The sequence below is a fragment of the Salmo salar genome, chromosome 17 (assembly GCF_965601325.2).
Source record: "Salmo salar chromosome 17, fSalSal1, whole genome shotgun sequence".
Lineage (NCBI taxonomy): Eukaryota > Metazoa > Chordata > Actinopteri > Salmoniformes > Salmonidae > Salmo > Salmo salar.
The window spans coordinates 54,394,553-54,518,901 of record NC_138307.1 but is presented as its reverse complement, the minus strand read 5'-3'; the positions used below and the strand labels follow the sequence as shown (position 1 = coordinate 54,518,901).

Below are 124,349 nucleotides of genomic sequence, written 5' to 3'. Positions count from 1 at the left end.
CACATTGGCAGAGTTGAACTGCCAAGACTGACTCTTTTCTCTGTAAGTGTGCCTTAAAGGTCCACTGTGTAGTTTTTGTATGACCTGACCCATTTCAGATAGGTGGGGGAAGAAGGTTCTTCTCATCATTCCTATCAATGCCAAATGGGGGGAGGGCTTGGAATTGAGTGTGACGATCGTCGTAAGGAGGAGACCAAGGTGCAGGGTGGTAAGTGCTCATGATTCAATTTTATTTATACTAAGAACACTAAACAAAATAACAACCAAAGGAAAACGACCATCACGTTCTGCAGGCTTTCACTGAGCTGTACAAAAACAAGATCCCACAACTGAAGGAGGGGAAAAGGGCTGCCTAAGTATGATTCCCAATCAGAGACAACAATAGACAGCTGCCTCTGATTAGGAACCATACTCGGCCAAACACAAAGAAATACAAAAACTAGATTGCCCACCCCACATCACACCCTGACCTAACCAAACTAGAGGAAATAAAACGTCTCTCTAAGGTCAGGGCGTGACATTGAGATTGGTTAAGGTTTAGGAGTTGGGTCTTGTAATACTGTGTTCGTAACCAAGTGGGAGGTTGGCATTTACCAGTTGTGAAGTCGTAAATACCAGTTGGATTTATTCAAGTGCTTTGAACTAGTTTAAAACGCAGATTGGCTAAAGGCCAACAAGCAGCGTAAACCATTAACTAAAAGTACAGCAATCATGCTTGTAAACAAATTATAGTGTTCAAAAACCATATTAATAGATTGCTTTTTATAAATGTTTTGTTGTTACATTTAGCCGTTTACACTCATATACGGGTTGAAAACGGCTGATTTGGGCACTGATAAATGCCTAAATTGGAACATTGTGGCTGAACAGTAACATGCTATACATGATGTCAGACCTCATTCATTGAGCACCTCATGCGACAAGAATTTGCCCCCGTCCCTCCTGCTAATTGGGCAACTTTTGCAAATCTTTTGTTGTGAGGGAGGGAAACGAGGGAAATGCTGTAAATTAAGGACTCATTGTACAGTCGTGGATAAAAGTTTTGAGAATGACACAAATATTCATTTTCACAAAGTCTGCTGCCTCAGTTTGTATGATGGCAATTTGCATATACTCCAGAATGATATGAAGAGTGATCAGATGAATTGCAATTAATTGCAAAGTCCCTCTTTGCCATGCAAATCAACTGAATCCCCCCAAAACATTTCCACTGCAATTCTGCCCTGCCACAAAAGGACCAGCTGACATCATGCCAATGATTCTCTCGTTAACACAGGTGTAAGTGTTGACGAGGACAAGGCTGGAGATCACTCTGTCATGTTGATTGAGTTCGAATAACAGACTGGGAGCTTCAAAAGGAGGGTGGTTCTTGGAATCATTGTTCTTCCTCTGTCAATCATGGTTACCTGGAAGGAAACATGTGCTGTCATCATTGCTTTGCACAAAAAGGGCTTCACAGGCAAGGATATTGCTGCCAGTAAGATTGCACCTAAATCAACCATTTATCGGATCATCAAGAACTTCAAGGAGAGCGGTTCAATTGTTGTGAAGAATGCTTCAGGCCGCCCAAGAAAGTCCAGCAAGCGCGATGACCATCTCCTAAAGTTGATTCAGCTGTAGGATCAGGGCACCACCAGTACAGAGCTTGCTCAGGAATGGCAGCAGGCAGGTGTGAGTGCATCTGCACGCACAGTGAGGCAAAGACTTTTGGAGGATGGCAAGGTGTCAAGAAGGGCAGCAAAGAAGCCACTTCTCTCCAGGAAAAACATCAGGGACAGATTGATATTCTGCAAAAGGTACAGGGATTGGACTGCTGAGGACTGGGGTAAAGTCATTTTCTCTGATGAATCCCCTTTCCAATTGTGAGCGCTACCATCAGTCCTGTGTCATGCCAACAGTAAAGCATCCTGAGATAATTCATGTGTGGGATTGCTTATCAGCCAAGGGAGTGGGCTCACTCACAATTTTGCCTAAGAACATAGCCATGAATAAAGAATGGTACCAACACATCCTCCGAGAGCAACTTCTCCCAACCATCCAGGGACAGTTTGGTGACGAACAATGCCTTTTCCAGCATGATGGAGCACCTTGCCATAAGGCAAAAGTGATAACTAAGTGGCTCGAGGAACAAAACATCAATATTTTGGGTCCATGGCCAGGAAACTCCCCAGACCTTAATCCAATTGAGAACTTGTGGTCAATCCTCAAGAGGCGGGTGGACAAACAAAAACCCACAAATTCTGACAAACTCCAAGCATTGATTACGCAAGAATGGCCTGCCATCAGTCAGGACGTGGCCCAGAAGTTAATTGATGGCATGCCAGGGCGGATTGCAGAGGTCTTGAAAAAGAAGGGTCAACACTGCAAATATTGACTCTTTGCATCAACTTCATGTAATTGTCAATAAAAGCCTTTGACACTTATGAAATGCTTGTAATTATACTTCAGTATTCCATAGTAACATCTAACAAAAATCTCTAAAGACACTGAAGCAGCAAACTTTGTGGAAATTCATATTTGTGTCATTCTCAAAACTTTTGGCCACGACTGTATTTTGAAAGATGAGACGTTGAGGATTATAATAAATGCTGCTTTAATTGTCATACAAGCAAGCCAAACAAGTCAAAATGTGCACTTCACAATTCCTCGGCCGGGCGGAGCTCGGCGGTCGTCGTCGCCGGCCTACTAGCTGCCATCGATCCTTTTTTGTTTCACTTTCTGTTGGTTAGGTCTAGGTAGGCACGCACCTGTTTTGGGTTAGTCATTAGTAGGGGGGGGGTTATTTAGTTTAGCGTAGGATGTCTGTGTTTGTGCGTGATTGTGTTTCTTGTCCGGTTTATTTGCTTGAGGAACGTGTGCTGGTTTTCCTCTGCCTGTGGTTGGTTTCGTTGTGTACACCACCGCAGAAGTATTTAAGGGCTGCGTCCCTATATTTTTGGCGACCACATCCATTTTCTTGAATAAAGAAGTGTGGTCAACAATTCTCTGTCTCCTGCGCCTGACTCTACCTCTCCTGCTTTGTTGAGCCAGCCCGTGACAATATCATAAAACACGTCAACTAGGCCAACGTTTATGATCTCTATTTATTTATTTTTATTTCACCTTTATTTAACCAGGTAGGCTAGTTGAGAACAAGTTCTCATTTGCAACTGCGACCTGGCCAAGATAAAGCATAGCATTTCGACACATACAACAACACAGTTACACATGGAATAAACAAAACATACAGTCAATAATACAGTAGAAAAAAGAAAGCAAAAAGTCTGTATACAGTGAGTGCAAATGAGGTAAGATAAGGGAGTTAAGGCAATAAATAGGCCATGGAGGCGAAGTAATTACAATATAGCAATTAAACACTAGAATGTAGATGTGCAGAAGATGAATGTGAAAGTAGAGATACTGGGGTGCAAAGGAGCAAGATAAATAAATAAATACAGTATGGGGATGAGGTAGATAGATGGGCTGTTTACAGATGGGCTATGTACAGGTGTAGTGATCTGTGAGCTGCTCTGACAGCTGGTGCTTAAAGCTAGTGAGGGAGATATGAGTCTCCAGCTTCAGTGATTTTTGCAGTTCGTTCCAGTCATTGGCAGCAGAGAACTGGAAGGAAAGGCGACCAAAGTAGGAATTGGCTTTGGGGGTGACCAGTGAGATATACCTGCTGGAGCGCGTGCTACGAGTGGGTGCTGCTATGGTGACCAGTGAGCTGAGATAACCTAGTTGTTCACATATTCTAAGTCAGAGCCGTCCAGAGTAGTGATGCTGTACGGGCGGGCAGGTGCGGGCAGTGATCGATTGAATAGCATGCATTTAGTTTTACTTGCATTTAAGAGCAGTTGGAGGCCACGGAAGGAGAGTTGTATGGCATTGAAGCTCGTCTGGAGGTTAGTTAACACAGTGTCCAAAGAGGGGCCAGAAGTATACAGAATGGTGTCATCTGCGTAGAGGTGGATCAGAGAATCACCAGCAGCAAGAGCAACATCATTGATGTATACAGAGAAGAGAGTCGGCCCGAGAATTGAACCCTGTGGCACCCCCATAGAGACTGCCAGAGGTCCGCACAACAGGCCCTCCGATTTGACACACTGAACTCTTTCAGAGAAGTAGTTGGTAAACAAGGCGAGGCAATCATTTGAGAAACCAAGGCTGTCGAGTCTGCCAATAAGAATGTGGTGATTGACAGAGTCAAAAGCCTTGGCCAGGTTGATGAATACGGCTGCACAGTAACGTCTCTTATCGATGGTGGTTATGATGTCATTTAGGACCTTGAACGTGGCTGAGGTGCACCCATGACCAGCTCTGAAACCGGATTGCATAGCGGAGAAGGTACGGTGGGATTCGAAATGGTTGGTAATCTGTTTGTTAACTTGGCTTTCGAAGACCTTAGAAAGACAGGGTAAGATAGATATAGGTCTGTAGCAGTTTGGGTCTAGAGTGTCACCCCCTTTGAAGAAGGGGATGACCACAGAAGCTTTCCAATCTTTGGGAATCTCAGACGATACGAAAGAGAGGTTGAACAGGCTAGTAATAGGGATTGCAACAATAATTTTAGAAAGAGAGGGTCCAGATTGTCTAGCCCGGATGATTTGTATGGGTCCAGATTTTGCAGCTCTTTCAGAACATCAGCTATCTGGATTTGGGTGAAGGAGAAATGGTGGGGGCTATGGCGGGTTGCTGTGGAGGGTGCCGGGCAGTTGACCGGGGTAGGGATAGCCAGGTGGAAAGCATGGCCAGCCGTAGCGAAAAGCTTATTGAAATTCTCAATTATAGTGGATTTATCGGTGGTAACAGTGTTTCCTAGCCTCAGAGCAGTGGGCAGCTGGGAGGAGGTGCTCTTATTCTCCATGGACTTTACAGTGTCCCAGAAGTTTGTACTACAGGATGCAAATTTCTGTTTGAAAAAGCTAGCCTTAGATTTCTTAACTGCCTGTGTATATTTGTTCCTAACTTCCCTGAAAAGTTGCATATCACGGGGGCTATTCGATGCTAATGCAGAACGCCACGGATGTTTTTGTGCTGGTCAAGGGCAGTCAGGTCTGGAGTGAACCAAGGACTATATCTATTCCTAGTTCTACATTTTTTGAATGGGGCATGCTTATTTAAGATGTGAGGAAGGCACTTTTAAAGAATAACCAGGCATCATCTACTGACAGGATGAGGTCAATGTCAATATCTCTATGTTTGATGTACATTTACAAGATGACATTGCGTCATACCCTGTGTTATTCTGAACACAATGAGCCTGTGTTTGTCTACTGTGAAGAAAATTTGCCTCGGCACACGACTCTTAATGCACTCATGACTCCTATCCATGCGCACCACAATTATTGTTTCTCTGAATTGCATTAGGAAAGCCTAACACTGTAATATTGTATTTTATACCTTAGCTAGTCATGTTGGCAATAGAACAGGTTTTCAAAGGATGCCCACCTGACCCAGATTGTGATTTATAATGGACCATTTTTGGATTGTGTAAACATCAACAGTAATTGTGTGCTGGTGGGGATGCAGGGTTGTGTTCCAAACAAAACAACTACAAGTGTTCTTTCTCTAGTTCCTCGATGACACAGCTATGAGCTCAAAAAAGCACCTCAGAGTTTAAGACTGTTTGAGTCATGAAAGCGCTTTGAAATTACTTCAATGTGCACACTTTGGAGAGGTGTGTGGTTACTTCGATACACCAGTTAGTCTTCTCACTCAAACCCTTGTCATGTTTTTGTCTTATGTTGCATCTACACCACATTTTCCAGGAATATTCTTATCATGTCACTGAATATATACAGAGTATAACATTTTGTCATCAAGAAATGCGGCGTAAAGTACAGTAAATGTAAAATGCACATAAAATCAACAGTTTGGACAAAGATAAGTGTTCCCAATGACATCAGTGTGCATTGTGTGATTTTAACCAATTATGAGTAGATATTGCCTACTAATTGGTTCTCTTCCTCTATCTTTTTTACTACAAAACATAGAAACGTGCAATTTTCATGTTGATGTTGGGGTGATGCTAGAGATAACGCAGTTGATTTAAAAAAAATGTCTCTTTTAAACATTGTACAGGAAATATGCATTTTTTGCATTTGTACGATTATTTTTGATGTGATGTGAAAGTAGAAGGCTTTATGATTTTAGACCCTTATCGCAATTGAGATGGTTGGGGGTGGTGCTGGAGATGATAGATATGAAGTAGACGTAGTTTCATTTATTTCCCTTTAACACAGTTGCAGCCAACAGTACTTCTCAGTTTCAACAATTTTCTGCCATCCATCCGTTTCACACAGTTATTTGAAGACGCTACGTGGCTAATTAGAACAGGTGGTCGCCTCTCTCTTCCGTAAACAAGCCGTAACATGGAAATAGAGCCGTGTGGGGGTAAGAAGGAAGTGGTGGTCTGGAAGGGAGATGCAAAAAGGGAAACATTAGGAACACATTAACATAAAGGTTCTTGATAAAGATGATAAAGTAGTACCAGGTGACTAAAGGAAATGGACATATAGCGCTGATAAACTTAGAAGGCTGCCAGGACTAAACATAACTAGAACAGATCAGTAGCATAAACTGAGGGGCGTAGATATATCACATGATTAACACTTACACTACAAGACTATATAATAATATAAAGGCACTTACATCATCATATCATGCACGTAGGATTGATATGCTGCTTATATGGGGAAACAGGAGCGACAAATGCAGAGGAGAGGTGATTAGGGAGTGGGAACAGGTATGGACGGAAAGGGAGTGAACATTTTGACAGTTGGAGTCCTGTAGGGGTGCACCCCGCATTTAACCCAACCCCTCAACAACTACTCACATTTACATTTTAGTCATTTAACAGACGCTCTTATCCATAGTGATTAGGGTTAAATGCCTTGCTCAAGGGCACAGACAGATTTTCCACCTAGTCGTCTGAGGGATTCAAACCAGTGACATTTCAGTTACTGGCCCAACGCTCTTAACCGCTAGGCTACGGCTAGAAACATTAAATTAGAAAAATATTGTGATGTGACATTTTGACTATATCACCCTACACACAACTCATCTCTCTAATAATAATAATACTAATAATGCTTGGGTTTTATATAGCATTCATCATGGACCCAAATATGATCTTATTAGACTCTATATTGTAAGCTTTGTACATCTTGTCCCCAGTGCAAGCTCAAAACATGACGTCCCTAAAGCCAGTATTAGACATGGTTATGGCAGACAGGCATTCATTTTGTGGGACTAGATGTGGCCTGTCATTACTTCATAAGCCTCGATCACATGAAGCCAATTCTAGTGAAGCCAGCTGTTGGATTATCTTGAAATTCCTATTTGATTTGAGTGTGGTCAGTGCCACTGGGCTCTGTTCTGAGACTTGGTTTCCAGAAAGACATAAATACTGAGAGACATGATTGTTAATTGTAATTTGTTTGATGCATGGATTCTGTGGGACTTGCTGATTCTATGGGATTTAATGTGGTGTGTCATTGCCTCTGGAGCTTATATGAGCAATGATGAGTAACCAGGCTGTCTAGTATCTGATCTCTACTTCTCAGAAACCGTGTTTGTTTCCCTGTAAGAGAGGGTTCATGGAAGCCAACCACATCATTTGGGGTGTGAGGTTGGCATAGCTGTGACATCTCTTGTCCTTGGCCACTGTAGGGCAAGTCTCTGTCACAGACAGTAGGAGATGCTAAAAGCTGACACGTTGCACATTGAGAAGACAAGATTTGGAAAGAGATATACAGTTTGGTAACATAGCACTATACTGGTTTAGTTTGGGTTGTGAATATTTCCCTCATTGGTGTCATATTCCATTTGAACTAACGCCTAACCATTTATCTTTTCCTCTTGATTACAACTACCCATTACCCTTTCCTCTTGATTCTCTCTACCTCTAAATGCCTTGCTCAAGGGCAGAGATACATTTTTATATATATATATATGGGTATGTATGTGTATGTATGTATGTATATTTACCCCAAAAATATATGGGGGATTAGAAATGATGCAGACAATTACATTGATGGAAGCAACAATCTATCCCCAATATTAAAGCTGTTCCACCCCTTAATAAATAAAAAAGAAATTAAAAAATACCACTTTTTTTTTTTTTTTTTAAACATGTTGGATTCATTTTATAAAAAATGTTTATAGACATCTTGCTGTTGTGCCAGATTGCATATCTCGGTTCTCCAGTCACATGGAGTACACTTCCCCAAACTTGCTCACTAAATGATGCAACCCTTTTTCTCTTCTCATACTACGACTTTATACATCAAAACATCCCGAAGGCTTAAAACCTACCCAGAGGAGGCTGGTGGGAGGAGCTATAGGAGGATGGGCTCATTGTAATGGCTGGAATGGAATAAATGGAATGGTATCTAACAAATGGAAACCACATGTTTGACTCCGTTCCATGTATTCCATTCCAGCCATTACAATGTGCCCATCCTCCTATAGCTCCTCCCACCAGTCTCCACTCAACCTAACTCCACTTACACTTAATCACAGTAAAACAATTATTTACACTCTATCAGTATATATGGCTAATTAAGCATCCCATATATAGTGCAGCACTTGTAGACTAGCACAGGAAAGCAGCGCCACAGATGAAAGGGAAAACTAGTGATCATCAAACCCGAGTTAGTAAGTAGACCATCTTTGGTATAGCATGTGCAGCTCGCCTTGCTCCCTCTGACAGTCAAACAAACGGTGAGATTGAGATTTCTTTCATGACTGAAACTTTTACAAGTGAGTGTTACAGGCGGCTCCACTTTCTGCAGCAGTTGAGGAGAGGCGTGTGTGTGTGTGCTTTGCAGAAGACCAAAACTAACAATAATTACCAGTCATTTACAACCTGGCCAGTGTCTCCTCCATGCACATCCAATTGGGTGATAAGTTGGATAAAAAAGCGAGTAAAACTCCCATTGAGTTATTATGTATTGAGTTCCATGTGTTGTTTGCCTCTGGTCACTAAAATATGGACACTCATTTTTATCATTTTTTTCTAAGAGGACAGGCCACATGATGTTGCTGCATGGGGCTAAAATGGTTAGTCCTGAATCTCCTCTGATCCGCTAGCTGAGGTTTGAGTTTGTGTGTGTGTCTGTTGTCTCTCTGTCTGTGTACGCACTGCAGAGGAGGAGCCGTGACAGTGTGCATGTGACTAGGAGTGTGTGTTAGAGTGTGTGGGTGCGTGTGTGAATGTGACCGAGCAACTGTGTGTATGTGACAGTGTCTGCTGATAGCTTATTAACCACTATAGCCCGGTGGATGTATATGTTTCACCATCTGTATTTCTACACCCGTTCATTTGTAACATGAGTGGCAATGGTGAAACAGCTTCCCCCTCTGTTACTAATTGAATAGAAGGAAGGTCATTGTCTGGTTCAAGACTTTAGTCATTAGAACATCTTGTCCAAGAGATTCTCTGGTTAATGACCAGTCATTAGAACATCTTGTCCAAGAGAGCCTCTGGTTAATGACCAGTCATTAGAACATCTTGTCCAAGAGATTCTCTGGTTAATGACCAGTCATTAGAACATCTTGTCCAAGAGATTCTCTGGTTAATGACCAGTCATTAGAACATCTTGTCCAAGAGAGCCTCTGGTTAATGACCAGTCATTAGAACATCTTGTCCAAGAGATTCTCTGGTTAATGACCAGTCATTAGAACATCTTGTCCAAGAGATTCTCTGGTTAATGACCCGTCATTAGAACATCTTGTCCAAGAGATTCTCTGGTTAATGACCCGTCATTAGAACATCTTGTCCAAGAGATTCTCTGGTTAATGACCAGTCATTAGAACATCTTGTCCAAGAGATTCTCTGGTTAATGACCCGTCATTAGAACATCTTGTCCAAGAGATTCTCTGGTTAATGACCAGTCATTAGAACATCTTGTCCAAGAGAGCCTCTGGTTAATGACCAGTCATTAGAACATCTTGTCCAAGAGATTCTCTGGTTAATGACCAGTCATTAGAACATCTTGTCCAAGAGAGCCTCTGGTTAATGACCAGTCATTAGAACATCTTGTCCAAGAGATTCTCTGGTTAATGACCAGTCATTAGAACATCTTGTCCAAGAGAGCCTCTGGTTAATGACCAGTCATTAGAACATCTTGTCCAAGAGATTCTCTGGTTAATGACCAGTCATTAGAACATCTTGTCCAAGAGATTCTCTGGTTAATGACCCGTCATTAGAACATCTTGTCCAAGAGATTCTCTGGTTAATGACCAGTCATTAGAACATCTTTATCTGATGTACATAACACAATTATTTTCATTCTGTCATTGAGATATATTATGATTAGTATTGCATGGATTCTACAGGTTGAAGAAACTTCCCTCTCTCTAATGTATATCAACTGGTGTTTGAGACAAATGTGTGTTGAAGTTTGTATGCTAAGTGTATAACCTTTCCCGGCTAAAATCTTGAGTTGATGTTTTTAATGTTTTGTTCTCGGTATTCATCAAGTGTAGAAGAAGGGGGCCATGCAACAAGTAGACTGGTAAGAGTGCTGCACCTGGGGCCCAAACTCACCCATGATGTACCAGACAGCACTTCTTCCTCGGCTGAGAGAGAAAAAAAGTATTGTATTTATTAGGGATCCCCATTAGTTCCTGCCAAGGCAGCAACTACTCTTCCTGGGGTCCAAACACATTAAGGCACTTACATCACACATAAAACAAAAGATAAAACAGTACATCATATAACATTATTACACCACAATATATCTACAATACAAAATGTATAATACCACCATACAACAATATTACAGTGTGCGTGTACTAGTGTGTGTGTGCGTCAGTGGAGGCTACTGAGGGGAGGATGGCTCATTATATTGGCTGGAATGGAGCTAATGGAATGGCATCAAACACATGGAAACCATGTGTTTGATGTACAGTGCATTCGGAAAGTATTCAGACCCCTTGGCTTTTTCCACATTTTGTTACATTACAGCCTTATTCTAAAATTGATTTAATAATTTGTTTTCCTCATCAATCTACACACAATACCCCATAATGACAAAGCGAAAACAGGTTTTTAGACATTTTTGCAAATGTATTAAATATAAAAAACAGAAATACCTTATTTACATCAGTATTCCGACCCTGTGCTATGAGACTCGAAATTGAGCTTAGGTGCATCCTGTTTCCATTAAACATCCTTGAGATATTTCTACAACTTGATTGGAGTCCACCTGTGGACATGATTTGTGAAGGCACACACCTGTCTATAGAAGGTCCCACAGTTGACAGTGCATGTCAGAGCAAAAACCAAGCCATGAGGTCGAAGGAATTGTCCGTAGAGCTCCGAGACAGGATTGTGTCGAGCCACAGATCTGGGGAAGGCTACCAAAACATTTCTGCAGCATTGAAGGTCCCCAAAAACACAGTGGCCTCCATCATTATGGGGTATTGTGTATAGATTGATGAGGGGGGGAAAAAACGATTTAATTCATTTCAGAATAAAGCTGTAACAAAACAAAATGTGGAAAAAGTCAAGGGGTCTGAATACATTCCAAATTCACTGTATTTGATATCATTCCACTGATTCCGCTCCAGCCATTACCACGAGCCCCTCCTCCCAAATTAAGGTGTCACCAACCTCCTGTGGTGTGCGTACGTGTGTGTGTATCGCTTCACAGTCCCCGCTGTTCCATAAGATGTATTTTTATCTGTTTTCTAAACCTAATTCTACAGCGAGCATCAGTTACCTGATGTGGAATAGAGTTGCATGTAGTCATGGCTCTATGTAGTACTGTGCACCTCCCATAGTCTGTTCTGGACTTGGGGATTGTCAAGAGACCTCTGTTGGCATGTATTGTGAGGTATGCAATGGTGTCCAAGCTGTGTGCCTGTAGTTTAAACAGACTGCTCTGTGCATTCAGCTTGACAACACTTCTTACAAAAACAAGTGGTGATGAAATCAATTTCTCCTCCACTTTGAGGCATGAGAGATTGACATGCATATCATCAATGTTAGCTCTCCGTGTACATTTAAGGGTGAGCCGTGCTGCCCTGTTCTGAGCTAATTGTAATTTTCCTTAGTCCCTCTTTGTGGCACCTGACCACACCACTGAACAGTAGTCTAGGTGAAACAAAACTAGGGCCTGTAGGACCTGCCTTGTTGATAGTGCTGTTAAGAAGGCAGAGCAGTGCTTTATTATGGACAGACTTCTCCCCATCTTAGCTACTGTTGTATCAATATGTTTTGACCATGACAGTTTACAATCCAGGGTTACTCCAAGCAGTTTAGTCACTTCAACTTGCTCAATATCAACATTATTAATTACAATATTTAGTTATGGTTTAGGGTTTAAGGAATGATTTGTCCTTTCCACCCATTCGGAAACTAACTGCAGCTCTTAGTTAAGTGTTGCAGTCATTTCAGTCGCTGAAGTGTATATTGTTGAGTCATCCTTTTACTAATGCATGTCGTTAGTAAAGATTGAAAAAAGTAAGGGGCTTAGACAGCTGCCCTAGGGAATTCCTGATTCTACCTGAATTATGCTGGAGAGAACACCCTCTGTGTTTTGTTGGACATGTAGCTCTTTATCCATAATATCGTAGGGGGTGTAAAGCCATAAAACATACGTTTTTCCAGCAGCAGACTATTATCGATAATGTTCAAAGCCGCTCTGAAGTGTAACAAAACAGCCCCCACAATCTTTTTATCAACATTTTCTCTCAGCCAATCATCAGTCATTTGTGTAAGTGCTGTGCTTGTTGAATGTCCTTCACTATAAGCGTGCTGAAAGTCTGTTGTCAATTTGTTTACTGTAAAAGAGCATTGTATCTGGTCAAACCCCATTTTTTCCAGAAGTTTACTAAGGTTTGGTAACAGGCTGATTGGTCGGCTATTTGAGCCAGTAAAGGAGGCTTTACTATTCTTAGGTAGTGGAATGACTTTAGCTTCCCTCCAGGCCTGAGGGCACACACTTTCTAGTAGGCTTAAATTCAAGATATGGCAAATAAGAGTGGCAGTATTGTCCGCTATTATCCTCAGTAACTTTCCATCCAAGTTGTCAGACCCCGCTGGCTTGTCATTGTTTATAAGACAACAATAATATGTATGTGTGAGCGAGTGAGTGAGAGAGAGAGAGCATGTACTCGTACACCCTGGGCAAGCTGGTAGGTCTGGTTGTACTTCCACATTCGTTCACCAGCTCCACAACGTCTGTGTCAGGGGCCTCTCTATGGAAGTCAACACTCATGAGGAAAGCCATCCTGGGTAGGAGGCTGGGGCGGCAGGTAGCCTAGTGGTTAGAGCATTGGACTTGTAACCAAAAGGTTGGCTAATCAAATCCCTGAGCTGACAAGGTAAAAATCTGTTGTTCCGTCCCTGAACAAGACAGTTAACCCACTGTTCCTATGCTTTCATTGAAAATAAGAATTTGTTCTTAACTGACTTGCCTAGTTAAATAAATAGGAATCTGCTTTATGTCCATGCATAGTCAACCAGGAAGATACTGGAATTAGAGGATATGAAATACAGGATAGGGAGATGGAAGAGAAAGTGATTAGAAGGCAGGACAGATGTAGAGGGAGGTGAAATGCTGGGATGTGTAAGAACATTTTTAAGTATAAAAAAGTGTACCCACTTTATACAATACTTTCCATAGTTTTACACCTAGGCCTACTTATAAAAACATTCTGTGTTCTTGAAATGCTCAACTGCGTATCTCTATGAAGAAGTGAGGTGGTAGGTGATGTGTGTTGGTGACTTGCATGAGATGGTAAACAGGTGGTTATTTATTATGGCTACAGTGCCCTCACCTGGTGGGGTCTGAGGCTTACATGCCAGGCTCCCTGGTCACAATCACTCTTTTGTACCTCTCTACTGTACACCAGGATTAGCATTCTCTCTTGATCTCCTTCTTTATAGTCCTGTTGTACCTGCAATGATGCCGAACACGTCCCCTGCATCGTGCACCTAAAGCAAGGGCAGATCTAGGTAGGCTAGCCAGATAATAAGAACAACATGACCAAAAAACCCAATTGAACACAGCTGCATGCAGAGAGCGATAACTTTAAAATTGTGTTAAACCAACTGTACAATATGCAAACCATTCAGAAAGGCATTCGATCTGATACTGAGCTGTAGCTAATATTATCTGGCCATAGCCATAAGGCTACCAACCTCACTGATACATTTGTAGTACAAGCTCTTCCAATACTGTGGTGGGATTATTGAGGACTGGAGTGCAAAGAGGGAATGGTACTGAAATGTTCATCCTAGCCATTCTTAACATTTGCGTTTGATTCACTGAGGGACATAGCTGCGGGAAGTAGGGGTGCTACAGCACCACCCTGAAAAATAGGAGTAAAACATATCTTCTTCTACTACTTCTATAAACTGGCAAACAAACTGAAAGGGTGCACACTGCCACCTAGAGTGTGTTGTTTGAACAGGTTGGCGATTTACTGCCACCTGCAATTATGGAACGTTTCCTTAAATATAATTAATCGGCTGATCCCTCCTAGTGACCTGGATGGAATTATGTGATCATTCCTTAACCCATAGGAAATCCCACCCAGTTGACTACTTCAAATGGTGAAAGTCCTCAATGGCGCTGGCCATGCTGAAACAGGCTTTTGGGCACTAGAGTCCTCTATCTATCTCTATGGAATGAACAGAGGCTGAATACCAAATCATCCCCTTCACCTCACCCCTCGCCATTTGCACAAGTTTCCCAAAGCTGAGGGAGTGAATTATAGAGGGTGTACTGTAGGTAGGGGCTAATGAGCCCCTCCGGTGATTCATGGGTAACTGCATACATGGAGTGTGCCGGAAAGTGAGCTTGTCAACGGAAGTGGGATGATCAACAGAAGTGAGTGTATTGAAAGGGAATCAGATAATTGAGACGATTGTTGACAACTGTAGCATTTTAGCTAACCCTTTTCCTAACCTTAATCTCATTCTCCTAACCTGCCACGTTAATTATCCTAACCTGCTGTGTTAATGCTCCTAACCTGCCATGTTAATGCTCCTAACCTGCTATGTTTATTATCCTAACCTGCCACGTTAATTATCCTAACCTGCTGTGTTAATTCTCCTAACCTGCTATGTTAATTCTCCTAACCTGCCACGTTAATTATCCTAACCTGCTGTGTTAATGCTCCTAACCTGCTATGTTAATTCTCCTAACCTGCCACGTTAATTATCCTAACCTGCTGTGTTAATGCTCCTAACCTGCTGTGTTAATGCTCCTAACCTGCTGTGTTAATGCTCCTAACCTGCTATGTTAATGCTCCTAACCTGCCACGTTAATTATCCTAACCTGCTGTGTTAATGCTCCTAACCTGCTATGTTAATGCTCCTAACCTGCTGTGTTAATGCTCCTAACCTGCTGTGTTAATGCTCCTAACCTGCTATGTTAATGCTCCTAACCTGCTATGTTAATGCTCCTAACCTGCTATGTTAATTCTCCTAACCTGCTATGTTAATTCTCCTAACCTGCAACGTTAATTCTCCTAACCTGCAACGTTAATTCTCCTAACCTGCTATGTTAATTCTCCTAACCTGCTACGTTAGTTCTCTTAACCTGCTATGTAAACATTAAGGTGACCTGCAGTGCACCTGACTATGGCCAGTCTAACCAATAATGGAGCGCTGATGTTACAGCCATCACTGTTGAATGATCCACCCACTGATGTTACTGCCATTGCTGTTGAATGATCCACCCACTGATGTTACTGCCATTGCTGTTGAATGATCTACCCACTGATGTTACTGCCATTGCTGTTGAATGATCTACCCACTGATGTTACTGCCATTGCTGTTGAATGATCTACCCACTGATGTTACTGCCATTGCTGTTGATCCACCTATTTCCTTTCGAACTCCCACTTTCAGACACACTCCATATATGCAGTTACCCATGACTCACCGGAGGAGCTCATTAGCCCCTACATCCTCAATACCTTTCCCTCACATTTGTGTCATGGGTAACTGCATACATGGAGTGGGTCTGGAAGTGTGTGTGTCAACTGAAGTGAGAGGATCAACAGAAGTGGCTGTAGGGAAAGGGAATCATCCAGGGTAGGTGGGGAAGAGCTAAAAACAAAAAAAATATGTACAGTGCCAGTCAAAGGTTTGGACACACCTACTCGTTCAAGGGTTTTTTCATTATTTTTTACTATTTTCTACATTGTAGAATAATAGTTAATACATCAAAACTATGAAATAACACATATAGAATCATGTAGTAACCAAAAAAGTGTTAAACATATCAAAATATATTTGAGATTCTTCAAAGTAGCCACCCTTTGCCTTGATGACAGCTTTGCACTCTCTTGGTATTCTCTCAACCAGCTTCATGAGGTTGTCACCTGAAATTCATTTCAATTAACAGGTGTGCCATAATAACATTTATGGAATGTATTTCCTTCTTAATGCGTTTGAGCCAATCAGTTGTGTTGTGACAAGGTAGGGGTGGTATACAGAAGATAGCCCTATTTAGTAAAACGCCATGTCCCTATTATGGCAAGAACAGCTCAAATAAGCAAAGAGAAAAGACAGTCCATCATTTCTTTAAGACATGAAGGTAATTTAATCTGCAAAATTTCAAGAACTTTGAAAGTTTCTTCAAGTTCAGTCCCAAAAACCATCAAGCGCTATGATGAAACTGGCTCTCATGAGGACCGCCACAGGAAAGGAAAACCCAGAGTTACCGCTGCAGCTGGGAATAAGTTCATTAGAGTTAACAGCAACTCAGATTGCAGCCCAAATACATTTTTCACAGAGTTCAAGTTACAGATAAATTTCAACATCAACTGTTCAGAGGAGACTGTGTGAACCAGGCCTTCATGGTCACATTGCTGCAAATAAACTACTACTAAGGAACACCAATAAGAGACTTGCTTGGGCCAAGAAACATGAGCAGCATTAGACCGGTGGAAATCTGTCCTCTGATTTTTGGTTCCAACCGCCGTGTCTTTGTGAGACGCAAAGTAGGTGAACGGATGATCTCCGCATGTGTGGTTCCCACCATGAAGCATGGAAGAGGAGGTGTGATGTGATGTGTGTGGGGGTGCTTTGCTGGTGACACTGTCAGTGATTTATTTAAAATTCAAGGCACACTTAACCAGCATGGCTACCACAGCATTCTGCAGGGATACGCCATCCCATCTGGTTTGTGCTTAGTGGGACTATCATTTGTTTTTCAACACGACAATGACCCAAAACACACCTCCAGGCTGTGTAAGGGCTATTTGACCAAGAAGAAGAGTGATGGAGTGCTGCATCAGATGACCCTGCAGAGTGAAGGAAAAGCAGCCATCAAGTGTTCAGCATATGTGGGAAATCCTTCAAGACTGTTGGAAAAGCATTCCTCATGAAGAGAATGCCCAGAGTGTGCAAAGCTGTCATCAAGGCAAACGGTGGCTACTTTGAAGAATATATTTTGATTTGTTTAACACTTTTTTGGTTACTACATTATTCCATGTGTTATTTCGTAGTTTTGATGTCTTCACTATTAATCTACAATGTGGAAAATATTAAAAATAAAGAAAAACCCTTGAATGAGTAGGTGTTTCCAAACATTTGACTGGCACTGTGTGTATGTACTGTGTATATATATGTCTCTGTTTCTCTGCTCTTCATTTTTCTGTTGTATCTTGTTTATATTCATTATTGTTTAATTGTTTTTTTCTGTAATGATTTTGTTTTACATTATTTGAAAAACGGATATGAGATACATATTAATGCCCCAAAAATAATATAGGCTGTTTTGCATATTATTTTGGCATTATATGTATCTCATATCCGTTTTCAAATAATGTAAAAAAAATCATTACAGAAATAAATAATTCAACAATAATTAATATAAACAAGATACAACAGAAAAATGAAGAGCAGAGAAACAGAGACATCACAGCATGCAGACAGTACACACAAACAAAACCAACATGAAGCGAACATGAGGGCTGGAGGGTGGTGGCGAAGGCAAGACATAATACAGGGTCAATACATGGGGTTAAGACACATGGGACAGTAATATAGTCCAGTAGGGCAGGAGTGACAGTTAGTCCATTTATAGCCAGGAGGAAGGTGGAATATTAAAATGTGTTTTTTGGTGATGGCTTTATGGGATAGCTAGCAACTTGTAAACAACTACCCATTCCTTTGAGTGAGCACTATTTTAAAAGTTATGTTAAATAATACATATTGGCTGTTAAGCCAAATATATTACATGACTGTTGCCTCCCGTTTATTGGGATGGTAATTACGTTTGTTTTCGGATTTTATATATACACACATGCATGCAAACATACATACACACACACACAGTTGAAGTCGTAAGTTTACATACACTTAGGTTGGAGTCATTAAAACTCGTTTTTTCAACAATTCCGCAAATTTCTTCTTAACAAACTATAGTTTTGGCAAGTCGGTTAGAACATCTACTTTGTGCATGACACAAGTAATTTTTTCAGCAATTGTTTACAGACAGATTATTTCATTTATAATTCACTGTATCACAATTCCAGTGGGTCAGAAGTTTACATACACTAAGTTGACTGTGCCTTTAAACAGCTTGGAAAATTCCAGAAAATGATGTCATGGCTTTAGAAGCTTCTGATAGGCTAATTGACATAATTTGAGTGAATTGGAGGTGTACCTGTGGATGTATTTCAAGGCCTACCTTCAAACTCAGTGCCTCTTTGCTTGACATCATGGGAAAATCAAAAGAAATCATCCAAGACCTCAGAATAAAAATTATAGACCTCCACAAGTCTGTTCATCCTTGGGAGCAATTTCCAAATGCCTGAAGGTACCACGTTCATCTGCACAAACAATAGTATGCAAGTATAAACACCATGCAGCCGTCATACTGCTCAGAAAGGAGACATGTTCTGTCTCCTAGAGCTGAACACACATTGGTGCGAAAAGTGCAAATAAATCCCAGAACAACAGCAAAGGACCTTGTGAGATGCTGGAGGAAACAGGTACAAAAGTATCTATATCCACAGTAAAGCAAGTCCTATATTAACATAACCTGAAAGGCCGCTCAGCAAAGAAGAAGCCACTGCCCCAAAACCGCCATAAAAAAGCCAAACTACGGTTTGCATCTTCACATGGGGACAAAGATCATACATTTTGGAGAAATGTCTCCTGGTCTGATGAAACAAAAATAGAACTGTTTGGCCATAATGACCATCGTTATGCTTGGAGGAAAAAGGGGGAGGCTTGCAAGCCGAAGAACATCATCCCAACCATGAAGCACGGGGGTGGCAGCATCATGTTGTGGGGGTGCTTTGCTGCAGGAGGGCAGCACTTCACAAAATAGATGGCATCATGAGGGAGGAAAATTATGTGGATATATTGAAGCAACATCTCAAGACATCAGTCAGGAAGTTAAAGCTTGGTTGCAAATGAATCTTCCAAATGGACAATGACCCCAAGCATACTTCCAAAGTTGTTGCAAAATGGCTTAAGGACAACAAAGTCAAGGTATTGGAGTGGCCATCACAAAGCCCCGACCTCAATCCTATAGAACATTTGTGGGCAGAACTGAAAAAGTGTTTGCGAGCAAGGAGGCCTACAAACCTGACACAGTTACACCAGCTCTGTCAGGAGGAATGGACCAAAATTCACCCTACTTATTGTGGGAAGCTTGTGGAGGGCTACCCGAAACGTTTGACCCAAGTTAAACAATTTAAAGGCAATGCTACCAAAAACTAATTGAGTGTATGTAAACTTCTGACCCACTGGGAATGTAATGAAAGAAAAAAAAGCTGAAATAAATCATTCTCTCTACTATTATTCTGACATTTCACATTCTTAAAATAAAGTGGTGATCCTAACTGACCTAAAACTGGAAATTTCTACTAGGATTAAATGTCAGGAATTGTGAAAAACGGAGTTTCAATGTATTTGGCTAAGGTGTATGTAAACTTACGACTTCAACTGTATGTGTGTGTATGTGTATATATATATATATAATTGTAAAAAATTGTTAAAAATTCTGATTATAATAATTAGGTGGAGGTCACTAGCTACATCATTGTTATCTTCCACCTAGCTTAGCTTTTAGCTAGCTAGCAAGCTACTCTGCAGTGCAAGCTAGGTTGACTTGCTGTAAAGTTACAGAAACAAGTTGAGGATAAAGTAACAAACATGTTTTATTATCACCTGAAACAATATATTTATCCTGTCTTGAATGAAAAGGTAATATTTTGCAATCTTCAAAAATAAATGTGATCTCTTCATCTTGCGTTACAAACACTACAGTCATGGCCAATTGTTTTGAGAATGACACAAATATACATTTTCACAAAGTCTGCTGCCTCAGTTTGTATGATGGCAATTTGCATATACTCCAGAATGTTATGAAGAGTGATCAGATGAATTGCAATTAATTGCAAAGTCCCTCTTTGCCATGCAAATGAACTGAATCCCCCCAAAAACATTTCCACTGCATTTCAGCCCTGCCACAAAAGGACCAGCTGACATCATGTCAGTGATTCTCTCGTTAACACAGGTGTGAGTGTTGACGAGGACAAGGCTGGAGATCACTCTGTCATGCTGATTGAGTTTGAATAACAGACCGGAAGATTCAAAAGGAGGGTGGTGCTTGGAATCATTGTTCTTCCTCTGGTTACCTGGAAGGAAACACGTGCTGTCATCATTGCTTTGCACAAAAAGGGCTTCACAGGTAAGGATATAGTTGCCAGTAAGATTGCACCTAAATCAACCATTTATTGGATCATCAAGAACTTCAAGGAGAGCGGTTCAATTGTTGTGAAGAAGGCTTCAGGGCGCCCAAGAAAGTCCAGCAAGAGCCAGGACCGTCTCCTAAAGTTGATTCAGCTGCGGGATCGGAGCACCACCTGTACAGAGCTTGCTCAGGAATGGCAGCAGGCAGGTGTGAGTGCATCTGCACGCACAGTGAGGCGAAGACTTTTGGAGGATGGCCTGGTGTCAAGAAGGGCAGCAAAGAAGCCACTTCTCTCCAGGAAAAACATCAGGGACGGACTGATATTCTGCAAAAGGTACAGGGATTGGACTGCTGAAGACTGGGGTAAAGTCATTTTCTCTGATTAATCCCCTTTCCAATTGTTTGGGGGATCCGAAAAAAAGCATGTCCGGAGAAGACAAGGTGAGCGCTACCATCAGTCCTGTGTCATGCCAACAGTAAAGCATCCTGAGAGCATTCATGTGTGGGGTTGCTTATCAGCCAAGGGAGTGGGCTCACTCACAATTTTGCCTAAGAACACAGCCATGAATAAAGAATGGTACCAACACATACTCCGAGAGCAACTTCTCCCAACCATCCAGGAACAGTTTGGTGACGAACAATGCCTTTTCCAGCATGATGGAGCACCTTGCCATAAGGCAAAAGTGATAACTAAGTATTTTGGGTCCATGGCCAGGAAACTCCCCAGACCTTAATCCCATTGAGAACTTGTGGTCAATCCTCAAGAGGTGGGTGGACAAAAGAAAAACCACAAATTCTGACAAACTCCAAGCATTGATTATGCAAGAATGGGCTGCCATCAGTCAGGATGTAACCCAGAAGTTAATTGACAGCATGCCAGGGCGGATTACAGAGACTTTGAAAAAGAAGGGTCAACACTGCAAATATTGACTCTTTGCATCAACTTCATGTAATTGTCAATAAAAGCCTTTGACACTTATGAAATGCTTGTAATTATACTTCAGTATTCCATAGTAACATCGGACAAAAATATCTAAAGACACTGAAGCAGCAAACTTTGTGAAAATTTATATTTGTGTCATTCTCAAAACTTTTGGCCATGACTGTACACTTGCCTGTGTAATGAAAAACGTCACGATGTAAACGAGGCATAACATAAACCATGTAGCCTATACACCCCTTTCTGTGTTTGCACATTGAAGCAGCAACAAAAAAGCCTATATTTGCATGTTGCTTATGAGTGTATTTCACACTTCTTTTGGATTATAATTTGACTAAGGCTCTTATGAATGTCCTGCATAATATAATGTTTGTGTCATCATCGTAAATCAACTGCATTATACTTAAAAAAAACACTTCAACTTCAACCAGTAAAATGTCTCTTTGGCTAGCTTTTGCTACAGCCCATATCAATGAGCATTAGTATTCTAGCTAACAACTGCTACATCCAAAATAGTTATTTTGCTAAGATCACAACCAAATATAATCTTAGCGACTGTTAAAGCAAGAATCAAAACATCATTGTAAGCGTATGAGACCGCAAAAAAAAGTTATTTTGTAATACAAATGTAAATATAGGTTATGTTGAATGGGCAGATGGTGGTGGCTTTCTTACTGCCGCCAAGAGTAGCACGCATTTCTGCGTGACGTCAGTGTGTCGTGTACTGGAAAAGGGTCTATAGTCTATGGTGGATGCGTATTATGGCCTTTTCTGTAGCCTACAGGCTGGAGATTAAATGTATGACAATTTCATAAGCCAGCCACTTTTTACATCATGCACATTTCTCCGATCAAATAGCCTAACCTAAATGGGGCCCAATCAAATAAAAAATGGTCTTAAATGTGGCATGTTAACAAACATAATATCATAAATACAGGACAGATCAAAGTAAAATGGACAATATGGAATGGTAAATTAGGCTACTCACAACTGCTGTCCAGGAGTTTTACCCCTTGGGCTTAAATTGTCATGATAATCAATGGTTTCAAGTTTGTATCCGTTGTGGTGGATGAATCAGAATTAGTTGGGTAACATAGCTAATTAAGATGTTTTATTAGTATAATATGCTTATGTGAGATACTTGTCATTAGAAAGTGTCCTTTGGACTCTGGTATGTTTCAGTTGCACGTTTCCCTTAGCTGGGGCTCAGTCACTTGGGGCCCAGAGAGGGTAGAGGTCAAACTTGTTTTTTATATGTGAATGTGTCTTTACCTATTCTTAAACCATGTGAAGGGATGGCGTGATTAATGGGGAACCAATGACTTGTCTCCACAATGTCTGTGCGCTGGTCACTCCCCTCAGTGAGCTTGTCCAGGAGTGGGAACAAGAGGTGCTTTACTGAGGATGGGCCACTATGAGATAGCACTGACAAAGGAGATTTATGGTGTATTTTGATAAGAACGCCTAAAAAGCATTCCAGAGGACATGAGCTAATGGTTTTGTTCAATAGGGAGACCAGGCACCAGTCTATAGAATGAACCCTGTTGACATAGCAGTTACTGTCTGCTGTGTTTTATGGATATCTGTCATACAAAACTTAACCTTTGTGAACTGTTACTAAGATTTGTGGTTCGTCAATGTACGTTGAAGGGGGTGTATCGTTGCTATAAAATATCTCTGTAGCCATTGTGTAATCACCTTCCTGGTTCATTCAAGAGAGTGCATCATTGAAGGTCAAGTGCTTTTGCAAAAGTATCTTAATAATTAAAGATGTAGTTAACTCGGACTGGTGTGTTTGTAACTCTCCTCATTTGGTAATGCAGAAATTAGCCACCACACCGTACATTTTTTGATTATGATCATAATGAAAAATTAAATACTTCTCCATTTCCAGCTGTGTAAACACATTGATTCTCATTGCAAATAGGCTCAGGATAGCTGATATTCAGAGCTTAAATAGCCAAAATGATTAGTCACAGGAATCAGGACTAACAAAGCCAATGCAACCGCCTGTTTTACAAATGGTGGGCCTACCACATGGATGGGCATTCATAACATTCCATTGTAGCCGACATGGTAGGCTACACCCCAGTAAGCACGGGCCGAAGCAGATGTCTTGTTTAGGTCCTTTTATGTGAGGTCCGGACCGCCTTGATTTCAACATCTACAAACCAGACCAAATCTGAACCAATCATAGATGTCTATGTTTTGGTTCAGATTTGGTCCGGTCCGGACAAGCCAAAACATTTGACTGGACTAAATCTGAACAAATCATAGACATCTATGTTTCACAAGTTTGAACAGCACAGCAGTGTACAGTACATTAGAGTACAGTAAATGGTAGTTGAGTACAGTAGAGTACAACAGTACAAGTATAATGTACTGTATTGTACCCTACTTTACTCTAATGTACTCTACTCAATACATCTTTTCAACTTTAATTCAGAACCGAAAATTAACCTAACTTCAACATCTGGGAAAATACATATTTTGGATGTGTACAAAACAGGAACACCTTCCTAATACTGCGGCAGGTAGGTAGTCTAGTGGTTAGAGAGTTGGACTAGTAACCAAAAGGTTGCAAGATCAAATCCTGAGCTGATCAAGGTAAAAATCTGTTGTTCTGCCCCTGAACAAGGCAGTTAACACACTGTTCCTAGGCTGTCATTAAAAATAAGAATTTGCTCTTAACTGACTTGCCTAGTAAAATAAAACTGCACTCTTTTGCCCTCAGAACAGCCTCAATTCGTCGGGCATGGACTATACAAGGAGTCGAAAGCGTTCCACAGGGATGCTGACACATGTTGACTCCAATGCTTCCCACAGTTGTGTCAATTTGGCTCAATGTCCTTTGGTTGGTGGACTATTCTTTAAACACGGGAAACTGTTGAGATTGAAAAACCCAGCAGTGTTGCAGTGCTTAACACAGAAAGCGGTGCGCCTGGAACCTACTACCATACCCTGTCCAAAGGCACTTAAATATTTTGTCTTGCCCATTCATCCTCTGAATGGCAGACATACACAATCCATGTCTCAATTATTTCAATTATCTCTCCTCCCCTTCATCTACACTGATTGAAGTGGATTTAAGTGACATCAATAAGGGATCATAGCTTTCACCTGGATTCACCTGGTCAGTCTGTCATGGAAAGGGTATGTTTTGTGCACTCAGTGTACAGTATGTACCCAACATTGAAAACACTTACGGGAGAGTGGGGTAAGTTGAGCCATTTTTTACATTCAGCATCACTCTGTCAAGGGACATGTAGTATTTTTTTCTAACAAAGATAACTACATATATTTCAGGATGTTGTGTATCCCTGGAAATAATCAGAATTCTTGTAAACATTAAAGTTTTTAAAATATAACTTGTCCAAAAAGTGGTTTGCACAACTTACCCTGGGTATGGGGTTAAGCCAGCTACACATTTCTGTACTGAATTAAAGTATTACCACTACCTTTTTAAAACCATGTCTATCTTTATTTCCCAAACACAATTCAGTGCAATCACAATATATATTTTTGTATCATTTTAAGCATCTTTTAACACAGGCTTAACGCCTAACAAACACTTTGTACTTTACTTTTTTTTTTAACATAAATAGGACCTGGCCTAAGCCTGGGAAGAAAACACTTACATTTGCTCAACTTGCAATTGGCTCCAACCATTGTCTCAACTTACCCCGTGGTCATTGGCTCAATTTACCCCAAGGCAAACATCTTCACTATATTAGCCCACACAGCTACAAGGATGCACTTTCATGCTAGGTTTAGGATCTCATACAGAAATTTATAGAGACCCCAACTGATGTATAGAACAATCTTAAAATGATCCACGTAAGTTGGTTTAGATACAAGCATCATGAAACCTCGAACACAAATTCATTTGAGTTGGTGAATTATTTTTATTACCTAACTTGCTTACCACTTTATCCATGTGGTTTCTTCCTTCAAACTCCATGAAAAGTTGGACTCTTCCAAAATATTTGGTCAAATTATTAATTTTATGTTACTGCTTTGGCTCAACTTATCCCACTCTCCCCTACTTATCATGCCATTTCCATAATGATTTGAACAGTTACAGTATATTTAAACACAGAAGTTCACATCATAACAACCATCGTTGTGTTTTATGTTATTAAGATAAGGTCCTTCATGTGAAATAACAACAGTAAAGTATATTTAAGAAATATACCACTAACCACTAGGCTACCTGCCATCTTAGGCACAAGTAGGTAGAGGTTTTCACAGTGTTACACACGTTAAAAATATAAGTACAGTATGTAGCCTACTATAAATGGGGCAGTGTGGTAGTCAGGAAAACACACAGCTCATAGTCAAGGAAGTCAACCTCAACTCAGGTCAACAACGCGTCAGGAATGAATGCTACATTTGACTGAACACAGGTAGGTAGGTACTGTAGGTATGTAGGTACTGTAAGTAGGTAGTGATAACACGTTATCTGGTAAAACTAGACAAAGTGATTTATAAAATGTGCATTCCCAAAAAATAATTCACTGGCAGAGGTCTTTGGCGGTGAGCTGGTAAATTGTTTTCCAATGTGTACAATAGAATAAAATATGATTGGTGGAGTGATCAAAAGACATGATTGAGTCATTAGTGTGTCTAACAGTTCTGGATCCCAAAGTTATTTGATCACATGACCATCTTTTGCCTATCCTAAACCACCTTTCAGTTCCTATACACTATAGACAGGCCCCGTGGGAGGGAACGTTAGCTGGTACGTGTGGTTTCCATATGTTTGATATGTTCCATTTATTCCATTTCAGACATCACAAAAATGCCCGTCCTCCTATAGCTCCTCCCACCAGTCTCCTCTGTCGCTCCAATAGGCTAATAACCGATTGATAGTGCTAGCTTGTGGTTTGCTGCAACCTACAGTATCAGACCACTACTTATGACAACTTTGATTACAATAAAGCTACAGTACGTCAAGGGGCAAGGCTCTAGACTGAAACCATTTAATGGCGTTTTGCAACACTTTGACTTGGCTGTGCGAGTTAAATTTGTAATTGGTGGCGTGCGAGCTGAACATTCATGACATGGTCACCTCACTCAAAAGTATATATATTTTTTTAAGTCAAATTTTTTGGGTAGCTAAAACCATGATTTGGTCAAACAGTAAAGTGCATTATCCTCATGATTCCTGTAATGAAAGTGCCTTGACCTGTTCCGGTGGAGCCTGCTGCTGTGATGAGCAAGCCACGGTGTGCACTCCAGGAGAGAAAAAAGGCTTCTTGATTGTATACCATTTCAATATAACATTTCAAAATCCAATTGCAGGAAATACATAGCTTTAGAAGGAACTAATGTGCTCAGCTTTCTGTAGGTATACTTTATATTTGTCATCTCAATAATATTCAGCTCAATTGGGCTCCTGAGTGGCGCAGCGGTCTAAGGCACTGCATCTCAGTGCTTGAGGCATCACTACAGACACCCTGGTTTGAATCCAGGCTGTATCACAACCAGCAGTGATTGGGAGTCCCATAGGGTGGCGCACAATTGGCCAAGCGTCGTCTGGGTTTGGCTGGTGTAGGCCGTCCATTGTAAATAAGAATTTCTTCTTAACTGACTTGCCTAGTTAAATACAAAAATAGCAACTATTGTACAATCAAAATATTAGATATGGCTTTAAGATATGAAGCCTGCGAAATGCGCTATTGCAAGTGCAAAGGGTAGCAGGGCTACAACTGCAAAAAAAAAATGGACATTACATTTACTTTCAGATGAATACATGGCTACTAGCAGCGGGTATTCTATTAAGTGTTAGTGATCTAGCTAATGCTTTTTGAGTTTTCACTTTATCATGTGGTGTAGAAGCCCCAAAATAAATTAGCCTATGATATTAGTGCACTTAACGATTTAGTCAAATTCATCTCCATTGAACAAAAAATATCTGAAAATTCTAGAGCCCTATTTTAACAGTAAAATATAACAACAATACCCTATTGTCAACTCACAATTCATGACAATCGCTGGATTAGGTTGCACATGAAAATACTGTATCTGGAATCATGCTTTCCTGCTTGGACTTGTTAGATAGAACAACTTATTTCTTGAATAGCCTACCATCTCAGTAGTTATGGTCCATCTTGGGTTAGTTATAAAAAATCTTTGATTTGACTTTACTCCCATAAAAACTCTGGATGGAACTGTGGTTTGTGGCTCATGAGGCAATACAAATGTGATGCGACTAAAATATGACTCAAATTAAAGTGCATTCAGTTGACTAAATCATTATTCAAATCACAAAAATGTGACTAAGATTTAATGATATTTTAGTCAAAATGCCAGACTAGAATGAATCTAAAAAAGAGTGCCAAAATGAACACTGAAGCAGATCTGTCGTGGGGAGGGGCTGGGCGTGTGGGAGCTGGTGAGGCGGTGGGAAGAGGGGGCGGTGGGGATGTTCCAGTATTGGCTTTGGAAGTTGAGAGCAGAGAGAGCGAACCCGGAGAGGTGACAGTCTCTCTCCCTGTGTCCGTCACTGTCCAGGGGTAGGGGCAGGCTCATGCAATTCCTCAGGGAACCATCACTGCAAAAAGAAAAACACACAAGACCATTAGACTTTATTCATACTGTATGACAGGCATCCAAATCTACAAGTAGACTCCATCCATCCATAATATAACCCAGTAGTAGTAATTCCATGTCTCTCACCTGGTTATGTCTGCTGGTGCTCCTCTCCAGGTCTGTCTGTACACGCTCCCAGCCACATCCCCAGCCACCCCAGCTAGCCAACGCATATCTGCAGGCACCTCTGGGATCCACTCCACAAACCTGGATTACAGGAGAGGGACAAGAAGAGTCAATGTACTGTGGTGTACCACCAAGTGGGGGGGGCAGTCCTCAACAATTCCTGTGGTGGATTGACTAGCCTATTTTGTTACAATGTCCACTAGGTGGCGGCCCTGTGCAGGACGTTCAAATTGATTGGGTTTAGTAAGAAACCTCAACCTATTAAATTGTATTTGTCACATGCTTCCAACAATGCAGAGATAAAAAAAGACAAATAATAAAAAAAATAATAACACAAGGAATAAATACACAATGAGTAACGATAACTTGGTTATATACACAGGGTACCAATACCGAGTTGATGTGCAGGGGGTGCAAGGTAATTGAGGTAGATATGTACATATAGGTAGGGATAAAATGACTAGACAACGGGATAGATTAAACGGTAACAGCAACGTATGTGATTAGTCAAAAGAGATTAGTACAAAAAGGGTCAATGCAGATATTCCAGGTAGCTGTTGGTTAATTATTTAACTATTTAGCAGTCTTTAGCTTAGGGGTAGAAGCTCTACAGGGCCCTGTTGCTTCCAGACTTAGTGCATCGGTACCGCTTGCCATGCGGGAGCAAAGAGAACGGTCAACGTCTTTGGTGGCTGTCTTGGGTGGCCTGGATTAGAGGTCCTGGATGGCAGGGAGCTTGGCCCCAGTGATGTACTGGGTCGTACGCATTACCCTCTGTAATACCTTGCGGTCGGATGTCAAGCAGCTGCCATACCAAGCGGTGATGCAACCAGTCAAGATGCTCTCAAAGGTGCAGCTTTAGAATTTTTTGAGGAATCTTTTCAGCCTCCTGAGGGGGAAGATGCATCATGTCCTCTTCACGACTGTGTTGGTGTGATGTGGACCATGATCATTCCTTAGTGATGTGGACACCGAGGAACTTGAAGCTCTCGACAAGCTCCATTACAGCCCCGTTGATGTGGATGGGGGCATGCTCAGCCCTCCCCTTCCTGTAGTCCACAATCAGCTGTTTTGTCTTGCTGACGTTGAGGGAGAGGTTGTTGTCCTGGCACCACACTGCCAGGTCTCTGACCTCCTCCCTATAGGCTATCTCATTGTCATCGGTGATCAGGTCTGCTACCACCGTCGTATCGTCTGCAAACTTAATGATGGTGTTGGAGTCATGCGCTGCCAGTCGTGTGTGAACAGGGAGTACACTAGGGGACTAAGCACGCACCCCTCAGGGGCCCCCGTGTTGAGGGCCAGCGTGGCCGATGTGTTGTTGCCTAACCTCACCACCTGGAATGGCCCAGCAGGAAGTCCAGGATCCAGTTGCAGAGGGAGGTGTTCAATCCCAGGGTCCTTAGTTTAGTGATGAGCTTGGAGGGCACTACGGTGTTGAACGCTGAGCTGTAGTCAATGAACAGCATTCTCACGTAGGTGTTCCTTTTGTCCTGGTGGGAAAGGGCAGTGTGGATTGTAATAGAGATTGCGTAATCTGTGGATCTTTTGGGGCGCTATGTGAATTGGAGTGGGTCTAGGGTGTCTGGGATGATGGTGTTTATGTAAGCCATGACTTTCAAAGCATTTTATGGCGACAGATGTAAGTGCTGCGATAGTCATTTAGACAGGTTACCTTGGTGTTCTTTGGCACAGGGACTATGGTGGTCTGCTTGAAACATATAGGCATTACAGATTGGATCAGGGAAAGGTTTAAAATGTCAGTGAAGACGCTTGCCAGCTGGTCAGCGCATGCTCCGAGTACGCATCCTGGTAATCCGTCTGGCCTTGTGAATGTTAAACCTGTTTATAGGTCTTACTCACATCGGCAACGGAGAGCGTGATCTCACATTCAACCGGAACAGAAGGTACTCTCATGCATGGTTCAGTGTTGCTAGCCTCAAAGTGAGCATAGAAGGTATTTAGCTCGTCTGGTAGGCTCGCGTCACTGGATAGCTTGCGGATGGGTTTTCCTTTGTAATCCATGATTGTTTGCAAGCCCTGCCACATGCGACGAGCGTCAGAGCCAGAGTAGTAAGATTTGATTTTGGTCCTGTATTGACGCTTTTCCTGCTTGATGGTTCATCGGAGGGAGTATCGGGATTTCTTATAAGCATCCACATTAGTGTCCTGCTCCTTGAAAGTGGCAGTTCTAGCCTTTAGGCCAGTGCGGGTGTTGCCTATAATCCATGGCAACAATAAATATGTATGTACGGTCAATGTGGGGACGACGTCATCGATGCACTTATTATTGAAGCTGGTGACTGATGTGGTAAACTCCTCAATGCCATCGGATGAATCCTGGAACATATTCCAGTCTGTGCTAGCGAAACAGTGCTGTCTGCTTCATCAGACCACTTCCATATTTTTTCCCGTCACTGGTACTGTCACGTCCTGGCCAGTATATAAGGTTAATTGTTTTGTAGTTTGGTCAGGGCGTGGCAGGGGGTATTTGTTTTCTGTGGTTCGGGGTGGTGTGTTTTGTGTAAAGGGTGTTTGATTTAGTAATTCCGGGTTTTGGTTTATGTTTAGTAATTCTATGGTTAGTCTAGGTTGTGTGTTTCTATGTTTGGTTGATTGGGGTTGGGACTCTCAGTTGAAGGCAGGTGTTGTCTATCTGCCTTTGATTGAGAGTTCCATATATTAGGGTGTGTTTGTATGTGTGAATTGTGGGTGATTGTTCTGTGTTTCGCCTTGTGCCTTACCAGACTGTTTTTGTTGATCGTTCGTGTTTTGTATGTTCGTTTTGAAGATAATTAAAAATCAAGATGAGCATTCACGTACCTGCTGCGTTTTGGTCCTCATTCACCGACAACAGCCGTGACAGGTACTTCCTGTTTGAGTTTTTGCTTGTAAGCAGGAATCAGGAGGATAGAGTTATGGTCAGAATTGCCAAATGGAGGTTGAGGGAGAACTTTGTATGCGTCTCTGTGTGTAGTAAAGTTGATCTAGAGTTTTTTGGCCTCTAGTTGCATAGGTGACATGCTGGTAGAAATGAGATAAAACGGATTTCAGTTTTCCTGCATTAAAGTCACCGGCCACTAGGAGTATTTTCTTGTTTGCTTATAGCCCTATACAGCTCGTTGAGTGTGGTCTTAGTGTCGCATCGGTAAATAGTATGGTCTACAGCTTATCATGAGGTATTCCAACTCCGGAAAGCAGAACCTAGAGACTTTCTTAATATTAGAGATCGCACACCAGCTGTTGTTAACAAAGAGACACACACACCCCCTCCCCTGAGCTTCTCAGACGCCACCGTTCTGTCCAGATACATTTATATTTACCATGTCCTTGTTTGGCCACAACTGATAAATATAGGATATTACAGTTCTTCAGATCACGTTGATAGGATAGTCTCGAACAGAGCTCATTCAGTTTATTTTCCAGTGATTGCACGTTCGCCAACAGAACGGAGGGTAGATATTTGGTTGCTGTGGTAGGCTAATGAGGCTGCTGTATGCTAAAGGATAGTTATGCTAAAGAATATATATTTTTTTTAAACTGATTTGTTAGCATTACTGTTGTCATTGGTTGCTGTTTGAGCTACTGTGACTGCATTGAGTTCATTGAGGGCTTGTTAGTTTGTGGTAGGTAGCACTAGTAGTGGTATAGGATGTAGACTTACCTCTTGCCCACTGAGTAGGCTGATACCACAGGTAGTGTGCAGGGCAGGAGCATGTAGGAGGCCACTCTGACCGGCAGCATCTCGGACACCTGAGCATACAGACCCGGCTTCTGCTGGCACGCCTCACAGAACACTACAGTCATAGAGACACAATATGTCACACTTCGCTGACACGGGCACAGCCTCCGATGACTTTCAGATACACACAACAACCACACGTCACTGTCAATAGCATGATAACACAATGTTATAACTAAATAACAACAGCTTATAACAGCTTTGAGCAGAAAAGATCGGAAAGTCTACAGTAGGTCAGGGATGGGCAACTTTGATGGGAGTGGCGCCGTGGGGGCCACAAAAAAATCTGAACTCATCATGATGAGTGGCTCGCAGGTCTGCATAAACACATCCATACCCACATATGCAGTCAGAGCCGGCCCTAGCCTCTGGCGGCCGTAAGTGAAAATTTGTTGGGGGAGCAGCCCCCCTCTTGACAGCAGATGGAAAAATTGCAGTTTAAGAGTTAAGTTCCTGCAATTCTACACATTCTGCCATGGGGCGTAGAGAAAATGTTGTAGTTTTAAACCAAGTTTACTACAGTTCTACACATTTTGCCATGGGGCGGAGAGAAGATTTAGCAATTTTAACATGATTTCTGAGTGACTAACAAAATAAATGGGGGCTCCCCGATCTGTAATTCAACCATTTTTAATTTATTTATTTCACCTTTATTTAACCAGGTAGGCAAGTTGAGAACAAGTTCTCATTTACAATTGCGACCTGGCAATCATCAACCATGATCATGATTACTGTAAGTTTAGATAGCTGGCTAAACTAGAATTTATCAATCCCCCCCAAAAAAATGCTGACATGGGCTAATTGAGTGACTGTCAGTAGCTAAGTTTCCAGCAAATTTGCAAATTTGATGGAATTCTAAAATCTGCATAAAACAATATGCGAATTTTCCCACTAGAGATGTGTTTCCATCAAACTGACTTTTTGCGGATAAAAGGCTGGTCGTGATGAGTTAGTGCATACCATGTCTGCATTTATAAAATTGTACTGGCATTTCATGTTTCCATCAGCCTGGTGGTGACTTTTTTTAATGCGTCAGGTAATTCATCCGCATCAAATGGTTGATGGAAACCTGGTTAGTGACTGACATATCAAGAGAAAAACTGCTGACGCACAAGCAACTTACAAAATTGCACCTAGTGTATTCTACTATACGAACTCTCAAGAGTAAGTCGAGACCCCGACTGAGTAAAAAAATATCATAATAAATACATATACATTTAAAAAAGTGGAAATTGATACGTAGGCCTACAAAAGGTGCCAGTTGCCCATCCCTGGTCTAGGTTGACCTCCTATCTACCTTTTTTGATTTGGGTTGGCAGGTTGTCAACAATCTGCTCATCCAACCACCAGTGTTGCTTCCTCAGGAGGCGGAGCCGCCAGAACATCCAGTTCTTAGTTGTTTCCATGGCGATGGGCTTGCAGCAGGCGGCTTCTGATAGGTTGGGGCCGGCAGTCGGACATTCCAGCTTCAGCAGATCTGACATCATAAACAATACATTCATCATCTTTGTAATACAGCATAGACGACTTGTTTGTTTAGCAACAAAACCGACACGTGGCAACTATGGGGCAAAACAGACTGGGTTGGCTAAGATTTTTGACAACATGTAAACTATATTTTGTCTCGATGTTTATTGAAACCATAGATACAATTGCACAATGAGCATTTGTTGTCTCTCAAATACATTGTTAAAGTTGTTGGTTAGCTAGCTAGCCATATTAGCATTGACATGAAATCAGTCAAAACACCTCAAAAGAAGACATGGTAATCAAGATAAAACTAGCCACCTACAAGTCCCCACACGGCAGCTTCTTGCCATTGTTGCTAGCTATCTGACTGTTCAGAATCATAACAAAGCACGGCTTCCGCCACCATCGATGCGCGCACATTTTCATGACCTTGTCAGCCAACCCGTCTATACAAATATTACACCATAAATAATCGTTGGTTTACTCCATACTTCATGTTGAACCCTGTACAATTGACATCATTGATGCTCACTGCATGTATGTCACATTAGCTTATGCTCTTAGCACAGCCCACTATTACTGTCAAAGGCAACATAGTAATACTCACGATTCTCCTCAAGAAAGCGAAGGGCGTCCTTGTAGCCACTCTGACATATCTCTGCCATGACCTGTCAGAGAAAACACATAGATCATACCTATTGAGGTAGGGGATCATATGCAAGAGGTAAATTGAATAAATATACTGCTCATATATAAGAGAGAGAAGATACCCATAAGGCAGAGATTTTGTTAATCATATAACAACCGATACAGTTGAAGTCGGAAGTTTACATCCACTTAGGTTGGAGTCATTAAAACTTGTTTTTCAACCACTCCACAAATGTCTTGTTAACAAACTATAGTTTTGGCAAGTCGGTTAGGACATCAACTTTGTGCATGACACAAGGAATTCAACAATTGTTTACAGACAGATTATTTCACTTATATTTCACTGTATCACACTTCCAGTGGGTCAGAAGTTTACATACACTAAGTTGACTGTGCCTTTAAACAGCTTGGAAAATTCCAGAAAATGATTTCATGACTTTAGAAGCTTCTGATAGGTTAATTGACATCATTTGAGTCAATTGGAGGTGTATCTGTGGATTTATTTCAAGGCTTACCTTCAAAATCAGTGCCTCTGCTTGACATCATGGGAAAATCAAAAGAAATCAGCCAAGACCTCAGAAAAACAGTTGTAGACCTCCACAAGTCTGGTTCATCCTTGGGAGCAATTTCCAAACGCATGAAGGTACTATGTTCATCTGTACAAACAATAGTACACAACTATAAACACCATGGGACCACGTAGCCGTCATACCGCTCAGTCTCCTAGAGCTGAACATTCTTTGGTGCAAAAAGTGCAAATCAATCCCAGAATAACAGCAAAGGACCTTGTGAGATGCTGGAGGAAACAGGTACAAAAGTATCTATATCCACAGTAAAATGAGTCCTATATCGACATAACCTAAAAGGCCGCTCAGCAAGGAAGAAGCCACTGCTCCAAAACCGCCATAAAAAAGCCAGACTATGGTTTGCAACTGCACATGGGGACAAAGATCATACTTTTTGGAGAAATGTCCTCTGGTCTGATGAAACAAAAATAGAACTGTTTGGCCATAATGACCATCGTTATGTTTGGAGGAAAAAAGGGGATGCTTGCAAGCCGAAGAACATCATCCCGACCGTGAAGCACGGGGGTGGCAGCATCATGTTGTGGGGGTTCTTTGCTGCAGGAGGGACTGGTGCACTTCACAAAATAGATGGCATCATGAGGCAGGAAAATTATGTGGATATATTGAAACAACATCTCAAGACACCAGTCAGGAAGTTAAAGCTTGGTTGCAAATGGGTCTTCCAAATGGACAATGACCCCAAGCATACTTCCAAAGTTGTGGCAAAATGGCTTAAGGACAACAAAGTCAAGGTATTGGAGTGCCCATCACAAAGCCCTGACCTCAATCCTATAGAAAATGTGTGGGCAGAACTGAAAAAGTGTTTGCGAGCAAGGAGGCCTACAAACCTGACTCAGTTACACCAGGAGGAATGGGCAAAATTCACCCAACTTATTGTGGGAAGCTTGTGGAAGGCTACCCGAAACATTTGACCCAAGTTAAACAATTTGAAGGCAATGCTACCAAATACTAACTGAGTGTATGTAAACTTCTGAATCACTGGGAATGTGATGAAAGAAATAAAAGCTGAAATAAATCATTCTATCTACTATTATTCTGACATTTCACATTCTTAAAATAAAGTGGTGATCCTAATTGACCTAAGACAGGGAAATTTTACTAGGATTAAATGTCAGGAATTGTGAAAAACTGAGTTTAAATGTATTTGGCTAAGGTGCATGTAAACTTCTGACTTCAACTGTATATAACCACACAAAATACAGGGCATGATCACATTCGTCATGTCATTTGTTAACTATTTCTATTAGCAATCATGTTATTGATATTTGGTTCCATTTCAACATAATTATTTGTGAAACCAAAGTTTGGTAATATATATAAATTATATCAAATAGCCTAGTACACACACCAAAACTTTTCAAATGCACAGAAAAACGTGGACAGTCGGGTGCATCGCAAAATTCAGAACCGCTGGACAGCACAGCAACATAATATATAATACACTAAAGCACTAATCATTGGGAACGAGATCAGAATGACTGCTAAGGCTTGAAATTAGTATAACATCCAGGATTTTAACAAAGCAACTTTGAGAAAAAGGCTACCTAGATTCTATCAGCATATTGATTGCAGCACCCACGCGAGCAATACACTGGACCATTGCTACTCTAACTTCTGCGATGCATACAAGGCCCTCCCCCGAACACTAGACTCTCCTATAGAAATGTAAATATAATTTTTAGAACCATGGAATACTTCTATTTCAAGGGTACCTAAATAAGGTTCTCTTTCAGTCGACTCGGTTCAACATCTCACTATGGGACATACCCTTATTTGGTTGAATCCTTATTCAATCAAGCCTACAGGCCAATCAGAGCTATGTGAGTGTACACCCCCGCGTGTTTATATAACACCCTGCACTGCTCTGGTTTCCTTATTCTTCGCTTATTCACAAGTCTATTTGGTTGCTATCTGGTTTCTAGCCCATTAAGCAGATTTCTTCAGAAGTTTTAGCTAGCAGCCTCTGGGCTAAACCCCAATTCAGGTTTGTTTGGCTAACACGAGCAGCGCTGTTTCTTCAGTGTGTTACCCCACAATTGAAGAACCATTCCTTTTACATTCCCCTGTGAAAGATAACCCAACCCAACCGTGCGTTTTACTTCGAGTTACTTGATTTACACACCGAGTCAGTACCTGGTATCTCACACGACGGCTCGGCTAGCTGTCTATCATCACTCAGGTGAAGATAGACAGCTAATTAGATAGCGTCACTTTTGGCTCTACTTTCACTACACAGAAAGTATAAAGACTGCATTCATTTCCCACCACCCTGGTAAATAAAGCTTTTTGTTTCTGCTTACCTGGCTCAAGCTCACGTTATGCTGTGTGTCTTCTGACTTCACGCCGTAAAATCAGCGTGTGGAGTGGCTAGCTAGCTCCCCGGTAATTCCATTTGCTTTTGTCGGTCCGGTCGAAACAAGATGGCCGGTAAGCATGTCGACAAATCGTCAGGGAAGGGGGAGAAAAAGCAGTGCAAGCCTAGCAAAGCTTGCCCTGACAACTGCGGACATTACATGCCCAGGATGGAGTCTCATTCGCCCTGTACTACTTGCCTCGATGTTGAACACACTATCGAAGCTCTTGTCGACCCCCGCTAGTTATGTGCATTGAGCTCAGCTGGGTTCCGGTGTCCTTGGACGTACAGCAAAGTACATGGAAAGTATTGTCAGGCCTCGTCCTTGCTTGAGGATGACTCAATTGACATTGAAGTCCCAAAGGAAGTAGAAGCTACTCAGGCATTCCCTCTGTCTGCTCTTCAGGCTGATTTAGAGAACCCCCACCTTTCCCAGGGGGTGGACCTTAATTCCGACAAATCCGGAAGTGAGGATGACGCATCAGACAGCACCCTCTCTGACCAGGAGATGGATTATGCCCCTGAAGAATTTTTCCCCTCTGCTCAGTTTGTGCTACTCAGCCACCTGAAGAGCTAGGGAAGGAGTCAATAACTGCCCTCCCCTTCTTCGAAGCAATCAGACATGCTGCCACTAAACTTGATAATGTATCCCACGCCTCCCCCACCTTCCAAGAAGACTAGGATGGATGGAATCTCCTCTCAAAGTAATTCTACAATCCGTCCGACAGCATGTACCAGCCTTCCCAGACTGTCTGGCATTGTCAGAGTCTTCCTGAGCAGAGCCACAAGTCACCTTCTCCTGTGACTGGCTACCCTCACTTGGATATGCACGGCATGGAGTCATCTTCAGTGGAGCCTTCCCTGGCTGAGCACCTCGACCCGAAGGCTTGAGGTCCTCTTCCTCTGCCCCCAAGCTCATTCAATGACCACATCACAGCATCCGTGTATGAGAGGATCTACAGATCTGCAGTTCATGAGGGACGCTCTGTGAACGCAGCTGCCCTCATCTCCGTCTACATGGCAGTGCAGGTTAAGGAGCTATACAACTCCCTGGCGAACGGTGGTACCGTTGACTGGGAGAAGCTAATGGAGCTAAGTCACCATGCCGACCATACCACCAGCACACTCAAGTGTACCACGCACGCGACCGCCGGCCAGAGAGCCCTCTGACAGAATAACGCAAGGGTGTCAGAGGGAGAAGGGAAAGATTCTCAATGGACAGATTGATCCCACCAGACTGTTTGGACCAGCCTTATAGGAGATACAGGCCAGGTTCGAGTCTAAGAAAAATTAGACTGAGGCACTGGGCTCCCTGTTACCACAGAAACAAGCCCTGAAACCCCAGAAGCCCATGTTTGCCCAGGTCGTCAACATGAGTCTTCCCTCCCAGAACTGGAGGATCCCTAAGAAGCCTCAGCAGGCTTCTCCTGCATTTACAGACACAGTCTGCTCACCAGCAACGAGCTCACCAGCAACGCAGTGCCTCAGGGCACAGGCGTCACTCCAAGCGACGAGCAGCGGAGACACCCTCAGCTTCATCCGGAGGGAAGGGGAAGAAGCGGCACACCTAGCACTCGAAGATCCGGAAGAGTTCCTCCGACCTTAACGACTAGAGTCTCCTCGGGAGTCCTGCGTCAGGTCACACAAGCTCGTTTACACACGGTATAGGTGTAGCACAGGAGCCCCCCTCAAGACCCATAAGCCCTCGTCGGGGCGGGTCAACACTACCCTTCCCCAAGTATAGTTCTCAAATAAAGAGCTCCCATCACATCCAGGCCCACGGTTTGAGGGTGATGGTTCAGAATGTTCCCATGCAAAACAATCAACTTGCGGAGAGAGAACCCTGACAGGCGGGTTCCCTTACTTCTGACAGAGAGCAGTGGCATGCATGTGCAGTCTCCCCTTGGGTCCCACGCACCGTAGACCAGGGGTACAGACTAGAATTCGCAGGAGTCCCCCCGCATTTCATGTCCACTGCACAGGGGGAAGCTGCCCGAATCCTTAGAGATGAGATAGTCTCTGTTGGCCAAGGGAGCCATATGCGTGGTGCTGAGGGAGGAAGCTCACCTGGGCTTATTCAGATGTTATTTCTTGGTCCCCCCCGCCCCCCCCCCCCAAAAAAAGGGGATCCTGGATTTACAGGACCTCAACAAGCATCTGAAATTCTATAGATTTCGAATGACTGGTTGATCTGACTGATTGATCTGCGCGGACACTCGGGCAGAGGCAGTGGAGCACACAGCCCTGCTGTTGTCGCACCTGCTCACTCTAGGCTTCAGGATAAATCGTGCCAAAAGCTTACTCTTACCGACCCAGCAGAAAATATTTTAGGGATTGTCTCTGGACTCTGTATCCTGTTGAGCAGCCCTCACCGCGGAGACAGCGAAGGCTTTTCGCCACTGCCTCTCTGTTTTGCCCAGCAACATCACGTCCACAAAGGGCATACGGTGAACGGCGTATGGTCAGACTCTGAGTACAGCCCATATCAACGTTTTCGAGCTCTACAGTGTGTTACTAGCCCTCAGGCACTTCCGTCCATTCTTACAGGGCCAACATGTCCTGGTCAGGTCGGACAATACGTCTAATGGCATATATCAACCGCCAAGGAGGAACATTCTCCCATCAACTTCACTCTCAGGCGAGAGAGCTCTTGCTATGGAGCAGCGACCATGTGTTGTCTCTCGGAGCAACACCTGCCAGGTAGACTAAACTGAAGTGCAGATTTACTGTTGCGGGGGAACCCCCCACCAGGGGAGTGGTGACATCATCCCGAAGTCGTCAAGGAGGTGTCGGGGCGTTACAGAAGGGCTGTCGTTAATCTGTACGCATCGCAGGACAATGTGCACTGTCGCTTGTTTTTCGCGATCAGAGATCACAACGCTCTTCTAGGCGTGGACGCGCTGGCCCACAAGTGGCCAGACGTGCTTCTGTATGCCTTCCCTCCAAATGGGCCTGACCCCACCTACTCTGGACAGAGTGTGAGCAAACGGTCTGTCCCTCATCCTGATAGATCTGCATTGCCTGGGAAGCCATGGCTGGCAGAGATTGTACCTCTCCTGTACGCGCAACCATGGCGCCTCCCACAGCACAGGGATCTGCTATCCCAAGAACAGGGCGAAATATTCCACCCTCATCCCGAGCTGATGGATCTCTGGGCCTGGCCCGTGAGAGGTCCAACTTAGACTCGACGGGCTTGCCGCCGAACGTGGTTGCCATAATTCAGAGCGCCACAGCCTCTTCTACAAAGAGGTTATTACGACCTGAAGTGGAGGGTATTCGAGAGGTTGTGTTAGAGACGAGAGTTGGTGTTCTTTCAGTGTTCCATCCCTGCCATTCGCTCCTTCCTACAGGAATTTCTCGACAAGGGCAAGGCGGTAGCGACCTACATGCGCTCTCGGTTCATCTTTTATGCACTCAGTTTGCCCCTGACTACTCTAAGGTTATGATACGTCCTAACGCTGCGTTCATTCCTAAGGTCATTGCCATGACTTATAGTAGTCAAGTCACTGACCTCTTTCCCTTCCACCCTCCGCTGTTCTCTTCTCCAGAGCAGCGTTAACACGTTGTGTCCGGCGCGCGCACTGCGCCTTTACATAGACAGTACTAGGCCATTCCGGAGTTGTGACCTTCATAACTCATAACGCATTGGTAAGCAGTCATAGCGGGCGTCCTCTGTGGAAAGGGTTCTACATGGAACCCAAAAGGGTTCTACTTGGAACTAAAAAGGGTTCTTCAAAGAGTCCTATGTGGACAGCCGAAGAACCCTTCTAGGTTCTAGATAGAAAAAAAGGTGCTAAGTGTGTACCTTGGGTTCTGGGGGGAACAGGGCCTTGCTGAGGCGGTACATGTTGCTCAGGTTCAACCGGATGGAGGTGTTGGTGAGACGAAGCTCGTGGAAGTTGAAGGAGGTGTCCCGTGGACAGATGTCGCTTTCGCCCGAGAACGGAGAGATGCTGATGGTGTTCTTCAGCTCTGACTGTGGAAGGTTGTCACTGATTCCCCCATCCACGTAACGCTACAGAGAGAAGAAGACACAGGGAGGTAGGAGAGCGAAAGTGAGACTACTGGGTGTTTTTGGACCCATGCACAACTATAACCAAGCCTGTTTGACTATTTACTTACATCAGGACCACAGCCTCTCCACAGAACAAGACCCCAGGCATACTGTAGTCAAGATGTGTCAGGGCTGACAGATATGACTGTTCTACATCTCTTCTACTGTATAAAGGCTATCAACTTAGAATGAATGCCAGACAAATCTTCTCTAGGGGGCAAGACAGAACAATATAGCTGTTACAGCATCCCCATGCCAAGGGCGCTATTTCACTGTGATAAGGGAATTTATATGTTTAAAGGTAATGACTAAACAATTCCACCCTGAAACGTAATTATGACATTATGTAACATATATATAAAATGAATAATTAGACAAACGTAACTATTAGTAATTATTAGATTCTGTAACATGTATAATGAATTAGAAGGATAAACTTCAGTCTAATAAGGTTTGGTCGAGACAAGTAGAAATGTGTGTGTGACTAAGAAAATACCGAGAACAATTAAACTGTATGACCTGACCTGGCTAGAACTCTGAGAAACTTACGGCAGGAAAGGGAGTCCCATCAAGGTCCCTGTAATCTCGGGGGAATGGAACTGCCAGCTTGGTAGTGATAAACAGTGGTGAGAACTATGGGGAAGGATACATCCCACCTACTGTTCGTGTGTATGTATGTGCGTAGGCTATCTACTGTTTGTGTGTAGGTATGTGCGTAAGTAGGAGGGAGTGAGTTATAAATTGACATGTTCTTTGTATTTTGACTTTCGAATGTTCTCGTGAATAAACTTTACGGAACTTTGGCAGAAGCTGAGTCTTTGCCTAATTATTATTAAACCCAGGGTCTTACAAACCTCGGGGATTAGTCAAAGCTTAAATAATTGATAGTTATTATCAATGGGATTGAAAATTCTCATGACACACTGTTTTGTGTAAGCATTTGTTCATTTGCTTTCTGGAGCCACGCCGTCTGAATTTCACCCATCCTCACCCTTTCTTCCCCTCACCTGAGATATCAATATCTCCTCCAGCTCATGGCTTCAGCCAATTGGACAATAGCCATGTGTCTCAACCCTGTGCACGCTCTAGCCATGCAGTCTCTCCAGAAATATTGCCAGTAACTAAGCTGTGTTATTCCAGTCTGCAAGTGCGGGTGAACATATGTGCATACGATTTGTGACTACAAAGTAAGTTGATGTCGCTGTTGTCATTGTAGTATGTGCTAGAGTAGCAGTAGTCCATGTAGTTCTCATTCCTGTTATTATTATGTTACTACTGATATTGTATGCAATGATGAGTCCTTGCTCTTATGTGTTGCTGTGCAATAGAATACTATTTGTATAATATACACTCCTTGTCATCATTCTTACTGTGCTATTGTCACGCTAGTCATTAATCTGGTGTTACTATGTAATACATGGTTATTAGGTCATTATTAGATACAGTCCTTGTTGTTCTATACCATATCTCCTTCTATCATACTCTGAAAATATCTATTCAGGACAGTGTCTTTATCTCCTGTATAGCATATTTACTACCTCTCTATTTCGGTCCATTACAGAACCATACACATGTACATCTTCTCATGTGTATGATTAAAGTTCCTGTGCGCGTTAACTCTGGACTGTTTTATTCCCCTCTAACCGGGCGCGGTGTCAGTGAGTCACAAACCAGTAAAATATGTTGAGCCGGGTCGCTCTCTTTCAACAGCCCTGTGCCCGAGACCGAAATAAATATAGCACATAGGCCACTTAAGCACTGACAGAGACCCATAGGTATTTTGAGAAGAGAGGAAGTAAATAATAGTATTTGGAAAATGTAGTATAAATATCTTCTGCTAAAAAAAATGTGCCACTTAACCCAACTTGGTTATCACTGAAATCAAATGTATACAATACGACATATTCAAGGAAACATTTTCCTTGTGGGCATATTAGGCATGGCGTGTCAGTCCAAGATTTCCCCTAAGCCAGCTTCTCCACCCTGCCAAATCATGACCAAACAGACCGACAGTACTATTTGGAGAATTAATCAATTTTGCCAGTCTTATGTAATTGCACGATGCAGCTCCATTTCAAGTACAGATTTGTGCATTAATTAACATTTTTCTTGTGTAAAACGCGTAGGACATCTAAGGGAAAAAAGGATATCAGTGCCAGTTCCAAAGCCAGATTAAGACTCAATTTGGCAGTAAGAGTGGCAAAAACATTGGGTTGTTAGTTGACCTGAAATGCACATAGGTCCTTTTTTCTGGATCTTTGTAGAATTTTGACCCATTTTGAGTCACACATAATCGTGTCCTCTCTACTCCCACCATTAAAAAGGGAAAACCTAGTTAGTTTCTAGTAATCTCTCCCCCTTCAGTCTTCTTCTGTGGACTTTACATGGCGGTTGGCAGCCAACCTGACTACGCAGACGCTCATTGACGCGTCACAAGCAGTTTAGATGAAATGATTGAATAACATGCATGTGAACATTTATTATGCAACGCGGGCGGTGTGGTCAGCATATTAGACAGGTCTATGTGTTAATGTGTTCAGTCACAATGTAGACTTGGCTATGAGCCAGTTCTTCCCCTGAGTTAGAATGGTACGAGAGAGAGAAAGAGAATACTTAAATAGGTCATTGTTATATGGTAATTGATGTTTTGGAGGACTGTGCTCCTATGTCATAGTGACTCAAGTTTAGAATGGAGCCACCCTGGACTTCCTGGTCCGAATCTGCTGAACCAGAAGCCAGTCTGGAAGTATACTACATATACCAAAGTATGTGGACACCCATTAACATTTGTGGATTTCGCTATTTCAGCTACACCTGTTGCTGACAAGTGAGGACACAACCATGCAATCTCCATAGACAAACATTGAAATTAGAATGGCCTTACTGAAGAGCTCAGTGCCTTCCAATATGGCACCACCATAGGATACCACTTTTCCAACAAGTCAGTTCGTCAAATTTCTACCCTGCTAGAGCTGACCGGTCAACTGTATGAATGAATGAATGAAATGTTATTTTTATGTCAAATGGCCAATTGGCAACCATCCCTTATGGGATTAATTGACACATAAAAAAACATTACAATAATTCACTATGGTAATGAAATGATCATTCTTCTTCCGGTGTTCTCTGCACTGGGCATCGCATAAAGAGTGGGGGAAAAAAGGTATGGGAAAAATCAATACATATTAGTGAATAAGGTTATCCAAACAATAATTACCTCCCTAGAGCAGTAAAATAATATACATACATACATACATACATACATACATACATACATACATACATACATACATACATACATACAGTTGAGGTCGGAAGTTTACATACACCTTAGCCAAATACAGTGAAACTCCGTTTTTCACAATTCCTGACATTTAATCCAAGTAAATATTACCTGTTTTAGGTCAGTTAGGATCACCACTTTATTTTAAGAATGTGAAATGTCAGAATAATAGTAGAGAGAATGATTTCTTTCAGCTTTTATTTCTTTCATCACATTCCCAGTGGGTCAAAAGTTTACATACACTCAATTAGTATTTGGTAGCATTGCCTTCAAATTGTTTAACTTGGGTCAAAGGTTTTGGGTAGCCTTTCACAAGCTTCCCACAATAAGTTGGGTGAATTTTGGCCAATTCCTCCTGACAGAGCTGGTGTAACTGAGTCAGATTTGTAGGCCTCCTTGCTCGCACACGCTTTTTCAGTTCTGCCCACAAATTTTCTATAGGATTGAGGTCAGGGCTTTGTGATGGCCACTCCAATACCTTGACTTTGTTGTCCTTAAGCCATTTTGCCACAACTTTGGAACTATGCTTGGGGTCATTGTCCATTTGGAAGACCCATTTGCGACCAAGCTTTAATTTCCTGACTGAGGTCTTGAGATGTTGCTTCAATATATCCACATAATTTTTCTTCCTCATGATGCCATCTATTTTGTGAAGTGCTGAGGGCTGGTTTCTTTTGATTTTCCAACGATGTCAAGCAAAGAGGCACTAAGTTTGAAGGTAGGCCTTGAAATACATCCACAGGTACACCTCCAACTGACTCAAATTATGTCAATTAGCCTATCAGAATCTTCTAAAGCCATGACATCATTTTCTGGAATTTTCCAAGCTGTTTAAAGGCACAGTCAACTTAGTAACACAATAAACTTCTGACCCACTGGAATTGTGATACAGTGAATTATAAGTGAAATAATCTATCTGTAAACAATTGTTGGAAAATGTACTTGTGTTGTCACGTCCTGACCATAGAAAGCTTTTATTTTTCTATGGTAGAGTAGGTCAGGGCGTGACAGAGGGTTTTGTCTAGTTTGTTTATGTCTATGTTGGTTCTAGTTTCTTTTTTTATGTTGGGTTTTTTGTCTAGTTTATGTATGTGGGGTTCTAGTTGTTGTATTTCTATGTTGTTTTTTTGGGATGATCTCCAATTAGAGGCAGCTGGTCATCATTGTCTCTAATTGGGGATCATATTTAAGTGGTTGTTTTTCCCACCTGGGTTTGTGGGAGATTATTTTGAGTAAGTGTATGTTGCATCTCTTCGTCACGGTTTGTTGTTTTGTTCATTCGTTTATTTGTATGTCTTGCATAGTTTCACAGTTATAATAAAATGTGGAACGATACACACGCTGCGCTTTGGTCCCATTCTTCAGACAGCCGTGATATGTGTCATGCACAAAGTAGATGTTCTAACCGACTTGCCAAAACTATAGTTTGTTAACAAGAAATTTATGGAGTGGTTGAAAAACTAGTTTTAAATGACTCCAACCTAAGTGTATGTTAACTTCTGACTTCAACTGTATGTGAGAATGCTATTCATTGACTACAGCTCAGCGTTCAACACCATAGTACCCTCAAAGCTCATCAATAAGCTAAGGACCCTGGGACTAAACACCTCCCTCTGCAACTGGATCCTGGACTTCCTGACGGGCCGCCCTCAGGTGGTAAGGGTAGGTAACAACACATCCATCACGCTGATCCTCAACACAGGGGCCCTACAGGGGTGCGTGCTCAGTCCCCTCCTGTACTCTCTGTTCACTCATGACTGCACGGCCAGGCACGACTCCAACACCATCATTACATTTGCCGATGACACAACAGTGGTAGGCCTGATCACCGACAACAATGAGAAGGCCTAATGGGAGGTCAGAGATCTGGCCGTGTGGTGCAAGGACATCAACCTCTCTCTCAACGTGATTTAAGACAAAGGAGATGATTGTGGACTACAGGAAAAAGAGGACCAAGCCATGACAAAACCTATTCCCCATCAGGAGACTGAAAAGATTTGGCATGGGTCCTCAGATCCTCAAAAGGTTTTACAGCTGCACCATCAAGAGCATCCTGACTGGTTGCATCACTGCCTGGTATGGCAACTGCTCGGACTCCGACCGCAAGGCACCACAGAGGGTAGTGCGAACGGCCCAGTACATCACTGGGGCCAAGCTTCCTGCCATCCAGGACCTCTTTACAAGGTAGTGTCAGAGGAAGGCCCTAAAAATTGTCAAAGACTCCACGGCAAGCGCTGCCGGAGCACCAAGTCTAGGTCCAAGAGGCTTCTAAACAGCTTCTACCCCCAAGCCATAAGACTCCAGAACATCTAGTCAAATGGCTACCCAGACTATTTGCAGTGCCCTCCGCCCTTCATTATACCACTGCTACTCTCTGTTGTCATCTATGCATAGTCACTTTAATAACTCTACCTACATGTACATACTACCTCAACTAACCGGTGCCCCCGCACATTGACTCTGTACCGGTACCCCCCTGTATATAGTCTCGTCATTGTTATTTTACTACTGCTCTTTAATTACTTGTTACTTCTATCTCTTATTTGTATCTGTATTTTTTTGAAATTGTTGGTTAGGATCTCGTAAGTAAGCATTTCACTGTAAGGTCTACACCTGTTGTATTCAGCGCATGTGACTAATATTGATTTTTATTTGAACTCACTAATGCTCGTGGCTGAATGGAAGCAAGTCCCCTCAGCAATGTTCCAACATCTAGCTGAAAGCCTTCCCAGAAGAGTGGAGGCTATTATAGCAGCAAAGGGGTGGGCAACTCCAAATGAAAGCCAATGACGAGCAGGTGTCCACATACTTTGGTTATGACCTACCAAGGAAAATGGTTCATGGGCTGAGTAGCTACTAGGGTAAGGTAGACTGACAAATGAACAAGTACCAGAGTGTATGCACGCACGCACAGACAGACAGACAGACAGACAGACAGACAGACAGACAGACAGACAGACAGACAGACAGACAGACAGACAGACAGACAGACAGACAGACAGACAGACAGACAGAAAAACATAACATTGTGCTACACTTGAACCTACAGCCTCCTTATGACTATGACCTGAGCAATAAAGGCATAAGAGACGAGTCCATAATAAACCCAGTCTAACATCTGCTGCTTTTTTTAGAAAACAAGGAAACAGTGTTCAAGGAAACGTAAGAAAGCAGTTGAGGCATTAGGGCCTTGGGTACTTACCACTCCTTGGAAGGATGGGGGGATCAGACCACAGTATATGGGGATGAAACAGCTACACAGCAGTGCCTGTAGACACATCAGAGAGAGAGATGTTACACAGTCCAACCCAGTTTACACTACACACATCTCATGTAAACAGTCAATGGCAAGACCAGGAGCTGAAAAGACAAACATGTATGGGATATGTAAGGATATAGAAAAACTGAAGTGCTCATGGGTGTTCAGGGTCCATATTCACAACATGCTTCATAGTAGGAGCGCTGATCTAGGATCAGGTCCCAACTCCAATCCATTATGATTTAAGTGGCAAAACTGATCCTAGATACAGATGCATTATTGTAAAGTGGTTGTTCCACTGGATATCATAAGGTGAATCCACCAATTTGTAAGTCGCTCTGGATAAGAGCGTCTGCTAAATTACTTAAATGTAAATGTACTCCTACTCGGATATGTTTTGTGAATAGCAGCCCAGGTGGGTTGAGTGGGGACACTCACCTGGATGAGCTCCTCCTTGGACTTGAACTCGGACACGATGACGTTTTGTCCATCAGACACGCGAGTGAGTGACACACACAGCCTCCCAGAGGCGAGTGTGTGCGCGTCGGCGGGCAGGTCACGCTCCAGGCCCGACCTGATGATCTTGACCGGGTTAAAGGAGGGGTGGAGGGGACCCAGGTTACGCTTCCGGGCCTCCTTGACCGTCTCGATCACATCCTCACAGCACTTAGCTAGAGGAGGGGAGAGACAGTCTGTTAGTTGTGTTTGGGCCTTCCATTGGGAGGAATTGGATAATGTTTTTTTATTCAAAGGAAGATTGATTCTCAAGGGAACTAAACAGTGATCTGTAGCTCACAAAACATTTCTCCACTGGTTTAACTTATTTACTGCTCTGCACCTGTACTTAGCTAGTTATGTGTGTTCATCTTATCTACACTTGGATGGAATGGATCTCAAGACTGTTATACACAGTGTTCTAGTAAAGAAAATCTATTGGTGATTAAAAATACTGAGGTAGTCTAATAGTTCATCAAATGGCTACCCAGACTATCTGCAGTGACGGACTTGTTTTGCACTGACTCTCTTGCACTGGCTCTATGCACACTCACTGGACTCACCCACCCACACACTCACACATACTACAGCGACAATCACACACACACACACTTTCACACGCTGCTGCTACTCGATTTATTATCTGTTTATTATCTATTCTGTTTGCCTAGTCACTTTTACCCCAACCTACTTGTACATTTGACCTAAATCACCTCGTACCCCTGCACATTGACTCGGTACCGGTAGTCCTTTTATATAGCCTCCTATATTTTATTGTGTTCCTATTTCCTTTTTTTGTGTGCAAATGTTCTTACTTAAGCCCTTCACAGTAAAGTCTACACCTGTTGTATTTGGTGCATGGGGCAGAGAGAATATTTTGCAGCTGTGAAGCTAATTTCCTGTAATAAAAAAAAATGTCATAGCTTATGACGTATTCATATACTATCTGGGGGGGCACAACCTCCAGAGGGATTTCAACCCCCCCATCCCAAAATGAAAAGCCCCAAAGCTGCCTTGCGGGGGCTGGGGGGTGTTTGCTATGCCAGTGACCCTATACGAACTGTTGTCATGTAACCTAAATCTCTCTTCTGCCAATTCTCACAACAATCCAGTACTTTCTTTTGACTCATCCTGCTTTAGCGCCCTCTATTGGCCCCCCTGGCATGCATTTATTAATATATGTCAAACAGTCCCTCAGCCAGCCAAATCACCAGTTGAAATCTTTATCAGCCTCTCTCCCCTCAGACACACAGTCATCACAGGAGGTTGGTGGCACCTTAATTGGGGAGAATGGGCTTGTGGTAATGGCTGGAGCGGAATCAGTGGAATGGTATCAAAAACATCAAACACATGGTTTCCAGCCATTATTATGAGCCGTCCTCCCTTCAGCAGCCTCCACTGACGGTCATAAATTAACAGGTGTTCAACGTGGATTCTTCAATGGCAAAACCATTTTGGTGCATCTTTTATTGGAAACGTTGTTGATGGTAATGTTATCTGTCTTAGTTGGCAGGCTAACGCTACCACACATTCATGGGCGTTACCAAGCACATATTGTGTAGACCTTATGCATTTATTTTTTAGCTTTTTACATAAATCAAATTGTATTGGTCACATACACATTTAGCAGATGTTATTGCGGGTGTAGCAAAATGCTTGTGTTTCTAGCTCCAACAGGGCAGTAGTATCTAACAATTCACAAGAATACACACAAATCTAAAAGTAAAAGAATGGAATTAAGAAATATATTAGGAGGAGCAATGTCAGTGTCATTGACTAAAATACAGTAGAATACAGTATATACATATGAAATGAGTAAAACAGTATGAAACATTATTATAAGTGACTAGTGTTCCATTATTAAAGTGACGATGATATCGAGGAGAACAGGCTGTGGCTCAGGTGGTTGATGTCCTTGATGATCTTTTTGGCCTTCATGTGACATCGGGTGCTGTAGGTGTCCTGGAGGGCAGGCAGTGTGCCCCAGTGATGTGTTGGGCAGACTGCACCGTCCTCTGGAGAGCCCTGTGGCTGCGGCAGCGCAGTTGCCGTATCAGACGGTGATACAGGTCGACAGGATGCTCTCAATTGTGCATCTGTAAAAGTTTGATGTTTGTAGGGGCCAAGCCAAATTTCTTCAGCTTCCTGAGGTTGAAGAGGCACTGTTGCGCCTTCTTCACCACACTGTCTGTGTGGGTGGACCATTTCAGATTGTCATTGATGTGTACGCCGAGGAACTTGAAGCTTTTCACCTTCTCCACTGCGGCTCCGTCGATGTGAATAGGGGCGTGCTCCCTCTGCCGTCTCCTGAAGTCCACGATCAGCTCCTTCGTTCTGTTGACGTTGAGGCAGAGGTTATTTTCCTGGCACCACTCCACCAGGGCCCTCACCTCTTCCATGTAGGCTGTCTCGTCATTGTTGGTAATCAGGCCTACTACTGTTGTGTCATCTGCAAACTTGATGATTGAGTTGGAGGCGTGTGTGGCCACGCAGTCATGGGTGAACAGGGAGTACAGGAGGGGGATGAGAACGCACCCTTGTGGGGCCCCTGTGTTGAGGAGCAGAGAAGGAGGTGTTTCTTATGTTCGCCACCTGGGGGCAGCCCGTCAGGAAGTCCAGGACCCAGTTGCACAGGGCGGGGTTCAGACCCAGGGCCCCAAGCTTAATGATGAGCTTGGAGGGTACTATGGTGTTGAAGGCTGAGCTATAGTCAATGAACAGCATTCTTACATAGGTAGTCCTCTTGTCCAGATGGGTTATGGCAATGTGCAGTGCGATAGCGATTCAATTGTCTGTGAATCTGTTGGGGTGGTATGCAAATTAAAGTGGGTCTAGGGTGTCAGGTAAGGTGGAGGTGATATAATCCTTAACTAGACTCTCAAAGCACTTCATGAAGACAGAAGGGAGTGCTACGGGGCTAAAGTCATTTAGTTCAGTTACCTTTGCTTTCTTGGGTACAGAACCAATGGTGGACATCTTGAAGCAAGTGGGGACAGTAGACTGGGATAGAGAGAGATTGAATATGTCCGTAAACATTCCAGCCAGCTGGTCTGCGCATGCTCTGAGGATGTGGCTAGGGATGCCGCCTGGGCCGGCAGCCATGTGAGGGTTAACCTGTTATGGCTAGGGGGCAGTATTTTCACGGCCGGATAAAAAAAACGTACCCGATTTAATCTGATTATTACTCCTGCCCAGAAACTAGAATATGCATATAATTATTAGCTTTGGATAGAAAACACTCCAAAGTTTCTGAAACTGTTTGAATGGTGTCTGTGAGTATAACAGAACTCATTTGGCAGACCAAAACCTAAGAAGATTCTGTACAGGAAGTACCCTGTCTGACCATTTCTTGGCCTTCATGATTATCTCTATCCAATACAGGGGATCTCTGCTGTTACGTGACACTTCCTACGGCTCCCATGGGCTCTCAGAAGGCGGCAAAAAGTTGAATCGTGGCTTTGCAGGCTCTGGCTGAAAAAAAGTAGCGAGTTTGGATAGTGGCCGGTCACAGTACTATGAAACTCAGGCTCGTGCACGAGGGGATCCCTTGCTTTTATTTTCTCTCTCTTTGTACGTATACACGCTTTCCCGGTCGGAATATTATCGCTTTTTTACGAGAAAAATGGCATAAAAATTGATTTTAAACAGCGGTTGACATGCTTCGAAGTACGGTAATGGAATATTTAGAATTTTTTTGTCACGAAATGCGTCGTGCGCGTGACCCTTATTTACACTTCGGATAGTGTCTTGAACGCACGAACAAAACGCCGTTATTTGGATATAACTATGGATTATTTTGAACCAAACCAACATTTGTTATTGAAGTAGCAGTCCTGGGAGTGCATTCTGACGAAGAACACCAAAGGTAATCAAACTTTTCTAATAGTAAATCGGAGTTTGGTCAGGGCTAAACTCGGTGGGTGTCAAAATAGCTAGCCGTGATGGCTGGGCTATCTACTCAGAATATTGCAAAATGTGCTTTCACCGAAAAGCTATTTTAAAATCGGACACCTCGATTGCACAAAGGAGTTCTGTATCTATAATTCTTAAAATAATTGTTATGTTTTTTGTGAACGTTTATCGTGAGTAATTTAGTAAATTCACCGGAAGTGTTCGGTGGGAATGCTAGTTCTGAACGTCACATGCTAATGTAAAAAGCTGGTTTTTTATATAAATATGAACTTGATTGAACAAAACATGCATGTATTGTATAACATAATGTCCTAGGCGTGTCATCTGATGAAGATCATCAAAGGTTAGTGCTGCATTTAGCTGTGGTTTTGTTTTTTGTGACATTATATGCTAGCTTGAAAAATGGGTGTCTGATTATTTCTGGCTGGGTACTCTGCTGACATAATCTAATGTTTTGCTTTCGCTGTAAAGCCTTTTTGAAATCGGACAGTGTGGTTAGATAAAGGAGAGTCTTGTCTTTAAAATGCTGTAAAATAGTCATATGTTTGAAAAATGGAAGTTTTTGTATTTTTGAGGAATTTGTAATTCGCGCCACGCCTATCATTGGATATTGGAGCAGGTGTTCCGCTAGCGGAACGTCTAGATGTAAGATTAACATGCTTAAATGTCTTACTCACGTTGTCCACGTAGAACGAGAGACCACTGTCAGTGGAACTGTGTTATCCTCAAAGAGAGCAAAGAAGGTGTTTAGCTAGTCCGGGAGCAAGACGTCAGTGTCCATGACGTGGCTGGTTTTCCCTTTGTAATCCGTGATTGTCTGTAGACCCTGCCACATATGTCTCATGTCTGAGCCATTTAATTGAGAATCCACTTTCTCTGTACTGACATTTTGCCTTTTTGATTGCCTTACGGAGGGAGTAACTACACTGTTTGTTTTCATCCATATTCCCAGTCACGTTGCTGTGGTTAAATGCGGTGGTTCACTGTTTCAGTTTTGCGGGAATGCTGCCATCTATCCACAGTTTTTGGTTTGGGTAGGTTTTAATAGTCACAGTGGGAATAACATCCCCTAAACACTTCCTGATGAACTCAGTCACTGTGTCCATGCATATATCAATGTAATTATCAGAGGAAACCCAGAACATATCTCAGTCCCCATGATCAAAACAATCTTGAAGCATGGATTCCAATTGGTCAGACCAGCGTTGAATAGACTTTAGCACGGGTACTTTCTGTTTGAGTTTCTGCCTATAGGAAGGGATGATCTGATTTGCCGAAGGGAGGGTGGGGGAGGGCCTTGTAGCCATCCTGGAAGGGAGAGTAACAATGGTCGAGAGTTATTGAAGCGCAAGTACTACAGGCAACGTGTTGATAGAACTTTGGTAGTGTTTTCCTCAAATTTACAAAATTCAAAGAAAAAAATATGTTTTTTTTCTACCACCGTCTTCGAAATGCAACAGAGAGGTCCCTGTTCCAGACATCACTCTGGTTCTAATTCCGTTGGTGTCCACAAGACAGCAGCAGTGCATGTGCAAAGTGTCAGACAGATAACTTGAAGCATGAGCGAACTCCATGACATTTAGTGTGAAGTCACCCAGGTACATTTGGGCAAATCGTGAAGGAGACATTTGCATTCATAGAAAAATTTTCTGCAAGAATATCGTCAAATCTGTATACTTGGACTTTGATTTAGCTTTTCCAGTATTAGTAGCCATATTATAAGTTCAACATTTGCAAAACAACCAGTTTTCATAACTTCATAACTCTGAATATTCTTATAATTTTTGTCCTAAATGAAAGGCATGCTGTCGTACTAGGTTATTGGCTACATTTAACGACAGATACAGATACTCCAGTAAAGCCTAGCTCATTGGTTATCTAGCTAGCTTTGTTTGACCCCGATTGGTGCTTATTTGACAAAATAAGCGTCGTTCAAATGAAGACCGCCCGCGTCATCTGCGTGCCATAAAGGCTTCGCTCTCTGACCAAATATGGTGTCCTATAGGATATACTACACCCCTAATGATATAATGAAGTCTCGTTATGTTCTAGGATTTCTGAGGAATACATATGAACGCGATTTGACTGGTTAAAACAATGTTTCGGGTGAGATTTTCACAGATTTCTTTCTTTGCAAATTGAACGAGTGGAAATACAAAATCAATCGTGCATGTTATAGGGACCTTTTTAGGATATGAAAAAGGATTTTATTTAACAAAACGAGACTTCATGTTATCTCTGGGACCCTTTGGATGATAAATCAGAGCAAGATTTCAGAATGTAAGTACACATTTCACCTTCAGAGGTGAATTTATCAAACATATCGCCTTGAAAAAAGTGTTTTGTTGTTAGGAGCTCTCAAACAATAGCATGGCATTTTTCACAGTTATAGCTACTGTAAATTGGACAGCGCAGTTATATTAACAAGAATTTAAGCTTTCAGCCGATATAAGACACTTAAAATCCAAGACAAAATACTATACATTTACATAATTGTATTTCACCTTACAGGAATCTCTGTGATATAACCTCTCCCCGGATTACACAAAACTAAGTACTACTACTCACAGCAGCTGAGTACGTGACCAGAGCTCCCCTTTGCGTTCACATAAAAACATATATAGGTATCTGTACATCCCCTGTACTGTGACATGAACTCAGGCTACCTGTCTTTCCCTTGCCTGTCGTTTGCGCTGTATTTGTAGTGCCTGTATAACATCGACATTGAGTAAAGCTGAAACAGTTCAAATGGGCTGTGGGCCTGTGTTGGGTACAGCTACATGTTCAATACAGCTGAACTGTCATGACCTGTGCAATTGACACCTCTCCACTAGATGGGGTGATGTACTTGTCGGTGATATAAGTTGGTGTTGATGGGGTCACAATAGTGCATTGCCTGTCAAGTCTCCTCACTGCTGATTGGTCAGCTCAGTGGAGCCACATCCTTATCTGGTCAGAGGCTGGAGAAGGGGAGGTGTAGTTGAGTGAGCTTGAGGCTTTTACGGTCTGTGCCTGTCAGCTTGTAACATGATGAGAGAGAGTGAAAAGGGGCCTGGAAGATATCTGTAAGATATTTTGTGAATAGGTCTAAAATCGTAAATGTATTTGGAGAGGTTTTTTGGCCACCGGGTCTAAACCCAAACATTCATGAACACATGAAAAACGTAATGTCTACATCAAAGAATGTAATTTTTCTCCATAAAATTGCTGCAGAAAGATTTTACACAATTTTACATTTTGGACGCTCTCTCGCTCATTTAAACATGATACAACTGGGACAGGTATGGACTGATTCCAATAAACCTTGCAGGTTTCTCCTTTGTCTCTTGACTATAAGGTTATAAGGTTCAAAATGAAGAGAGGGAAAAAGGCCTGGTATCGCACAGAAACTCAGCTAAGAACTAGACTAAGCCAGTTGCGATGCAAGGTTATATTTGCTCTTAATCGTGATAGCGTGTGTGCCCCTAGTCAGCAAGATCCATCAGTACCATTGGGAGGCCTCTGATCCAGAGGACCAATAGGTCAATAGTCCTATAACTGACTCAGATGGCATTTATCAATGGTGTGACATGATCAATGTGTGGAAGGCTACCATATTTATACACAGGCAGCCATTTTGGCTCAAATTATACATCATTTGCAGTTTATAACATGAGAAAAATGTAGCCTATTTTAAAATTCTAAATTCAACCTATCTATTACATAGTAGCAAAGTTTCCAGCATCGTTAAAGTAATTTAACCCCATGTCTCAAGACCACAAGTTATTATTCTTGAAAGTTAATTTGACTGCTAATTTGAAGTTGCCCTAAACACATGAGAGAGAGGACTACTCCTTGTGCGTAAAAGTCTCCATCCAGGCAATCAACTGATGACAGGGACCGGTGAAATCAATGGCCGGTGTAGGGTACTGTAGCCTACCTATGGATGCCTGGCTGGCGAGCATCGAGGCGGAGAGGGAACCAGCTGAAGCCCCGTAAATCTTGGTGGCACCTTTGATGAGGTAGGGCGCTTGTTCTGACAGGCAGCTGGCCACTCCGATGTGATAGATCCCCAGGAACCCGCAGCCGGCGAACGACAGATTCCATTCCTTCGTTAGGTCGAACATCCCGAGTGGACAGTCCTTGGCGAGTACCTAGACGTTTGGGTAAATGCGCTCGTTATGATCACCCCAAAATGTTAACTTTTTTGACAAGTTCCCTTCGATGTTGGTTGAATGTCAACAGCTCCGAAAGATATTGGAATAGAGGACGGCTCAAATTAGCGTACACTAGCCAGTCTACTCCTCTTGTGCAATATATGAAGAGACGGAGAGTCATCTATTGAGAATCGCCGGAGCGCTGAACTACCCGGTTCTAGAACAGGGCAGGTCTGGCCAACCTGCATGAGGAGGCAGAGTCTTATTTTAGGTGGAGCCACGCCCCACACTCTGCATTGGAAATAAATGAGAGAGAGATGCATTCGATTAATATCGTAATCTGTATATTTGTTTAACCTGCCTGCTATTACTATGACACCTCGAACCGTATTAACCGCAGTCAAGCCATCCGCGCTTCAGGTTCCTCCTGAATTTGGTTCGCGTGTTTTCAGGTAGGAACCCCGAGGAGGAAAGATCAGGTCGCACCATTCTAGTCAATGAGAGGGCAGATAAGCGTGTGAACAACAGGCACAACTCCGATATAAAGTATTTTTTCGCAAAGTTGTCGGGATGTTACGTGCCCTATTTATAACAGTAACAACCTAATCATTGCGAAACTCATATTCGATCAAACAAGTAGTGATATTACGTTTGATACAGGAGCTCCAAGGCATGCCTCGATCACACCTACAGTGCTAAGCGCAAAATGGTCACGCAGCATCATATGGATGTGTGCAACAAAAGTTCAGCATTCACCTTCTGCTACCACTTCTGTCAAGCCATTAACGCATACAATTTGATGCATGCGTTCGATAAAGCCGACGTATACACCACACAGAACGCAATACAAACACAGCTTCCGTTGGAAATGAATGTGCATATACGTAGCTGTGTGATGTTGTTCCCCTAGATTGTGCCCCAAGTGGCACATAAGGATCAGTTCAAATAGGCCAGGTCAAGAGGGAGTGTTAATTATGATAATAACAATTCAGAGTGAGTTTTTTATTTCATTACAGCTGCATAGCTAATGTTATTTTTTGGGGTGCAAACGCTTTTTCATCTCTATATTGTAAATACCCTTGGTTGCAAAAGTTTTGTATATTTTGGTTTGGTCCATGTGGGGTATCTGTGTTACCGTCCTCTCCTATTGTTCTCTCTTGCCTGACCTTCAATTAGCGAGGTATGTCGCCCTTGGCTCTGCTATTTCTCAATATAAAACGGTGGTAATGTTACACAATGTGCTGTTATGGTTGCATACGTTTTGTTAAATATTTATATTTTCCATATTGTATGTTCGAAAGTTTTAATGAGCTCGCTAGCTAGGGTACCTATTGTAACTTGTGGTTACTTGGGACAGTGTTTGAGTGAGTTTCCATGTGCTCGCGCAGGTGCCTGAGAGTTGTGACTGCGCCAAGGGCTAGCATTTTGTACGTTGTCTCTTCGTGCACAGGACAAATAAAAATCCAACAAGCACTGTATACGTGTCCTTTATACCTATACACCATTCTTGTGTGTGTGTTCAATAAAAAATATTTGAATGAAAAATCCAACAAGCAGACCTCCAGTTGTGGCAATGTCCTCATTAAATTATACAACACAGAACGATCCATGCTACATATATATATATATATATATATAGACAAAAGTATGTGGACACCCCTTTAAATAAGTGGATTTGGCTATTTCAGCCACACCTGTGGCTGACAGGTGTATAAAATCAAGCACACAGCCATGCAATCACCATAGACAAACATTGGTAGTAGAATGGCCTTACTGAAGAGCTCAGTGACTTTCAACGTGGCACCGTCATAGGATGCCACCTTTCCAACAAGTCAGTCAAATTTCTGCTCTGCTAGAGCTGCCCCGGTCAACTGTTTGTGCTGTTATAGTGAAGTGGAAACGTCTAAGCGCAACAACGGCTCAGCCGCAAAGTGGTAGGCCACACAAGCTCATAGAACGGGACCGCTGAGTGCTGAAATAAGTAGTGTGTAAAAATCGTCTGTCCTCGGTTGCAACACTCACTACCAAGTTCCAAACTGCCTCTGGAAGCAACGTCAGCACAATAACTGTTCGTCAGGAGCTTCATGAAATGGGTTTCCATGGCCGAGCAGCCGCACACAAGCCTAAGATCACCATACGCAACGCCAAGCATCAGCTGGAGTGGTGTAAAGCTCACCGCCATTGGACTCTGGAGCAGTGGAAACGCGTTCTCTGGAGTGATGATTCACGCTTCACCATCTGGCAGTCCAACAGACAAATCTGGGTTTGGCGGATGCCAGGAGAACGCTACCTGCCCCAATGCATAGTGCCAACTGTAAAGTTAGGTGGAGGAGGAAAAATAGTCTGGGGCTGTTTCATGGTTCGGGCTAGGCCCCTTAGTTCCAGTGAAAGGAAATCGTAACGCTACAGAATACAATGACATTGTGACATGTGCTCCTAACTTTGTGGCATCAGTTTGGGGAAGTGCCTTTCCTGTTTCAGCATGGCCTCGTGCACAAAGCAAGGTCCATACAGAATGGTTTGTTGAGATCAGTGTGGAAAAACTTGACTGGCCTGCACAGAGCCCTCTCCTCAACCCCATTGAACACCTTTGAGATGCATTGGAACGCCGACTGTGAGCCTGGCATAATCGTCCACATCAGTGCCCGACCTCACTAATGCTCTTGTGGCTGAATGGAAGCATGGATGATGTTCCAACATCTAGTGGAAAGCCTTCCTAGAAGAGTGGAGACTGTTATAGCAGCAAAGGGGGGACCAACTCCATATGAATGTCCATGATTTTGGAATGAGATGTTCGACTAGCAGGTGTCCACATACTTTTGGTCAGGTACTTGCAAAACACTATCGGTGTGATTTCGATAGCAGAGTGCCGATGTATGTATCACTTTGTCAGAAGTACTTCATCAATCACATCTGAAGCTTCTTCTTATCACATGCTTTTTCAAACCATGTGTTACTAAATGCAAGATCCAACTGACTTCACCTTGGTTTCGATGCTTTCTTCGATTCCAAGTTGCTTTCAAACACTGACCTCTACTATACACCGTACATACAAATATAGTTAGGATTTTGTACAGATTCTTTCACATGACAGGTAGCTTAGCAGGTGGAGTAGGGAATTATGGAATGTTCAGGGACATGAGGGTATGAGGCCGAATCTCGGTGAAGACACACTATTTAGAACTTGATGAATGTGAAACCATACTTTCTGCACTGTTGTTCAAATAATTGGTTTTATTTAGTATAGTATTAGCTTCTGTCTTAAGCATCCGAAATAATGCCATAGATTCACTTTTTGAAAAAGAGTCAACTTGAAGGCAAAAGAGGGAAGCGTGATGTAAAATGCAAACATGGTATTCCAACTGATTATCGGCTATTAAAGCCAACGATTTACTGCCTTCAGCGCCATCTTGCATTCACAATTAACCATTTGGTAAACAGCATCCGGTAGGCTACTGCAGCCTATGCAGCCTCACTCTACTCGTGATATCAAAGTGATTTTTGATAAGGCCAGAAAATTAAATAAACGATTTGGTAAACTTGTTTGGTGGAAGATTGGATACGTGTGCTTCAAACTGTTTGCTTGGTATGATTTGTAGCTATTGTCGCTATCTGTGCATCCGACTCAGCTTTTCTACCATAAAACTTGAGATACCGTAATGTGTTGTGTATTCGCGCAGTTAAATTCAGGAGGAGACTGAAGCGCGGGTGGCTTTGTAGCGTTTTACGGGTGTCGGCTCACATGGGTAGTCTACCCAGATCAAACAAGGGACCATTACATAGGCCAATGAAGAAGGCCATTGACGTAAAATGTATTATAATAATCTCTTGATTTTAAATGCCAAGAACAACTACCTGCATCGGCTTGAATGCTTCATGTAGCCTATGCTTGAAAGCATTCCTCTTCCGGCTACAAACACTTGTGAGCACGCGCGTGCTCCGCAACAGCGAACTGGTGCTGATGCTGAGGAGGAGGCACGCGCATCACATGAGCGCATCGCATTACATCACTTTGCTACGACGTGATTGGCTGAAGGTCAATGCGTACTTCGCTCACGGATTATCACGTCCTAGCCTGACCATATATCTCGACTCGAGACGATAATTATTATCGCTCTCAAAACAAATCTAATTATAACCTTTCAATTGATTACAAATATATTGTCGTTTGGTGCCCGTTTTGAGGATGGCCGAGAGCGAGGCAGATACGCCAAGCACACCGATAGAGTTTGAGAGCAAATACTTTGAGTTTGATGGAGTGCGGCTCCCACCCTTCTGCAGAGGAAAGATGGAGGAGATCGCCAACTTCTCCCTCAGAAGTAGCGACATATGGATTGTCACGTATCCCAAGTCAGGTAAACAATATTGGCAAGTGTTGATGCTATGCGATATGTTAGTGCAGTACCCTCACTAGAGAATGCAGGGTCTTAGGTGTAGGTCTATAGTTGCTTTACATTACTTTCGTCATATTGTGTCGTGTGTAATCAATGCAATTGTCTTCAGTTGAGTCCTTATACGTTTATTATTGCATCGTGTTCAGAGTTGCACTGGCCTGTGAGGGAAATGCGTCAATCGTTACCTCTCTCCAAACATAGCCTGCAGCAGGCTAAATGCTGCGATCGCCAGGCTGCGTTAGGAACATTCACAAATAGACAACAGTCTGATTTCGTGGCAGTCATGGCAGCTCATTGAAGGACTTTTCATTCTGAGTTATGTGCTGCTAAAATCAATAACTTATCATGGGAACCTTCGAGTTACGTTAAACGCCAGCGCTCTTCGCATCCATTCGCTGTTGACATATGTTACCGGAGGATACACAGACAATGTATTGAATTTTCAGGCCTCGGGTTACTGCTTATATCCGTCTCTTTCGGTCAGATACAGACTGCTTGGCGCAGTGCTGTGTTGCTGCTGACCGGGCTACGCTGTGCTTGCGCGTGACGCACTTGTGTGTTGACAACCTGTGCTGGAGCAGAACTCGTTCCACGGGTGGGTCCTCCTGGTCACGTGACTAGGTGGCCATAAATATCCATCTTCCCTCAAGTTCATTGTGGGAGTCAAATCTTTCAGAGACATATATAGCAATTATTCCTTTAAATGTCTCTTCTCTGTCCACACTGGATTTCAGTAGTGCACTATATCTGCATCTGCAGGAGTAAAGTATAATTGCAGGAGAGAGAAGAGAGAAGAAGAGAGGCGGGAGCAGTCTGGGTTGTTGTGCTGTCTAGGCCTGGTAACAGGTGCAGTCTGGCAGTCAGTGATCAGCGATGTTGTTCCCTACAATATTAGCACTGTAAGGGAGTGAATGTTATTTATAATAAGGGTTACATGGATAGAATCAGACCTCTGAAACGCAAATGGCTGGCCCTCCCTCCAGCTAAATATATGACCTAAACCCTCCCTGAACGCTTGAAAAAAAACAATTGACCCCTGTACCCAAAATAATAATTAAACCAAAGTGGACAGCAGAGAACATGTATACGTTTACCCTCACTTCTTGGACGGACCAGAGTCTTAGATATGCAGTTTTAGAAACTGTTCTTAATCTTGCAAACATTACATGGCAACACAGGAATGTTGATAGCGACAGGGCTGAAGACCAGAAGGTTTTGTGTTCGCAGACCACTGTGGACAAGAGTAGTGGTGGAAAGATCCCCTTTCTAGTAGAAGCATTGTATGAATCGATCATCACATTTTCAGGTCCAAGAAGAAATGGCCTTTTATAAACATTTCATGCAATTCTACTCCATTTTACATATACTACATGACCAAAAGTATGTTGACACCTGCTTGTCGAACATCTCATTCCAAAATTACAGTCATTAATATGGAGTTGGTCCCCCCTTTGCTACTATAACAGCCTCCACTCTTCTGGGAAGAGGCAGTTTGGAACTCGGTAGTGAGTGTTGCAACCGAGGACAGACGATTTTCACGCGCTACGTGGGTGAAAACAAAAAGCCACTGGGTGGTTTTTCAATACAGTCAATACCATTTGTAGCTACTTTAAGTAAATACCTGCAGTCAACTTGTGCAATGCATTAGGAGATAAAGCAGATCACGTTCTTCATTTCATCGGTCACATTATTTTACATTATGAAGCTTATCATAGTTCCCCAGAATAGTTGAGCCAGTCATGTTTGTTTGTAAATAGCACAACGGGTAAAAGCAGGAGTAGCTGAGTATTGACAGGGGTTGCGTTTTATATTGAAAGTCAACAGTGTTTTTTTGCTTCAACAGAGTGATCAGGGACGTGCAACTATAGATTTCCTTAACAGAACATATGTTAGTGCAACACATTCGACAGATGGCAGCCACACAAGTAAATGAGTTTACAACGAAAAAGCAAGGTATTTTTTGCAAAAACGATGCATGGTCATCATTTCTAATGTTTATCGTAGACATAATGTAGCCATACATATTTCCTAATGTTTTGCTTACAGTTAATCTTGAATTTTACCTGAGAAAAGTACAGAGAAAAGTACCTGAGAAGAGAGCTAGACATCAGTCAGAGCCGTCTGCTGATAGAATGCCCGTTCATGAATTCTCATCCTAGTGGAGAAGTGCAACTAAAACACAAAATTTGTGCATCATATTTTAATGGACAAAAAAAATAATAGCTTTTCTTTCAAAAAGGACATTTCTAAGTCACATCAAACTTTTCAATGGTAGTGTATGTATAACTTTGAGGTGGATTTGCTATTTGTTTATTTTTGTTCTTGCTTGTAAGCATATTTAGCTAGCAGCCTCCATGGAAATTCACTAATTTTGTTAGAATTTTGGTAGCAGATGCCCAATGGTTTTTACGTTTTTGGCGCCCCCTTGTGCACTAAACCGGTAATACAGTAAATCCTGGAATGAGAGAAGGATGGTATGACGATATGAAACATCTGGAAACCTCACAACCCAAGCGCACAGTCAATACTCACTGTTCGCCTGTTCGACAGCCAAGGGAGTAACTTTGTGTTGTTGGGGGGAGGGGAGAGATCAGATGATTTTGGCTATTCTTCAAATTATGTCATTGCTCATTAAGTTAAGAATCTTATTCTGTATCTTAGGGCTAGTGTAATCATGGTTGCGCCTCTTTAACCAGCTCTGAAGGACTTTGTTGTCTTCTGCCTTTTAAAAAGTTCCTAAAGATTTTCATGTTCTTCCTCATGACCTCTTAAGGCCTCAACCTGTCTTGCAAAGAACTTCACTGAACCTTCCATTTTCAGTAGACAATGTTTTGCTTCCTCTTCTTAAAGCAGTAGATAACTGTGAGTCCACAGGGTTTGATTTTTGTGAGCTCTTTTAGCATAAGCTGAAAACTTCTCAAGAGCCTTCTTCCAATTTCTAAAGCCTGGTGTTAGCTTAGCTACCTAGCTAAGGTTAGCTAGCTAAAATAGCCAAACTAGCATTGCAGCATTCAGTATACAACTATACTGCTCTCAAATATTCTTCTTTGCCAGTATAATCCATTCACCTGACAGGTGTGGCATATCAAGAAGCTGATTAAACAGCATGTGCAGGTGTGCTGGGGACAATAAAAGGCAGGGTCTGAGTTTTTGCCAAAGCGTGACCACTTATTCAGAAAAGCTTTGGTGCAGTGGAAGCATAAAACCCCCTTTAAAGAGTACTGTAATGCAGCCAGGGGAAACTTGAAACCACTTCTCTTGAAATGACAAAACTGTCAGCTCGCTTCTGGATTACAATACACTTGGGATGTGGTTGATTTGGCTTTGTGCTGGTACTGATGTCGATAACTTCTATTTGTTCGGTGGCTCTGCCCCTGTCATCTGTAGTCAACTGGTCCCTGACTTGTGGCTCAGTCCCCTTCATCAAACATGACAAACCTTGTCTTACTTTCTATTGCCAAAATAGAAGGGCCTTTCTATTGCCAAAATATGATTAAATGTAAACAATAATACATCTACAAGGCATGTCTTATAGGACTACATTTAAATATTCAAAATGTGTGTGTTCACCATTGTTTCTTCACCACTACATTTCAAATTCTCACCTGATGACCTATTCGTCCTCTCCCTGCCTTAACATGGGCAGTCCTCTCTCTCACGCTCTCTCCACTGACTGTCTCTGTCCCCTGCCATGACAACAATATGAAATTAGAATCTAGGCAACAACTGTTTTGTTATAGCACTTGGGCTTAGTCAGCAAGATGAGTTGAACTGATAGTTCCAATCTGTGTGCGATGTAAATTGCTGGTCAAAGTGCTTTACCAGACTGCTTTATAACACAAATTCAAAATTCTCACCTGATGACCTGTTCGTCCTCTCCCTGCTTCAACATGGGTGGTGCTCTCTCCCTCACTCTCTATTGCCTGTCTTTGAACCGTGCCATAATCATTTGACCTAATTCCATTATCATACGACAAAAATGGCTGACCTGAACAATGATGGGGTTAACTTATTAACATGAATTAGATTCTGATTATTAGCTAAATGATTTACTGTCTGGCAAAATATGTATAGCTAGCTAGCTGACTACATATTACCAGACCATTATAGTATGTACAGTGTAGTTAGCTAGCTATGTAGCCATTCATTCATTTACAATTCTCTGCAAAAAAAACCTTATGTCCTGCACTTTTCTCCTCTTTGGCATTGGTACTTCCATTAGGGGCACTAGCTACTTTCTCACCATGTTTAACACTGACTCACTGAGTGCTGCTGATCTGAAACTGCAGTGGAAAAGGAAAAGATCCGGATACTGTGCTAGCTTTGGTCCTAGCTTAGCTAGCTAACTAGCTAAGGTTCGCTAGCTAAAATAGCCAAACTAGCATTGCAGCATTCGGTATAAACCTGTACTGCACAGAAATATAAATGCAACATGTTTAGTGTTTGTCCCATGTTTCATGAGCTGAAATAAAAGATCACAGAAATGTTCCTTACACACAAAAAGCTAATTTCTTTCAAACCGGCCTCACAACCGCAGACAACGTATGATGTGTGGGCGAGAGGTTTGCTGATTGTGAACAGAGCGCCCCATGGTGTCGGTGGGGTTGTGCCATTCATCCACCCCCATCACCTCATGTTTCAGCATGTTTCAGCATGATAATGCACAGCCCCATGTCGCAAGGATCTGTACACAATTCCTGGAAGCTGAAAATGGCCCGGTTCGTCAATGACCTGCATGCTCACCAGACATGTTACCCATTGAGCATGTTTGGGATGCTATGGCTCGATGTGTACGACAGCGTGTTCCAGTTTCCACCAATATCCAGCAACTTTGCATTGCCATTGAAGAGGAGTGGGACAACATTCCACAATTAACAGCCTGATCAACTCTATGGGATGGAGATGTGTTGCAATGCATGAGGCAAATGGTGGTCACACCCGATACTGACTGGTTTTCTGATCCACGGCCCTACCTTTTAAGGTATCTGTGACCAACAGATGCTTATCTGTATTCCCAGAGTCGTGTCTCTGGCATCATTAAACTGAAGATTAATCACGTAATAAGATAATTTTTTATAAAGATTAAACTACTTAATCATGTAACTGTAATTAACTAGGAAGTCGGGGCACCAAGGAAAATATTCAGATTACAAAAGTTATAATTTTCCTAATATAACTTTCAGATATTTTAATATCTGATCACTTAGTCTTCTGATTAATGAATTATTCTTTACCTCACGTTAGTCTCATTCCAAACGTCGTAATTTGTTGGTTATCTGCACGAACCAAGTCTTCACTATGAGTCATCCATACATCAATTGTCTTAAAATAATTTATTTACTAAGTACTCACAGAAATGCATAAAACAAACAAAGTAGATATGGTTACAAAGAAATGATAGGGGAATGTGCCCTAGTGGGCTAAACCGGCATGGCGGCTTGGTTGACAGAGGGACTGAGAAGGGCGCAAAAGATGGACACTACAGAGTTGATAATTATAACAATTGAAATACTAATCCTTTGCACATGAACGCTCACTCATTCGGGAATAATTGCAATCAATATATATATTTACGCTCAGTGTGTCGTCGGGATCTCTGTTGAAAAGTTTGTTTCTGTTGGAGAGTTTCGGCCCTCTCTGTCGTGGTTAGAATGGATAGTTCAGAGTAACATTCATTCATGTCGTTATAGAATAGATGTTTCGGCGGTTGTCGCATTCAATGATACCGAATTCCTAGCTGCAGACTAGTAATTAATATCAAAGACTTGTTCTTATTGTCGGTATCGATAGTCTTAAGAGTTTAACCACGTGGTATGGTTTCCTTCATTGAACAGTCCAAAATCACATTACACAATTTCACAAACAGTTCCATCCTCACTCATTCATTTCATACAACAATTAGATGTAAGCCTCATAACTGAGGCTATTGTATAAACAGCGTTATGGTAAATGTGGCCGTATTGTCTCATGAGTTTCACAAAATTGTACCAAACGGACCAGTTCGTAGCTGGATTCTTCACCGATCTTTTATACATTCTCCAGAACATAAATACTGTTCGGACCTCCAGTTCCGTTTATATATTTTTTCACACACATTTGGTGTGTGAGGTTGGGAAATGTTTGCTAAACATAGCACTATAATGGTGTAGTTTGGGCTGTGAATTTTTCCCTCGTTGGTGTCATTTTACATTTAGACAAACGACTACCCATTTACCTTTTCATATTGAGTCTCTCTACCCCCACTCTCCCAGGTACCAGTCTCCTTCAGGAGGTTGTGTATCTGGTGAGTCAGGGGGCGGACCCAGATGAGATTGGTCTGATGAACATCGATGAGCAGCTTCCTGTTCTGGAGTACCCTCAGCCTGGGCTAGACATCATACAGGTAGGTCTACAGTACTAGTATTACTACTGTTCTGGAGTACCCTCAGCCTGGGCTAGACATCACAGGTAGACCTACAGTACTGAGTATTACTACTGTTCTGTAGTACCCGCAGCCTGGCCATCATACAGGTAGGCCTACAGCACAGAGTGTTACTACTATTCTGGAATACTGTTGCGTTCCCTCCAAGAGGTGTACATAACACCCTGCTACACCTCAACTTCCCGTGGAGTGAAAGAGGTATGTGATTGTAGGTGCAGGGAAGGATGACAGAAGCAGAGAATATTAACATTTACAGGGATTTATTTTCTTCCTTCACACGGTAAAGTGGGTAAAAGGGGCTGGACGGAACCAAAGCAAAAAAGTTAAAGTTAAAGTTCACCCCCTCCTACCTACCCACTGGTTACCTATTCTTAGCACCACCTGGCGCGCTAACCAATATACTAACCAGTTCTTACCTAGTGTGCATAGACAGTAAATACTACAGGTATATGTACACCAGCAGGCCTCTTGCCTAAGCACTCAAGGTGCCTTCCCCCCCGGGAACAAATACAACTTAAAGTGAACAATTTCAATAAACAAAAACACTGAGTCTGATATTTGCATACACATACCTCAGAAGTAGCAGCAACAAAATACTTTAAACAAAACTGTCACTGGGCAACAACCAACCCAGTACATCAAAGAAGCTCTCTCTTCCTGACAAAGGAACACTGGCTTTTATCCAGCTGCAGAAGGAGTTGGTAATTGAAAACAGCTGTTTCCCCTGACGAGAGGGAGGGTTCAGAGCTCCAATCATCGAAGGGGCCAACCAATCAGCTGCTTAGAATCCAGGAACCCATTTCCTGAAATACACACATACAAACCCACAACACAGAAACTGGGGAATGTAACAAGTACCCTCAACCTGGCCTAGACATCATACAGGTAGGCCTACAGTACTGAGTATTACTACTGTTCTGGAGTACCCTCAACCTGGCCTAGACATCAAACAGGTAGGCCTACAGTACTGAATATTACTACTGTTCTGGAGTACCCTCAGTCTAACCTAGACATCATACAGGTAGGCTTACAGCACTGAGTATTATTACTTCCTGATCCTGAATCACTTGCTTGTAAAACAGACAGGTACAGTTAACCAAAACACAACATCCAGCACCATATTTCAATGCAAAGCAAGAAATGGATTAGGTGTTTTTCTGCTCCTTGTTTTATACTGTCTCTGTTCCCAATGTCATGATGATGATTCCTCTATGTTTTCACAGGAGTTGACGTCTCCTCGTCTGATCAAAAGCCACCTGCCCTACCGCTTCCTGCCTACAGCCATGCACAATGGAGAGTCCAAGGTTAGAGTACACTTCAATTGGTTTGTATAATGTTTCCATGTATTCAATCCTAATAGTCTGTGTGGTTCTATGTGGTTCTCCTGTAGGTGATCTACATGGCGAGGAACCCTAAAGATCTTGTGGTGTCTTACTACCAGTTCCACCGCTCCCTCAGAACCATGAGCTACCGCGGAACCTTCCAGGAGTTCTGCAGACGCTTCATGAACGACAAGTGTGAGTGTCAGATTTCAGGGTTCACCCGCCCAGGTGTGTCACTATTCATCTTGTGTCGTCTGTCTACACTGGACTACTTTTCTTAATTGGGACTAAGAGGAATGGGTGGCATTATTTAGTTATTAAGTAACTTATCAGGCCAGGTTGTGTGAAGAGGGAAGAGAAGCCGTGTCACCTGGGGAAAGTCACTAAACTCTCTCCACCTATGTCTCTCTCTCTCCCCTTCTTTTTCTCTCTGTCTCATAGTGGGATATGGTTCCTGGTTTGAGCATGTACAGGAGTTCTGGGAGCATCGCATGGACTCAAACGTCCTCTTCCTGAAATATGAAGACATGTACAAGGTAAAAAAAAACTCTTTCCCTCCCTTCCTCTCTCTCTCTCTCCCTCTGTCACTCGTCTATATCTACTGTCTACCATATATCTAACTAAACCCAAACCTTACGTGAACCTCCACCCTCTATCGTAGAGGTACAGTGGTTAGTGAGCCGCAAAAACCCACCATTATACATAAGATCATTCTGGAAGCCTCTAGCAGGCCGTTTGGCCCTACTTTGGGTGGTCCTGCTCTATCCTATCCCCAATGTCACTCTAACTTTACCCATACCACCTAACCCCTATGATAATCGTACCACCCTCAGAGCTACGTGGCAACCAGAGTTCCGGTCTATGGAACATAACTGTAACTGTACTCTCACTGGGGAAGAATGGGGACAAATCAATAGTGTTGTTTGCTGTTCCAAAGGTCCCTGCAGGGCTGCATTGCACGGAAACACACACACACACACACACACACACACACACACACACACACACACACGCATGCGGGCTCTCATGCTCACACACAACACACACAACGTGTTCTTATTAGGGATCATTTGCAAACATGAACATTTATACAGTATATACACTAGCAAGCCTTCCAGGACGTGATCTTATTCACTATCACTCAAAGTGACTATCACTGTTACAGCGTAGTTACAGCATTGACACTGTTGGGGGAAAGTAGCCTACCCTTCTTGGAAAACAAACAGGTTACAGTTTTTCTCAATCGCGTACAAGCATTTTTTTTTCAATTTTGTCGACTTCCAAAATAGAGTTCAAAAGAGATCTCTGTGGCCTTTGGCAAAACAGTAAATGCCATCTCAAAACATAAATCCATTCATCAAAATGATATTATACCGTCAAAATTTCAGATTGATCAAAAGAACATGACTGCCTGCAAAAAAATTAACACAACCATACTTGAGTCCAAGCAGACAAAACAGAAAGTTAGTCTGTCTAATAAAAATCCAAGTAGATCAATGCATTTTCTTTGCAGTCACTAAAAAGGAAGTACAACTATCCAAAGGTGCAGATTCTGGGCTTTTACTCTCCTTTTATGCATATTACACCAAACAATTTCATACACAAATATTATTCCTGATAGAAAAAAATAAATAAGCACATTCATCGGTATCATCACAATGCAGTTCCATGTATCAATACAAAGGCTAGTTTGCTCATTGCTATATAGATTTTCCATTGGTGCGCAGAAACACTATCCGCAAGTTTCCTCCGACACGTTGGTGCGGCTGGCTTCCGGGTTAAGCGAGCAGTGCAGCTTGGCAGGGTTGTGTTTCGGAGGACGCATGGCTCTCGACCTTCACCTCTCCCGAGTCCGTAGGGGAGTTGCAGCGATGAGACAAGACTGTAAATACCAATTGAATATCACAAAATTGGGGAGAAAAAGGGGTAAAGAAATAAATACAAATAAAAAAGGTGAATACAATGGTGCGGCTATGAATGTATAGGCCTCAATCACCACCATAGCAAAGCTCTATCAAAGTTCACAATGTTGAAGATGATGACTTATGGGTAACCCAACTTCATGCTCTGCGTCTCTGCATGTCCATAATATTTTGGCAATTAGACAGTCCCCATTTCCTAGATCTTTCCATATATTGTACATGGCATGACACTGATGGGATGATTTAGAATGTTTTGCAGTAGTATTTACTGATTGCCAGAAACAGTGAACGCAATTGCACAAATTTCTCTTCTGATGAAAACAATGCGTTATATTCTATGAACAAAACTTAACAGTGACTTTTGTATTCACTGACGACAAAAGTTGGTCTAAGAAATGCAAGTCAGTTACTAAGGCAAGAAAATGATCAGAATTTCTGAAAATGTATTTGATCATTTCTGTTCTGCTGTAGATACGTTTCAACACAGATCCAAAAGTGGCTTGTACGCAATTGAGAAAAAAACGTAACATGTATGGCAAGGGTATTCGCTGAGCAAGTGTGTTATATAAGGATAAGACATCTGTTTCTATAGAAAGAAAAAAGGAACTCTGGTCAAAGTTTATAACCGTCCACATAGACAGACAGCAATTCAGCCTCTTTATTGCAAGGCAATGAAACTCCAATGTATAACCGCTAGATAACGCATAGAAGGATCTGTACACGTGTCTTAGATGACATAATCAGATGTTCGGAGTCAGAGTTCAACCCCCACTCTGTCTGAGATGTAGGGGAGAGTGGAGGAAGTTGAGATGCTTTTTACATTCAGCATCACTCCGTCAAGGGAAATATAGTATTCTTTCTAACAAAGATTTCTACATAGATTTCAGGATGTTGTGTATCCCTGAAAATAATCAGAATACATGTAAACATTACAGTTTTGAAAACATAGCTTGTCCAAAAAAAGTGGGCTCTTGGCTCAACTTACCTCATACCCGGGGTAAGATGTGCCAACAGAGACCTCTTGTTTTGGACAAGCGGGATGAGGTGAATTAAGCTGCCTACACATTTCTGTACTGAATTAAAGTATTACCACTACCTTTTTAAAACCATGTCTATCTTTATTTCCCAAACACAATTCAACGCAATCGCTTTTTGTCTTTTAATCACTTTAAGCATATTTTAACACAGGCTTAACACCTAACAAACACTTTGTACTTTTTACCACTGTTACCTCATATCCAATCAATAATGCCTTATATTTTTGTTCAGTATATTTTGTCCAATGATACATTTTGTGTATGGTTTCCTAGAAACAAGAAAACCATACCCTTTTGGCTCAACTTCCCCCACTTCCCCCTATAAATACAGCCCAACTACCTTGTCATAGTGGTGTGACTGGGTTGTGTATGGAATAGAAAGTACTGCAACCCGTCTTATGCATATTATTAAGGCATTATCAAACTCTAGTTCATAGGTCATTTGGGAGTGATAAGAAAAAGAGATCATTTGGTACAGTCATCTCATAAATTATTGGCACTCTTGATAAAGATGAGCAAAAAGAATACTGTATTAATTAAATAATACAAATACTGAGCAATATTGTATACTCCAAAACATTGTAATTGTTTTATACAAAACTGTTATTATTTTATATTGCTCAGAGAAATAGATTTTAATAATAGTAATAATGTTTTCTCAAATAAATACGTAGGTGTCAAAAATATTGGCACCCCTAAATATATTTTTTAGACTTTTTTTAATTTAGCCTCAGCTTAAAGCGCAATCAGCAGTAGAAACAATAACAAAGCCGTCTCCCCACCCCTGGTTTTGATAAAAAGCTGAGGGATGGGGCTGGAGAAATGTAACTGCTCTCAAATTCATAGGCCAGGCTACGGATGCAAGGAATCATGTTTTGAAGCTATATAGTGTTTGTTTAAATTGTATTTGTTTACAAACTGAGTAAAACAAGTTTATATATTGTTTGCTGATGGTGTACGACAGTTGAACTAAGATCATGAGGCATTTATAAGTTATATTCTTCAATAATCAACGGGTACATACAGTGAGGGAAAAAAGTATTTGATCCCCTGCTGATTTTGTACGTTTGCCCACTGACAAAGAAATGACCAGTCTATAATTTTAATGGTAGGTTTATTTGAACAGTGAGAGACAGAATAACAACAAAAAAATCCAGAAAAACGCATGTCAAAAATGTTATAAAATGATTTGCATTTTAATGAGGGGAAATAAGTATTTGACCCCTCTGCAAAACATGACTTAGTACTTGGTGGCAAAACCCTAGTTGGCAATCACAGAGGTCAGACGTTTCTTGTAGTTGGCCACCAGGTTTGCACACATCTCAGGAGGGATTTTGTCCCACTCCTCTTTGCAGATTTTCTCCAAGTCATTAAGGTTTCGAGGCTGACGTTTGGCAACTCGAACCTTCAGCTCCCTCCACAGATGTTCTATGGGATTAAGGTCTGGAGACTGGCTAGGCCACTCCAGGACCTTAATGTGCTTCTTCTTGAGCCACTCCTTTGTTGTCTTGGCTGTGTGTTTTGGGTCATTGTCATGCTGGAATACCCATCCATGACCCATTTTCAATGCCTGGCTGAGGGAAGGAGGTTCTCACCCAAGATTTGACAGTACATGGCCCTGTCCATCGTCCCTTTGATGCGGTGAAGTTGTCCTGTCCCCTTAGCAGAAAAACACCACTAAAGCATAATGTTTCCACCTCCATGTTTGACGGTGGGGATGGTGTTCTTGGGGTCATAGGCAGCATTCCTTCTCCTCCAAACATCGTGAGTTGATGCCAAAGAGCTCCATTTTGGTCTCATCTGACCACAACACTTTCACCCAGTTGTCCTCTGAATCATTCAGATGTTCATTGGTAAACTTCAGACGGGCATGTATATGTGCTTTCTTGAGCAGGGGGACCTTGCGGGCGCTGCAGGATTTCAGTCCTTCACGGCGTAATGTGTTACCAATTGTTTTCTTGGTGACTATGGTCCCAGCTGCCTTGAGATCATTGACAAGATCCTCCCGTGTAGTTCTGGGCTGATTCCTCACCGTTCTCATGATCATTGCAACTCCACGAGGTGAGATCTTGCATGGAGCCCCAGGCCGAGGGATATTGACAGTTCTTTTGTGTTTCTGTTCTGTTTCTGTTGTCACCTTCTCACCAAGCTGCTTGGCGATAGTCTTGTAGCCCATTCCAGCCTTGTGTAGGTCTACAATCTTGTCCCTGACATCCTTGGAGAGCTCTTTGGTCTTGGCCATGGTGGAGAGTTTGGAATCTAATTGATTGCTTCTGTGGACAGGTGTCTTTTATACAGGTAACAAGCTGAGATTAGGAGCACTCCCTTTAAGAGTGTGCTCCTAATCTCAGCTCGTTACCTGTATAAAAGACACCTGGGAGCCAGAAATCTTGCTGCTTGAGAGGGGGTCAAATACTTATTTCCCTCATTAAAATGCAAATAAATGTATAACATTTTTGACATGCATTTTTCTGGATTTTTTTGTTGTTATTCTGTCTCTCACTGTTCAAATAAACCTACCAATAAAATTATAGACTGATCATTTCTTTGTCAGTCGGCAAACGTACAAAATCAGCAGGGGATCAAATACTTTTTTCTCTCACTGTATAATGAATTCTGAAGTCCAAAAATGGATGTAACAACTGCGGATTGCCCCTTTAAGGAACTGTATTGTGGCCTTCCATGGCTTCCTGTTTCACTGGGGTGTAAAAATGAGGTAACATGCATGTAATTTGCCAATCATTTTGGAGGTGACTAAATATAATTACTATTTTATTTGAATTTGTCTTCTGTCTTTGACTCGTTTCCCTTTCCTTTCTCTCTCTCTCTCTCTCTTCTCCTCCTCTCTCTCTCTCTCTCTCTCCTTCTCTTCTCTCCCCCTCTTCTTCTCCTCTCCTTCTCTCTCTCTCTTCTCCTCTCTCTCTTCTCCTCCTCTCTCTCTCTCTCTCTCTCTCCTTCTCTTCTCTCCCCCTCTTATTCTCCTCTCCTTCTCTCTCTCTCTCTCTCCTTCTCTTCTCTCTCTCTCTTCTCCTCCTCCTCCTCTCTCTCTCACTCTTCTCCTCCTCTCTCTCTCTCTCTCCTTCTCTCTCTTCTTCTCCTCTCCTCTCTCTCCAGGACCTGGGGACGTTGGTGGGGCAGCTGGCGAGGTTCCTGGGTGTCTCGTGTGACAAGGCCCAGCTGGAGACCATGGTGGAGAGCTGCAACCAGCTCATAGAGCAGTGCTGCAACTCAGAGGCCCTCTCTATCTGCAGGGGTGAGGTCCTCTCCATCCGCAGGGGGGAGGGATGGGGGAGAGAGGGCGGTAGAGAAATAGAGGGGGTCGGGAGAGAAGGAAGGGAGGGAGGGAGAAAGATGGAGCAAGAGATTTGGGGGAGTGAGATAGGGCGGGAAAGGGAAGGACAGAGGTATAGAGCGAAAAAGAGAGGGATAGAGGCATAGAGGAAAGGAAGATAAGAAAACAGAAGTGAGGGGTAGACAGAAACTAAAGATAAGCCAAGGAATGATCGTTACGGAGGCAGAGATTTCCGAATATCTCCCGATGACAGAGTTGAGAAAGTAAAGAGATCTGTAGGGTTACTGAAGCATTGCGTGTTTTGTGCCGTAAAGTGAATGGAAGGGGTGAAGGCTGTGTGCCAAGAGGGACAGTAACCTAACGTGTGTACTGTATGCCAACTCCAACCTTTACACACACACACACACACACACACTGTACTCCCTCTAGCCCCATTCATAGCTTCGCTGCTTGCATCATATACATTGTTTTGGCTATTATTAGACACTCACAAGCCTAGACACAAGCATGCTTGCAGTGCATGATATGGTGCACTCGGATAGAAGAGTGGGAACAGAGGGAGAGAGAGAGAATGACAGAGAGAGACAAAAAGCATATCAGAACGCAATGTGTGAGCCTCAGCCGTACACCAAAATACAGCCAGCTGGAATGTTATCCGTTGCTGTATGCATACGGATGCACACACACTCTTCAAGGCATATAGAATATGTTCATATGGCTTTATAGCTCTGCCAACCCTGGGGGAGCGTATGTCTCGGCCGGCTGAGGATGAGTCAACCTATACCAGATTTGTATGTAGGCTATGTAGAACAGTTACATAATATGTGTTTGTGTGTAGTCTATATCTTTAAGCAATGATCCAGGGCCAGTTTAGTTGTTTGGCTCATAATGGTGAAGGTTAGCACTGGGTTGCAGAGGTCTGATCCTTGGTCTGTTAGGAGCAGAGAGTAACTAGAGCTTTATTGTAGCAAACCACATATCATGACTCAGATGTACATACCCCAGCAGTAACATAAACCTTCAAAGGAATAGGGAATATTGCATTCCATTCACTCCTATTTCTGCTCTGCAACGCCACCCTGTGGTTAAACATAGTAATTACAGCTCAGTGATTTCTGGCACAAGGAGTTGCACCTTACCGTTCAGTTTGGAAATCCGTTCACATTTGTTGTACTTTTTCTGGCATTATGATTTATGAATGTCGTTTTAATATAATTATGATTTCATTTTTCATGTTGATCATTGTAGATTTTTGTTATGTTGTTTTTTTCTTATGATTTGTTGTCAGATTTGTCTTGTTTTCTCCATGTTCTGTTTCTTTTAGTGCAGGACCCCTAGCCTCTGGCCTGGTGCTGGTCTAACACACAGCTCTGAGCTATTAGGGCCATAAACACACATTCCCATACACACTACTGGAGGACAGGTGAGTCCGTATCTGTAGACATACATACATAGGCCCAAAATGATTGGCGCTGTTGATAGATGAGCAAAAAAGACTGTAGCAAATAAATAATACAAAATACTGGGCTATATTTAAAAAAAAAATTATTATCTAACCTTTATTTAAGTAGGCAAGTCAGTTAAGAACAAATTCTTATTTACAACGACGGCCTAGGAACGGTGGGTTAACTGCCTTGTTCAGGTGCAGAACGACAGATTTTTACCTTGTCAACTCGGGGATTTGATTTAGCAACCTTTCGGTTACTGGCCCACCACTAAGCTACCTGCCGCCCCATATTGTATGCTCTAAAAATTATATAATTTTATTCTAATACAATTTCTCAGAGAAAGATATTTAGTTTAACAAGTAATATTTTTTTTATCTCACAATGTTTTCAATACCTTTTCAATACTTCACCTTGTGAGGATAACGGCACTGAGCCTTTTTCTGAAATGTTTTATGAGATTGGAGAACACATTTGGCGTGATCTCAGACCATTCCTCCATACAACATTTTTCCAGATCCTTGATATCCATCGTCTGTGCTTATGGACTGCCCTCTTCAATTCAAACCACAGGTTTTCAATGGGGTTCAAATACATATGACTGAGATGGCCATTGAAAAATGTTGATTTTTGCGGTCAGTTAACCATTTCTTTGTGGATTTTGACGTGTTCTTGGTGTTATTGTCTTGCTGGAAGATCAACTAAGTTTCAGACTGCTGGCAGAGGCAGCCAGGTTTTTGGCAAAAATGTCCTGATACTCAGTAAAGTTAATGATGTCGTTGACCTTAACAAAGGCACCAGGACCAGTGGAAGCAAAATAGCCCCATAACATCAAAGATCCACCACCATATTTTACAGTAGGTATGGGGTACTTTCCTGCTTATACACCCTTATTTTGACGCCAAACCCACCACTGGTGTGCGTGGCCAAGGCACTCTATTTTCATGTTATCCAATGAATGTCAATTCCTGGAGTTTGCTAAAACGGTCCATGGCACTTGGATTGGAACCGGTGCGATGGTCAGATGATATGAAAATAGAGTGCCTTGGTCACGCACACCAGTGGTGGGTTTGGCGTGGAAATAAGGGTGTATAAGCAGGAACGATCCCCTTACCTAGATATATGAGACGGCACTACGTTAGATAGCGGCTGTTTTACGAGCCTCTTTAACAAGTCGGAAGCTCTAGATATTCTGCTCACTCCGGACAAGGCCCTAATCACCGGGCTTCGGAAAAAGAGGCAGGCGAGGTAGCCTCCTAATGAGCGAACAAATCGACCGCCCTCTGTTCTGTTGGTGTAGGTTTTCATCAAGGATCTCTCTGTACTTTGCTCCATTCATCTTTCCCTCGATCCTGACTAGTCTCCCAGTCCCTGCTGCTGAAAAACATCCCCACAGCATGATGCTTCCTCCACCATGCTTCACTGTAGGTATGGTGCCAGGTTTCCTCCAGACGTGATGCTTGGCATTCAGGCCAAAGAGTTCAATCTTGGTTTCATCAGACCAGAGAATCTTTAGGTGCCTTTTGGCAAAGTCCAAGCGGGCTGCCATGTTTCGAGTCTCAAAGCAAAGGGTCTGAATACTTATGTAAATACTTATGTTTTTCATTTTATTTTATTAAGAAATGTGCATACATTTCTAAAAACATGTTTTTGTCATTATGGGGTATTGTGTGTAGATTGATGAGGACAATTGTTTTCGAATAAGGCTGTAACGTGTCAAAATGTGGGAAAAGTCAAAGGGGCCTGAATACTTCCCGACTGCACCGTATGTACATATCTAGCTCCATTACCTCGTACCCCTGCGCAGCGACCCGGTACTGGTACCCCGTGTATATAGCAAAGTTATTGTTACTCGTTGTGTATCTATTCCTTGTGTAATTATCTTTATCTCTTTTTGAGTTGACGACCTACTGTAAAATATGGGGGTGGATCTTTGACGTTATGGGGCTATTTTGCTCAATATAACTTGTTAAACAAAATCTCTTTCTCTGAGCAATTGTATTACTATAAAATAATATAATTTCCCCACCAAAGTTTAGCGTACAGTATAGCTCCGTATTTGTATTATTTATTTGTATTTTTTGCTCATCTCTATCGAGGGTGATTATGGACCTCACTGTACACGGTTGGGAGTCATAAGGAAGCATAGATAGCCTATGAGCTGATCAATATGCAATAACGAAGGTTGACTACTGACCATTCCTCTCTGCCATTCGTCTCATTCATAGCTAAAACAGAAGTGATGTATGATCATGTGACTCTTTCTTCTGTCAGGTCGCGTGGGACTGTGGCAGGACATCTTCACCGTGTCTATGAATGACAAGTTTGACACGGTGTATAGACAGAAGATGGGCAAGTCTGACCTGACCTTTGACTTCGGCCTGTGAGGACCGGACCGACTGACCACAACGACGCAAACACGGACTACACTCCTCCTCCTGCTGCCAAAACACTGTACACTCCTCTGCCTCTATACATCAATCAATCAATCACGTATTGGATATAATGTGTATATCAATCGCTCCACCGCCAAAGACTATAGCTGTCAATCAATCAACCAACCAATCAATCACCCAATAAATGAGTCAGCCAACACACCAACCAATCAATATAAAGATTGCATCCTTTAAAAGCTCACAAATCAATTTTGATTTATCAATCAATCGGTCAGTTTCTCAGCCAATCAGCGAGATCCTGTTTTAGCCCAATGTGGCACAGGTCCCATCCCCCACCCCCATCTATGTCCCCCCTCTCCACCCATCATCCCATTCCTCTTCAGTATGTACCGCTGTGTATGTATGTATATACCAGTGCTCTATAGCAAGTTGTGTATGTGGCAGTGGCCCCAAGCCTGAGGGAAACGCATGGAAGTTTGTGGCGCCGTCACCAAACCTATACAGAGGAAGCTTACACATCTCGTTCAACACTTAATGTTGAGACAGTGTTATGTTTTTTAAACGCTGTATGAATGCTGTGGTGGGGAATCATAAGTCCAGCTCAGAGTCAAGTATAGAGACCACCCATGACTGCCCTTTGATACAGAGCAAGTGTTCAGTTTTGGCTGTATCCTGGTCAGTTCCTACTTTACCTAGTCCTTCATTTTAGCACACGTTTTTCACTTTCAGTACATTACATAGCTTATTTGTTACAAAAAGGCTTTCAATGGGCATTAGCTTAATCAGCACTAGACTTTTTGTATCAGCCTTTCTTGCTGAAGTGAATGAGGATGCGTGTGTGTGCGAGCGTGTGTTTGTGTGTGTGTACATGCTCGTGTGTGAGCAAAATCAGAAAAACAACACATCACAACTGCCTTTCATATCAGTTCTGTTTGTTCATGCTGCTAAAGTGATGCCTTTCTCTGTCCTCAGACCCATAGCCACCTATAGAGTTAATGAACCACACTGAGACAACAGAGTATTCCTCCATGTTACCAGCATTCTCTGTGTGCTATCACCCAAGTACATGTCCCTTCAGACTGGATCCAAAGTTGGATGGATGGATGCATCCATCCCTCCCCAAAGGTTAGGCATCAAAACATAATTGCCCTCTATGTTTGTCATCAGAGCCCCCTTTCTCTTCTATTGCTTCCATCTCTTCCTCTTCCTTCTCTCTGCTGTAAATGCCCTCAGACAGACCAGTAGACCCCCTCCCAACCCCTCTGCTCTGCTGGACACTTGTGAATGTGTTTATTGATGTGGATGTAACAACCTCAACATACCCCTCCCACAGGCGCAGTTATCTGCTTTCTCTCTCTCTCTGTTTCTCTCACTCTCTGTTTCTCTCTCTCTTTCTCTCTCTGTATCTCTCTCTCTCTGTATCTCTCTCTCTCTCTCTCTCTCTGTTTCTCTCACTCTCTGTTTCTCTCACTCTCTGTTTCTCTCTCTCTTTCTCTCTCTGTATCTCTCTCTCTCTGTATCTCTCTCTCTCTCTCTCTCTCTGTTTCTCTCACTCTCTGTTTCTCTCACTCTCTGTTTCTCTCTCTCTTTCTCTCTCTGTATCTCTCTCTCTCTCTGTATCTCTCTCTGTATCTCTCTCTCTCTGTTTCTCTCACTCTCTGTTTCTCTCTCTCTTTCTCTCTCTGTTTCTCTCTCTCTTTCTCTCTCTGTATCTCTCTCTCTCTTTCTCTCTCTGTGTCTCTCTCTCTCTCTGTATCTCTCTTTCTCTCTCTTTCTCTCTCTCTCTCTCTCTCTGTATCTCTCTCTCTCTCTCTCTCTGTATCTCTCTCTCTCTGTTTCTCTCTCTCTCTCTGTATCTCTCACTCTGTTTCTCTCTCTCTGTTTCTCTCACTCTGTCTGTATCTCACTAGCGATTCAATTCAATTGGCTTTAGATGTGTTTACATTGCCAAAGCAAGTGGAATAGACAATAAACAAAAAGGGAAATAAACTCTCTTGTCAGCTTTTTCTCTCATTCTTTCTGTTTACAACTGTTGGCAATCCTGCTGCAGCCCAACTCTACAAGGGTAATGTGGTGTACTGTATGTTTGGTTTTTATATGCCTGTAGGGTTGTCCTAACCTGGGCATAATGCATTGTACTTTACATGCTTGCTTGCTGGTTTATTAATAAAGTTATGTATTCAGGACAATTGTGTTGTGTGTGTGATGTCTTCAATGCACTTGCATTATTTACTAGCAATTTTGAGTCAAAGTATTTTTGTTGTAACTTCCGTTGACAAACTCCCTCTGCTCAAGCCACGTGGTTCCCTCTCAACTGTTGCTCCATCTGTTGGAGGCTTGGAATACTCAAAACGCTCAACTCTGGTTGAAACTCGTAGTCCAGACCTACTCTAACCATATACTGGAGATGCTTTATTTGATTCTTGATCGTTTTGCGTTTTCAAGCGCTTTGAGTCTTTTTTTTTTTAAAGTAAAAATCGCTATAGAAGTTGACTACATTATTATTACTACTTCAGTAGGCATCTGCAGTATCACCATAGTCCTTATCACTAACCACTCGATGTGTTTACTGTTGCGTGAGGGTCTACTACTCCGGATGAAGAATATGTAGCTTGAAGTGGAGGCAGAGGCATGAAGGGAATTCCTGACATAACATCCAATCATAAACAATAGCGGGAGGAGTCAGGAACTATAGAACCGCGTCAACACATCTCTATGGCAACCATAACGCGTTCTCTGCGTTCCCCCTGAGCTTTTACTCATCTCCAAAGAAACCCGAGGGAAAACGTAGGTCAGTCAGAGAGAGACAATTTCAATCTATCCAGAGCTACATGACACAGAAAGAGGGTAACTATAACATTCAATCAGCAACCACATGAGTTGTCCTAATGCTACATGATAGAATGAAAAGGACAAATAACATTGCAACAATTCGCAATAATCTAAACTTGAGCACTAACTTCAGAGGAATAGTTTTAATTTAATTGTAGTGGGCTACATTTCTTCCTGCCCCTTTTAATGGATTTTTTTTTTTAAGTTGCAGCTTTAAATTAATCAAGCGAAGTCAAAGAAAATATTTATAACAAACATGCATTTTAATTGGAGAGATCACAGGAACTAATTTTGATATTTCTGAATTACAAACGGTACTTTCCATTCAAGTACTAATTCATAAATTCATTTGTGACATAATTTGCATAAAACAACACAAACATTTTAACAAACAATTGCCCTTTTAATAATCTAAGTAGGAGGCAAATATGTAAATGTTGTGATTAACCTTGGGGCGACTTCAAAGTTTATGCTAATTATGAAAAGGTTAATTTGAAGTAAAATAATAATTGCCTTTTATGTTTAAATTCTGCTCTCGTCCCCGATGTAAAATGTTTCCTGTTGCTTTGATTGACTGAGACAAGTTGGCAACCATCTCCTCTACAGGATGTGTGTCTGATATCTAAACACACGATTCAAATTGAACAGTAGCCTTGAGTTGATTTATGATGTGTTTGTGTTGGGAAGAGTAAGACACTGTAAACAATCCTCATGTGACACAGGAACAGAACACCCTGCATTAATTATTTCACCTGGGTTTCACCTGTCTCTCTCTCTCTCTCTCTCTCTCACACACACACACACACACACACACACACACACACACACAAATCAAAAAGTCTCCAGTGAGTACTGTATGCATCACCCTTCTCTCTCCCCTGTCCCCACAGCTTCACCGGAGCCAGAAGGTATGAGACGGACCCCCCCTGTGGTGCCCCTCAACTTGGGCCGTGGGGACCTGACCCTCATGTCCCGAGGACTGGTCATCGCCCCGCGCCCCTGGACCGCCCCGCGCATCAGCATCACACACACACCTGGCCCTACACACTCATATACACACACGCCTCCATACACACCTGTGGAAGGACAGGGAGCAGGGGAACCCAGAAAGACAGCACTGCAGTCAGACCCAGGTGAGTTCATTCATATATAATTCTCAACTCATAGCTTACTCATAACTTAACATGATAATGTACCGTAAGGGCAAAACCCTGGAATAAATCTAAACCAAACACACTAAACAGTGTCCCCCACACAGTCTCCTAATCACTTCCATGTCCTTCTCCAGTCTCATTGGTACAGTTAGCCCCAGATGAGCATCTGTCCCTGGTGGAGATCAAGGCCCTGCTCCCCCGGAGGCTGGGGGAGAGGCTGGAGGATGTGAGGGCAGCGTTCAAGGCCCTGGACCCCGAGGGGAGCGGCTCAGTGACCCGGGGGGAGTTCAGACAGGTGGTGGAGGCCTTCCTCTTCCCCCTCACGCAGACCCAGCTCAACGCCATGCTGGCCAAGGTGAGAGAAGTCAGGTGTGGGTCTCTTATAGACTGGTTTGGGATCTGTTTGTGCTGTCTTGCCAACTCCAATGATAATAGCAGTTCGCAAGACAGCACAAACAGATCTGCGACCTGTGGGGTATACTACAAAGTAGGTTCAATGAGTTAGCCAGCTAACTTGCCTAAATATTCTGAAATAACTTGTAATTTTTTTTAAAGATATGCTTGAAATTGACATGGTCTACTTGACTCAACAACCAAAAACAAGTTTAGCTTTTTTAAAGAACCAGAAAATCCATAATTATTTCTGGTTGTTTATCAAGGTTAGCAGGCTAACTCATTGAACCTGCTTTGTAGTATACCCAACAGGTGTCCTACGTTCTGCTCTTGCATAGTCTGACAAAGTAATGCTGATTCTCAAGCTCCGGGCTCTACATTGCCACCACTGCATGGTCATTGACTATATTGGTCAGTAGGTGGCAGTACAAGACTTGAGGTTAGTCTTGGTAATGACAGGTGACATGCTCCTCTATCACATACTGTTAAAAAAAGGCTTTTATGGCTCATGGAGAGGGGACACGTTTCCGTATCTGAAATGATTTCAACTTTTCCCACTAAGCCTTACTACATAGTCTTGGAGTTCTCTGTTTCTTTACAACTTTTAGGACAAGTGCTGTGCACAGATGTTTGGTTTGGGTGTCACTGCCCTTTTCTGAACAAAAATATAAACGCAACATGTAAAGTGTTTCCCATGTTTCATGAGTTGAAATAAAAGATCCCATACATTTTCCATACAGACAAAAACCTTATTTCTCTCAAATGTTGTGCACAAATTTGTTTAAATCCCTGTTAGTGAACATTTCTCCTTTGCCAAAATAATCCATCCTCCTGACACGTGTGGCATATCAGGAAGCTGCTTAAACAGCATGATCATTACACAGGTGAACCTTGTGCTGGGGACAATAAAAGGCCACTCTAAAATGTGCAGTTTTGTCACACAACACAATGCCACAGATGTCTCAAGTTGAGGGAGTGTGCAATTGGCATGCTGACTGCAGAAATGTCCACCAGAGCTGTTGCCAGATAATTAAAAGTTCATTTCTCTACCATAAGCCGCCTCCAACATCCTTTTAGAGAATTTGGCAGTACGTCCAACCGGCTTCACAACCACAGATTTATGGCATTGTGTGGGCGAGCGGTTTGCTAATGTCAACGTTGTGAACAAAGTGCCTCATGGTGGCGGTGGGACTATGTTATGAGCAGGCATATGCTATGGTCAACAAACACAATTGCATTTTATCGATGCCAATTTGAATACACAAAAATACCCTGACAAATTGTGAGGCCCATTTTTTTTACGGTATCTGTGACCAACAGATGCATATCTGTATTCCCAGTCATGTGAAATCCATCATTCATTTATTTCAATTGACTGATTTCCTCATATGAACTGTAACTCAGTAAATACAATGAAATTGTTGCATGTTGCGTTTATATTTTTGATCAGTACATGAGGACCACTTAGGGAAATGTGACTCTCTTGATGCATCGCTGATAGTAGTAATTGCATTGGTCACATTACTCATTGATCAAATTGATCATTCCCTTGCACTGTTTATGAAAGCAGTGGGGACATTGATCTATATTTAGTTATGTAGTGTAGCTGTTTATGCATTTACATGTTGTGTTCATATACCTCCCACTGTTTGTTCTTCATCCACACCTGTTTATTAGTGATATACACCTAGAGCACAGTTGTTTATCATGTATACGGTGTATCCCTTCTCCCTCCATCCGTGGTGTGTTGCTGTGCGATGCCTCTCGTCACTCCACAGCGCCAATGTAATTGTCTCCACTGTTCCTCTTTGTTCCATCTCAGCGCTTACGCCTGACAGTTTGACTGCCTGTCTTTCCCACAGATTTCCACCCATAATATCAGTACTTTGTGTTTCTCCCTCTCTCCCTCCCTCTTCCTCCTCCTCCCCCTCTCTCAGTCTTTCTGTTCCTTATTCATTAAAAAGATGGTGTTTTTCGAGGGGAGTTGTCGAAAGTTTACTTTAAAGGACCATATCGCAGGAGCAGCAGCTGTTGTGCTGGTGACATTTTGATGTGGAAGTCGCTTTGTGCTTGAGGGAGCGAGATGCCACAAGCAGCTTTTTTTCTCTGTCTCCCTCCGCTTTCTCTTTCCTTTTCTTTTTGTCTCATCTGTTTCTCAAACACCTTCAGAGAAGCGATTGAGAGCTTGGTGCGTTTATATATATTTTTTTATCGTGATCAATTATTTAGCAGGCGGTGGTTGCCTTACATGTTAAAGAACACTTACTCCAATAATTACAGGGAAGTCCTAGAGCAGAGTTAGAGAGGGAGAAAGGGAGAGAAAGAGAAACAAGACAGACTGACAGAAAGACAAACAAGAGATGGACAGGGAGGGAGTGGAGGGGAAGATAGAGGCAGATGATGGACAGAGACTAAGACAGACAGAAAGAGAGAGAGAGAAAGAAACAGAGTGAGTCTGTCATGTCTGAAGGGTGAAGGTGCCACCCACTACTCTATACTGCCTACCTCTACTCCACTGCACATTCACTATAACACAATGACCTGGGTCTGACCTTCACACTAGAACATTATACCTACAGTCGTGGCCAAAAGTTTTGAGAATGACACAAATATTAATTCCACAAAGTTTGCTGCTTCAGTGTCTTTAGATATTTTTGTCAGATGTTACTATGAAATACTGAAGTATAATTACAAGCATTTCATAAGTGTCAAAGGCTTTTATTGACAATTACATGAAGTTGATGCAGAGTCAATATTTGTAGTGTTGAGCCTTCTTTTTCAAGACCTCTGCAATCCGCCCTGGCATGCTGTCAATTAACTTCTGGGCCACATCCTGACTGATGGCAGCCCATTCTTGCATAATCAATGCTTGGAGTTTGTCAGAATTTGTGGGTTTTTGTTTGTCCACCCGCCTCTTGAGGATTGACCACAAGTTCTCAATGGGATTAAGGTCTGGGGAGTTTCCTGGCCATGGACCCAAAATATCAATGTTTTGTTCCCCGAGCCACTTAGTTATCACTTTTGCCTTATGGCAAGGTGCTCCATCATGCTGGAAAAGGCATTGTTCGTCACCAAACTGTTCCTGGATGGTTGAGAGAAGTTGCTCTCGGAGGATGTGTTGGTACCATTCTTTATTCATGCCTGTGTTCTTAGGCAAAATTGTGAGTGAGCCCACTCCCTTGGCTGAGAAGCAACCCCACACATGAATGGTCTCAGGATGCTTTACTGTTGGCATGACACAGGACTGATTGTAGTGCTCACCTTGTCTTCTCCGGACAAGCTTTTTTTCCAGATGCCCCAAACAATCGGAAAGGGGATTCATCAGAGAAAATTACTTTACCCCAGTCCTCAGCAGTCCAATCCCTGTACCTTTTGCAGAATATCAGTCTGTCCCTGATGTTTTTCCTGGAGAGAAGTGGCTTCTTTGCTGCCCTTCTTGACACCAGGCCATCCTCCAAAAGTCTTCGCCTCACTGTGCGTGCAGATGCAGCTGAATCAACTTTAGGAGACGGTCCTGGCGCTTGCTGGACTTTCCTGGCCGCCCTGAAGCCTTCTTCACATTAATTGAACCGCTCTCCTTGAAGTTCTTGATGATCCGATAAATGGTTGATTTAGGTGCAATCTTACTGGCAGCAATATCCTTGCCTGTGAAGCCCTTTTTGTGTAAAGCAATGATGACGGCACGTGTTTCCTTGCAGTTAACCATGATTGACAGAGGAAGAACAATGATTCTAAGCACCACCCTCCTTTTGAAGCTTCCAGTCTGTTATTCAAACTCAATCGGCATGACAGAGTGATCTCCAGCCTTGTCCTCGTCAACACTCACACCTGTGTTAACGAGAGAATCACAGACATGATGTCAGCTGGTCCTTTTGTGGCAGGGCTGAAATGCAGTGGAAATGTTTTTTGGGGGATTCAGTTCATTTGCATGGCAAAGAGTGACTTTGCAATTAATTGTAATTCATCTGATCACTCTTCGTAACATTCAGGAGTATATGCAAATTGCCATCATACAAACTGAGGCAGCAGACTTTGTGAAAATTTATATTTGTGTCATTCTCAAAACTTTTGGCCACGAATGTACACAGCAGTCATTTCAGCCCCATTCCCAGGTATATAGAGCATGCAGAGCGGTGCAGTACTCCTGTGGTTCTAGCTAGGTGTTCCGCTCGGTGCCTGCTGATAGCAGTGATAATTAGACAGTGTGACATCTATAATAAGACCCAATGCCATAGAGCTCTGTAGGGAGCAGAAGCACTGGATTACACCGTGGCAGGATGTGGGGCAGGGCGTCAGAGACTAGACTTTGATTATGAGCCACCAGAATAGGTGTGTGTGTGTATATCTACCTATCCATGTGTGTGAGTGTGTGTGCTTGCGTGCGTATCTCCCTTATCCATCTGTGTGCATGTATGTGTGTATATGTGTGTGTGTGTGTGTGTGTGTGTGTGTGTGTGTGTGTGTGTGTGTGTGTGTGTGTGTGTGTGTGTGTGTGTGTGTGTGTGTGTGTGTGTGTGTGTGTGTGTGTGTGTGTGTGTGTTGCTGTGTGGTTTACTTAAGAGAGATACTGTTCCACTGCTGGGGCCAGGATAGGTGAACACCACCTATTCCCCGGCCACCCAGCCCCAGAATTACAGCTCAACCCACCTGATGCTACACAGGTAGAACCCTGCTCTTACCGTCTGACGCCATGGACATTTGATTACTCTTCACTTTGGTTGTTGTGGGCAAAAGTCTGCAATTGCTCAGAAGTTTTAGGGGAAAAAAATCGATTTAAATTTCAGCATTATTATCATGCTTATGATGAACATGATCATTATCATCCTCCTTATCCTCCTCCTCCATTACCATCCTTGTCCATTCTCTACCAGTGATCCAGATACGCTGAGTAAACAGTCTGCATTTGTTGGTCTCCTGTAGGTGTCTAAGAGAGACAGTGTAACGGTGGACTACATGGACTTCCTGAGGAGGTACAGCAGGGTGACTACAGCACAGAGACCCTACAGCTCTACAGCCTCCTCTACAGCACAGAGACCCTACAGCTCTACAGCCCCCTCTACAGCACAGAGACCCTACAGCTCTACACCCTCCTCTACAGCACAGAGACCCTACAGCTCTACAGCCCCCTCTACAGCACAGAGACCAGACACCTCTACAGCCTCCTCTACAGCACAGAGACCAGACACCTCTACAGCCTCCTCTACAGCACAGAGACCAGACACCTCTACAGCCTCCTCTACAGCACAGAGACCCTACAGCTCTACAGCCTCCTCTACAGCACAGAGACCAGACACCTCTACAGCCTCCTCTACAGCACAGAGACCAGACACCTCTACAGCCTCCTCTACAGCACAGAGACCCTTCAGCAACACCAGGTGGGCACATCACCATTACACTGTAACGCGCATAGGTGAAAAGACTATCTGTGTTACATGACCCTATGGTTGGTTTGGTTCAGCAGGTTGACCCCTCTCTCTCTCTCTCTCTCTCTCTCTGTTTGTCTGTCTGTCTTTCAGGTGTGTCTCTGGATCAGACCAGAGGGGTATGACCCTGACTGAGATACAGCAACGCCTCAAACACAAGGTTTGGATGACACACACACACACACACACACACACACACACACACACACACACACACACACACACACACACACACACACACACACACACACACACACACACACACACACACACACACACACACACACACACACACACACACACACACACACACACACACACACACACACACACACACACACACACAAAAAGCCACTAATGCACACCTTGTTGTTTCAACACAAGCCTGGAGAAGATAGATACCGTTCTATATAAAAGGGAGGTGACAAACATGACCAAATGACATGTCTATGTGGGCGGTGAAGTGAATCACCTGTGAAATTGAGATCGAGATGTTTTTGTCATGTCAACATAATAATGTCCCTATGTATCCAGAAGAATGTACAGCCCACGTAGGAGGCATACTACACTTAACACAAATATAAACGGAGCATGTAAAGTGTTGGTCCCATGTTTCATAAGATGAAATAAAAGAACCCCCTGAAATGTTCCTGATTAAACAGGATGATCATTACATAGGTGCACCTTGTGCTAGGGACAATAAAAGGCCACACTAAATATGCAGTCTTGTCACACAACACAATGCAACAAGTGTTGAGTGAGCGTGCAATTGGCATACTGACTGTAGGAATGTCCACCAGAGCTGTTACCAGAAAATGGGATGTTCATTTCTCTACCATAAGCCGTTTTAGCGATTTTGACAGCACGTCTAACCGGCCTCACAACTGCAGACCACGTGTATGGCATCGTGTGGGCGAGCTGTTTGCTGATGTCAATGTTGTGAACAGAGTGCCCCATGGTGGCGGTGGGGTTATGGTATGGGCAGGCATAAGCTATGGACAACAAACATAATTGCATTTGATAGATGGCAATTTAAATGCACAGAGATACCATGATGAGATCCTGAGGCCCATTGTCATGCCACTCATCAGCCGCATCACCTCATGTTTCAGCATGATAATGCACGGCTCCATGTCGCAAGGATCTGTACACAATTCCTGGAAGCTGAAAATGTCCCAGTTTTTCCATGGCCTGCATGCTCACCAGACATGTCACCCATTGAGCATGTTTGGGATGCTCTGGATCGACGTGTACGACAGTGTGTTCCAGTTCCCGGGAATATCCAGCACCTTCACATAGCCATTGAAGAGGAGGGGGACAACATTCCACAGGCCACAATCAACAGCCTGATCAACTCTATGTAAAGGAGATCCGCTGAGGCAAATGGTGGTCACACCAGATATTGACTGGTTTTCTGACCCACGCCTCTACCTTTTTTTGAAAGGTATATGAACAGATGCATATCTGTATTCCCAGGCATGTGAAATCCATAGATTAGGGCCAAGTTAATTTATTTCAATTGACTGATTTCCTTATATGATCAGTAACTCAGTAAAATCTTAGAAATTGTTGCATGTTGCGTTTATATTTTGGCTCAGCGTATAATGCAACCATCTGTATTTGCATTTTGCAGTGCATATGTTCCAGATATTAACTAGGTTGTTTATTGTGATGTGAAATAGAGGATTGTACTAAATAGAATCAGTGGTTAAATGAAGCCCTCAGAGATTGGGGTTGTCACAGTTCTGTTCTGTTGGGCTTTACGACAGGCTGCTGTTCTGTTGGGCTTTACGACAGGCTGCTGTTCTGTTGGGCTTTACGACAGGCTGCTGTTCTGTTGGGCTTTATGACAGGCTGTTGTTCTGTTGGGCTTTATGACAGGCTGCTGTTCTGTTGGGCTTTACGACAGGCTCCTGTTCTGTTGGGCTTTATGACAGGCTGTTGTTCTGTTGGGCTTTATGACAGGCTGCTGTTCTGTTGGGCTTTACGACAGGCTGCTGTTCTGTTGGGCTTTATGACAGGCTGCTGTTCTGTTGGGCTTTATGACAGGCTGCTGTTCTGTTGGGCTTTATGACAGGCTGTTGTGCAGTGGGTAATGTAGTGACGTACAGTGCCTTCGGAAAGTATTCAGACCACTTGACTTTTTCCATATTTTGTTACGTTACAGCCTTATTCTAAAATGGATTAAATAAAAGATCTCAGCAATCTACACACAATACCCCATAACGAAGCGAAAACAGTTTTTTTGAAATCTTTGCAAATGTATTAAAATAAAATAAAAAAAATACCTTATTTACATAAGTATTCAGACCCTTGAGCACAGCTGCATCCTGTTTCCTTTGATTATCCTTGAGATGTTTCTACAACTTGATTGGAGTTGACCTGTGGTAAATTCAATTGATTGGACATGATTTGGAAAGGCACACACCTGTCTATATAAGGTCCCACAGTTGACAGTGCATGTCAGAGAAAAACCAAGCCATGAGGTCGAAGGAATTGTCCGTAGAGTTCCGAGACAGGATTGTGTCTAGGCACAGATCTGGGGAAGGGTACCAAAAAATGTCTGCAGCATTGAAGATCCCCAAGAACACAGTGGCCTCCATCATTCTGAAATGACAGAAGTTTGGAACCACCAAGACTCTTCCTAGAGCTGGCCACCCGGCCAAACTGAGCAATCCGGGGAGATGGGCCTTGGTCAGGGAGGTGACCAAGAACCCAATGGTCACTCTGATAGTTCCTCTGTGGAGATGCGAGAACCTTCCAGAAGGAAAACCATCTCTGCAGCACTCTACCAATCAGGCCTTTATGGTAGAGTGGCCAGACGGAAGCCACTCCTCAGTAAAAGGCACATGACAGCCTGCTTGGAGTTTGCCAGAAGGCACCTAAAGACTCTCAGACCATGAGAAACAAGATTCTCTAGTCTGATGAAACCTAGATTGAACTCTTTGGTCTGAATGGCAAGGGTCACTTCTGGAGGAAACCTGGCACCATCCCTACAGTGAAGCATGGTGGTGGGAGCATCATGCTGCGGGGACCAGGAGATTAGTCAGGATGGAGGTAAAGATGAATGGAGCAAAGTACAGAGAGATCTTTGATGAAAACCTTCTCCAGAGTGCTCAGGACCTCAGACTGGGGCTAAAGTTGACCTTCCAACAGGACAACGACCCTAAGCACACAGTCAAGACAACGCAGGAGTGGCTTCGGGACAAGTCTCTGAATGTCCTTGAGTGGCCCAGCCAGAGGCCAGACTTTATCGAACATCTCTGGAGAGACCTGAATCAAAAGGGTTCTACCTGGAACCAACAAGGGTTCGTCAAGGGACAGCCGAAGAACCCTTTTAGGTTTCTAAGAGTGTACACCACAGCTCAGGTCAGTCACACGTGTGTGTGTGTGTGTGTGTGTGTGTGTATATGAGTGAGTGTGTGTGTGTGCATGCGTGTGCGTGCATATATGAGTGTGTGTATATGACTGTGGGTGGGTGTGTGTGTGTGTGTGTGTGTCTCTGGTCACTCTCTGATGAGTCGTCTCTGCAGAGCATGGTGAGTCTCAGAGGAACAGCTGTGGCTGGTAATGAGTGATACACACACACATATGATGAAGTACCAGTCACAGCTGTTTACCCTGCACATGCGCCTCACTTATCAATATTCCATGTAGACCACAGTCCCCCTCTTACCTCCCTCCTTTGATACCTCCCACCTCCACCTCCTTGGAGACGTGCAGAGTGAGAACATTAGCTCACCTCTGGAGTAACCATCCAAGGAACTTTGAATGAGGAACACTCTCTCTCTTTCTGGGGTCATTGGGTTCTCTCGCTGTGTTTATCTCGCTGTTGATCTGAGTGGGCTCTCTATGTCTTTCGTTGTTCCAGAACTTGTCATTCATTCCCTTCCTCTCATTCAATCAGTAATAATGTTGTAAGTCCAACTTTCCTCATGCTTAACTTCAAATGCGTCCAAAGAGGTTTAGCTATGTCACCTTGAGTAGAGGTGTATGCTTTGAGTTTCAGTTTCTCTACTTTCCCTAATCCCCCTCTATCCCCCTCCGTAGCCCGCCATCCCCCTCCATACCCCCACCTCTACTGACATGCTCTGACCAGAGAACAATTACCCCCCCCCCCAAACTGACAGACACACGTAAAGGCAGCAGCATTATTCTCTCTGATCTACTCTCTCTCTCTCTCTCTCTCTCTCTCTCTCTCTCTCTCTCTCTCTCTCTCTCTTTCTCTCTCTCTTTTCTTCTCTTTATTTTCCTCCCTCTCTCCCTCTCCCCTCTCTCCCTCTCCCCTCTCCCTCTCTCTCCCTCTCCCCCCTCTCTGTGTCACTGTGATTTCTCTTCTTAACTTCTATTTGTGATCCACCTCCCTTCATTTCTTTCTGACTCTCTCCCTCCGTCTCCTCTTTCATCGCTCTCTTCAGAGAGCCACCCGCGTCCCTCTGCTTGTCTCCTACCCATAATTCATGGTGACAGGAAAGGTTCGATTGGGCGTGGAGGAGTTCTGGTTGACAGAAAGAGGAACGGGAACACTATTTAGGCCTGTCATTACACACTGTTTACAAGACTTCTTCAGAGTCCGACCGAGACTCACACTCACACATCTCCACACAATTGACCCTATGACACTGTAAATAATGAGAAGTTACTGTGGCTTCACTGACTTTGTCAGTTTGAGATAGAGAAATATACATTTACATTAGTCATTTAGCAGACGCTCTTATCCAGAGCGACTTACAGAAGTGAGTGAATACATATTCATACTTTTTATGTATAAAATATACTATAACCAGAGGAGAAACAAAGTAAGAAGCAGTGGAATTGAGAAAAAGAGTGAGAAAAGGGAGAAAGAGCGAGAAACAGAGACAAGGAGAGAGAGAGAGAGATCAAGAGTGAGAGATCGAGAGACAGACAGAGAGAGAGAGATGATATGTGTCCAGTCACAGTCTGTAACCCATCCCCAAATGCCCCTTTGAGTGACTAGATCTGTGGCTGTGTTATCCATCTCATTCTAACCAGCTCATAAGGACACACACACGCACACACACACAAAGATGGATTAACATATAACAGGCTGGTAAACAAAAACAACAGAGCTTTCGTTAATTAACGAGCGCAGGGCCGGCCGGGCAGGCGGGTGGCGAGGGGCGCTCACTGTGGCACCATGCCAGGCCCCAAGCCATGCCAACCTGAACACAGCTGCCTAATGGTGAACAACTGGCACTGGATGGGACAAGGATGGGTGACAAGGGAGGAGGAAGGGATGGGAGAGAGCGAGGGAGGGATAGGATGGGATGGAAGTGGGGGAAGGGGATGGAGGGAAAGTTAGACAGATGATATGGAGATAGAGGGATGGTAGAGAGAGGGCAAGAAAATGATGGAAGCAAGGGAGGTGAGAAAGACAGAGAGTGGAAGGGACACAGAGAGACGGAGCAAGAGGAAGAGAGAGAAAAAGAGAAAGCAAAAAGTTAGCGAGAACGAGCAAGCGAGAGAGGGAATAGAAAAGGAAGAAACAAAGACAGATAAACGGAGAGATGAGGGGGGGAGTAGCCGTAGTGTGCAGAGAGAGGAGATAGAGAGATAGCGCTGGAGATTGGATGATGATATCCCCATGTCTCTGCTCATTAATAGTGTAAGCTCTCCTCTCTCTTTCTCCTTTGTGATTTTAACACACTTCTAATTAGCACAGAATCCTTTTCGTTTGGGAGAGGGGATGGAGAGATGGGGGGATCATATTTATATCTGTCTTTAATAAATTCCCTTTCATTTGATCTTTTTTTAAACACGACACGGCGGTATAGCTAGCGTTTCCTTTCCCCTGACTCCAGCAGAAGAGAATGAAAACTGGTCCTAATGCAAGGGGTAATTGGTATGCTTGTCTGAAAGCTTTCATAGTTGTTGAAGTTGTTCAATTCTACAAACAGTGGGAGATGTTTCGGAAGTTAACAACAGAGAGCAGAGAATCAAAAGGCGGACTCAAACGACGTTGGAATCGAGTCTTGAATCAGTATTGTTCATTATGATGCCCAAAATGATGAGACACTAAAGGGTACTATATGATGCTAGCATTTTAGGTCAGTTAAGGTGACTTGGGTGGTGTTCGTTAGGGAATCCAATGGAAAACGTTTTAAAAACATTTCGCAACAAAAACCGAATAAGTGTTTTTTATTGGATAAGTTCAGGTAGTCCCTCCTTATTTCAGTCCATTTTCTTCCACTTGGTGCCTAATGAATACGACCCTGAGGGTGTTCTATCGGCTTGTTTTCTGTCAGTCTAACCTTCTCCATTTGGAGGGACAGTATTATGTGCGACACACTGCCGTATAGACAATGTCAGTGTGTTAGCCCAGTGGGGAGAGGGAGGCTCCCCTGCTTGTCTTTCAGGGAGACGTTTGGCAGCGCTGCTAATCAGAGTGCAATTAGACAGAGAACTCTTTGGGCGACAGAAAACTCTGATTACCCAAGAGTCAACGTGGTATATTTAGTATCTATCTGTTCCTGTTCTTCCATGGTTGCCGTGGCGCCCCCGAGCTATGAGCTGAAGTGTGGAGGAGAACGAGGAAAGATGGAGGAAGGAGTGATCACACAGTGGCTCTAAAGGACACTCCCTATAGCTAACCCAACACCATTTAGTTTATGGCTAGTCAACCTATAGATGTACAGCATACTGTACTGATCACCTGCATAACTACCCACAAATGATACCACTTACCACCTGTAACCTACAACTACCTACAAACAGAATGTAACCCCTCTAGAAGGACCCCAAACTCAAACCCAGCTATCTGCCCTAACCCCTCATGAAACAATTTACCCCAAAATAGCACTCCAACTACCCACCCCCCCCCCCATTAACAATCACAAAATAAGTCTGACATAAGTCTGACTTAAATCAGTCTGTATCTAGCCTCCAAACCCAAACCTACAGTAATCTCTCTGACTCAGCCCTCATCCCTCTAACATCCCTCCCCTTCCCCTCTGCTCCATCTCTGTCTCTCAGAAGTCTGCAGTACTTGTGTTTACACCCTCCCCTCTCACCCCAACACAGTGCTTTGGGGAATAGAACACACTCTGCTCTGCATCAACAGATCAAGGCTTCAGAATCAGAGGCGTCGATACCGCTGCTTGTGCAGATGAAAGTCAGAGAGCTGCAGACAGAGTTTAGGAGTTCACACGGACACTTCTGAGTTGTTTTCTTGGTTTTAAAACTCTGCAGATTGGGAGCAACCTGAAGAATGTAATCCGGGCCTTTCGTCTGTTCGACTACAACCGAGACGGACAAATCCAGCAACACGAGCTGCGCAGGATACTGGAGAGCTACTGCTTCCCCTTATCACAGAGAGACTACCAGAGGTGGGAGAGAGGGTCCAATACAGACAAGCATGCACACACACACACCCATCATGGATGATGGGTCCAACTATTTCCAGTACTCCCTACGGTCAGAAGTAATCTTTTGGAATGGACATGATTACTAATGCTAACTTTGTGGTCAGTCCTTTGTCTTTTCATTGAGAGAGAGAGCTAATTGACTTTTAAAACTTTGGGCCCTGCAGTCAAATCCACTCCAGAAACGTTGCCCAACTTTTAGTGATGTGGCTCTAGAGGATTCTGTGTGACAGGTTCATTTAACATGGCTTTAATTGGTTTCAGTACTCGGGAAGCTCTCTCTCACTTTGTCTCACCTTCTCTCCTTTTTTCTTATCTTCCTCTCGCTTTCTCTTTGTCCCACTCTCTCTCTCTCACACACACACTATCTCTCTCTCCATCTTTTCCTCACCCTCTCTCTCTCGCTCTGTTTATTTTCAGCACATATCTCACAGTGTTGCCCCTCTAGCTCTCATTTCCTATTCTGATCTTCGGTTTGCTTACCCAATAAAACAAACTATGATTTGATCTCCTCTCCACTGCAGACTGTGGACCCACCACAGCCCTAACAACATGGCAACTATGTCCTACAAAGTGTTCCTGGAGAAGCTGGGCCTGGAATCTAACAAGTACAGGAAGTTTGTCCCGGAGCCTCCAAAGCTAGGTAACGTAGGAGTCTTATTGTATGATAGGAGGGCGTAATAACTCAAGTGACTACAATCAGTTCATAAGGCACTCAAATAGATGTTTAGAGACACACAGACCTGCAGACAAATATATAAGCTGCAGCCGAACACTTTAATCTGTCTTGGATATGACTGATGACATCATGTGTTTTACAGCATTGGGCTGGCAAGAAATTAGTCCTCCAGACAAGATAAAACTGAGGAACAGAGCCGTGTCCCAGAATGCAACAGGAGATACACAGGAGAGCCAAGGCCTGACTCAAGACGAGCTGCAGACGCTCTTCCTGAAAAAGGTAGAATAGTCAACTTTGACGGCGCCATGATAATGTATTGTGGCCAACTCAGTGGAGAAAAGAGCAAAACAGAGATTATCCACTAGCGAAACATTTGGCCAACGCAAAATGACCTTATCAAGGTCACTGTTGAAAAGTGAAAGCATTACATGATATGGTTGGGAGGATACCGTCTATCCAGATTGGTTTAAGCTACGACAGTGTGTGCGTGTGCGTGCGTGCATGCATGTGTTTGTATGCTCCTGCTTGTGTATGTGTGCATAGTTGTGTGTGTTTTATTCTTGTTTGTATGTCACCATCTGGCCCTGTTCCGTGCGTTATCCTCTTAGATGAGACAGAGAGGGGAAATTGGCTCTAAGTGGCGTGCTAGTATGCGTCGCGACAGAGGGAACACTTCTCATTAAAATGTTTGCCCAGAAAAATCTGCTCCTGAGTTAGTGTGTTAATCATGACTAATTTGTGGGAAGGCAGCAGCAGTGTAGTACTGCACATTATATGGGGGTGATCCCCACGGCAACCACAGCGTTGACTCACTTCCTGTAATGTAATGTGTGTGGGTGTGTGTGTCTCTGTTAGTTGTGTGTGAGCTGTACCCTAGTGTGGAGAGCATTGCAAGCGTTTGATGTCACCCACTCTGGACTGGTGCCACAGGAAGACCTGAGGGCCGTCCTCAGCAGCTTCCTGTTTCCCATGAGCCTCAGCACCTTCCAGAGCCTGACCTGCCGGTATGAAAGTGAACACAGTGACGCGGTTAACTTGACTGCTATGCTCTCTTTCTGTTACCAATTCCCTGCTGGTGACTCTTATCAGCAGCTCACAACCCTTGCACGTTTTATCTCGGTTAACCCAGAAAAATATTTGTTCAGATGCTCGATAGTGTTTACGTAGTTTGTCCACGAGAGATTATTTCAAATTCCCACTCCACTCCCCATCCCTCAGGAGCCTGAATCTAGCAGGGGTGCACTTCCACTTCCTTTGTTTCCAATCCTTCACTGCTTTCTGACATTTCTGTATCCAGAGTCTCAATGTTACACAAGATGAATGTGTGTTTTGCATTTGTTGTGCGTTTGTTTGTTTGTGTGGTGTGTGCGCATGCTGTAGTTTTGGGGTGAGAGCAACAGGGCCTGTGAAATGGAAACAGTTCCTGGGTCAGTTTCAGGGTCCAGTCACAGAGGAGGACAGCACCACTCCTCAAACAGACAGGTCAGTTATCTCTAACTACCACTCCCTGATCTAAATTCTATACAAGGAACATATTCCATACTACTTTACGATATGCTATTATATATCTCTACTTCATGACCTCTGGTTCTGGACTTCCAATACACCTTTCACTCACTATCGACGGTCCTCTCTCGCCATCTTTCCCAATCTCTCTCTCCTCCTCCTCCTCTCTCATAGGGTTCCTGAGCTACCTGACGCAGAGGAGGGCCATCGGCGTCTGACAGAGTTCTACCCTATACTGAAGAGAGCCTTTAAACAGTTGGACAGGGTAAGAGACAAGTCCTCACGAAGGAGTGGAACAAGGGACAGGAGAACTGGAAGAACTAGAACAGTATAAAAGATTTAGAGAAACACAGAACTTCAGCAGATTACAGATAGGCAGACCGTTAGATGCCGCTGTTGATGTCCAGAAACGGAGTTACATATGGACACTAGTTACACACTCAGTCACCATATGTTCACTTGACAACCATGTCCGACATCAACATCATCATGCCTCAAGTTCTATGTCCAGATGCTCAAATCAGTCCACATCAGCCGTATGAAACGTGATAGTGACACTAAACTTTAGTGGAGAATATATCTTAGATTCATTCACAGTGATGTTTTGTGTTGATGGGCTACAGCTATACACGAAACAATCATTGGTGTCCATGTTTGAGCGTGTGTGAATCTGATCCCAGATATGAAATCAAAACACATCTGCCAGAAACTCCTCCTTTTATAACTAAAGAAAGAAAAACATCCCCCCGTCAACTGTTTTAAAAATCAATTCTGTGGGTACTAGATCAAACATGGCGTCCACACACACCTCCCGCCAGTAATTTGCTTTTCCAGACAGGCAGGTTGGAAGCCAGCCTGCATGTGTTTTAGACAGACTCTGGGGAGAGGTTGTGTTAGTCTGGGATGACGTACAGTACGCTAATGCACAATGTGTATGTGTGATTCACCAACCAATATAAAGCTACAACTGTTAAAAATGACACAAGGGCAACAGACAGATGGCTACTGGTAAAATAACACTTTTACACAAGCCTATGGCTGCGAATGTAAGATCACTTTTCAACACCAACGTAATGTTTCCTAACTATTTTACACAAAAACACTTCACAATTCAAAACTGGGGCTTCAAGCACAAATGTAAAGGCAACTCCTACACCTATATCCTAAACGAGGAAGAAAGCTCAAAGAGGTGTCGTCATGTCTCTCAACAGGGTAGGATAGGGAGGATCACCAGGGCAGACCTTCGTCAGGCTTTGGAAGTCCCCCGGTATAACCTGAGGGGTCCCCAGAGCTCCTGGTCCAGCCGCAGGGAGCCCCACACCCCCAGGCCCCGTCTGAGCCCAGCCCAGGTCAGAGAGCTCCTGATCCTGCTGGACCCAGAGCACACTGGAGTCATCACTCAGCCCAGCCTGGAGCTGCTCAAACCCAGGAGGGTGCACTCTTCCCCGGGGAGGGAGACACTACACACCCCTACTGGAGGACGGAAAGAGGAGGTCATGGAGGATGTGGCTCAGGTACAGGAAGTTCAGTGTGTGTGTTTGTGTGTTGATGTGTTGGCACATGTTCATGTGTGTGTCTGTTGACTAAGGAGGAGCAGAGGGAGTTGAATGAGACTCAGTATCCACAGTGGATTGAAAAGGCACCTACGGCATCAGACACATGGACTACCGTAAATAAACTGCAAAACACAACATAGCACAGAAAAGAATAGCTGTTTTCACCCATTTTAGTATATTGACTAATGAAACACAGACATATACAGTTCCTCTGTTGTGTTGTGTGTGTATTGATGTTTGTATTGATGTTTGTATTGATGTTTGTATTGAGGTGTGTATTGAGGTGTGTATTGAAGTGTGTATTGTGGTGTGTGTCTGCAGGTGAAGGGCTTGCTGCGTGATAAGCTGAGTGATCAGATAGGTCCCATGCTGGAGGCTTTAGGGGACTGTGACCCTCGACAGACAGGATCTGTTCGCCATGAAGACCTGAGAAGGATCATACAATGTTACGGCCTGCCCCTCTCACACACACATTTCAACAAGTGAGCAATCAATCCCTCTTGTAGACACACACTTCAACAAGACTTAACTTCCTCCAAAAATGACGAAACATAAAAACGACTGATTACAATTTGAACTGGTGAATAGACGACTCTATAGGCAGATTTTTTTTTATTATTCATTGAAATTCCATACATTTTGAAGGATACGAATTCAAATGTGTTACAAAAATCTATACATCATTCGTAAAAATGTTAGCACAATTCATTACCTTTTAATTCTTACAGAACATAGAGGTTATACAGTGGCTTGCGAAAGTATTCACCCCCTTGGCATTTTTCCTTTTTTGTTGCCTTACAAACTAGAATTAAAATGGATTTTTTGTGTGTGTTTGTATCATTTCATTAACACAACATGCCTACCACTTTGAAGATGCAAAATATTTTTTATTGTGAAACAAACAAGAAATAAGACATAAAAACTGAAGAATTGAGCGTGCATAACTATTCACCCCCCCAAAGTCAATACTTTGTAGAGCCACCTTTTGCAGCAATTACAGCTGCAAGTCTCTTGGGGTATGTCTCTATAAGCTTGGCACATCTAGCCACTGGGATTTTTGCCCATTCTTCAAGGCAAAACTGCTCCAGCTCCTTCAAGTTGGATGGCTTCCACTGGTGTACAGCAATCTTTAAGTCATACCACAGATTCTCAATTAGATTGAGGTCTAGGCTTTGACTAGGCATTTCCACGACATTTAAATGTTTCCCCTTAAACCACTCGAGTGTTGCTTTAGCAGTATGCTTAGGGTCATTGTCCTGCTAGAAGGTGAACCTCCGTCCCAGTCTCAAATCTCTGGAAGACTGAAACAGGTTTCACTCAAGAATTTCCCTGTATTTAACGCCATCCATCATTCCTTCAATTCTGACCAGTTTCCCGGTCCCTGTCGATGAAAAACATCCCCACAGCATGATGCTGCCACCACCATGCTTCACTATGGGGATGGTATTCTCGGGGTGATGAAAGGTGTTGAGTTTGCGCCACACATAGCGTTTTCCTTGATGGCCAAAAAGCTCACTTTTAGTCTCATCTGACCAGAGTACCTTCTTCCATATGTTTGGGGTTTGGGGAGTCTCCCACATGCCTTTTGGAGAACACCAAATGTGTTTGCTTATTTTTTTCTATAAGCAATGGCTTTTTTCTGCCACTCTAATGTAAAGCCCAGCTCTGTGGAGTGTACGGCTTAAAGTGGTCCTATGGACAGATAGTCCCATCTCCGCTGTGGAGCTTTGCAGCTCCTTCATGGTTATCTTTGGTCTCTTTGTTGCCTCTCTGATTAAGGCCCTCTTTGCCTGGTCCGTGAGTTTTGGTGGGCGGCCCTCTCTTGGCAGGTTTGTTGTGGTGCCATATTCTTTCAATTTTTTAATAATAGTATTTAATGGTGCTCCGTGAGATGCTCAAAGTTTTGTATATTTTTTCATAACTCAACCCTGATCTGTACTTATCCACAACTTTGTCCCTGACCTGTTTGGAGAGCTCCTTGGTCATCGTGGTGCTGATTACTTGGTGGTGCCCCTTGCTTAGTGGTGTTGCAGACTCTGGGGCCTTTCAGAACGGGTGTGTATATATACTGAGATCATGTGACAGATCATGTGACACTTTGCACACAGTTGGACTTTATTTAACTAATTATGTGACTTCTGAAGGTAATTGGTCGCACCAGATCTTATTTAGGGGCTTCATAGCAAAGGGGGTGAAAACATATGCACCCACCACTTTTCTGGCTTTTTTTTTTTGTTGAATGTTTTTGAAACAAGCAATTTTTAATTTCACTTCACCAATTTGGACTATTTTGTGTATGTCCATTACATGAAATCCAAATAAAAATCAATTAAAATTACAGGTTGTAATGCATCAAGGGGGATGAATACTTTTGCAAGGCACTGTATGTTGTTTGTGTCTTGTGTACTCTAGGCTGTGTGAGGCTGGTTTAGACCCAGGGTCATGCAGGGTCAGGTACAGACAGTTCCTCAGGGCCCTGGGCCTGCCTACAGGAGAGACACAGACAGGCACTATACACTACCCCCGCAAGGTCTCTGGCAGGTACGGAGGACAGAGGCAGAGAGAGATAGAATGGAGAAAGTGAGAGATGGAGAGAAAGAGAGGGAGAGAAAGGTGGTCAGACAGAGAAAGGGGTCCAAAATAACAAAGGGTAAAGTTAAGTAATAGAGGCGTTAGAGAGGATTTTTTGTTGTTGTTCTAATGCAACTACATTTCTGACACCAACAGACTGAACTATCAATCCCAGAATGCCTTGGTGAACAACAAGCCAGTGCGTTCCCCCAGCGCCACTGTGGGGGGTCCAACGGTTCACATGGTGGAGAACATTATGTTTAGCAAGCTCAAAGAGAGGCTGGACCACAGACACGTTACCCTCGACGACCATATCCGGGCAACGGCCAGAAGCTCAGATGGAATGGTGTCGTTGAGCGATCTAAAGAAGGTCAGAAGGTCGAGACAGTTGTGTATACTTGACCTCTACTTGACACCTGGTGTACTTGAGCTCTGCTCTCTCAGGGCCTTGACAATAGTGTTCCTCTATGTGAGCCACAGTTTCTTTTTATGAAGATTATATCGCTATACAGTCATTATTATAAGTATCTTATCCGACACCTTTGTATAGGACATGTACTTTGTCCTAATATAGTCTCAACCTATTGCCTTGTTATCAACATTCCCAGATACTGGATGACAGCGGTATCACCTTGGATGAGAAGCAGTTCCGCAAGCTCAAAGTATCGCTTGGTTTCAAAGATGGAAAAATGTCCTGTTCGGCTTTCCTGGATAAGTATGATGGTACGAATCGAGTGTGACTCTTAACTTGCCATGGTCTAGAGACTCAGACTGATCTCTAAATTAGTGTCCTAGCAAGGGGAGATAAAGAGAGGGTCATTCCACTTGAAAACCCCTCAAAAATCCTCATCCCCTCCCCAACCAGCACCCCACCCACGGCGATCAAAGGCTACCCCCCTGCCTCCTGTAAAATGATGTCTCTGTTAGCACATGAGTCATTGGAGAGCTCATAGGGATTATAAATATAGTTTTAGAGAAGCTCTCCATCTCTCATTAGTACAGAGGAGAGGAGAGAAAAGCAGAATCCACTTATTGCTGACTGTTTGGGGTAATTATGAGCTTTGGAAGCAGAATGGAAGCAGCAGGGCACCACTCTAATTTGTATCCTCGATTTAATATATATTTTTTTACATTAAACAGAATCAGGACCTAAACTTAGCCATGTTTGCAAAGTGCAACATTTGCGTTTTAATGGATTTGGAGAGAAAAAGTGCCAAGATCCTATTTAGAAATGGGTCAGGCAGTTAAAGGACTACCGACGTCGGCAGTTGTGAGGGGTCCTTTTTCTGTGTGAAAAAAACACAAACGCCTAATCCGAGTGGAAATTATAACAACATTGTAATCTGTTGATGTCATTTCAGACACTGACATTGCATCATAGTAACCAGTAAATAACATAAAATGGCATATTTTACACAAAAAGACAACCAACTGAAATGAATCCTTTAACCTTATCAATTAATATAAGAGGATAGGCTCAGTTAATAATTTTGTGCCTGACATTCTTCCTTTTTTCCATTTGCAACTGGGAACATAAACATTTGACATGCCAAGTTGAATTCTTGGAAGTCAATTAAATAACGATAAGGATGACATTAAAGGAGCAATCTGCAGTTGTTGCATCCATTTTTGCGACTTATAAATTAATGACATGTACCCCTTGATTCTTGAAGAATGTAACTTATTACATCCTTAAGAGTCTATTGATGCACGGGTGTGTCAATCTAAGTAATATAATAAATAAATCCCAGCACAGAAAAAAAATTATGTATGAAATGAAATGTATGCATTCACTACTGTAAGTCGCTCTGGATAAGAGCGTCTGCTAAATGACTGAAATGAAATGAAAATATCCGTTTTTTTTGCATCGACTGTCTTTTTTGCCATATATGAACGTGTTGTTCACTGCGTTTTAATGGGTAGTAAAGACCAAACTCAATATTTAATAAAATAATTGTGTCATTTTTTTTTTATACCTAAAGGGATCCTAAAATTCAAAATCCAATAGCTAAATGATCCATGGTTTGACCATCCTAAAACAATTCCACATTTTAGCTTAGTGACCCTCCCAGTGGCTTAGAGTTTTAGAAGTGAATGCTTCATGAGCTTAGTTCAACTGCCATACCCCATCAGAACCCAAAATCTGAGCTTGTTTTACGCCAATGTTTGCAAACAAAGCAAATGTAAACAAACTGTATAGCTTCAAAACATGGGTTACAATCAGTCCTTGCATCCATAGCTTAATCTGTACATCTGAGAGTGGCCCGAAACAGTGGCCCGAAACTTTTATTGTTATTGTTTCTATTCCGGATTGCCCCTTTAAAGTGAAAAATATAAAGGTCCAATGCAGCTGTTTTTATCTCAATATCAAATCATTTCTAGGTAACAATTAAGTACTTAACTGTGATTGTTTTCAGTTAAAAGTGCCCAAAAGAAACAAAAATATACTGAACAAAAATATAAACGCAACATGTAAGGTGTCGGTCCCATGAGCTGAAATAAAAGATCCCAAAAATGTTCCATACACACAAATGCTTATTTCTCTAAAATGTGCACAAATTTGTTTACGTCCCTGTTAGTGAGCATTTCTCCTTTGCCAAGATAATCCATCCACCTGACAGGTTTGGCATATCAAGAAGCTGATTAAACAGCATGGCCATTACACAGGTAAACCTTGTGCTGGGGACAGTAAAAGGCCACTCTAAAATGTGCAGTTTTGTCACACAACACAATGCCACAGACATCTCAAGTTTTGAGGGAGGGTGCATTTGGCATGTTGACTGCACGAATGTCCACCAGAACTGTTGCTAGAGAATTGAAAGTTAATTTCTCTACCATAAGCCGCTTCCAATGTCATTTTAGAGAATTTGGCAGTACGTCCAACTGGCCTCACAACCGCAGACCACGTGTAACCACGCTAGCCCAGGACCTCCACATTCGGCTTCTTCACCTGCGGGTTCATCTGAAACTAGCAACCCGGGCAGCTGATGAAACTGTGGTTTTCACAACCAAAGAATTTCTGCAGAAACTGTCGGAAACCATCTCAGGGAAGCTCATCTGTGTGCTCGTCGTCCTCACCAGAGTCTTGACCTCACTGCAGTAACCAAATTCAGTGGGCAAATGCTCACCTTCGATGGCCACTGGAACGCTGGAGAAGTGGGCAGGCATAAGCTACAGGCAACGAACACAATTGCATTTTATCAATGGCAATTTGAATGCACAGAGATATCGTGAGGAGATCCTGAAGCCCATTGTCGTGCCATTCATCCGCCGCCATCACCTCGTGTTTCAGCATGATAACGCACAGCCCCATGTCGCAAGGATCTGTACACAGTTCCTGGAAGCTGAAAATGGATTGGCCTGCATACTCACCAGACATTTCACCCATTGAGCATGTTTGGGATGCTCTGGATCGACATGACAGCATGTTCCAGTTCCCGCCAAAATCCAGCAACTTCGCACAGCTATTGAAGAGGAGTGGGACAGCATTCCACAGGCCACAATCAACAGCCTGATCAACTCTATGTGAAAGATATGTGTCGCTCTGCATGAAGCAAATGGTGCTCACACCAGATACTGACTGGTTTTCTAATCCACGCCCCTACCTTTTTTTTAAAGGTGTCTGTAAAAACCATAGATTAGGGAATAATAAATGTATTTAAATTGACTGATTTCCTCATATTGAACTGTAACTCAGTAAAATCTTAGAAATTGTTGCAACTTGCGTTTATATTTTTTTCAACGTTTTTGCTTGAGTAATTGCTCTTTGCTAGGAAACCACCTCTTAGCAAAGAGCAATTTCTCAAGCAACAACTTTGTTATGATTGTCTGGGAGAGGGGAGGGGAAAATTGAAAACTCTTTCTTATTGGGCTATTAACTAATTTACCACCTGGTGATGTCACCAGGCAGGCCAAAACTCCATCTTACCAAAACAGGCCCTTACACTAAAGGTCTTTATCATAATTTTCACAATTCTACAGTATTATTTCAACTTCATAGCGTGTAAATACATATAAATCACACGCAAATCACATTTTTGACTGCACTGGGCCTTTAAAATCCAACCCTTTCATCCAATCAAATCACAGTTTAATTGTGTTTAATAGAGAACCAGGCCAGAGAGCAGAACCAGGCCTCGGGGGGTAACCGTGGTAACCTGCGGGCTAAGCCACGCCTCCTGACAGCGGAGGACTGCCTCGGTGTGATCAAAGAGAGGATCGAGAACATCCACGGGGTGAGAGAGAGGAACCGTCCACGCCCACTACACAACTCCACACTCCATTACCTCTGGGATCAATTGTTTTTATCAATATACACATTTACTACACACACAAACACCTAGTACTGACAGGAAAAGACGACGAGGGGTTGGGCTACTAACCCTCACAGACACTCTTTAAAGTCAGTTGAAAAAGAATGCATAATGCCAAAGCCCAAATCCAAGCCTAGCGCTAAAACGACAAGAAAACGTGTAGCAAAACAATACATGTTCCATACATATTTACAACCAATCAATATACACAGCCAATCACCATGTCATCATCATCTTCTCTGTCCAATCAGGACATCCTGTCAGCGTTCCGTGTGATGGATAAGAACTGTGACAGCGTGGTGGACAGGCATGACTTCAGAGAGCTGTATGACAGTCTGGGCCTGGTCAGCAAGGAGAGAGAGTACCAGCGCCTGCTGCAGCTGCTGGGCCTGCAGCCTGGAGCCAACCTCAACTACCCAGAGTTCTTCACCCTCGTCCAATCCAGCGGCAAGACCCGCAGGCAGAATTTCAAGCCAGCCAATGGGTGAATAGGGTCTTGTGGAAGTGTGTGTGTGAGGTTAGACAGGATTCATATGTAAATGTGGCTGAGATGTTTCTGTGTGTGTTCTTGATGCTGTTCAAACAGGCCAGACCAACTGCATGACCACCTGGTGTCCAACGCACGCCACAGATGGACTGATATGTCAAAGGTCAGTCTGGTTTAACTCATACGTCTACCCTGAAGCTCAAGTCTCAAAGAGGATAATGTGTATGTTAACATGTGAGAGGAACCCCATTACAAGTTATGTTACCTCCTCCAGGTGATTTGTCGCTTTGATGAAGATGGTCAGGGTCTGGTCTTTAAGAAGGACCTCAGAAGTCTCCTCTATACCTACGACCTCCCCATCAGTCCTGATGAGTTTGAGGAACTGTGGGCCAGGTGAGCGATATTAGAGCGTGGTAGAACACCACAACCCAATTCTAACTTGAGATCTGTTTTGTGTAAATCGTTCAAAGATATCAGTGCGGAGCTGTGATTTGTCCGAACACTGTTCCACTGGACAGGTATGATGGAGAAGGGCGTGGCTACCTCACCTGTGCTGCGTTCCTAGAGAAGCTGGGCGTGGATCCACAGGAGGTGGGACATGCGAGGAAGGATGCAGACACCACTCCCAGAGATTGTCTCCCTGCAGGGGCTACGCTGCAGGACGTTGAGTGAGTGAAGAGTGATTAACTAAATGAATTAGTGCAATTACTAATTAAATTCTATAGAATACACTTCTTGAGTTAAGCATGTGTCTGAGCTTTGGCCAAAGAAGTGATCAATAATAACTCTGTGTGTGCTGTGTATTTGACCATCCAGGCGCGTGGTGCAGGGTAACTGTGAGGGGTTGAGCAGTGCTCTGACCCGCCTGGATAAGAAGAGAGAGGGCCTAGTCAGGGTGGAGGACCTAAAGAGTCTGCTCCAGAGATACAACTGTCCCCTACACAGACACCAGCTCACCCACCTCCTACACACGTAAATAACTGTCATTATAAAGACCTCTCCATTCCTTCATATAGCTAACACACCTTAAAAATGATCAAACTACTGGGTTATAATCAATCTATCTATCTTCGTCGTGGTCCTGGAAAAATCTTGTCCTGGAAAAATGTTATTTCAACAAAATAATAATAATACACAAATAGTTCTGTGAACGTTTCCATGACTCTAGGACTAATAAAAGTAATGCCTTGTGAACTACATCTGAAAATAAAACATTTTTCATTCCCTGAAAAGTTTCCAGGAAGCAGAAGCATTTACTGATGTTGAATACTGTTGAAGAGATGTTGAACTGATGTTGAGTACTGTTGAACTGATGTTAAACTGATGTTGAGTACTGTTGAACTGATGTTAAACTGATGTTGAGTACTGTTGAACTGATGTTGAACTGATGTTGAACTGATGTTGAATACTGTTGAACTGATGTTAAACTGATGTTGAGTACTGTTGAACTGATGTTAAACTGATGTTGAGTACTGTTGAACTGATGTTGAACTGATGTTGAATACTGTTGAACTGATGTTAAACTGATGTTGAGTACTGTTGAACTGATGTTAAACTGATGTTGAGTACTGTTGAACTGATGTTAAACTGATGTTGAGTACTGTTGAACTGATGTTGAACTGATGTTAAACTGATGTTGAGTACTGTTGAACTGATGTTAAACTGATGTTGAGTACTGTTGAACTGATGTTGAACTGATGTTGAATACTGTTGAACTGATGTTAAACTGATGTTGAGTACTGTTGAACTGATGTTAAACTGATGTTGAGTACTGTTGAACTGATGTTAAACTGATGTTGAGTACTGTTGAACTGATGTTGAACTGATGTTGAATACTGTTGAACTGATGTTAAACTGATGTTGAGTACTGTTGAACTGATGTTAAACTGATGTTGAGTACTGTTGAACTGATGTTTGTAACTGCTGAATACTTAGACACTTCTGTCTCCTCTATATTTTAGACTCAAGGTTCCAATGGACAGTGAGGACAGGACGTTGTCATATGTGGACTTCCTGAAGGCATTTGACCACGTGACAGGGAAGGGGTGTGAGCACCCCCCTAGGCCCTGTGGATCCCCTGACCCAGCCGAGAGTCTGGAGTGGCTCAGTCCTGAAAGAGCTGCTGGTAGGATACGGGAACTGGTCACTGCATCGATGGATATCCTCCACAAGGTTAGGCCACTCCCAACACTCTATCCCTCTTCTTCCCTGGCTCTCATTGTGAAGACCAACAATGTATACAGTTAACATCAATTTGTTTTAGCTACTTACAGTAATAAACTCTTTAAATTGTAACAATTGAACTGTGCTTTTTAATATGCATTAAGACTGAGAGAGGTCCTTCTACTTGCCTAAGCTCAGACATGCTCTCATCTGGTCAGCCACACCTACTCCTACTCACCTGTCTCTCCGTCTGGTCTCTCAGGCCTTCTCTGCCTTCGACAGGAGTGGGAACGGGACGGTCACCCCTCTGGAGTTCCGGCGGGTGCTGGACCATTTTTGTGCCCACCTCTCGGACCCCCAGTTCAGATTCCTGCTCGACAGAATGAAACTGAACTGGGAGAACCACACGGTGTACTGGAGAGACTTCCTCAACCAGTTCAACCTATGCAACCTGGACGTGTGTGACTGGGTCTGTGTGTGTGTGTGGGGGGGGTCCATACTCTGTGTTTATACGTAGGCCTGTGCATTATGCATCTGTTTTTATTTGTTGCGTGTGTATGCATCTGTGTGTGCAGACCCCTGAGGATTGGTCAGACAGAGTGGGTAAGGCAGGTTTACCCGCCCAGCCCCAGCCTCTGCCAATCAGTGAGGAAGTTGTCTCCGCCTGCCTGTACACCATCACCAAGGAGATAGTGGACTTAGACCACACCCATAACAACACCATCTCTAAAGAGGACTTCAGAATGATGTGTGACCGCCATTTCATGAGGCTCACCTGTGACCAGGTAAGCTGACAGGGTCCTGTCTCAATAGGCTCATAGTATAGCTTTTTACATAGATTTGTATTTATTTAATACTAGGCACAATTCATTATACTCTATCAATGGGTTGTCATGCAGAAACAACAGGAATAGGCATACGTGCATGTGTGTAAATTAGATTTTTTTTTCATTTTTTGATGCATTTGCCAGCCAAGTTCTCCTTAGTTTTTAATGATTGCAATCAAAAACAAATTTGTATGTGTTGATAATTATTGACTACTTATTGAGAACGTTAGTCATCTGTGAAGTTCATTAAGCTTGTGTGTAAATGTGTGTGTGTGTCTGTGTGAATATCAGTTTGAAAATGTGGGATATGATGTGTGTGTGTGTACTAAACGTTTAATTCCTCTCTCTCCTCAGTTTGAGAGGGTGTGGGAGAAGCTGCCAGTGAATGTGCTGGGGGATCTGGAGTACAGGGAGTTCCTGAAGCACGCCAGGGGAACTGTTGGGATAAGGGACAAGACCACAGACCCAGTGGACATCAGTCCCCTGAAATCTGCATCACCACCATCCCCTGGGCTCATAGATATGATGTCATCATCACCACCATCCCTTGGGGCCATAGATAGGATGTCATCATCACCACCAGCTCTACAGAGGCCAAAGTCTACAGGCAGCAACCTCCAACGCTCAAAGGTACAGGATCTCTCTATACATGATGCTTATCAGTTTACTTATATATCTCCATCTTTGTATTTGATAGTCCACAGTTATAAGTAGCGTTATAGAAGCCATCCTAGTTAGTTCTGTAAGCTCCTGGGAGTGACCAGAAGTGATATCCAAAATCTAACTAGGATGGCATCCAAATCTAATCTAGGACTGAAAGTAACACAGATTACCAATCCCCCTGTCCTTGTCCCCCTCCCCCCAGTCGGAGGTGGGAGTGTCCAGCAGGGCCAGGCGTCCGTCCACGGCGGGGGGAGAGAGGGAGAGCCCCCTGGTGGACTGTGAGGAGGTGGAGAGAAGGCTGAAGGGGGAGGTGCAGCGCTGCTGGAGGGACATCCAGAGGAGGTGCAGGGAGGAGGACAGAGAGAGAGACGGAGAGATCAGCACACGCTGCTTCCTGGGTAAAACGACCAATCACAGAGTGACATACGTACAGCGCAGTGCCTGATTCGTTATCCCCAGTCAATCATTATTTTATGTAACTTCAATTCACATTCCACCTCAAAACCATTTGATCAAAATCACTTCCATACCTGACTGTGTGTGTGTGTGTGTGTGTGTGTGTGTGTGTGTGTCACAGACATCCTGCAAAGCCTCAACGTCAGTGTGACCCAGAAGGAGCTTGATCGGCTGGCCGTAAAGTTCGACATGAAGGACAGTGGGCGCGTGTCATATCCTGACTTCCTACGTCACTTCCTCCTCAACTTCAAACCGCCAGCAGTCAGACAGCCCTTTGAGCGGCCCAAACTACCTCTCCCCACTACACCGGTACTGTACACCCGTTTAACTACCTCTCCCCACTACACCGGTACTGTACACCCGTTTAACTACCTCTCCCCACTAAACCGGTACTGTACACCCGTTTAACTACCTCTCCCCACTACACCGGTACTGTACACCCGTTTAACTACCTCTCCCCACTAAACCGGTACTGTACACCCGTTTAACTACCTCTCCCCACTAAACCGGTACTGTACACCCGTTTAACTACCTCTCCCCACTACACCGGTACTGTACACCCGTTTAACTACCTCTCCCCACTACACCGATACTGTACACCCATTTAACTACCTCTCCCCACTACACCGGTACTGTACACCCGTTTAACTACCTCTCCCCACTAAACCGGTACTGTACACCCGTTTAACTACCTCTCCCCACTACACCGGTACTGTACACCCGTTTAACTACCTCTCCCCACTAAACCGGTACTGTACACCCGTTTAACTACCTCTCCCCACTAAACCGGTACTGTACACCCGTTTAACTACCTCTCCCCACTACACCGGTACTGTACACCCGTTTAACTACCTCTCCCCACTAAACCGGTACTGTACACCCGTTTAACTACCTCTCCCCACTAAACCGGTACTGTACACCCGTTTAACTACCTCTCCCCACTACACTGGTACTGTTTACCCCGTTTAACTACCTCTGCCCACTACACCGGTACTGTACACCCGTTTAACTACCTCTCCCCACTACACCGGTACTGTATACCCCTGTTTAACTACCTCTCCCCACTACACCGGTACTGTACACCCGTTTAACTACCTCTCCCCACTACACTGGTACTGTACACCCGTTTAACTACCTCTCCCCACTACACCGATACTGTACACCCGTTTAACTACCTCTCCCCACTACACCGGTACTGTACACCCGTTTAACTACCTCTCCCCACTAAACCGGTACTGTACACCCGTTTAACTACCTCTCCCCACTACACCGATACTGTACACCCGTTTAACTACCTCTCCCCACTACGCCGGTACTGTACACCCGTTTAACTACCTCTCCCCACTACACCGATACTGTACACCCGTTTAACTACCTCTCCCCACTACACCGGTACTGTACACCCGTTTAACTACCTCTCCCCACTAAACCGGTACTGTACACCCGTTTAACTACCTCTCCCCACTACACCGGTACTGTACACCGTTTAACTACCTCTCCCCACTACACCGGTACTGTACACCCGTTTAACTACCTCTCCCCACTACACCGGTACTGTTTACCCCTGTTTAACTACCTCTCCCCACTACACCGGTACTGTACACCCGTTTAACTACCTCTCCCCACTACACCGGTACTGTACACGCGTTTAACTACCTCTCCCCACTACACCGGTACTGTACACCCGTTTAACTACCTCTCCCCACTACACCGGTACTGTACACCCGTTTAACTACCTCTTCCCACTACACCGATACTGTTTACCCCTGTTTAACTACCTCTCCCCACTACACTGGTGCTGTTTACCCCTGTTTAACTACCTCTCCCCACTACACCAGTTTTGTATACCCCAGTTTGACTACCTCTCCCCACTACACCGATACTGTTACCCCAGTTTAACTACCTCTCCCCACTACACTGATACTGTATACCCCAGTTTAACTACCTCTCCCCACTACACCGGTAGTGTTTACCCCAGTTTAACTACCTCTCCCCACTACACTGATACTGTTTAACTACCTCTCCCCACTACACCGGTACTGTACACCCGTTTAACTACCTCTCCCCACTAAACCGGTACTGTACACCCGTTTAACTACCTCTCCCCACTAAACCGGTACTGTACACCCGTTTAACTACCTCTCCCCACTACACCGGTACTGTACACCCGTTTAACTACCTCTCCCCACTAAACCGGTACTGTACACCCGTTTAACTACCTCTCCCCACTAAACCGGTACTGTACACCCGTTTAACTACCTCTCCCCACTACACTGGTACTGTTTACCCCGTTTAACTACCTCTGCCCACTACACCGGTACTGTACACCCGTTTAACTACCTCTCCCCACTACACCGGTACTGTATACCCCTGTTTAACTACCTCTCCCCACTACACCGGTACTGTACACCCGTTTAACTACCTCTCCCCACTACACTGGTACTGTACACCCGTTTAACTACCTCTCCCCACTACACCGATACTGTACACCCGTTTAACTACCTCTCCCCACTACACCGGTACTGTACACCCGTTTAACTACCTCTCCCCACTAAACCGGTACTGTACACCCGTTTAACTACCTCTCCCCACTACACCGATACTGTACACCCGTTTAACTACCTCTCCCCACTACGCCGGTACTGTACACCCGTTTAACTACCTCTCCCCACTACACCGATACTGTACACCCGTTTAACTACCTCTCCCCACTACACCGGTACTGTACACCCGTTTAACTACCTCTCCCCACTAAACCGGTACTGTACACCCGTTTAACTACCTCTCCCCACTACACCGGTACTGTACACCGTTTAACTACCTCTCCCCACTACACCGGTACTGTACACCCGTTTAACTACCTCTCCCCACTACACCGGTACTGTTTACCCCTGTTTAACTACCTCTCCCCACTACACCGGTACTGTACACCCGTTTAACTACCTCTCCCCACTACACCGGTACTGTACACGCGTTTAACTACCTCTCCCCACTACACCGGTACTGTACACCCGTTTAACTACCTCTCCCCACTACACCGGTACTGTACACCCGTTTAACTACCTCTTCCCACTACACCGATACTGTTTACCCCTGTTTAACTACCTCTCCCCACTACACTGGTGCTGTTTACCCCTGTTTAACTACCTCTCCCCACTACACCAGTTTTGTATACCCCAGTTTGACTACCTCTCCCCACTACACCGATACTGTTACCCCAGTTTAACTACCTCTCCCCACTACACTGATACTGTATACCCCAGTTTAACTACCTCTCCCCACTACACCGGTAGTGTTTACCCCAGTTTAACTACCTCTCCCCACTACACTGATACTGTTTAACTACCTCTCCCCACTACACCGGTATTGTTTACCCCTGTTTAACTACCTCTCCCCACTACACCGATACTGTTTACCCCTGTTTAACTACCTCTCCCCACTACACCGGTACTGTTTACCCCTGTTTAACTACCTCTCCCCACTACACCGGTACTGTACACCCGTTTAACTACCTCTCCCCACTACACCGGTACTGTTTACCCCTGTTTAACTACCTCTCCCCACTACACCGGTACTGTATACCCGTTTAACTACCTCTCCCCACTACACCGGTACTGTACACCCGTTTAACTACCTCTCCCCACTACACCGGTACTGTACACCCGTTTAACTACCTCTCCCCACTACACCGGTACTGTACACCCGTTTAACTACCTCTTCCCACTACACCGATACTGTACACCCGTTTAACTACCTCTCCCCACTAAACCGGTACTGTACACCCGTTTAACTACCTCTCCCCACTACACCGGTACTGTACACCCGTTTAACTACCTCTCCCCACTAAACCGGTACTGTACACCCGTTTAACTACCTCTCCCCACTAAACCGGTACTGTACACCCGTTTAACTACCTCTCCCCACTACACTGGTACTGTTTACCCCTGTTTAACTACCTCTGCCCACTACACCGGTACTGTACACCCGTTTAACTACCTCTCCCCACTACACCGGTACTGTATACCCCTGTTTAACTACCTCTCCCCACTACACCGGTACTGTACACCCGTTTAACTACCTCTCCCCACTACACTGGTACTGTACACCCGTTTAACTACCTCTCCCCACTACACCGATACTGTACACCCGTTTAACTACCTCTCCCCACTACACCGGTACTGTACACCCGTTTAACTACCTCTCCCCACTAAACCGGTACTGTACACCCGTTTAACTACCTCTCCCCACTACACCGATACTGTACACCCGTTTAACTACCTCTCCCCACTACGCCGGTACTGTACACCCGTTTAACTACCTCTCCCCACTACACCGATACTGTACACCCGTTTAACTACCTCTCCCCACTACACCGGTACTGTACACCCGTTTAACTACCTCTCCCCACTAAACCGGTACTGTACACCCGTTTAACTACCTCTCCCCACTACACCGGTACTGTACACCCGTTTAACTACCTCTCCCCACTACACCGGTACTGTACACCCGTTTAACTACCTCTCCCCACTACACCGGTACTGTTTACCCCGGTTTAACTACCTCTCCCCACTACACCGGTACTGTACACCCGTTTAACTACCTCTCCCCACTACACCGGTACTGTACACCCGTTTAACTACCTCTCCCCACTACACCGGTACTGTACACCCGTTTAACTACCTCTCCCCACTACACCGGTACTGTACACCCGTTTAACTACCTCTTCCCACTACACCGATACTGTTTACCCCTGTTTAACTACCTCTCCCCACTACACTGGTGCTGTTTACCCCTGTTTAACTACCTCTCCCCACTACACCAGTTTTGTATACCCCAGTTTGACTACCTCTCCCCACTACACCGATACTGTTACCCCAGTTTAACTACCTCTCCCCACTACACTGATACTGTATACCCCAGTTTAACTACCTCTCCCCACTACACCGGTAGTGTTTACCCCAGTTTAACTACCTCTCCCCACTACACTGATACTGTTTAACTACCTCTCCCCACTACACCGGTATTGTTTACCCCTGTTTAACTACCTCTCCCCACTACACCGATACTGTTTACCCCTGTTTAACTACCTCTCCCCACTACACCGGTACTGTTTACCCCTGTTTAACTACCTCTCCCCACTACACCGGTACTGTACACCCGTTTAACTACCTCTCCCCACTACACCGGTACTGTTTACCCCTGTTTAACTACCTCTCCCCACTACACCGGTACTGTATACCCGTTTAACTACCTCTCCCCACTACACCGGTACTGTACACCCGTTTAACTACCTCTCCCCACTACACCGGTACTGTACACCCGTTTAACTACCTCTCCCCACTACACCGGTACTGTACACCCGTTTAACTACCTCTTCCCACTACACCGATACTGTTTACCCCTGTTTAACTACCTCTCCCCACTACACTGGTGCTGTTTACCCCTGTTTAACTACCTCTCCCCACTACACTGATACTGTTTACCCCTGTTTAACTACCTCTCCCCACTACACCGATACTGTTTACCCCTGTTTAACTACCTCTCCCCACTACACTGGTACTGTTTACCCCTGTTTAACTACCTCTCCCCACTACACCAGTTTTGTATACCCCAGTTTGACTACCTCTCCCCACTACACCGATACTGTTACCCCAGTTTAACTACCTCTCCCCACTACACTGATACTGTATACCCCAGTTTAACTACCTCTCCCCACTACACCGGTAGTGTTTACCCCAGTTTAACTACCTCTCCCCACTACACTGATACTGTTTAACTACCTCTCCCCACTACACCGGTATTGTTTACCCCTGTTTAACTACCTCTCCCCACTACACCGATACTGTTTACCCCTGTTTAACTACCTCTCCCCACTACACCGGTACTGTTTACCCCTGTTTAACTACCTCTCCCCACTACACCGGTACTGTACACCCGTTTAACTACCTCTCCCCACTACACCGGTACTGTTTACCCCTGTTTAACTACCTCTCCCCACTACACCGGTACTGTATACCCGTTTAACTACCTCTCCCCACTACACCGGTACTGTACACCCGTTTAACTACCTCTCCCCACTACACCGGTACTGTACACCCGTTTAACTACCTCTCCCCACTACACCGGTACTGTACACCCGTTTAACTACCTCTTCCCACTACACCGATACTGTACACCCGTTTAACTACCTCTCCCCACTAAACCGGTACTGTACACCCGTTTAACTACCTCTCCCCACTACACCGGTACTGTACACCCGTTTAACTACCTCTCCCCACTAAACCGGTACTGTACACCCGTTTAACTACCTCTCCCCACTAAACCGGTACTGTACACCCGTTTAACTACCTCTCCCCACTACACTGGTACTGTTTACCCCTGTTTAACTACCTCTGCCCACTACACCGGTACTGTACACCCGTTTAACTACCTCTCCCCACTACACCGGTACTGTATACCCCTGTTTAACTACCTCTCCCCACTACACCGGTACTGTACACCCGTTTAACTACCTCTCCCCACTACACTGGTACTGTACACCCGTTTAACTACCTCTCCCCACTACACCGATACTGTACACCCGTTTAACTACCTCTCCCCACTACACCGGTACTGTACACCCGTTTAACTACCTCTCCCCACTAAACCGGTACTGTACACCCGTTTAACTACCTCTCCCCACTACACCGATACTGTACACCCGTTTAACTACCTCTCCCCACTACGCCGGTACTGTACACCCGTTTAACTACCTCTCCCCACTACACCGATACTGTACACCCGTTTAACTACCTCTCCCCACTACACCGGTACTGTACACCCGTTTAACTACCTCTCCCCACTAAACCGGTACTGTACACCCGTTTAACTACCTCTCCCCACTACACCGGTACTGTACACCCGTTTAACTACCTCTCCCCACTACACCGGTACTGTACACCCGTTTAACTACCTCTCCCCACTACACCGGTACTGTTTACCCCTGTTTAACTACCTCTCCCCACTACACCGGTACTGTACACCCGTTTAACTACCTCTCCCCACTACACCGGTACTGTACACCCGTTTAACTACCTCTCCCCACTACACCGGTACTGTACACCCGTTTAACTACCTCTCCCCACTACACCGGTACTGTACACCCGTTTAACTACCTCTTCCCACTACACCGATACTGTTTACCCCTGTTTAACTACCTCTCCCCACTACACTGGTGCTGTTTACCCCTGTTTAACTACCTCTCCCCACTACACCAGTTTTGTATACCCCAGTTTGACTACCTCTCCCCACTACACCGATACTGTTACCCCAGTTTAACTACCTCTCCCCACTACACTGATACTGTATACCCCAGTTTAACTACCTCTCCCCACTACACCGGTAGTGTTTACCCCAGTTTAACTACCTCTCCCCACTACACTGATACTGTTTAACTACCTCTCCCCACTACACCGGTATTGTTTACCCCTGTTTAACTACCTCTCCCCACTACACCGATACTGTTTACCCCTGTTTAACTACCTCTCCCCACTACACCGGTACTGTTTACCCCTGTTTAACTACCTCTCCCCACTACACCGGTACTGTACACCCGTTTAACTACCTCTCCCCACTACACCGGTACTGTTTACCCCTGTTTAACTACCTCTCCCCACTACACCGGTACTGTATACCCGTTTAACTACCTCTCCCCACTACACCGGTACTGTACACCCGTTTAACTACCTCTCCCCACTACACCGGTACTGTACACCCGTTTAACTACCTCTCCCCACTACACCGGTACTGTACACCCGTTTAACTACCTCTTCCCACTACACCGATACTGTTTACCCCTGTTTAACTACCTCTCCCCACTACACTGGTGCTGTTTACCCCTGTTTAACTACCTCTCCCCACTACACTGATACTGTTTACCCCTGTTTAACTACCTCTCCCCACTACACCGATACTGTTTACCCCTGTTTAACTACCTCTCCCCACTACACTGGTACTGTTTACCCCTGTTTAACTACCTCTCCCCACTACACCAGTTTTGTATACCCCAGTTTGACTACCTCTCCCCACTACACCGATACTGTTACCCCAGTTTAACTACCTCTCCCCACTACACTGATACTGTATACCCCAGTTTAACTACCTCTCCCCACTACACCGGTAGTGTTTACCCCAGTTTAACTACCTCTCCCCACTACACTGATACTGTTTAACTACCTCTCCCCACTACACCGGTATTGTTTACCCCTGTTTAACTACCTCTCCCCACTACACCGATACTGTTTACCCCTGTTTAACTACCTCTCCCCACTACACCGATACTGTTTACCCCTGTTTAACTTTCTCTCCCCACTACACCGATACTGTTTACCCGTTTAATTACCTCTCCCCACTACACCGATACTGTTTACCCCTGTTTAACTACCTCTCCTCACTACACCGATACTGTTTACCCCTGTTTAACTTTCTCTCCCCACTACACCGATACTGTTTACCCCTGTTTAACTACCTCTCCCCACTACACCGGTACTGTTTACCCCTGTTTAACTACCTCTCCCCACTACACCGATACTGTTTACCCCTGTTTTACTACCTCTCCCCACTACACCGGTACTGTTTAACTACCTCTCCCCACTACACCGGTACTGTTTACCCCTGTTTAACTACCTCTCCCCACTACACTGATACTGTTTAACTACCTCTCCCCACTACACCGGTACTGTTTACCCCTGTTTAACTACCTCTCCCCACTACACCGGTACTGTTTACCCCTGTTTAACTACCTCTGCCCACTACACCGGTACTGTATACCCCTGTTTAACTACCTCTCCCCACTACACCAATATTGTATACCCCCGTTTAACTACCTCTCCCCACTACACCAATATTGTATACCCCAGTTTAACTACCTCTCCCCACTACACCGGTACTGTTTACCCCTGTTTAACTACCTCTCCCCACTACACCAATATTGTATACCCCAGTTTAACTACCTCTCCCCACTACACCGGTACTGTATACCCCTGTTTAACTACCTCTCCCCACTACACCAATATTGTATACCCCAGTTTAACTTACTGTCAATATGGGACAGAGTGCTGTATGAACATAAATGTTTTTACTGCAGAAACTGTGGTAAATTAGTATTTGGGGAGAGAGTGAAAACAGATATTTTATCTTTCTCTTTTCTCATACTACTCTTTTTTCCTCTCCCTCGCTCTTTCTCTGGTCCATTGTTGGCTCATTAACTGTCACTTTCAATGGGGAGGGGGTATGTGAAGTAAAACGAGGGGGCGGTGGGTTGCCAGATTGTGTATACTCAACGGGGACCTTTCCCACCCTCGGGCTCTCTGCTGTCTCCTCCTTGACAACAATACTCGTCAAGTTTGGTGATTTGTGTGCTTTTGGCACAATGAGGTATGTTAATAAAAGCTTCGAAAAATGACACGCGGGTGGCCAGGTTGGAGAAGATCCCCCCCCGGGCTACTAAACATTAGCATTAAGCAGGGCCCCAAGCTTCACCAGAGTGAGTGGGTGAGAGCTTGTCTGGCAACCTGCGAGCTGCAAACCATCCAAACCCCCTCTCGTACTGGCTTTGGTTCACAATTATAACCCTCATTATCTACTAACCAAACCAACCATCTGTGTGATAAATCAGAGACCTAGCCTGACGAATCGTACTGTCGTCCGCCACATACTTTAGTCTTAGACTGCCATCGTTGAAGTTGTTTGTGGTGACGAGGGGCGTTGTACAAAATAACGTCATCAGCGATTGGATCGTCTCTAACAAATCAGAGTATCAAAGCCAATGACGGATTTTTTCAAACCGCTGCTCTACCCATGTGTGTTCCGGCTCTGGCAGAACCCATCGGTTTCTGGACCATTCAGACGGCCGCGAATGTGTTGGCATTCGGTGAATGGTCGGGGAGGTACTCAGATCCAGAGCAAGGAGTCTGGGTAGCCAGGCAACCAGAGACCCCCTGTGTGCTTAATGCTGGAACGGTCTTTCAGAACAAGTTCATAAACACTGCTACTTTACTGAGTTACACTCATAATTTAAGGTGTACAAAACAGCGATATGATTGGAATGATTACATCCATGCAATGGTCTTTAAGTGTTTGTTAACCCTGCTCTGTCCTCTCTGGTCTTCTCTGGTCCGGGGTGGTCCTGATGCGGTCTGGTTGTGGTTCCCTTGCGGTCCAGATGAGTGGGGGTGTTCTCAGTAGACAGTGTGTGGAAGCCATGCTGAGGCTCTATGACCCGGTCCAGCAGGTCTGGCGCTCCTTGAGGCAAAACTTTGTTACCTTCGACCACAACCGCAGTGGCAAAATCTCTATCAAGGAATTCAGAAAGGTATAGTCCAACAATCTACTGTTTAATCATTATTTAAAAAGCTCTTAACTAATAACACGTCACACACGGGACAGTCACACACACACACACACACACACACACACAGCAGATAATCCTGATTGTGTATTTCTACAGGTACTAAGGCAGTTCAGAGTGAACCTATCCGAGGAGGAATTCTTCCACCTCACCTCTTTCTTTGACAAGAACACTACGGGGAAGATCTCCTACAATGACTTCCTACGGGGCTTCCTACACTGACCTCTAACCTCTGCCCTCTAACTATGGCCCTACTGTAGGCTCCTGTGAAGGTTTAGCTAGTTATCACTGATAAATCAGTCCATATTGATCGCTATAATTTTACTGTACCACTGAGTGAAGGAGGGATACACAGAATTATTACAAAATCATGTCATGTAAATTTAAACATATAAAGTGATATATTATATAAAATATATATTTGAGGGTTTTCTCCCAATATCTTCCCCTGGCATATCTACAGCTTTTTCTCCCTCTAGCATACCGATTTATCTCCCTGCTGTGTGACTTTATGATACTGATTGCTTTCCGAACCAAACCCAACCAAATAAAGTGCTTTTGGATGATGTACGGACTGTCTTTGTTCCCATCTGACGGGAAACGAAATGGATGACAAGGAGAAGGAGAGGGCGTTTGTCATTCATGAGATAGACAGCATCACCGTTGCAAGACAGAACCCAGAGAGAGAGAGAGATCATTATCTAAATAATCTACAGAAAGATGGAGAGAGAGTGAACAACGGAAGGGGCCAATGGAGATGGAGTGTGAGACCATGGAAAGATAGAGAGGGATGGATAGAAGGAAAATAAAGAGAGAGAGGAGATGGGAGTCTACATGATAGGTACTATATTAATGGTGTAAAGCGAAAAGCCATCCGCAAATAAATTACTCCATCTCCTCCGGGGTTACTAATGTAATTATTTGAACGAGGGTTCTCATTAGAATGTGCAGAGGTGTGGAAGAACCAAGCTATCAAATGAGAGATGAGGAACCCAGGTTTAGACACTGGAAATTAACTCTGGTCCCGGCTCACATAATTGATATGAGACACAGATACGTTTGATTGGTGCAAAAGAGCCAAGCTGAAAAAGAAACAATCACCACACTTTTTTTTTTGACACAGAACAAAAGAAAAGAAAGGAGGACAACTTACACAAAGAAAAAGTGTGGGGAAGAAAAAGAGGGAAGATCCATTGGTTACAGATAAGGTTTAATTCAATTTGTGTAGATAATCTCTCAGAAAACCAGAAGCAGGTAGTTTTAAGAAAGGTATTTTACATTTACAGAGTTGTCTCCAGGGGCAACACATTATACAATACCATTCTAAAATGGGTGGATTTTTCTTCTTTTCACATTAAAAAATATTGTACATCATTAAAGCAATAAAAAAATCCCAATAGTTAGAATATCCCAAACAATGGTAACAACGATATACAATACAAGCAGATTGTCATCAGAAGTTATTAGATTCAGAACAGCATGCCCCAAGGAACGAACAAGAAATACAACAGCAAAACTTGAGTTTTCAAAGAAAACAGGAAATACAGAATACAGCTATTGAGGCACAGTGCATAAAAAGTAAGACATTTCAAAGTTATGGTTGAAAGAGAATAGTAAGAAATGCCCCAAAACAGATATTTTCCCCTGCAGAAACCTTTAAAAGAAAAGAAGATGATACAGACACTGACTCCCCCTCGTTTAAGCATGTTCTCAGAATGCTTACCCCCTGGCTCTATCCACATGCACACAGGTATACACACACACACACACATACAGTATTCACACACACTTATCTGTAAACATTATATCCTATTCTTTGTATTCCTACAACAGCACACTAGTCTGCCCCATTAAGACATAACCCAGCTAGCACAATGTAAAGAACAGCAGTGAAACACCAGTGACCCTGGGAATAAAACGTAGCCAGAGGGGATGTTCATATATAATGTCTGAGAGCAGAGAGATCAAACAGGGATGTAGTCTTGTTATGCTAACCACACTTTGAGCTCAGCTAGCCAACCAAAGGCTTCCAGACGAGCAGAGGAAGGACGCTCATTCACAAGTGCTTTCGAAAGATAGAAAATGAACCCATTCTACGCAGACAACTGCTTGACAACATGAGAGTTAATAATAGCTTCACGGGGTGTGGTTAACCCCCTGCACTCTAAAAAATTATATTTAATTTAGAGCTGGTTAAATAGTGGCCAGAACACACGTTGGGTTATTTTGACAAAGCCAGTTGGGTTGCATGAATGACCCAACATGTTGGGTTGCGTGATTACCCAAACATGGGTTAATGTAAGGATCAGTTGGTTGTTTTTACTCTCATGCTGGGTTGACCTAGCAGCTGGGTCTTCTTTAACGTAATCCTTAGCTTATTTTCAGGAGGCGTGGTTTATTAGGGGCGTGGTTTTCAGCTAGATCTTATTGGCCACCCGTGAGAGTAAATGTCATTCCTGTACATCATTTTAAAAGTACATAGTGCAAATTAAAATGTCAATAACATGTTTGTCACACATTCTTTTGTAATATTAAGATTATTTTTTACTTATTATAAGGTATACCATCTTACTGCCTAATAAGGTATACCACCTTATTGTATCCCAACAATGGGATTTACGTAGGTTTTAGGGAACTTATACACTTCTGTAAGCGTCATTGAAGCTACAAAATGTTAAATGTTGGACCGTAATATGTCATAACTATGCAACAGAACAGATGAACAGAATGACATTTACTCTCATGGGTGGTTAAAAATAACTATCTGAAAGCCACGCCCCTACTAAACTACACCTCCAGTCTTCTGATCTGACCTGCTGGTGTCATATCTCAGTAACCAAATACCAATAACCCAGCATCAATAACCCAGCACCCAGCATCAATAACCCAGCATCAATAACCCAGCACCAATAACCCAGCACCAATAACCCAGAACCCAGCATCAATAACCCAGCATTAATAACCCAGCACCAATAACCCAGCACCCAGCATCAATAACCCAGCATCAATAACCCAGCACCAATAACCCAGCACCCAGCATCAATAACCCAGCACCAATAACCCAGCACC

General features: G+C 43.4%; 5 protein-coding genes and 1 long non-coding RNA gene across 10 annotated transcripts in view; 4 read left to right on the top strand and 2 right to left on the bottom strand.

Moving 5' to 3' along the window:
• Positions 1-25,485: 25,485 nt before the first annotated feature.
• Positions 25,486-56,504, bottom strand: LOC106576157 (patatin-like phospholipase domain-containing protein 2). Of its 3 annotated transcripts, XR_014381175.1 has the most exons (10): positions 56,043-56,504; positions 48,155-48,387; positions 47,660-47,725; positions 40,926-41,135; positions 34,140-34,200; positions 33,360-33,539; positions 31,985-32,117; positions 31,144-31,208; positions 28,282-28,401; positions 25,486-28,156 (listed from the first exon to the last, which is right to left on the bottom strand). XR_014381175.1 is itself a non-coding variant. In XM_014153105.3 (9 exons), the coding sequence occupies exons 1-9, from the start codon at positions 56,227-56,229 to the stop codon at positions 27,928-27,930; spliced, it is 1,419 nt and encodes a 472-aa protein (XP_014008580.1). In that variant the 5' UTR covers positions 56,230-56,503; the 3' UTR covers positions 25,486-27,927. The 3 variants fall into 3 exon arrangements, 2 of the variants coding, with proteins under 2 accessions (XP_014008580.1, XP_082819988.1); XM_014153105.3 differs by lacking the exon at positions 31,144-31,208 and having other exon boundaries at positions 56,043-56,503; XM_082963862.1 differs by lacking the exons at positions 25,486-28,156; positions 28,282-28,401 and having other exon boundaries at positions 28,408-31,208.
• Positions 56,505-60,259: 3,755 nt separating this feature from the next.
• LOC106576158 (sulfotransferase 4A1) lies at positions 60,260-80,677 on the top strand. The gene is made up of 7 exons (XM_014153106.3): positions 60,260-60,614; positions 66,905-67,035; positions 68,298-68,378; positions 68,465-68,591; positions 68,838-68,932; positions 74,470-74,608; positions 78,367-80,677. Exons 1-7 carry the CDS (start codon positions 60,446-60,448, stop codon positions 78,477-78,479), a joined length of 855 nt encoding a protein of 284 aa, XP_014008581.1. The 5' UTR covers positions 60,260-60,445; the 3' UTR covers positions 78,480-80,677.
• Positions 80,678-82,510: 1,833 nt separating this feature from the next.
• LOC106576155 (EF-hand calcium-binding domain-containing protein 6) lies at positions 82,511-107,456 on the top strand. Its single transcript, XM_082963331.1, has 18 exons — positions 82,511-82,517; positions 82,609-82,829; positions 87,788-88,242; positions 88,384-88,450; positions 95,500-95,636; positions 96,197-96,315; positions 96,494-96,630; positions 97,207-97,380; positions 99,069-99,371; positions 99,735-99,895; positions 101,826-101,954; positions 102,141-102,354; positions 102,593-102,707; positions 106,092-106,219; positions 106,549-106,781; positions 106,884-106,947; positions 107,059-107,177; positions 107,303-107,456. The coding sequence occupies exons 1-18, from the start codon at positions 82,511-82,513 to the stop codon at positions 107,454-107,456; spliced, it is 2,937 nt and encodes a 978-aa protein (XP_082819457.1).
• A 1,757-nt stretch (positions 107,457-109,213) lies between these two features.
• On the top strand, positions 109,214-110,882 carry LOC145861332 (EF-hand calcium-binding domain-containing protein 6). Its single transcript, XM_082963330.1, has 3 exons — positions 109,214-109,732; positions 110,129-110,404; positions 110,640-110,882. Exons 1-3 carry the CDS (start codon positions 109,505-109,507, stop codon positions 110,880-110,882), a joined length of 747 nt encoding a protein of 248 aa, XP_082819456.1. The 5' UTR covers positions 109,214-109,504.
• A 7,749-nt stretch (positions 110,883-118,631) lies between these two features.
• LOC145861394 (uncharacterized) lies at positions 118,632-122,180 on the top strand. Its single transcript, XR_014381174.1, has 2 exons — positions 118,632-121,244; positions 121,380-122,180. It is a non-coding gene; the product is annotated as an uncharacterized LOC145861394 (long non-coding RNA).
• A 289-nt stretch (positions 122,181-122,469) lies between these two features.
• LOC106576156 (metallophosphoesterase domain-containing protein 1) overlaps positions 122,470-124,349 on the bottom strand; it is a 49,295-nt gene continuing 47,415 nt past the window's right edge. For all 3 annotated transcript variants that reach the window (XR_006760120.2, XR_014381172.1, XM_014153102.3), the window contains one exon: positions 122,470-124,349. This exon is cut by the window's right edge. The gene's annotated coding sequence lies outside the window, so the exon portion shown is untranslated.

Bases quoted from the DNA above. Each gene is read 5' to 3' on its own strand.
- LOC106576157 (XM_014153105.3), bottom strand. From the start codon at position 56,229: ATGTTCGACCTAACGAAGGAATGGAATCTGTCGTTCGCCGGCTGCGGG. The intron at 48,388-56,042 runs GTAGGCTACAGT...CCCCTCCTCTAG, and splicing joins CGCCAGCCAGGCATCCATAG to CTAAGTGCTGTGAGGATGTG. The intron at 28,157-28,281 runs GTGAGAGACATG...TTCTTTTTGCAG, and splicing joins GCACCAGCAGACATAACCAG to TGATGGTTCCCTGAGGAATT.
- LOC106576158 (XM_014153106.3), top strand. From the start codon at position 60,446: ATGGCCGAGAGCGAGGCAGATACGCCAAGCACACCGATAGAGTTTGAG. The intron at 67,036-68,297 runs GTAGGTCTACAG...ATGTTTTCACAG, and splicing joins CTGGGCTAGACATCATACAG to GAGTTGACGTCTCCTCGTCT. The intron at 68,379-68,464 runs GTTAGAGTACAC...GTTCTCCTGTAG, and splicing joins TGCACAATGGAGAGTCCAAG to GTGATCTACATGGCGAGGAA.
- LOC106576155 (XM_082963331.1), top strand. The intron at 97,381-99,068 runs GTTAACTTGACT...GTCTCTCAACAG, and splicing joins AAAGTGAACACAGTGACGCG to GGTAGGATAGGGAGGATCAC. The intron at 106,948-107,058 runs GTCAGTCTGGTT...TACCTCCTCCAG, and splicing joins GATGGACTGATATGTCAAAG to GTGATTTGTCGCTTTGATGA.
- LOC145861332 (XM_082963330.1), top strand. From the start codon at position 109,505: ATGCATCTGTGTGTGCAGACCCCTGAGGATTGGTCAGACAGAGTGGGT. The intron at 109,733-110,128 runs GTAAGCTGACAG...CTCTCTCCTCAG, and splicing joins TGAGGCTCACCTGTGACCAG to TTTGAGAGGGTGTGGGAGAA. The intron at 110,405-110,639 runs GTACAGGATCTC...CCCTCCCCCCAG, and splicing joins GCAACCTCCAACGCTCAAAG to TCGGAGGTGGGAGTGTCCAG.